This window comes from Hippoglossus stenolepis, chromosome 3 (genome assembly GCF_022539355.2).
Source record: "Hippoglossus stenolepis isolate QCI-W04-F060 chromosome 3, HSTE1.2, whole genome shotgun sequence".
Taxonomy (NCBI): Eukaryota; Metazoa; Chordata; class Actinopteri; order Pleuronectiformes; family Pleuronectidae; genus Hippoglossus; species Hippoglossus stenolepis.
In genome coordinates this window covers 20682618-20826796 of record NC_061485.1, presented here as the reverse complement: position 1 = coordinate 20826796, position 144179 = coordinate 20682618, and the positions used below count along the sequence as shown (strand labels likewise).

Below are 144179 nucleotides of genomic sequence, written 5' to 3'. Positions count from 1 at the left end.
CCAAAGTATACTGCACCATGATTTTGTTCCCGCTTTACCCAGTGATCTGTATCGTGTGATTTGTCCCCTTTCATTTCCATAATGGCTTCCTGAGCTCCCTCATGGAAACATATGGAGACCCCTTCTCACTGTATAGGATTTGTCCTGCACTAATGGAGCTGAGATTGGATTCTGGCACTTATGTGTGCCTAGATGATTCCTCCTTTTTAGTGCCATTCTCCTTTGCCTCATACATAATACATAGGGTTAAAGCAGTATTGCTTTGCAGGAGATCTCATTTATTAACATGGAAGTCTCATGAGGATCAGAAAGCTCAGCATCAAAGTTTGCCTCAGCACTGCTCATCATTACCGGGAACTTGGGATTTCCACCAACAGGTGTGACTGGAATCTCTATCAGTATTTAATTGCTGTATTGATTCAAAATGAATTGTGTAACTGTCTCCAGCAGAAAAATCCCAGCACTGATCTGATTTGCACATGTTTAAAATGATGTACGTTTACATTTCTCTTGCCTCTTATATCGATGTGAGGTTTGACTCATGTCTGTCCAGGGAAGAAGGAACATTATGGAGGACAAAGCATGAGACTTTGATAAAGGTGATCTCTGCTTGCAACAGGTTTCCTACCAACATTTTACATTGTTTTAACTTTTAACTATGACCACAGTCTTTAACCTGCACCTAAACATATACGCATATAAGTCTGGCCTCTATATTTTTCTAATTGTCAAAAGACCAAAAGTTGAATTGATCTCACAAACAAATATTACGTGTGAAGGTCTTAATGGGCCATATAGCTCTAGTGTCCAAAATGTATTAAAATCTATCCATCCATCTATTACACCATTTATCTTCTGAGGGTCAGGTGGGGCTGGAGCCAATCAGCTGAGATTGGGCGAGAGGCGGGGGTGCACCATGATATAACAGGGCCAACATACCGAGACAAGCAAACATTACACTTGATGGTCCATTTTGGGTCTGCAATTAACCAAACCTCAATCGGCATGTCTTCGGACTGTGGAAGGAAACTAGAGTACCTGGAGAAAGACGTGGGGAGAACACGCAAACCTTTAAAAGACCAGAGACAATATTCTGATTTGATTGCACCCACTGCTACACCCACCAACATATTGATCTACTCAGTAGCCATTACTAAGTTATTGACAGGCATTGTGACTATTGTGGTCTGGGGATTTTCCCTACTGGGGCTGGAAATGATTGAAAATGGGAATTGCATCGTTACTACACAGTTAGGATGTTGTGACAGTATCTGCACGGTTGTGACGCTATCACACTGACAAAAGTCTGTCAACAGAGAAGGAAAGACATACAACTGCCAAAATACTCCACTGTCATGGTTGTTATTGCTTCGGTTGAGGTTACCAAGGCTAACAAGATTAGTTTATTCATGACATTTCAGTCCTATGTCCTTCATCCGGTCAAATTTAAGATTAGTTTATTTTTACATGATAAAAGTCTGAGGAATTAAATATTTTGGTCCCATGCAACTGCCTATAAGACTCTCTGGTGTGCAAGACTATATAGTTGTATGTGTTATTACTATCAGGTGTTAATGTGTTATTATGCAATGACGATACACCGCGGGATAGCACCGTGGCCTAGGGCAAGAAAGCAACTTTGTCAGTTGACCAGACTTCCTGTGAGGGGGGGCAGTATAGGAGCAGGACCACATAAGATTAAACTTGTAATTAGATCAAGCCTCGGACACAAATTGAATATTTAAGTGAAGCAGAAAATCTCTAACTCCACCGTTGCGTCGTGGAAGTAATGGCCTCCATCCTGTCTCCATTTTCACTAACCTGTGTACAACAGGAGGAGGACTTATAAAACATCCCTTGCCCTCGGTCCGACCTGAACTCAAGGTAGTATGAGCACAAAGCAATTACCACACTCTCTACATACCTCTCTGACTCAGTGTCTCCCAGAGAGGGAGGCACATCTCCATAAGTTATTTCATTATCTCACTCGCTCTGCTTTCTCCCTCTCTGGTTTGCTTTTCTATCTCCCTGTGAACATTGATTCCTGTGGGAGGTCACACAGAAGGGTATGGGATTATCTACTAAATAGAGGGCATTCCAGAAATGATTTGCAGTCAGTGTTTGATATAATAATCTGAGCTTCCACACTTCCACAGCATTTATAGGCTATTTGCTAAATGAGTTTGTTTTAGTCGATGCTCTTTAATTTATCATTTAGAAAAAAACGGTACCCTTGGTTTTCTGTTTTGTTTCTTTCTGTGTGCCTGTGTTCAACTATTATCAAAAGTCAGAGGAGGGAATTTGCTGGAGTTAATTCAAGGTTGTAGAAGAGGACTACACAAACAGAGTTTTCCAGAGATACAGATTAATTGTTGTAAGGCTCCAGATATTTAACTACTTTGTTGTTTCACAGCAAAATCAGACTCCATGCTGGTTTAATCACGTCTGAGTGTCACTAAGGAAGCAAAGGGTAGAAAGCATAGACTTAATATAAAGATGGACAACATGATGCTCCCCCCCCGCCCCGAAAGTGAAGCCAAAGCATAGCTGGCTGCAGTATAGGTCATAAACCCCACCTCCTCCATGTTAGCAGATGGAAAATGTGCCACACTAAAATGTCAAGATACACTTGGGGGGAATTCTCGGAGAAGGTTTCTGTCATTATAGGTTGTTGTTATCACACTGATGTTTGTCCAAGTGACACATTTGGTTTCGATTAGAAACATCATGATTGACAGCTGAGACTAACTCACGATTGGCCGAGCACGTGTATCAGCAGGATCTCGATACCGCAACCTCATCCCTTGAACAGCACCGAACAGACATTGGCTCCAAATGACGTCTGGCACAAGATGGCAGCGTTTAGATATTTTTATTATACAGTCATAGTAGAAATTGTTGTGTGAGGAGCGACACAAAATCATCTTTTGATTGTGTTATAATGTATCGGAAGTTGGGTTGTAATAAGCACTACATTGTAATCTGGGGTAGATGACAGTTTTTTTTAAACGTCTCTTCAATCAGACTCATTTTAAGACTCGGTTTAAGAGGTCTTAAGGATTTAATTATGTATTCATTTAAAGCTGAACTTTAATTTTTTGCTCAAATAGAAGTGTGATAATTAGTGTGCTTTTATGTATAATGCAACTTTCATTCAATGACTGTGATTGTCCCGGTGTTTTCCTGTGTTGCATTTAAAGATGTCTGTTGATAGTTGAACTAGTGTGATCAAAGCAAAAGAGTCCACATGCCATGGTCTGTGGGCCTCTGTGGATCTTTGGAAAGCGTGCTGGAGAGCGTGTGTGCATACAGTATAGGAGCGTGAGCTTTTGAAAGTGTGTGTTCCCGCATGTCTCTGTCCTCTCCTGGTCTGACTCTGTAGTGCTTTGATTCGAGCGCGGTGATCCAGCTAAGACTCGGAGCAAATACACGGATTAGGCCGCAGCAGTGCAGATAACACTCTGATCAAAGTGGCCCTGCTGCTCCGACAGGCACAGAGAGGAAAATATGTTAAAGGAAGAAGCACTGCGCACACACACATTCCAAAGTCAAATTTTGTTTTTATCTCTACTAACAGACAGTCAGACAGGAGGAGATGGTCCTGCTTTATTCTTTTATTTCCCATCTGCTCTGATGTTGATAGCTCGGCAAAATCAAGGCAGGGTCCATCCCCAGGGTCACTAAGACGAATAACAAAATGCTTTTCTTCCCCTAATGGGCCACACTCACTCTTCTCCCCTTTCCTTCATTTTATAGACCTATCTTTCTTCACTTTTGACAAACGGACACCTGTGATTTATAAAGTCCGAGTGCAGAATCTCTGGCCACAGTGACACAGAGGGGTCATGTGTCACTTTACTTCTTTTGTGAGACCTCTTCCTCCAATGTCACCCTCACCCTGACGCCCCTGGTCCCCCACAGTCCACGCACACAGATGTGTTCACTCACGTTGCTTGATTTGACTGTTCGCAGGTGTTACCAGTAGCATTAAAGATGGCCCTGTTATAAACAAGAGAGCCTGTAAACCCTGACAGCGTGACAGAGAACCAGGACCCTGAACCCGGATCGTTAGATTTATTATTTTTACCTGTTCTTTTGTCAAAGTGCCTCTTGTGATAAAGGTCCGACTGACCGGGGTCATCGATAAATCCAGTCCAAGCTCAAAGTATAAATTCCCAATTAACCATTTCACCACATATCTGACCCTAACCATAAGTTTAAGATCCTGAAACATAGCCAACTTTGCACTGATACATAGAACTTATCTAATAGTAACTGAAGTATCAGTACCGGAAAAGTACTGTGTCAAATAATTAACCAACAGTTAAACAAATGTCAGACTTAAAGAATCAAAATAACACACTGACAAAGAAGTATCTGTACATTCGACCTAAATTGTATTGCCATTTGAACATGGTCATTATTTTCATTTCATCTTAATAACTTTGCCAACGTTTTTTTTAAGTTTACCAATTGACACTGTTTTAAATCCTTTTTTTTTGTTGGCTTGAGTGAATAGCTAATATTCCTAAAACATACTAATAATACACATTTACTGGAGAAAAATCTTCTCAGCCATTTTGAAATAATACAATTACGTATATTAACAATGGAAAATTCTATATGGAATAATAAATCTATATAGTCTATATAGACGATCATCATGAAATAACTTAAAGTATTTCTAAAACTTTCTAAAAAAGCTCATACTTTGTCATCCATCTCATTAATGTTCATTTGAATGTTAATGTATCCCACCCCCTGTATCTGTGGTCACTTCATTACAGTTACACTCACTCCTGCAATCGAGCGATACAGTACCAATCACCATAGTAACTCCTGGAGGAGATTTGCTGCAGCAGAATTTGGACTTAAAGGGTTGAAGTTCTCTCCCTCCATCAGCAGCAGCTCATTACTTATCCATGAAAGACTGTTGACCACACTGAAATGGAATCTGATCTATTCACAACAATGGTTTTAATTAGATTTGTGTGTGCATGTCTCTGGGTGTACACTACAGTGTGTGTGTGTGTGTGTGTGTGTGTGTGTGTGTGTGTACACACAAAGTATGCGCTTGTCAGTGGACACCAGCAACCTTGAAACCCGGGAATCCCATGTGAAACGTGACGGTGCGCTTCGTGTGTTTATCACCTAAGACTAATTGATTAATGTGTTTCACCGCTGATGTCGTCTCGAAAACAAATGGCCTTCCGCACACACACACACATACATACACACAAACACAAACACACACTCACACATCGCTGAACTTTATGTAATTAATGCCTGAATGGATCATGTTTTTCAGATGCGCCAGTGCTGATGTGGAAAATAAGAGGGGATTAATGCAGCCCTCTGTTAATTCCACAGCCTGCTTTAGTACAAGAGGCTGACCCGATAGAGACAGTGAATCCTATGTACTTAATAGAGTAATTAATACTTAAGTCTTCTTAACTCTACCATTTTCTATAGTACCATGGCGTTACACCTTGTGCCCACAAAAGAGTGTCAAGGGATTCTGGTGCAAGTCTCCTCTTAACCATAGAATTAAAGAGCTCCGCAACACTTCAATATACAGTTTTATATTAATTTGTGTTGTTTGGAGTGTTATAGCGATATAGTTTATTAATTAATTAAGATGATTATAATTTGTATGTAAGACAAGAGCCTCACCTTATGCCTGCTGCCACTGTATTATTTATTTCAGCTGTAAAAGCATCTGAAAACACAGTTGAAGATGAATTAAAGCTTGAAAATATTTCACAGCAATGCCACCACATATCATATTTCACAGTCGGACGTCCAGTCGGTCGGATCTTTGAGCAGTGTGACATGTCAAGGACTCTCATGAAGAAAAAGAAGCTAAAAGTGTCCCCGTTGGCCGAGAAAGGATCAGAGGGATGGATGACAAAGGAAATGGGGAGTGGAGAAGAGAGAGAGAGAGAGAGAGAGAGGGGAAAGGTGCGAGGGAGGGAAGGTGAAAAGGAGAGGGAGAGTAACCAGTGTGATTTCCTGTGCGACAGAGCCCCACAGCAGACACGGAGGGAATAGCAGGTAGAGAGGAGGGAGGCTTAATGCAACCGCAACTTGCTTCACTGTGGCAACGGAAAAGACAACAGTTCGGTCTTCACTTCCTTGTTTAAGGTTATTTATCTGAAGAATAACAGGTAAACAAATACAGGAATTCAATTATTCACAAACAAATTGATACTGACTCAGTGCGGTCGTTCATCTTTTCTGGGACCTTGTAGCTGAGCCAACACACCAACACTAAATGTTAAATTATGGATCAGCGTTAAACATTAACAAACTTCTCATCAGTTGGACAAAATCCATTGGGAAGTGAAAACATGATTCCGCTGTTGTCTTCTGAAAGAAGCACAGGAGGCTGCTGGGTAATGGAGCTAAGCCTTTGGTGGTACTTTAAATCCAGTGTGGGGCTCTCTCTGTGATCCTCTTTTTTGGTTGTTTAACACTCTTTCTTTCACCGTGTTCTGCAAACTGAATGTTCTTCCTCATATAATACCCAGTTCTTAGAGAGCCTACTTAACAAGTATTCATGAATATTGTTCTGTGTATTCTGCTTCTGTCTTTAATCCCCACAGGTGAGTGGTGAAATATTAATTGCATCATGTAACCTTACAGATATACTTTATGGATGTTGCGAACAGGTAGTACAAATGTACTTTCAATATTTAGTATTTAGTACTATTACATTAAAACCTGTCTGAATGCAATATAACACAAGATAATTCAATTTAATTATGCAAAAATTTCCACTAACCATATTAATATAAAAGTGTGAGGAAAGCTATGCATGATTTCATGAATATGACAGCATCTGTCATCTCTTAAAGAGTCCACCCTTTACCCATATGTCCTGCTGCCTCTGTTAGACTGTGTGCAAACACTTCAACGATCGATTTGTCCTCGTAAGAGGTGTTGGTGGCTGCAGGATGGAAGATTATTTTACTGTTGGCAGCAGGTGAAGGAGCCGGTCTCTAACAGCCACTGCAGTCGGCGAGGAGAGGAAACAGCCACAGCCAACAGACCCCGTCTGTTTGATCGTCGTGACAACTTGTTCTGTAGAAGATGTTGAAGGATGAAGAAATGTTTGACACAACTTTTCTTGAAAATTATTAAAACTTTGTATGAGTAAAAGGGAGAATACAATTAAACTTGTTTAATCAACCAGCCATGTTTCTTGATTCGATTACATGTTGTTAGGTTGGACAAATTGTGATTGGCATCATGGAAAAAGTTTCCGATGCAGAAACTATGAGTATACATCATGAACACATTGAGGTAAACCCCTCATTTTCAATGGTGCTGAGATAGAGAAAACAAGAATAGAGGGAATACAATAAATCTAAACTCAAACAGCATTAAAATAATACTTGGTTATACTATAAATGAATAAATTAAAACTAAAAACAACCACTATTTTCAACAATCAGTATCTATACTGAAGTGACCATTTTTGTTTTTAATACATTTTTTGCATAAAATCTCATAACACATCATGGTGGTCTGTTAGACATGTGTTAGTAACCTGCAGCAAAGGTAAACGCTAACAGGCACGTGTCAAAGCCAGACACAATTTACAGAAAGCCTGGTTTAGCGCGAGCTAATAATCTCAACGCTTCATGAAACTTTTCACTTGTTAAGTGTGATAGCTCAAATTTGTCATATTTTACTCTCTGTGATATTGTTCATTTCTGATCTGTCAGACTGAAGCTCAAATTACTTACAAACAGCGAACAACCAGTAAACGTGATATCAAACTGCCCTGATAAAAATTTGCTGTCTCTTCAAGACAGACTGAAAGTGGACTGAGACCACGATGGACTTCAATGACACGATGAGTCGGCTATTTAATCCAAGACTATAAAAGCGCTAAAAGGTCAGTGTGGTCAACAAAACGGCCACAACACTCACAGACTGTTCTACATGCTCAGTATCCGGGGAGCAAGAGAATTTTCAACCTTTAAATATGACACGTCCAGGGAAAAGCCTATGAGACAAGTGTGACCACTCTCAATTGTGCGCCTCCTCTAAATGTGATGACTACACACAACGGCGCGGCACAATGGTAAGTGGCATAGCCGGGTCCAAATAATCAGCTGAATGAATGCATTTTTCAGAAACCATTATTCGGATGTGGCGATGCACGCACAACAAACGTACCCCACAACAAACGGAGGCATCTGGAGGAGGGAAAAAAAGTTCCTTTCACTGAGCTGGCATGATAAGAGCGTCTGTATTTCCACTCCCTTTATCACTTCCCGTCCCAGACAATGGATTGAATTTCAAAAGCCAATAAACAAGGGAGATGTCCATTCTGCATGGCAGTTATCACAAGCCAGCGTCCCACTCTCATTTACTCACCCTCCCTCCCCCTTTTCCTTCCCCCTTTTTCTGAAATGAGCAGGAAAAGAGAGATGGAAATTAAAAGTGGGGAGGGAGAGTTGTGAGAGAAGAAAAGAAGCAGCAGCGATGAGACGCCCTCATGCTCTGGCTCTCCTTTCACTGCACTGATAAAGGAAAGCATCAAGGCCAGGGGTGGATGTGTTTTTTTCTGTTAACTGAATGAGGCTTTTGAGGGTGATAGTGAGGAGCCGCTCCCCTGAGAGATGTTTGGAGGAACGGGGAGTGGTGAGCCAACATAATAAATATTCTTATCTGTTATTGTCATTGTAATGGGACAGGGCAGAGGGAGGGAGGATGCGACAGCGGATAGCTCTGTCGGTGCCAAGGGACCTGACTGTGTTGACATGCAGAGGAGGGAAAATCAAAGCGGAGACGGAGGGAAAGGAGAGAGCGAGAAAGACTTTGAGCCGGAGGGAGTTTGCACGTAATTATTGATGGGTCGTCCTGGTGGGAAGGAGGATATAAACAAGAAAAGGTGACAATTTAGCTTTTCTCCTGCAGCCTACTGCTTTACTGTATCAGTCACTGCCAGCTGCTTGCAACAGGTGTGAGGGAGTGAGGTGGAGTTTGAGGGAACTTCATAAATTGCCAATTACTTTGCTTTTCCTATAGCCTCACTTGGATTGAGGAATCATCAGCTGTTCTAGAATGCGAAGTACTGGCACACATAATTATAACCACCTAGCATCACACTTTTATCATTTCATTACTACAGTCCCTGTATTCCTTCCATTCATGGAGTAAATTACTGAGGAGCGCTCCTGTTAGAGTCCATCCTTGGTGAACTTTAAAATGCAAATTTTGCCGTCGACCAATTCCAACCCGTCTGCGAGAAATAACAAGTAGAGACAAAGCTATCGTCCCATCATCCAATTTCACAAAAGTCAGGTAAAGAATAAAGTACTGCACGAAAGACAGATGCGAGACACAAACTGATGGAACAAATTCATGACTTTTGATTAATTGTGTTACCAGGGAACACTATAGCCACACAGAAATGTCAATATTGGACATATCCCACCCTGGACATTATGTGTTTGACCTGCTTCCCTCTGGTAGACGCTTCAGGTCCATCATATCACGGACAAACAGGCATAAGAGCAGCTGCTTCCCTAGAGCTACACCACAAATGAGCACTGCCAAACACAAATACTGACTCTGACTATTTGGGATCTGTGTGTCTGTGGGCACAACCAAGCTAACTGAACACTGCACAGTTGTTCACATATTTCAACTGCACCTTTACTGCTAACTGCACAAGACCAGTGTAACTGTATATCCTCAAGTGCAATATCCCAGCTGCTTTATCATCACATTGTGTTGTTTTATAGCTTGCAGCAGATATAGACACTACTATTACATGCACTTCACATTAGTTTCATTTTAAATCTGCTGTTGCTACACATTTCCATTGTACTAATGTACAACTGACTTTTTATATGCAATGCAAATTTGAAAAAGTCCTGCTCCATTTACTATCTGCATCTGGTGACAACAGGTAGTTAAGATTATGTATTTAACAAAGCGTGGTTAGGGTAAAGTGTGTGGGTTAGAGAACCAAAACAAGTGGTTAAGATAATGGAAGTTAAAGAATTTTGTCCACAAAATAAAATGACAATTTTAACGATTTGTAACATAGTGATATCAGTATTCTCAGATCTGACGCCCCCTGTATGCAGAAGTGCTTTCCACAAACATTACAAATCACTCACTAAAACAAGTTTTCTCATACACAAAGTTAGAATTTCATGGTTTAGGTTTAAATTGTTGCATTAAGGTCTGAGGAGATCATTGTCATGGTTACAGTAATGGCTACTTGGTTCAGGATCCGTTATGGCCATGCCTCAAATAAACAAACACCGACTGTTGGTGGGAAACAGAAAGCGAACGACAGACTTTGATGTCAAAAGCTGTGTCCCAGTTCAGGGGCGCTTGCCCAACAAAATGGAGAACGAAGGCTGAACCGAAATGAAACAATCACGTTTGAAGGAGCCACCAAAATGAGACAGCCTTATTGTGCTGCTGTCGTCCTGAATGCAGCCTCCGAAGTATGCAGCCGCTGTTCTGGACACAGCTCAAGTCTGATGTTTGTTGACCCATCCATCTACCACAGCCTCCTCCCTAGAGTTGTGCAGGATTATTGAATTTGGGGATGTAGTTATTCTTATGAATACTACAGGCTGCACCAAGAGTATAACAGCTTCTTGAAGACATGCAGAGTATTTGTTTCTGGTGTGACCAAGCACTAAAAGTTGTAAGCATTCCCTAATATATAGCATTTGAATGTAACAGTTAAGTGATAATATTGAACCGTGCAAGTTCGACAAGGATCACCTGAGGAAGTTTGCTCTTGGGAGCAGTAAAGAGGCAGTAGGTGAGTCAGGGGGCTTATGTACTGAACACCCATCCATCACTGGACCTTGATGAATACTGCCCAATTCCTCCTCCATTGGAAAAACCCTGCTCATTGGCCCCTAATGGAGCATCATTCTACACACATCTTCTCCCCTTCATATGTTATCACCCGATATATTGATTCATCATCTGCACACACCACGCTCCGAGAGTCCCTCCACCCTGCCCATACTAAATGGTGAGCTGTGAACAGTTAACGTGAGTTATCATGGTGGGGTTCCACCTATAGGCTCAACACGCGGTGGTCTCCAATGCCCAGTGGACAATTACAGTGTCCAGTGTGCAACAATGTATTTTCAGCTAAATGGACTTGCTATAACATATCACTTTAGCCCTGGGACTTATATGTACATTCTCTTAACAAGTTCTAGATGTATGTGATGTATATTCCATTTAAAGCACGCCCTAACTCTCTTCTTTATAGACAAGACGTCACGCGGAGCTTTTAAAACATGAAATAGCCTGCGTTCTGCAGGTCTCACAGCCTAATACACTGACACGTCCAAGCTCCTCTAAGGGACTGCCTCGCTTTCACTCACTCGTTTTCTGTCAAGTGAGGGGAGGGAAAAATCACTGTACGGAGAGGCTAGTGTGTGAGTGTTGTAAGGCAGGGAGAAAGTATGTTTGCTTTACTTTGTATGTGCTTTCATGCATACATGCTGCTTTAAATTTTGTATTACAAAACTCCACCTGTGTTATTGATTTTTTTGGTATCGCCCCATAAAGAATACACAGAAACCTGTGCACAAACACACAAGCAAACATGGACATATTGTGTTCTCTATCTTATTGTGATTTCCTTGTATATTAGGCAAGCTGGCTGCCAGGCTGCCAGCTCAGTCTGATCAATTATTTAAGCTACCTTGAGCTCTCTGGGGTTTCCCAGGATTTATTAGGTCCAGCTGCTGGAAGTTTGGCACAATGAAAAACACGATGCATGGAGCGAGAGACCAATACCACGGAGACTCGTCAGCCATGTGCCACTTAATGCCAAGCAGGAAACGTGAGCAGTTGAAATCAGATTTTCAAAGTGTTACACTTTGGCCTTGTTGTGTAACAAGAAAGGAGGAAGGTCACAAATTGCTGCAGTTGAAGTATTTATTTACAAAGAAAACTAACTTAAAGTAAACATGGTAATCAGTTCTGTCAGTGATGTCTGTAGTGTGTGTGTATAAAAATAAGAATCACGCAAATGCCATGCTGCCATGTCCATGTGGAGGTAGACCTGGTGAGGAAGAGAGCAGAGAGAGGGCAGAGCCCAGTCTGCAGCCCTCTTAAATACTGGTCAGCCCGGGTGTGCAACATCCCTGCTGAAAACTAGGGTCTGACTCCGCCTACAGGAACCTGAAACACAGACACAAGCAGAACATCACAGCAGGACAACTCCAGGGAACAGGGTCCTATAGGTAGAGTGCAAAGGACCATCCCTCTGGTGAAGTATCTACTATAAGTATGTTTAAATCAAATGCAACAATTTTACACTACATTTCAACAACTACTCATTAAATTTAAATTACTCCGTTCACCGACTCCCAATCAGCAACTTATGTCTTAATGTAATGCTCTTGACAAGGCATCAGCCATCACATTTTCCGAACCCTTCGTATTTTCATATGGCTGGAGGGATAAAGGGGATCAAAGCAGAACCTGTAACTATTGTCTAGGTAAGGGAGACTGGAAGAACGAGTGTCCTGCCCTTGGGTCACAGAACAAGGTTCCCCAAAATAGCCGGAGACCTAAGCCTGCTGCCCTTGCGGCTCGTTCCCACCAGATTGCCCGAGAGAAGGTAATGGCAGCTGTAAAATTCCATACTACCCCAAAACTGGCTGCTTCTGCATGTTCTGACTTGCACCCAGTTCAGAAAATGTACAAACAGAGACACGTACCTTTGGTTACCTCTCCTTTTCAGGCCAAATTTGTAGGGCCCTATACTGTTGTGCGTCAAGTGTCAGACCAGAATTATGTCATCTCCACCCCACATAGGAAAAGGTCCACCCAGCTTTGCCATATAAATCTTTTGAAACCTCATTTTTCTCGTACTTCCACAGGAGCAGTGGTCAAACCAGCGGCGGTGGCAGTTCCTTTTGGGGTAGCAGACTCCAGGGGGACGGGAAGGCTGATGAACTTGATGTCACCAACTGCATGACACAAGACCGTTTGAAAGATTCAGAGGCTCTGAGTAAGCTTGAGTCCTTACTTGGCCACCTGTCAAGGTGGGAGATTCTGCGCCTATCCGCCAACGCTTTTACAGCTCTTCCCTTGAAAAACGTGAGCAGTTGGATTCAGAGGTCAAGTACTTGTTGGAGCACAGCATTGCAGTACCCTCATATTCTAGTTGGGCCTCACCATGTTTGTTGGTTGCTAAGCCAGATGGAACATTCAGATCCTGTACAGACTTCCAAAAAGTGAATGCTGTCACCAAGCCAGACAGCTATTCCCTTCCTCAGATGGAGGATTGCGTGGACCAGGTTGGGTCAGCACGGTTCGTCAGTAAATCCGAACTCCTTAAAGGTTATTGGCAAATTGGCAAAATGCCACGGGCTCAAGAAATTGCATCCTTTATTACACCTACTGGATTGTATTCGTACACAGTTATGCCGTTTTGGCTAAGAAATACACCTGCTATGTTTCTGGGCTGCAGGGGTGTGTCGTGTATTTAGACGATGTAGTGGTGTATAGTGACTCATGGCAAGAACATTTGCAGCACATTCGGGCCTTGTTTGATCACCTGACCTGGGCGAACCTCACCGTAAACTTGGCCAAGTGTGAGTTTGCCAAAGCTATGGTAACATACCTGGGTAAAGTGGTTGGGCAGGGTGCTGTGCGCCCTGTAACAGCAAAGGTGGAGGCCATTGAGAAGTTTCCTTCTCCCACTACAAAGAGGGAGCTTTCCAGGTGTCTTGGTATGGTGGGTTATTATCGGGGGTTCTGTCAAAACTTTTCATCGGTTGTTGCTCCTTTGACTGACCTGATGAGCTCCAAAGATTCTGTCCATTATGATAGGCAAGAAGGGCAGGAGACAAACAACTTTTAATGCAATCTATTGGATTCTCTCCAGCCGTACGAGGACTTTAACCCTGGACTCAAAAACACACCACTCGTTTTAACCTGGCGACCACTAGATAGGCTTTCCCTGTGCCCCCAGTCATACATCTTATGGGTTAAGGAGTATTCATCAGCCAACTCTGCAGCCTCTCTTATCTTTTTAACTTGACGCTCATTTAGGTAAGTAGTAACACGGTCAGGAAGAATATCTTTGAACTGCTCTAACAGAACCAGTTCCTTAAGATCTTCTATTTCTTTTACCTCAGAAGCTAAAAGCCAGCGATTAAATTGGGTGGTCAGTTCTCGCTCAAGCTCTACATATGCTTGCCCCTCTGACCTTCTCAGTTTCCTGAACTGCTGGCGATACGCCTCAGGCACAAGTTCATAGGCCCTAAGTACTGCAGCCTTAACCTTGAGATAGTTCTGACTATCTGCTACACTTAGTGCAGAGAATGCCTCCTGAGCCTTACCTGTGAGCACACATTGTAAGAGCAACGTCTTCTCTACATCCTTCCACTGGCGTGCTTGACTTAACCGCTCAAAAAGACCAAAGAAAGTTTCCACATCCTTCTCACAAAATTTTGGTAGTAACCTTAAATTATAAACTACATCAAAAGAAACTGGAGAAAACGTACCCTCTTTAATCAGCTCTAGTTCAGCCTCACGCAGCTTAGTAGTTACCTTTAACCGTTCAAACTCCCATTCTTGCTCCCTGGCACGAACCTGATGTAACAGACGGGGGAACTTCAGGCTCTGTTAGGGCATATGCAAAGGCAGTTGCCAATCCATGGAATAGTGACTGGATAGTGTCCAATACTGGGCTTCCAAGTTTTGTATACTGTAATCGATCTGGAGGTTTCCTGGTTCTAGTTGAACGTCTCACAGTATGTTCATCATCATTGGGTGTGTGGGAAGAGTCAAAGGAATTTTCCAAGTCATTTCTGATAGGAGAATCGACTTGTTCACTCGTCGCATCGGCTGTTGAACTTAATGTAGGTTCTGCATCTACTGATGACACAGCCGATTCAGGACTGTCGGACGTGGATGAGTTTGATGGAGTTCCTGCTGCATGGGGTGCATCATCAGCGGTTGTAAGTTGTGTCGTTTCTGAGTTTGTAGGAACCATGGTAGAATCTTTTGGAATGTCGGTTATGGTTGTGAATCTTTGAGGTTCAAGGTTAGATCCACTGTACCAGTGGAGTGGAATGGAATTATTTCATCTTCTGATTGATTTTCAGTGTCAGAAAACCTTTCAGTGTCCGGACTTGAACGAGTTGCTGGTCTGCGGGGTGGTTTTGGAGACGGAGTTTCTTTGTTAGATACAGGCAAGTATCCACATGGAAGAATAAGGTATCTGTGTAGTGTTCGAAGAGGACCGTCTTTATGCTCAGGCCTGACTGTGTAGACAGGCAAAGGACCAGCTCTCTTTACCACAATGTAGACACCAGACTCCCATTTATCAGCTATTTTGTGTTTGCCTCTCAACCGGACATTTCTGATCAGCACACGATCTCCCACAGACAAATCAGCAGCAATGACATGCTTGTCGAATCTGGTCTTGTTTCTTTGCATGACTTTTTCTGCATTGGCTGCTGCTATTTTGTAGCTCTCCTCTAGGTGAGACTTGAGATTCAGAACATACTGTGAATGAGATGCATCTTGGTCCTTTGCAATAGGCAGTCCGAAAGCTAAATCAATGGGCAGTCGTGATTGTCGTCCAAACATCAATTCATAAGGTGAAAATCCAGTGACATCATTCCTAGTGCAATTATATGCATGTACAAGTGGTTTTACAAAATCCTTCCAGTGGGTTTTGTCCTGTTCTGTTAGTGTTCCAAGCATGTTCAACAAGGTGCGATTGAAACGTTCCACTGGGTTTCCTCTTGGATGGTATGGGGTTGTTCTGGTTTTGTGAATTCCAGCCATTGCACATAATTCCTTTATTGTTCGGGACTCAAAGTCTCGTCCTTGATCACTGTGGAGTTTTTCCGGGATTCCATAGTAAACAAAGAAGTTGTCCCACAAACATTTTGCAACCGTCCTTGCTTTTTGGTTGGGTTTGGGAATAGCCACTGCATACTTTGTGAAATGGTCTGTGATTACCAGGATGTCCTTGACTCTGCTTCTGTCTGGTTCCAGGGACCAGAAATCCATGCACACGAGTTCTAGAGGTCGTGTTGTTTTTATGTTCACCAAGGGTGCAGCTTTTTCATTCAACACTTTCCTTTTTACACATCTTTCACAGGTTTTTATTTTGTTATAAACATCTGCAGACATTCTTGGCCAATAGAACCTTGATCGAACCAGATCAAGTGTTCTCTCGAGTCCCATGTGACCCATGTGACCCATGTAAACTGGTAAGGACTGTGTGTCGAAATTCCTGGGGTAAGACAAGTTGATAGGAGCATTTAGGTCCTATTTGCCTCCTCCTAACAAGAATATTTTTCCGAAGCTCTAGTCGATTTAATTTTCGAAGAAGGGAGGGGCAATTCTGGAAGTTCATCCTGTAACCCAGGTTTCAGATGATTTTAAAAGTAATTTAAAAATAATAAAATAATTCCCGATGCGCAACTATAAATATCCGGGTCAGGAGGGTCACTTCCTCTTTCCTGTCTATTATTGTGAGCAGTGTGGAACAGCGTTCGGCAGCAAACATCGGCGTGGAAAATCTCTGGTAAACTTGTGACAGATCAGCGGTGAGTTGCACTGTGTCTGCATTGTGGATGATTTCCGCTAGCATAGCGTGGTTTAAGTTTAACCTGTGAGTGTTGCCTCCGTTAGTTTCCGTTAGCTTCATGCTAACGGCAATACAAAACCCCATAAGTAAATCACTTATTTAGTGATGTTGGTGTGTATGTTTTACATGCACTTAGCCTGTAAGGCTTGTCCCTAATAGCCCCGGACATATTTGTTTGCATTTTGATTGAATGTTTTGTTCTTTGTTAATGGTTCATTTATTTCATAAATTAGCATTTTTAGCCTTAGCCAAAGGTTTGTATGTTGTAGCTATAATCCTGACTTCTCTTTATGAGATTTTGTATTATTTGAACTGAACAAATTGGAATTATTTGTTTTCCTCAATGACCTTTTGTAGGTCAGGTTTTTTCCCCACCTTTAGTCAGATGTTGCGGGACACAAACTCTGACAGTGATGGCGAGCTACCCAAAAATGGACTAATATGGACCCAACCTCCTTGCCACTACGAGTGGTAGGAACAAACTCACGCACGTGCTTCACTGTCCCTTTGGTGATGTAGCAACATAATTTCTTTCTTCTGTTCAAATGTTAGGTCACCAAAGTCAGAAAGAAAAAAACTTGTACTGCCCTTTAACCTTGATCTGGCAGCTACTTCCTCATCAGCAACAACATCATCTCTGGAACAAATGGAAGGGGGTAACACTGGCAAAACACCAACATGTCCTAACTGGGCCCTTAAAGTGGAGTGCATTACTTCCTTACGAACCGTCTTAGGAAGCTCTATTTCATAATGCTCTGCAGTTTTTAGCAAGTGCTCCGTGGCACATTTTCCTAGCACCTCCACACTTGGACACTGCACAAAATCCTCCATGGTAGCCATCTTTTCAAAAGAACAAACCCAGATAACTAACTGGTGAAGACAAAAAGCCAATCCAATCCCAAATTACTAAATCACTGCCCTCCAGCTCAGGCCAGGCTTACTGAACACAGTTTAAAACCTGGTGTAACTTTATTTATTTAATTAATATGTTTTATATATTCAGCTTTGGAGTACCTCTCCCCTGCCTAACCAATACCAACTACCTTCTCTGGACCCTAGTCTTCATGCATTTCATGATAGGTGTTTTAAACATAAAACCAATGACCAGATAAAGTCCCAGCTAGGCTGTTACTCACCAGACAGACATGGATGTGTACCCAAGACACAAAGCCAAATCATGTTTATGCACAAAAATAACAAACCAACAGGCCCCCGAGAGAGATACTGTTGCTTATTCCTACGAGCCCCCACTTGTTACACATTGGCTCTTGTTGTGTAACAAGAAAGGAGGAAGGTCACAAATTGCAGCAGTTGAAGTATTCATTTACAAAGAAAACTAACTTAAAGTAAACATGGTAATCAGTTCTGTCAGTGATGTCTGTAGTGTGTGTATAAAAATAAGAATCACGCAAACTCCATGCTGCCATGTCCATGTGGAGGTAGACCTGGTGAGGAAGAGAGCAGAGAGAGGGCACACAGACACAAGCACAACACTTCAGCAGGACAACTCCGGGGTTGTCACAAAAGCAACGAATCGGGTGATGTCTTTGCTTCTCTGAAGACGGCGCGCTGTTGGGGAAAGTTTGATGAGTTGAGTGTCCGGTTCTGTCGTGTATGACGGCACAAATGACATGTTAGCAAACTGTGCTGGAGATACGTTGCTTTTAAGTGGAAAGAATTAGAAATGGGGGAAAAAGACTGTGGTTTTTTGGGGGGGGTTTTTTGCTTGTCCATATTTTTCAAGAGAGCATGTGTGCACATGCTACTTAACATTTGTGTGTGGGTGTGTGTATTTGTGTGTGTGTGTGCGTATTTGTGTGTATTTGTGTGTGTGTGTGCGTATTTGTGTGTGCATGTTGTCTAGCTCACAGTGGCAGCCTGCAGCAGTAATGAATGGGGCCTGGGGATAGCTGAGTGGATGGGAGGTGGCAGATCATAAATAATCATTTATCCTAGCGTTTCCCCTGCCTCGCTGTCTGACAGACCACTGGGTGCAGGCTGGGAGCAGCCAGCAGCGCGAGCCAGGACGCAGCTGCACCGGCCGCAGCGCACGTGGTCTCAATGCTCTAGGGCAGGTTTTCTTTACAGCGGATCCATCTCGCTGATGCACCAGTGAAATAAGCAAAACTATAAAACAGTGTTCTGTGACAAAGACCACAAGAGAACATTTGCAAAGAAGAGGCAAACGATCTGTTGAGAGATGCTATAAACAAAGAGAGAGGGGTATGAAGTAATGAAAAGGTACATGAAAATTAAAAGCTGGCCTGTATTGTTATGTGTGTTATTTATCTTAAAATCAATAGCCACCTTACCCATTAACTTTTAATGTGTGCTTCCAATTGGAGCCTGAAATTAAACAGTGCTGGAGGAAATCAACAGCACCTAATGGCAGAGCCCTGGGGGGAAATTCACTCATAAACACAGGTTGGCCATTCCCGCAGAAGAGGAGTATTGGCTTTTGAGTGACAAAAATTTGTTCTGAACGCAGAGGTGATAAACCGAAGATCTATGGCGCACTTAAGACCATTGTCAAAAAGCTTAGCGCTATTAGTCAAGCAACAAGTGTTCAGAATCAGTCTATTGAATTGCCATGGTTTGTGCATCACAGCAGCGTGATGCTGATGAAGGGGATGCAGAAAAGGAGATATTGTACTGTCTCAATATCCACAAGTCCCAGAGCTCAAAACTTTGTGTTGCATTTGATAAAGAGAGTTTTCTTAGTGAGCAAAGACATGGGAATGAAACAGAATTTTCAAGAGCGGTACATTATTCAGGCTTGTACAGGGCTGGTTTGACACAGAGAAGAAGCCGGAGAATCAAGACTGTATCTTCTTTTTCTTTGTTTGCGTCTGGTTCTGCCTCTGTCTGTCGGTCCGTCTGACTACATAACCCCCGGAATATGTGCGAGCTCTGACTAATACAAAGTAGCATGACTGTGCTCGACACTCAAAGAGCAACATTAATCAACGCTCCAACACCTCGCTCCTCCAGCCAAGCAGAGTAAATCAGGAGGAAGTTGGACAGAGAGAAAAAGAGGAAATGGCTGTGATTTAATTTACGGCTTCCGCTTTCATGTCGCCACACGCCTGACTAAGTGTCAAAGTGGCATTTATGATGTATGAAATTAAATTACAGAGAAACGCCACCACACACAAAGCACAACGCACCTGATATGTGCTCTCACCTATGCGGCTTCACTGAAAGGACCCGTCATTTCTCCGAGTGTAATAAGTCTCTCTCCATTTATTTATTTTTGCCTATTTCTTCACCGTCTACGGAACACAACAAGAAAGCAAGTCAAATCTTTATTGGGCTTATAATTAAACAGAAAACTAGTTTAGGCCTCTCGTTTGATATAGATCAACGTTAGCATCTTATTTTTTCAGCGAGGGTTATCAACATGTATTTGGCTTTGATCAAAATCCGAGAGAAGTGAAACTGATGTGCTTAAATAATGCAAAGGTTCCCCTTATGTTCAACAGCTGTGGAGGAGGAACTATAGCCTGAATTATATCCACAGCCATCAAAAAAGTTCCCACCGGTTAATCTATTACTTAATTATACATTTCTGCTTTGAATGTGGAGGAAGAGTATATTTTCAAATTATTTCCCGATTAGCACTTCATGTGTTGTCCCCTCTGACCAACCTAATTTGATTTGAATACACTGTAGTAAACTACTCCCGTGCAACCGTGGTCTGAAAGAAAATCTGCAGTAAAGACTAGGGGAAAAAATGATGTGGCACTTAATGGATCCCAGGTGAGAAATTCTGTTTATGCCCTCTTCTTCCAGGTGGTTCAGAGCAGAGGGTCAGATGTAGTTCAGTGTCACTACAGCTGTTAAGTAACTTGGTGGGTTCTTCATTTGTTTCTTACACATTTCTACCAAAAGGCACAGTTTGCGAGATCTAAGTATTAGTAAACTGAAATGTGAACTATTAGTATTTTTATTGGTTGAGCAATAGCTTACTGGTACGGGCTGTAGCAGAAAGGCTGTATTGCTATAACTGCACAGTTATCATGTTTCATGAAACAAGCCTGATTCATTTATGATTGACATACTGGCCTTGGTAGGAGCTTTCCTGTTAGCTTATTTATCCTTTGAGCTGGCATCAAAGCTAATACCACAGTTTCAGGTGGCGGTCCGCTATTTTGGTACAGACTGAATCGTCATGAAAGATTATAATAAATTCATGGTCCCCAGATTGTCAATACTAATGACTTCTTCCCATTATCCAGAAAAGGGAGCCAAAATATTGAGCATACGAACGCCACCATCTTGCGCATTTGAAGCCAGTCTGTGAAGTAGCGATCCAGTGATGGAGCAACGGAGGCGAGGTCCCTTCAATACGTGGGGTCATTAGTCAGTCTCAGCTCAATCATGATATTCACCCCATTTTTATAGCATCACATAATGAATTAAAAACCAAACCTACTCAAAAAATGAACACTTATATATCAGTGTGATAAGAACTACATCAAATGACAGAAACTTTTGTAAAGTAGTTAGTTGGGTCCATGTCCCATCCACTAACATGGTGGGTTTATGACCTATTTTGCAGCTAGCGACCAGGTGGCGATTGAGACTCTTTGGCTTTACTTTTGGGAGCTTTCATGTTGTACATGTGTATATACAGTCAATGTTCTAGACAGGACTGTTATGGATGTTTGTATGTTTGTTATACGGATTGTGAATGCGAATGAATTTGGTGATTGACTGTTTCTCTAGCGTCATCAGATCAAAAATGTTTTTTGTTTCCCATCAGTATCAGCTTTGTTTGCTTCATTGTGTTCTGTGCTGATTAGCAAATGTTAGCATGCTAATATGCTCAACTGAAATCGTGGACATGCTACACAGCATGTTGAAGATCAACATTCTTGTGTTAGCATTTAGCTCAAAGCACTGCTGTCCCTCTTATCTTAATCCATTACGTGTCAGAAGTTTCTCCCTCACCAGCATTACTACGTCCCCCATGTGTTCACAGCATGGGAGGAATATATTAGAAATATTATATCAGTAGAAGCATCATTCATGATTAAATCTATTAAAATTTCCATGCCACCAGGGTTGCAGAGTTGGTGATCAAACCACAGGCTGTTATACTGCCTGAGCTGTGAAGTTGCTGAAGCGCCTACACCCTGCCCTGCTTGTTGCTGATCGCACACAGCAAAGAGGTAAATCTCTGATCATGTGGACTTACTGCTGTACATGTCCGACCAGCTATACTGCTGTCAACAATCCTCTATTTGCTGCTGAAGCAGAAAATAGCGCCAGTGTAACACAACCCAAAAAAGCATCAGCTTCCATCGTCCTTGTATATGTCGGCCTCAAGCACTCGGATGCACAGCCCGTCATAATTATGACTTCTAAAGTTGCCTGTTTACGAGGAGCCCATGAAGGCACGACCTGCCTTTCATATCCTGAGCTGACGGTGACTGACTGCTTCTGCTGGACATAAATTCTGACAGAGTCACACTAACAAATTAACATTATGCTGCCTTCAGTCGCCCGCTGACAGAATCACAAGTTATAGGCGTAACTGTGACAACCGTGCTCACAATTGCAGAATGAACTTGTTTCAATAGGTGAAAATCCCCAGACTATGTTTTAACTGTGACTACATCTAGATAGTACCTCCACCAAGGGGGTTATATTTACGTTTGTTTGTTGACAGGATTACATAAAAACCTCTCAACTGATTTCCATGAAATTTTGTAGAGGGGTAGGACATGACCCAAGGAAGAACCCATTAAAGTTTGGTGTGGATCCGGATCAGGGGATGGATCCTCCAAAAAATGTCACTTCCTTTATAATTGTGAGAAAGGATGTTCTTTAACATTGTCACAGATTTCCCAGAGAATAATACATGGATCTTGTGAACAAGTAACACTGTTAACTTTGTAGAGTAACATTGTAAATTAGCTTTTGAAAATTTTCCTTCAATGAAAACCTAAAGATAGAAATGGCGCTTCCATTACTATTTGGTTATACTATGGATGCTTACCTTTGTTTACTCCACATTGTGGAGGACTTGCGGAGCAGAAGACTCACACAGTGATGTTCAGACAGGTGTGTGCAACAAATGACTGATGGGTGTAAGTCACTGTGCAGGGGAGAGCATTGACAACTACTGGGTTCCCAAGCAATGTGGTGTTTTGTCTGTGTTTGTCAGCTGCAGCCACTGTGGAGTTTATGTTGTTTATACATCTCTGGTTTTTCTGCAGCTAATTCTATAAATGTGGCAGGTTATTTGATTTATGTAGCTTAATAGTGTCCATGGACACACGGTGTGGTATCCATGGACTTGATAATTGATAATTATTAGTTGTATACGCAGGCTGCAAAATGCCTGACTGGAATTAATTATTTTCTTCCAGAAAAATCAGTGTAGCTCTCACCTGGATCAGCATATATGTATGTGTATATTTAAATTATGATATATACGCCTGCTTGTAGCCTGGTAGTTTTATCATACGTCCTTATAATCAACATTTTCCAGTACACTTTCCACCCCTGATCCCAACACTTTGATATTGCCTGTAGTGAACACTGAAAGAAAATAGACGTGAAATTAGAAATGTAGCGAAAGACAATTTCCTATAGACGCTGATTTATATAAACAATTTTCTTACTTTCCTCTAGCTGCTGCATTTGATTCTCACGCAATCTGTCATACCTTTCAATCTGCTTATTGAAAAGTTTTTTTTACAATTATTATTTTTATGCCATGCAAAAAAAAGATTCTTCCAAACAACACTCTTGCTATTGTACATATTCAGTAATAACAATCCATGATATACGTGTGTGTTTTATACGATACAGAGGCGTGACTCGTGTATATTTTGTTATTATTGAATAACCTTTATTGTCCCGAAAGGTAACAGTAACTAAACCTCTATACTTATGACAGTCTGACCCAGTATTTTAGATTTCATGCAGCACTTGGCTGTAAACAGAGGTGTTTATCTGTCGCCTAAAATTCATTCTGCTTCCTCCAGTCTGAATAATGAGCTTGTGCTTTAATCCCCCACCTGCTAATGCTTCCCCTCGTCTCCTCTGTGCTCGGACTCGTCCCACTCCAACTTACCTGCCTTAATCTTGTGTCTGCCTCTTCTCACAGACAGCGGCCACCTTTTCTTTCTTTTCTTTTTTTTTTTTTTAACAGGCCTAGAAAATCTGCTGAGTAACTTCTCCCCTCCTCCTCCTCCTTCCCTCTTCCTCACCCGCCCCCCCACACAGACTCACATCCCCACTGGGCCTCTACAGAAAGTGATGGGAGGAAGAAGGGAGGGGACGGCGGAGGGGGAGGGGGAGGGGGTGGCGTGGCTGCTGCTGCTGCTGCTGCTGCTGCTGATGTTACGCGGCTCACAGGACTTGCCCATAAATGAACTCATTTTTCATCCTGCCTCTCTCCCTCCTCCCCCTCCCGTTAATGACTGGCACTTTCCTCATACGGAGCACCGGCCCTCTGAAGAGCCTGGCGAGTGACAGAGCCCCATTCATCTCCTCATGATGGAGGACGGGGGGGCACAGGCCGAGAGCGGGAGGTAGGGCTGGCAGACGGACACGCGGACAGATGCAGGGGAAGAAAGAGACAGAGACAGGTTGCGAGCAAGGCCGGATTAAGGAACACTTCTAACAGTGGGAGCAGGTAAGAGATAAAAGAGGAAGGAGGAGTAGGAAAAAGACGCTGGCTGCCACAAATGGGAAAGTGACATGTCTTTCCCCTCGTACTGATTTAGCCAAACTGCTCAAATACCAGTTCAACCATCGAGTCAACTAATCAGCATAATTTGATTCAGATTTTTTTTTACAGATATTTCCAGTTTCCTTCCATAGAGTCGGAAGACATGCTGGTTTGGGTTACTGTCGACTCTAATTGTATTTTGTGCGCGTGGATGGTAGTTTGTGTTGTCCCCGTATTTGGGGGTCTCCAGGAAGATGGGGTTCGAGGACTATACACAAGCCATTTAGTTCCAATATAACCAGAATGAGAGTAATGTCCATATTCCAGACAGGAGGTCAAACATATTTTTAGCAACCTCCAACGGGGATGTTCCTTTTCACCAAACCTCTTTGTGATCTTCATAAACAGGATTTCAAAGTGCAGAGGGGGAGAAGAGAATGTCCAGTCCGGGGGCCTCCGAGTTGCCCCTCTGCTATTCACAGATGATGTGGGTCTAATGGTTTCACCAGACCATGTCCTTCAGCGTGCACTGGGATGGTTGGCAACTAAGCGTGACACGATGGGGATGAGAGTCAGCACCTCAAATCTGAGGCCGTTCTCTGCTGGATTTTCTCTCTTCAGGTCAGGATGGAGTTTTTGCCGCAAGTTTTTCAGGGTTTTGTTCATGAGTGACGGGAAGAAGGAGCAAGAGACTGACAGGCAGATCAGTGCAGCCTCAGCAGTAAAGTGAGCGTTGTACTGGACTTCTGTGATAAAGAGGGAGCTGAGACAGAAAAAGCAAAGCTGGGGATATACCACTCAATCTAGGTCCCAACTCTCACCTATGGTCATGAGCTTCAGGTAGTGGCCGAAAGAATGAGATTGCGGATACAAGCAGAAGAAATGAGTTTCCTCCACAGGGTGGCTGGGCTCAGCCTCAGAGATTGGATGAACAGCTCAGACATGAGGAGGGAGGTCAGAGTAGAGTCTTTTCTGCTGCTTTTTCACGTTGAAAGAAAACAGTTGAATGGGGACTGAGTCAGTTCTGGCTAAGTGGTTACCCATTCTGGGTGAGTGGTCACAACACACAAACCAGTAACTCTATGAACCTTTAGGCTTTCTAGTACAAAAAGATGATTCCACTTTAGGTAAAAGTAGAGCTACATTTGCTAGTGGTGTAATACATGTTCTGGAGTTGTCTTGTCAATAAATACCATTCAGTGCATAAGACAGCCACTAACTGTCAGTGGAATAAAGTGTACGCACATCCTTGTGCACAATATGCAAACAAACCTGAGTACAAAGACTCCACAGGGCATCAGGAACCTCCATGCTGTTTGACTGAAGTGAGCTCCTGCTGTCAGAAAGACATGCCTTATATTCTCTTATTCCAAGATGTGATATGATGAACATCTATATATATATATAATAATTGCAGATATCTCTGTCTGTCTGTGGCTTGTATATCTTGAGAACCGTTCATCTTGTTGCCTTAACAGTTGGCATGTGTATTCTTAATGCGCCAAGGAAATGCAGTGTCGAATTTGGTGTGGTGTTGTCGATCAGAACAGCTGATTCTCCAGTTAGGGGTTCTGAATCAAGTCGAGATTCACCAAACTGAATAATCAAACAGTCATGTTTAGAATGGACAATGCACTAGTACTAAACAAAATATGAACAATAAGAGAATTCATCATATTAAGTGGATCTTACAGATACCCGGTTACCAATAAGAAATCCGAGCAGGTATTCTCAGATAAGCCCAAAGTCTACGTCTCAAATACCAAATGAAATTACCACGAGTGTGTGGAAGATGTCTGTCGTCGGTAGACTAGAAAAATCCTCCCGAGCTCTTGATTAAGAGCACTGTGCAGATCAAATACAGCCTCTTATTACATATAATTAAATAATGTATAAATATGCATGAGCCAGTGATGAGCATCTCCGTCTCTTGATCACTTTTTAGGGGTCGACCTTTTACTCCCTGGAACGCAGTGTCAAGGCAGCTGTTTTCCAAAATAGAACGACTGTGATTAAAAATTCAGGCGTGCGGTGGAGAAAAACACGCCCCACTGTTCAACACAAATCTAATTGCGCTGCCTGTTTCCTCTACGATCACATTACCTGTTGGTGCGATGACGGATCACTGAGCCTAAACAATGCTATACGGATAGGACGCCTGTGACTCAAATCCCCAGCTCAGTTTTGCAAGTAAACAACATTGATTAATTATGATTATACAATTAGGACTACTAAACATGCAACGCTTTACTATACTAATAATGGTCTCTGAGAAACGCTGCCTTTTTAATGAAATCTGTGAATCGTCCAGTTATGTGACCTCAAAATCTCATTTGAGATAAAGGCTGTTTCTGGCACTGGGGCTCAATAAATGTGACGCGTGGATATACAGTAGCTTGTTAACTGAGGGAAATAGAAAGACAATGGAGAGACAACCATAAAATTCAACGGCATCCATGTTTGTAAAAAAAAGTCGAATTGATCAATCTTTTCTCTGCTGCCATGTCCCAAGCACGAGTAATGTGATGAAAAAATTATACAAAATCTTTAAGTGCAATTTATCGACTATTTTACTGAGTGTGTGTGTGTGTGTGTGAGTGTGTGTGCGCGTGTGCGTGCGTGCGTGCACGCGCTGTGAAAAGCAGTTTGTTTTTGGATTTTTTTTTTTTTTTCGCCTGCTGAGTGTGGCAGATGGAGTCAGGCTCAAAGTGACACAGCTATAAAGCAACACCTGGTGGAGATGGGGCTGGTCACCGCTACATCTGTGGCCATCAGGACTGAGTGTGAGTGTGGGCGCACGTGTACGTGTGTGTGTGTGTGTGTGTGTTTGTGTGTGTCCTACGGCCAGCAGAAGTGTTGGCACGCTGTGACCAATGTGTGTGATGGTGCCAAACTGAATTCTCTGTGAGATGCGCCAAAAAAAGCATGAAAACACATCAGCTAGAAGATGCAAAAAGAAGAAAAAAAGGGTTCAGGCAGCTGTGGAAATATTTGTTGTAAGTCAGGCACAGTATTGAGGTGTGTGTGTAACCCTCATTGGCAAACAGAGATGGTTGCGGCACAGTAATGTATATAAATGACTTTTCTTATTAAAAAAAATGCTCATTAATCTTAAATGGACTTCGGTATAGGTGGATAGGGGGTAAATCTTAAACATCTGACTTTATAATAATAATAATGACAGCTTTCTATCACCTAATAAAATACTGATTTGCAAGTTAAAAATTAAGAATTGATGGCAAACAATAGGAAACTAATAATAGTAGTTTGAATTTCACATATGATTATGGCAGAAATACAAGAATAAAAACTAAGAGTAAAAAATGTAATAAAACATCCTAAAATGATGAGATCTGGCATTTCTTTTTCACCTATTAGTAGAAAATTGTGTGATTTTACATCTCTGCCACAAAAATGTACTTTTCATTTTGTCTTTGTCTAAAAAATTCCTTCAACTGACAGAAGGGTTTTCATATCGTCAGACACACACACATGTTTTCTTATAACGTGAAGCACATTGTGGCATCAGCTGAAGAAATGTGTTACAAACTCCACCTTCTTTCTTTGCTGAAATAATCAACCATCTCAGCTCATATCCACTCAGAACACAAGGCTGATATTAGAAAACTGTGAGTTTCTGGGTAAAGTTCCCGAGAGTTGTTATGAGACGCGGCCCCGGCTTCCTCTGCTCCGTCACCCACACAGTGTTTCCCTGCTCCTGCCTCTGCCCACCTTGCTCCACAGTTAGCCAGTCACAGCCCCGTCCCAGCAGCCCACAGCCCAGCCAGTCAGAAGTCATTACACCCGCTATTAACTCCTGCTCAGCTTCATTAGGCATGCAAATTGAGGAGGGACAAAGACTTGAAAAACTTTACTCTGTCTGACGCCCTCCCTCCTCCTTGGCTCTCTCTCTCTCTCTCTCTCTCTCTCTCTCTCTCTCTCTCTCTCTCCCTGCTGCACTCCCACCTGTACTCATTTAAGCCTGGATCTGTGTTGAATACTCTGATGGGAGGATTTGTGTCATTTCTCCAAGTGCAGAAACTCTAATTGGCAAAACGCGTGAAAACCGGGGCCCCCGGTAGTTCGACCTTAAAGCCTTCAAAACAAAAACTTCATAGATTTCTGTCACTACTGTCGTCACGAGGGCTGTATCATAAGTTGACACTGTACATAATTGCGTTTGAATGCCTCCTTTCAAAGAGTCCCTTTATTTGTTAAATTTTAGACTAGGAATACATTTAAATGGTAGGTGTCCCTGTTTTATACTACAAATAACCTGCTCAAATATTCATGAAGATCCCCCTGTTAACCCAAACTGTGGTAATGAAATATCATTATGTGTGATCACGTCGGCCTGAAAAGGATCCACGATTTGTTAATACACTGGCTTGTCATAATTCTGAAGCGAAATAGCTTTTCTCTTTTCACACCGTGACCTCCATCCCTCTTTAGTAACCCTCCCTTTGTCCCCGCTGTCGAAAGCCACCAACATCAGAGGCAGGGCCAACATGGGTCAGGGCCAATCTCTTGCACTGATGGAGCATAAATGTATTACCAGCGGGCTGAATTACCGAGGGATAACACTTGTGTTGCGCCATGCCACCGTGCATCACTCAACAGGTTCAAACAGGTGGAAATGTATTCAGAGGAGAGGAGTAAAGATCTGCCTCTGACAGTTTGCACCAGCAACACTCCTTTCACCTAATCTGTAGCAACTGTAAATGGCACAGTGAGACGAGGTTCAAACGTATTTTTAAGATTAGATTCAAAACAGGATTTATTGCATATTTCAAGTAGAAGGAATAATTGATTTAATGATAATCATTTATGATACAAATAGGTTTGTTATTGGGTTACAGTTATTATTCAAAACCGCCAAATTATGGTGATATTGTAATCTCAGAAATAAAAACAATCAATCCTTTTGTCGTCTGAGCAGAAACATTAAGAGCTGTGACTGTTCAGCTCAGCAGCTACGGAGCTGTAGACCAGGTATTCTGTAGTAAACAGTGCCTTCCGCTGATTTACAAAAGAACTACACCGACATGACATGTCATCTGAAACTGAAGGGAGGTAACTGTGACTGAGATCATGTGCTGCTTGATTATTTTCTTTGGTTTGTTATCTGGTCAGCTGGGATTGGCTCCCCTGGGACCCTCAAAAGGATAAGTGGTATAACTATTGGATGGAATGGACGTATGGTTGGAAGCTGGAGAATGGAATTATGAGTCTAACAACATATAATTAGGAAAGATAATATGCAAAAATTCAATAGAGCCTGGACCAAAAATGTATCAGTTAAGTTTTAACAATAACTTTCTGCATCCTTTTTTCTTAAAATACAGGAACCACAATGGAAATTCATTCATAATTTCTGGACGTGCTTTCTACGCTTATGAAGTATGTCTCAGTGAAAATCTTGCCAGTGCTAAATAGTGCCATGACGCCGATGTGGCCCCGAGGCCAAGGGCCAGCCTGAGGACAGGTGGCAAGCTAATCATGTGGAAAATAAGCGCCTGGAAGCAAGTGTAGGGGTGAGGACAGGGGCTGATGAGGGGTGGCCACCTCATGCTCACAGGTCCTGGCCCGACTGGGAACGAGACCAGCGCCATGGTCCTCCGCTCTCTCTGCCAGCTCCCGCCCCCTCTCCACCCCACATTCCCATAACACTATCATCCATCCAGTGCTTCTGATGCTGCCTCCTGAAGGCCGACCTGTTGCTCCACCAGCCTCTTCTTATCTTCATTTAACAAACTCTCAGGACACTAACTCATTAAGTCATTACAGTGAAATAAAGAGGATGAACGATGTTCTAACCAAGCGTTCTGGTCAATATACTGATACAGTAGCGTCCCTTTGTTCATGACATATGACAAATCAACAAGTCATTACCCCACACACTATTCAATGACAGGAAGATCAGTACTGATGCTTAACCATCACAATTCAGCTAATTACCGCTAAACTGTTTTTGTTGGAGCTGTCAGACAGATATCGTGTGATGTTCAAGTGAAACTATGTAACTTTTGCAGACACTGAAACCACAAGTACAAAATACAAAATGAAGCTGAAGTGCTGGTAATACTTCATGCAGGGTTTATACAGGGTATTTCTGATGAACTGCATCAAGACACATGGGCATGTCTTTGTGTGCAGTGAATCTCAGTATCAACCATCCATGTTGGAATATGTCATCCTTAACCCTTAACCGCAAAACATTACTGTAACAGCGGTCAATGTAGAATTGACCTAAAGTCATTGAATTCACTCAGCAACATTTACAGAGAACTTGTAACAAACCAAGTAAGCCTGTTGTAGCAAAACTCCCGAGGCAACATCCACACTGTTTACAGCACATTAACATAGACAACGGCCCTTATCATCAACACCTCTTGAAACTTGCTGTCTCCTTAAGTTGGCGTCTTGGTCTGCGGCCTCTTCATCCGGAGTTTTTATTTTCAGTTTTGCGTCTTCACGTGTTAGAAATGTCATCAAAACGCCCACTCACTCGCCAGACATTTTCCTGCTGTATTCTCACATGGGCTAACTCGCACATTTTACCTGGGAGGTGACAGGAAAAGTAATGGAATACGTGCAGAGCAAAAGACTGATTTCAGGAAAATGTCCAGACTTCTGTGCATGTCTGAAAGCAGCTGAAATCACACAACTACCAATTACCAACCGGAGCGTGTTGTGGGTTCACCCGTGTCCTCCACTTCATCTAATTTGGACTCTGATGAAGGGAAAAGAAAGTCATTGGAATCAGGGCTGAAGCTCCAAGCTACTGGTCCAGATAGGTGGATGATGACACATGGGTGAAAAAAGCCCTCCGGGGGTTTCAGAAACCACATCAACTCAGGGGATGATAACAAAGGCATGTCACACATCTAAACAGGCGGTCCGAAATAGTGTTGTCCGACTAAAAAAAGGAGGGGAGTCTTCAACCCACACAGACCAGTATACCTTCTGATTGATTACCACCATCCCCTTGATAAATTGGGTGTAAACTCAAAACTTGCACTGCCAAGCAGAAACAACACCGTCTCTAACAGCTCGCACATGACTGTCACATGAACTCAGCAGCTCATACGTGACCTCGTTGTTTCATGTGACATCATAGTGTGAACAAAGCACAGAGGTCCTAAATGCCTTGGACGCCCTCAGAAGCCTCTTGAGACGTTTTGTTGGTGAAATGTGTTTGAATCCTTGAGGCTTCTTCGTCCTTTTTCTCTATTTCTTTATTAATTTTTAAACAGATTTTGGTACCACAAATACCACTGAGGGCTGAGGACTGTGGACAGCATATTGGTAAAACAAGGTCTCATGGGTAGGTATGAGATGCACTGCAGCCGCAGAGCTCTCTGACTGTATAGTGATCGTAATGGTGTGCCTCGGTCCCAATTTGGAAGTAAATGGAATCAACAAATGGGATCAGTATTTTTGTGCAAAACAAAAAAGGGAGACAGCCTTTTTATATTCATCACATTTATCTTACTCTTTTTAAAAATCAATAGTTTTCTAAATAACGTAGGTATTACAGGATCAATACTTTTGGTATTGATCTATTCATCACTACCCGCAAGTTCACACAAGCTGTGTACACATCCTGTCCGCTTTAAAAGGGCAGGAGCTGGAGTAAACATATGACTGAAGAAAGTAGAACATCTAGAAGTTTAAAAAATATCTGACTTTCTTCCTGGAACTTTTTTTATTAATGGCTTATTTGTGTAACCCCCGGCTGACTGACATTTCATGAGGGTAATTTCCTGTTATGAAATTTTAGAATGTGTAGTGTAAAGAACATTATCACCTTGTAAAGTTGTAACAGTGAAGGCTTTTTGCACAGTGAGCCACATCGGCTTTCACATAAGCTGACCATGAATACAAAAGTTATTTGTAGTCATGGTTCAGGAAATCTGATGAATGTAAATCCAACATTGACTCTTCTTTTAGCTCTGTTTTGATCTCCACTAGGTCCTAAAGGAAATAGCTGGCTCTTTCGCTGCTTAATGCTCCACTGTGTTCCCTAGCAAGTCGCTAACTGTGTCTATGTGCTGTTTGGTGATGTTTGTAGTGTACAGTGTGGTTTCCAACACTTTTTCAACACTTCACTCTTCTACACTTCACTGCTTCTAGATTCAAGGCTGATAACCTCAAGAGTAACATCACAGGTCAAACCAATGAGCCCCACGATGTTCAACTGTTACCTTGAGCTGAGGGGAACTACAGAGGTAAGAATTATCTTTGTGTTCAAACTAATCAGGAAAACACTTTCTTCACTAATCTTCACTTATCCACTACACAAAACTTTCTAATCACACAACCTGTGAAGGTCCCAAAACAGAATTACGGTTCCTGATAAGCTGTTTTCACAAACGACTGATGAGGTTGTTTTTTTTATGAGAGATCAGTCTCATAAAAGTTGTAGTTTTTTGCAAAGGTATTCTTTTAATGTCTACGAACTCCTGATGTTCCCAAACACATTTCCCAAATGCAGGTGAACAAACAAGCTCGGATAAAACACCCACAAATAGATTGGCACATATTTGTTTTGCACAAATGTGGGAAGACTTTGAAGGAACTGTGACAGAGAGCCACGGTGTTAGAGCCAGAAAAGCCAGAAAACCTGCTAGAGAGCAGAGGGCTACAACAATGTCCGTCTCCTGGGTTAGCCCTTCTTTGAGAAAATAAGACGGTGCCGCAGGGCAGGAAAAACAGGTCAATATCACAGTGTTTTTCAGGAAGGAATATTGCTGTATGCGTGTTTGAGTAACATCCTGAGGGGAATTATTGATCAACACTACAGCATGAAAGAGAAAGGTCCCTCAATGGTTTCAAATTGTTCCTAAATTGCTGTCAAATGAATGCGGCTCAAATTAGGTTAGAGGCATTTTGAGGGAGAAACGTGGGGGCTTGCATTAAATTCAATGTGTGGCATAATTTTTTAATTTTTTTGGGGGATGCTTGAGGGTACCAGTATTCATACTATCAAACCATTTTTAAAAACACTTTTCTGTTTACTCTACAAATAGCATCCACTGTAAAGTCCTTACTAATTTAAACTAAGAGAAACATCTCTGATCATAGCTGTTTAGTTCATCGTTATCAACATAAACTAAGATCGTTATTTGACATGTGAGTGAGAAAATCTGCTCCTTTTTATTTAATACCACTCAACTTGTCATAATTTATGTGATCGTGACAACATGCAGCTCTATCTCTACTCCTTCGCACAAGAAAAAATATCAGTGCACAACCAAAGCTGCTGTGATGACTCAAATTGAAGTTAAGAAGTAGCACCGCCCTCACACACACACACACACACACACATGCACACGCTCGAGATAGCAGAGGAAAATTAAATCCTGTAACTCGGGCTCTTTTTCAGTGCAGAACCCCCAAATTAGAAATTTAGTCTATCATCCTGATACAGACTCATTAATATTTATTGGTACTTTTACTGTGTGGGAACACACTAAAAGTAGAGCTCTGACCCACTTTGGGTCTGATCCATAGTTTAAGAATACATTTCATCCTCCATTTCAGACGTAACAGAATATCGTATTTAAAAAAGATATGAACTGTAAAACCTTTTTAGTGGACACGTGAAGCAGAATAGGAACGTCAGAGGGGATAAAAAAAGAAAGGAAGACAGGATGGGTTATAAAAACATCCAGCCAGGAGGGGAATCACCTCTCCTGTTCATATCCATATGTTACTGAGGTGATGTTCCATGACATCCATCCTGACTCAGACACCTGCTAGCCGGAGGTTCTCGCACTGTTCCCCTGCACATCCATCTGGACTACATGACTAGCACTGCTACTACGAGTGGCAGCTTTAAGAAGGGGTGAAAAATAAAGACTGTCAAATATAAACAAAAAGAATTGTCTGTGCTGGTCAGGTATTTCTCCCTTTGATGGCTCAGACGCTGCTATCATACGATGGGGTTGCTATAAGTAAGGTGTTCCTCCTGAAATGAGGTTTAATGCCGTGTTCCGGCCAGAATAGAGTGTGTGGCTGTGCTCTAAGCAGCTCCCTGTCTGTTAAAGGTAGATCAGCGGGCGAGACAGGAAGAGAAATAGCAGTGGAAACAGGGGGTGGAAGAGAAAAGCCGTTTTGTCCCCGTCGCCCTATTAATTTGAGGAGAACTAGCAAATGCCAGCAGGATTAAATGTGTTACTCCCACGGGTTGTTTTTTTTCCTCCCTTCTTATTCTTTCCCTCTCTCCAAGTTCAAATTAAAGGATGGGGTGGAGGGGGTGGATTGGGTGGGGCGAGGAGGTGGGTGGAGGAAAAAAAAAAAAGAGAAGAAAGGTGTTAATTGCTTGCCAATCGATAATTCTATAATTACTTTGTGACAAATGGCTGGCTCGCAGTGCCGGGGTAGGTTCAGAGGAGGAGGCACGGTCAGTGGGTGGGGATGTTAAAAGGGATTGGCCATGATCGGGAACGGAAATATTTGCTTTTGTGCCTACAAGCCTGGCCGCCCCGTGGGATTTGTGACAGGGAATTTATGTCAGGTTTAAACGTGAAGCCGAGCCTCCCTGGGGAGTGGGGATTGTGTAGCAGGGGGAGCGAGAGCACGTACACACACATATGCATATAGTCTTACACAAAGTACAGAGTTTGCCTCACCATACTTTACCTGATATGTCTTCCCCGTGAGTTACAGAATCCCCTCATTCTGCTGCTCACGAGACAATAGCCACAGAGCGGAGTATGAAAGCATATTAAAGATAGTCTGGCAGATTATCATTTTTGCACCATTAAATTGTCAGAGCGCTTCAAGAGAGGAGCGGGCCGTAAAAAGGAAACCTGGAGCGAGGGGTGTTTGAATTTGGCGAGGAGACTTTTTGAGTCTACTACTTGCCTGTCACAGTTCACTATCTTCCAATCACAGTTTCATTATGCCAGCCAGGCGTGAAGCAATGGGAGCCTCTTCTCGCCATAGGGGGAGCTTCAGGCAGACAGCAGGTGGGCTATCCGAGGACCCGCACGGGTCAGGGCAACCATGACACCTGGCGCCCCCTAGCTGCTGTGGCCGGGCGGAGGAGGGGTCAGAGGGGCCAACGGGAGATTGATGGCCCACCTTCACTCATGTCAAATCACCTGTCAGCGCGCCCCTGGCACTGAATCCATTTTGTTCCAAGCCACCATTAACCTTGGACCACTTGGATTCATTCCCCCTCTCCATGGACCAGGCCCCCTCAACCTTTGTCTACTCCAGCTGCCAAACTAGTTACCAGCCTCAACTTTTATCATGTTCACTGAGCTTCCACCAACATGGCCGACTTTTAAACAGGAAACAAGTTAATAGCTGACACTGACTCATCAAGTATTTTGCACACACAGAAATTCGGGAAGTTTTGGAAACAATAAGATGACATCAACATCAGGCTGATTGGGCTTTATTGATGATTGATCTGCCTTCAGACTCTTCATTCGGGTATTGATTAGATCTGCCTCAAAAGCTGTTTTCAGACATGAACTCCAGAGGATGTCCTGAGAATGTTTCCCGGACTTTCTGCAAATGTTTCCTTTCACACATGAACAACGCAGCAGGAGATCCTCAGACGCGTTCAGAACAACACAGAAATCTCCCGGGCTCTGAGGTGAGGGGTGGTGCAGCAGACAGAGGCAGGACATATCATATTCGTTGTTGCTGTGGAGATCACAGGTTTATGTTCACAGCACATTGACAACAGTGTCGTCTCTTATCACCAAAAGCTCTCTTAACGTCTTTGTCAGTATCTTCTATGGCATCGCTTTTTCATGCAGAGATATTTGTCTTCTTTTTGTCTCCTTTCATTCTTGCGACTGTCTCGTAGTAGGAACAAGGATTTTCCTGCTGTGTTCTCTTGACTTTCTGCTGCCCCTATACTTGGGGCCCAGCCAGAGAAAGTCAGCAGAAAGTCTGGAGGCTCTCACTGGGACATTTACCTTCTCACTTGCAGCCCCTCCCAGAGTATCTCAGTCTGTACTTCCACCCCTTCCCCTCCACTGTACACACCTCTGGATAAAGGTACTGTGCTGTCACTGTCACATCCTGTTGTGCTGGTTGATATGCAGAATTCGATATCATACATATGATCCATCTATATATGAAGCATGGTTGTGAGCAGATGTTTGATCATTTCACAGGCCTATAAAAGGGCGATTGGGCTGCCAGTGGCCGCTGTAATATTGATTGATGGTGGGCAGGTGGGGGCCACAGCGCTGCCCTCAGACAGACTCTGTTTATTTATACAGTCTGCCGTCTGCCCACCTTACCCACCACGCTACACTCACTGAATTTACAGTCGTCAGGAGAGAGGGAAAAAAGAATATGCTAATGACGCCACCTAGCCCTGAGGAGAAACAAAAAGATTTTCAATCCGAACTTTCCACGTCCGTATCAGCTGCATCAGGAAGCTGGATCTTGTGCTTGTTCAAAGCCAACATGGCGGGTATCTCAGCCCTCCACAGCACCAATCCATTACTTGCTACTCTGTCCCCCAGGGCAAACATAAATTGGATCCAATAATGAGAGGCAGTAATGATTGTCTTTGCATATTTGGTCTTGATTTTCAATTATATATCGCTGATATTATTGTTCTGGATGCTGTGTTGCGGTATTAAATTGAACTTTGCTGTAGAAATTGACTCAGTGTCTTCTTGAACATGCAAGAGAAACATTGTTTTCAGGCAAGGTTTTATTATGGCCGGCCATCCGAGGGGCTTATTCAAATCAGGAACCTGTTCAACCGCGGCGTGTCTACAAGGTGCTGTTACAACTTCTGCTGCTTCCCTCAGTCAGATACTGAACACATCCTGTAAAATGCAAAAGTCACACTATGCGAAAACAAGGATAAGTGCGTATATTCTACCGCAGTGGCACACGGACAGAACAGGGAGGGACGGGGAGATAGTCCTCTCCACACCATTAAGGATGCTGAATAGTGAGGTCCTTGTTCCATTCCAATTTTGGAAGCTTTGAAGAAGTCAGTGGTTGGATGTGGGCTGCCTCACAGAGCGTGTCTTCTGTTCCACTGAGCACACAGTAGCTTAGGGATCAGCCTACGTCCCTGACAGGAATGTGTGCCACTGAGTGTTGGCCTGTCCACTGAACAGAGCTGCGAGCCTCAGATCAGTGGCATTGGCTGGCCTACGGGTTGTTCTTTATGGCTGTGTCGCTGAGTGGCTGGCGCTCCGCTGTGCACACGGCAGCCCTCCAGATGGATGCTGGGACAGCGGAGGCCACAGGGCTGAAAATCCCATCAAGCAGCAGTTCCAGGCCCTTGCACTGAGAAGATGAAGCGCACCGGCACGCCAGGGGACACGGGCCAAACCCTCCTGCACCTCCATCACTCCCCAACCCCAATCCCTTCATGCCCCCTCTTTCCTTCCTCCACTCGTCTTTTTCTTCCCCTTTTTTCTTCCTTTTTCAGGGGAAGACTGCAAGCCCAACCAGCCAGAATATGGAGTGTGGCCCTCGGGGTCCGTGGCCCTCGCTTGTTAAATAAAGGAGCTGACTGGCTGATTGATAGACCCTCAGCAGTCCCTGCACCTCGCATGTTTCCCGGTTCGCTGCCTTATATACGAATCCTTTGTTGGCTGGACCTGCCTTAGCGTTTGTTAAATGCAGTGTTTGATGGATGGCACCAATTTTCCTCTAAAACCCAGATGAGCCACCTAAGCACCTTTCCCCCTCCCCTGATTTCTTCCCAGGTAAACCCCATGAGTACTGGGGGACAAGAGTGTTCTAAAATGGTATCAATCAAACAAGCCGGTGCACGGCCGTAGCAGCGACGCAATGTTTCAATTATGCATCGGTTCCTTGGTGCCTGACATTTCGTTCAACCCCGTAGCCCCACCGAGCCACAGAGGAAGAGCCCTGCCTGTTTTCCTCACCTCACTCCTTAATTTTACTATTTATTTCTAAATATCTGGTGCCATTCTCATTCACTTTGTTAAATCTTATTCTGCATAAACTCAGGGGTTCAAAATTCACCTCTCAAATCATCTGCTTATTTTTACTGATCTTACTTTTATCTTTACCTTGATTGTGTTATTATAAAAAAAATTCCATAAAATGTCAGAAAGTAGTTAAAATCCTGAACACGGTTTTCTAAAACTCAAGGTGTCGTCATCAGATTGTTTTATTCGACAAATCATCTAAACCTCAGAATTGTCCTCACATTTAGCCATTTAGCCTTTTTTTTGAACAATTATGCTTATCAAAATAATTTTTCCACTTACCATTTAATCAAACAACAATTTATATTATTTAGAGTAAAAAATAAAGATAAAGAAATCCTTTTTTCAAGTTTAAAATACTTGTTATGAAAACAAATATATAAGTGAACTCACTGTACTACACTATCATGCCCAGTTTCAAAGTTAACAAATGCTGCTACCAGCCAACAGCGGCTCTGTCCTGTAACGCCAGGGGCACGCTCTGAAATCCACAAAGGCTGCAGAGGAGTGTCAGCCTGATGCAGTGCAGCGAGCAGACAGGTGAAAAAGATAAACAGATGTGAGACCAGTCTCTGGGGTGTTGGGTTCATTTGTTACCTAGCGAAGACAGACATATTCCTGTCAGACAGGCCGCGGCAGCACCAGATGCGAGGTCATTCTAGTTACGGAGCGAAAATCTTGGGTTAAGGACAAAGATTCTCACTTCACATGAGAGACGACCAGAGGGTTTTATTTCCCCTGAGGTCATCTTACAATAAATGTTAATTTCGCATTTAGCTCCAAAAGGCTGAGAGGCTTCTTTTTATTTAACAAAACTGAAACTCATTCATCATTGTTTGTCTCCTGTGGGCGATGTCACAATTCTACCGACTCATCAATGATGTATTTTTATGTTTATCTGTCTTTATTTCTGTAAACCATCGATCATGCTTATGCACATTGCCATTAACCTTTCTCCATTAAGCCTATTTGTGGCAGTTATCAAGTTAGTAACCCAACTTGCTATCTGTTTCTTTTTGTTCAATACAAAACTCCAGCTATATAAGCCTCATTGAAAATGAAGAAGGACACTGCACTGGATACATCTATCTTTCATTTTTATTTTTGTTTAGATTCAGCAATGTTATGATGGTTGGTTTTTATTGCACCACCTCTCCCTCTGTGTAATATACTGTGTGTGCCTGAGTGGGAAGGACAGACGGCAGACAGGCTTGTGGAAGGAGGATATGAGAAGGTACTTGAGACACACTGGCTCCTAACCAGAACAACTGGCGTCTCCTCTCTGCAGATGGACACACAGGTGGGCTCACAGGTGGGGAAGGAAGGGGGGGAGGGCCTCTGCCAGTTTTTGTCCTGCTTCGTTTGTGTGTGTGTGTGTGTGTGGGCGCACGCATAACATCTGGACCATGGTCCACTAACATGTCAGAGGAGAAATCCATCAATGAAGCTACACTGCACCCTACTGGCTGTCTGCAGCACCGTACGGCTCAAACACGATAGATTTGGTACGTCTCATTATTTCTTTGTCAATATCTGTGGAATCTTTAATGTCAGCTGACGGCAGATGCCCCTTTGGGTTATTTCCTTTTTAAGATTTTCTAACCTTTACTTCAAACACACCAAAATTGCGTTCAATTATTTCCACCCAAACTGCTTTTAACAATAAGTAAATATAAATTCTCTTTCTCTTTACATTAAATTAAATAATAGAAAAAATGAGCACTAAAGCATTGAAACACAATTAATTAAGCCACTGCTCTTTCCAACAAGACACTTTATTTGAATAATTTTCTCTTGACAATTCTCTTCCTAGAAATCTCCCACTTCCCCCTGAAGCTCCTACATAAATTATTTGTCCAGTCTATGAAAAGATGGGCAAAACCAAACAATATGATTGCAGAAAGCAAACCAGCAAATACTATTGATCCCGGCAGCACAGAGACAGCTAATCAATGAATGCATGTCCTCCCCGCACAGGCTGCCAGTCCAGATCAATTCTGAAGAAAGATGAGGCATCGGCCAATGAAGTGAAGTAGTTCTGAAGCACATCCCGCTGCTGCGAAATGGAATAAATTCCCCAAACATATGAAAGATCGACTGTAGCTGTGAGAAACGGTGCAGCCGGGCTGTTTGAACTCAGAGAGAACAAGCACGTCTAATGCTGTAATTGTAATAAATATTATTGCAGATTATCAGCTGCTCTAGTAAATTTGTCTTTCTTATTCTAGGTGTCTGGCCACACACCTTTTATATCAGACGCTCTCTGGCCTCACGTCATGAACCAGCAGATGATTTATTGATCCAAACACAGCCTCCAAATCACCTGCACAATTGTTTCATCAGCTTGTCATTATTGCCCCCATGATGAGCCAGGCGTCACAAAGTTAGAGAAGCCTCTGGGGGGGTGCCTCTTTCAATATGGCATTGATGGGCACATTAGTTTTCATGTATTGCAGACTCATAAGAGGTTACAGGTTGTGATTGGCTAACTGATTGCACGATCAGTTTACTGACCTGAATTACATGTCCAGAATTTTTCAGCTTTTTCATTAGTTGGCCTGTGTAAAATGAAAAAGTTGAACACATATTGATCACCGACAGTCATCTGGTAATGGTGGTCATGACACCAAAATGTGGCGAATGTGCTTTCTGTTCTCAATTTCATTTTAAGCCGAGGACCTTCAACAAGATAGAAAATAATCCAATGACCACCTCATGCATGTCCCTTGGGATAATTACACATAACCTATTTTTTTACACATAGACTTCGTTATGTGAAAGAACAACACAAGCGAAATGATATTAGTTAAGTATTGAAATATTTTCAAAAGGTCAACACAGAATAGCCATATATCATAAAGATTTTTGATGGATATATCTGGAAACCTCTTTACAGACCCCGTGGTAGTGTGACACGGACCCCCAATTGAGAACCACTGTCTTAAAATGAGTCAAATTGGACAAGATTATATGCAAAAATCTTTTTAATACATTTGTATCGCATAGGACATCAAATATGCACTCTTTCTGAAATTGCTGCCAACCTTCAGCCACAATAACCTGAAGCAAACAGGACACGCTGGGTCACAGGAGCCACCAGCAAAGAGACATTCAGTCCAAAAGAGCCTCTCAGTCTCGTCATAAAGCAACAGTCTGAGACAGATATAGCCTCGGAGATCGGCCTGGCCCAGATGCTGAGTGAGAACTGCTATAAATAGGCGTTGCTGTTATGATGACACTACGGCAAAAAGGCACAAACAAAATCCACCAAGGTCAACATGTGTAACTCACAAGTCACAAGCACACAGCAAAGTTAACACGGGTCTGAAAGGCAGACGGCGTTAAAACACAAAATACAAGCAAATATTGCCAAATGTGAAAATTGCACCATGGGAATGTGGACGTTTCCTTTTCCTTAATTCACAAACACACAATTATTTTTTTCATTGCAACTTGAAAACCCATCAGAAATGATCTCAACAAATTAAAAAGCCCCCAACAAATACAGAAAGTAAAAAATGGACATCATGCAAAATATAAGTATTAGAATTGTTATTAGAATTGCTGTCACCCAGTCACCCACATCAGTTTGATCTCTAGATGCCAAGATACATGATTTTACCAATGTAGTTGATCTTTTCATTTCGTATTAGATGAAAATTTAGGTTAGGAGATGTGGTTCAAAGGTTACTCACCAATAATAATAATATAAATGAAGAATTATATGAAACAGTAAAACAATAATAAATGCATAGCATAACAAAAATCTTATAGATTATGTGGCAGTTATTTTTAACACATGGCACTTGAGTCACTGGAGTGACAAAATATTCACATTAACAAAACACAAAGACAAAACACACTGTACCATTTACCTTAATTAATTAAATGAGGCTAAATTCATTACTTCCACACTGTAAAATAAGTCTGGATATAAAAAGAACAAACCATTATTAATTAGGTTATTATGTTTGAGAACTTTAAAAAGCTAAGCGATGCTCATTATCTTGTAAGTAGTAGACATGTCAATGTTTAGACATTATTAGTATCAGTAACCTGCATGTGTGCTTCGTTTTCTCTGAACATTAAACACACTCCAGCCTGAGAAAACTGTTACCTGAGGAAGAGCATAAAGTATTTAGTGCCTAATAAAAGGCACCTTCTTCTGGGCTAAGTGACGTTACATGACACTGTGTTACACACAAAGCACATGCAATTTGTAGTGATTAACTTTCAAGCCTTCACGCTGAAAAGTGAAACATAAAACCCTACTTCCTGAAAAGTATGTTGAAGCAAAAGAGTACAAATTCCTTAGTGTCAAAGGCAAAGTGGGATATCTCAGTCAAACATTATCGATACAGTTTAATGTAGTCTAACGGCCTTATGACAATAATGAAACCCTTATATCAACCTTGCATCATACAACTTGTTCGGCCTATGTTTACTTAAAAGTATGGGTGTCTCTCTGCATTTCTATTTTCTCTACAAACACTCATCCAAACAACTTCAATGTTTGTGAGTGTGTTGCTGAGGTCACAAGCAAGTGCATAGTGGGCTGACAGTTTTAGATGAGTGTCCTAAAGTTATGGACTGAGTAGTTAACTACTAACTAAGTACTGTGACATTCAAAATCTTTATGGTCTACCATTGCGATTGTGCCTTAATCAAATCCCTGCTTGCATATTCCCTTTTTGACAAATGTTTCATATACATGATATACAAGACCTTCAAAGCACAAAATATGTAACTTTAAAAAGATTAAATAACATGTCCTTCCTTGTAAGAATGAAAAGCTGAATTAAGAAGCATTATACACACTTACTGCAATACATATACAATACATACGTATATTACAGCTTTGCATTCCCTTTTTGCTACACCCAAACAAAGTAAGCTATTTCATCCAGGTCTACTGGATAGTCTGTGAGGTGCAGTGGCTCCTTGATATCAAATCTCTCCCCCTTGTAGCTTCTCCAACGGCCAGCAGGGAGGTAGATGTCACGCTCCTGCTTTCCGGGCTCTAAAACTGGGGCTACCATGAGGTCATCCCCAATCAGGAACTGGGAGTCGATTTTATAGGCTGTCTCATCACCTGTGGCAATCCACCACAGGGGCCGTATGATTGGGTCTCCAGTGTCCAGCACCTCACCAGCCAGCTCCAGGACCCGTGGTGCCACAATACTTTCATGGAGAGCTGTGTATTTCCGTGCAATTTCAACCACCTCATTGTCATATTCCCATGGCGGAATAGAAAACTGCATGGAGGGCATGAAGGCCGTCAGCTCCAGCCAGCGGATATAGAGTTCTCGATCAGGTAATATACGATTTCCTTCCGTGCGGTTCAGATAGGCATTGCCTCCAATCATGTCCGGTAGAATGAACTGATAGCCAAGAATGCTAATGGTGAGCACTGTGGGGATAATAGACTTGAGACCCAACTCATAGCCCCACACAGAGTCTCGATCAATTGGTCTGAAGAAGCAGGAAATGTTCTGGGACTGGTAACCACTACGCAGCTCAGCTCTATCATTATAGGGAATAGCCATTTCCGTGTAACGTCTTGTGAAGAAACTTGGGTCTCGAATAGGAGTTCTTGTGCTAAATTTCCATGGTAAGTAGTTGGTCTCCCCTGCATCAAATTTAAAAGATGTCACCCCATACCTGGAGCGCAGTGAGCGTAGCTGGGAGGAAAACCAATCACGGGCCTCTGGATTTGTGAAATCCAAAATGCCGCCGATGCCATTCCACCACTGCACCAAAGCCGGTAGACGTCCTGTTGGCTCCCTGACAAACAGGCCCCTCTCTACACAAGTGTGGAAGTTTTCTGAGTCATAGTTCACAAAAGGGTGGATCCAGAGTGACACCAGAAATCCATCTGATTTCAGCTTTTGAAACATGGATGAGGCATTGGGAAACTTTGTTGTGTCAAACTCAAATTCCCCGTAGCGGCTCGAGTAGCGGTCGTCTAGTTCTAGGTGGCTACAATTGAAGTTATGCTTGCGAATGTTGGCAGCATATGCCAAGAGTTTCTCTTGGTCTATCTTAGTCTTATGTAGTGCCCAAGTCGACCAAATTGGATGGCGAAACATGACTTTGGCTGGCACTTTGTTTGGCTTGTTGAAGTACCTGCGGACCATGTACTTGTGCATGGATGTCACATCCAAGCCCACACAGACTCTGTAGCTAAGTTCAGCACACGGAGCCTCCCCTGGGTTTGGCTTGAAGGGACTGTCATTGTATCGGGCCTGGAAGGACATGGTCTTCTCTGTGTCATTCCAGCCCAGGTGAAAGGGCACAGAATTATTGATCTTGATGGCTGTAGCATTGGACGAAAGCCAATAACTCTCTAAAATACCACCAAATTCATTGCGGTTTTTGTAGATGTCACTACTAACAAACGGTTTGGGAGCTTGTTGGCCAGAAATAGAAATGGGCCAGTGCTGAATTGCTGACACAGCACCACCATACCAATGTGCAAACTTGTAAGTCATGGCATGCTCAACAGGAATGTCAGGAACCAGTTCCTCCCAACGCACACGGTAGCACTGTACCGTGTCCTTAGGTCGTACTGTCTCAATGAAGAAGTTCAGTTTTCTATCAGTGGTACGTCCACAGCTCAGCATCTCCCCTTCTTTAGAGCAGGAGTCCAAATCCAGGGTCCCTGACCTGCCAAGGTTCAGAAAATAATCAAATTCTCATAGTGTCTCTTGTTGACATGTTTAAAATAAGTATTTCTACATTAAGATGTACATAGATTTTCTGACATATCTGAAAAATGTATCTATACACATACATCAAATGTGAAACAATATTCAAATAGACCAACCTGAAATCCATTCTGAAAACAATGGAGCCTCCCTGGTTGCGGATAATGTAGCCATCTTTATTCAGATCCAGCAGCTGAGTCTTAAGCAGCTCAGCTTTGCGTAGAGAGGCGATGTAATAACACCACGCAGTCACTGCTGCAATTACCAGCACCAGGCCGATTACGCCAGCCCCGACTAAGGGTCGAGTGTCCTTGCTGTGTTTCTGCTTGGGGATAACATCTGTAATTGTGCCCCCGGCTCCTCCTGGCACCACTTGGTACATGACTTGTGCTGCTCAGCGGCCAAATCCGAGAGTTAATTTTCTACAGATCATGTAAATGTTTTCCGGGGAGCCTCTTTTGTTGCACTCTGGCCCCGCTGTTATGTCTGTTCTCCTGACTGTCCACAGAGAGAGAGAAAAAAAAGATTTAGAAAATTGATTGTTGAGATTTCATGCATTTTATGGAAAACAAATGCGGGGAAAATGTGTGAACAATGAAATGGCGACTACAGAAATGCTGCTTGTTGCTGCAGCCTTTGTGCAGTAAATTCATCCGATGTTGCTTAGCTGATGTGAATAGACAGAATATATTGACTTAACTATCAGAGACATCCAGGGAAACAGCCCCAGCTAGATCCACACACAGTCAATATATCAACCTGTTTCTCAGTCCATCTCGTTCACTTGTTCTGTTCTGTCAGTTCAAAGCCTCCACGACATTTCTAGCATTGTCTTACACGCCTTGCATTGCTGCACAGCGAGTGATTTCACAGCACTTAGAGGTATTAAACTGTCAGGATGTAAACTTTGAAGATGTGTTTGAGATTTAGCAAAACAAATCTACTGCCAGTCGTCCATAAGAAGATAAAGTGTGCGTCCTCGGCAGTAATTCTAACTTATGAGTTCTATTGAAAGAAGACTCATTTGTATGTAAGGAAGTGAGGAAGCAGAAGAGGGGATTTTGGCCTTAAAGTTCTGCCAATGAGGACGAGGAGAGGAAAGCATACTAAACTCTGAGCTCTATGCCAGTATAACCAAAACTGATACCTGGATCACTCAAGCAAAAAACACAGTTTGAAACAGTAGAGGTTAAGATAAGAAGGCAACAGGATAGATAATGACATAGGAGAAATTCTTACGGGTAATTAAGTTGTTGATGTTTCTTATTGTTGCTTTAGCTAATCAGAATAGATTAAATCATTGAGCACAGCCGACCGAGGGGACTTCTGTCCTCTTCTGTCCTCGTCCTAACTGAAATTGACCCCCATGCTCTACTCTGGCAGCAGGGGTCGATAATAAAAAATGCTTGCTATTAATTAGCAATCTAATTGACTAATTCTGTGTTCAACCACCCTTTGTATAGATTTCCCCCAACAACAGGAGGGATAACATAAGCCCATCATTAATTAACAGAGAACTGTTGGTTCCTTGGAGATCCACTGATAGCTGCTAGCGAAGAAACTGACCAGGAGAGGATTTACTGAAATAAGGCCTGCTATATAAAAACGGTGTCTTAAATTGTTCCTCTGCTTATTTTATTTATGTTTTGGTTAATGGAAGTACGATGGGAACCAAATGAAAAAGGTAACATGACAATCTATTACCACATTAGGGCTGGAACCAGTGTGCGAAAAACCCAGTGACAATCAGGGGGCCCCTACCTGGTGCTCCAGCGTTATGCTGAAGTACCCCCCAACCATCGTAATCTGAACCCAAAAAATCTATAAAAATAATTAATAGTTAAATAAAATAACATCAATAGAGATTATTATATATGCTGACCCTCTCCAAATGAATGCACTAAGGCTTGTCTGGTGAAAAACTAATTATAGACTTTACAGTATCCGGTTGCTCTGCTGGTCAACAGCAGACTCTGCTCCTCTACTCTTTTCTAATCCCTCACACATAGAACTGATCGGTATAAATGCTGAATTCATATTTATGTATGATGAAACTAGTTGCTACATAATCAGCGGGAAGAACTTCTGTCCTGTCTGCGGGAGTGTGTGTGTGTGTGTGGCTGTGCGTGTCATGTTACGTCTCCTATTGTGTGTGTCAGTTGAACTACATCCGCGCAAAATGTTGGACAGTTTAAATACGTGTCTCATAAACTCTCGAGCGAATCAAACAAACCCAAAGTAAACTTCAGCACTGTTCAGATTAGGGACATGCTCAAAAAATCAATATGGCAATATATCGTGACGTCCTCCTTGCTGATGCACGCATCGATGCAGATGCTACTGTATCGATACGTCATCAAATGCTGTGACGGCAGTTTTGAAAAAGAAACATCACCTATGGTGCAATGCACAATAAAGCCAATAAGTGGCAGCAAAGACACAAACAGCACACGTCTCAATTCAAAACGAAAATGGATGAAAACGGTGGAAAACTGTATCCACCGCCGGCAAGACTGAAGGCAAAGATATGGAAGCATTTGGGATTTTTGCAAACACCACGAAGTCGGGAGTTGGACATGAGTCATGCAATATGCAAGCTATGCAGAAACAAAGTGAAATACTTCAGCAACATGACCAACCTCAACATCCCAACGGGGTAAGAAGATCACAGATGCACTTTTATGCTTTATATGTAAAGACTGGCGCCCGTACAGCGTTGTCGATAACGAAGGCTTCAGACAACTGCTTGATGAGTGTGAGCGACGCAATACAATCCCCACGTGTCGGTTCATTACAGAAACTCCAATATGACAATCGCGGCACAGCTGGCGAAGTAAGTGCACGTGAAATGCTTTGCACACAGTCTGAATTTGGTCGTGCACTCAAGACGCCCACTGTTTCACGTCTACTGGGAAGAATTAGCAGCATCGTGGCTTTTCTTTTGGGAACAGCACAATTGCAAGCCATGCCCTGATTGAAAAGCAGAAGCTACTTAATCACCCCGAGCACAAGCTCATGACAGATGTAGCTACGAGATGGAACAGCGCCTGTGATATGTTGGAGCTCTTCTTAGAGCAGCAACCCGCAGTTACAGCTCAGAGAAGTGCTCTCCGAAACCTGAGCTTGTGGATCAACTGGTTAAGTCTTAGCTGCCAGTACAAGGGCACTTTTAAGTTTGTTAAAACGGATGTATTTATTGTTTTTATTATTTATTTATTTTCATAAAAGAACTTATATGTCAGGTGGACATTCTTACAGCAAACAGAAGTGAACTTAAAGTCATGTGAAACCAGAATATTATTGATGTATCAAAAAACTAAAAGTATAAGAGACAACAGCAAAAGCCATTTTAAGTTTAAAAGAATAAATTATTTGCATTTGTTAATAACTCTGGGATTTGAAACAGAATTATTTTATTTCACCTTTAAGATCTCTGTGGGTCTGAATTTTAAGTGTTTTAAGTTGTGTGATCCTTAAGGCGTTGCCTTCTCTGTTATACGGAATAATAAACAGCTGTTTTAGTAAATTCTGTGCAGGACATGGTCATTATTCAAAAGCAATGTGTATCGCGATACGTATTGTATCTTGGCCTCTGTATCATGATACGTATGGTATCACGATGTTGTAGGCAATACCCAGCCCTAGCTCAGATCCTAAAATCTATCAAAATGTTGCTGTTTCATTTCTGTCATTCAACCAATCAACTAATAATTTCATCTTTAATCCGGGTTTTCACATGTTTTATCAAAAACAACATTTTCTTTTATTCTAATGCAAATTATGTATTTTCCCCTCATCATGTTGCGCTGACGTGTTTTGTTTATCTCTTTGAAAGAGGATGAGGAGGCAGATTTTATTTTCCACACCACAAACACTTCTTTGTTTGAGGTGTTATCAGGCAGCCTTCATATGTGCTTTTTCAGCCGATTCCCTATCTTGTCTGTCACGGAGGGAAAAAACAAACACAGCAGTGCTGATAAAGCTGCAGAGCAGGCGTGTGAGGAGGGCTCGCTATACCGTGTGCACGCGCGCACGTGTCCCTCTGCGTGCGTGTGTGGGAGGGGGATCACAAGTTGCAAAATACTGATCATGACTTTGGAAAATAAAATTGGAATTAGTTTCAGTAACAAGAGCTTTGAACGCAACAGTGACGACCCTCACTTTGGACGGTTCCACTTCAGACGTGGACAGTTTCAGAGTTGAACTTGAGACTTGATACTTTGCATATTCCATGTGTTAAATAAAAATAAGCAATGCAAACAAACACACATATCTAAAGCGATCACTGAGCAGAAACGAGTCTCGTCCTGCTTTACGCACGATGTCTCCACGCAGGGAGCTCACTCCAGTCTAATGTATAGAAGCCGTTGTTGTGCGCCTGGTGGGAGGTGCAGCAAAAAAGTTAGGAGAGAGGCAAAATACCTCGTAATCCGTGTAAGTACAACATGACATTCACACGTGTCTGCAGCCTCCCGGGTTTTCTTCCTGCAGTCTGTAGAGAAACAGGGTTTTTCCTACCGAGCAGCAGCAGCAGCAGCAGCAGCGGCTCCTCTCAGCTTGTTTGCCTCAGTTCCCAGAAAAGAACCGAGAGGAATCAAGGCATGTTCCTGTCCTCTGCGCGCACTGCACCATGGGAAATGAAGTCTAGAGCAGTTACAATGTACAGTATATGTCTCACACCCACATGTGCACAGATGCAACAATGATATGGCCTCAAATTATATTAAGAAAAAAAATGTAAGTTAGTCGATATCGATAATTATCACATTATTATTTATTTTCATTAATTTGTATTTCTCACTCCTGAAGGACTTTCTCAGTCCAAAACACTTCAACAAATCTGCAGTAGATCAATTATGTGTTGACTTTTGTTATATTGTTATGGATGACAATTTATTGCGATATTTGTATTGTTTTATAAGGCCCAGCCCTTGTAACCCTGTAAAGTGGCACATGCTGAAAAACAGCATTTCACAATATTTAGCTCCAAAACGTTTTTTTTTAAGTTGTGTGTAATTTTTAAAGTCAAGTTTTTACCAGATTTACAGCAATATTTGTGAACTTTGTTACATTGACTTTCTTTTTCTGTAAAAATGTATTAAAGATCATGTCAATGTTGAATCTAAATAATACATTTAAACCTAGATGTTAAATTCAAATAATACATTTAAACCTAAATGTTGAATCCAAATATAAATGTTAAACCTCAAATTTAAATCTAAATCTCAATGTTAAATCTGAACCTAAATGTTGAATCTAAATGTTCAATTTTGCTGAAAATGTTGTTATTTTCAGTATGCGTCGCTTGATCCGCACCCCAAATTTTGGGAGCATCTGTGTGGGTAAAAAATGAGACCAGGAATGAGTAAGTATATGTTATACTTAAAGAGGTGTTTTAACTTTATCAGCTTTTTGCTATAATCATATATAATTATCGATATTGTTTGATTGTCCATGCAGCCCTACTTTAAATAAAACAACAGTGGCTGAAAAGATTACCAATAGTGAGAGGTAAGTATACCACAAAGACCTGGGAAGAAGGAAAAAAAACGATTTGCAAAGTTCGAAAAAAATTACGTTCTAACAATAATCATTATAATAGGTCTCTTATACCCAGTGGTGGGCTGTAGTGAAGCACATTTACTTTGTTACTGTACCTAAAGTAAATTTCTTTGTTTGCAGTCTCTTTCTGTTTTAGCCCTCCAAACATGCAGTGACGAATGCACATAGAGAAAGTAATCTCACTAACAGTAGAATCAAATTTTAATGTTATACACAGATGCAAATTAGGGCCACACGCCTCGCCTCAGTGCGACCACCACAAGCCTCTTTATGCCATGGGCTGATTTAGTACTTTCACATTGCACACAGGGAGATAATAGCAGTGAGAGTGCAGCCTATGGTTACATTATTCATTCTTACACCTTGTCTCACTGGGTTAATTAGCAGAGAATTAAACAATAGTGAAGTTAATGATCCCTCTTTCTGCTGTGGGAAACGTCTGGACGCCCCCTCCAGGGCCACCCCAGGGCCCCCACTCCCTCTTCTGTTGTCTGATAGTCCTAAGAAAGGCACTCAGACACAAACTCTGGGTGTATGATGTAGTGTCCGGCTTGGTAGGGCTTCACCACGTGGAAGCAGCTGTAGCAGCCGCTGTTGCTGAAAATCAGAGCGGCACGAATTAGACCTCAGTGGTTATTATTTCAATGGCAGAATCGAGGCTTATTCATGTCCAGTAAATTGCACTTCATGTTATTACATAAAAGTGAACATGCACCTATAATCCAGAGAGCTGTTAGAGTGAGACCTGTGAGACTGAGGACGTGCAAAGTGGCGTTGAGCTGCAGAGGGGTAGCTGGTTTGGGGTCTTGTCCAAAGTGGAGCTCCTGCATGTTGCCTGTCGGGGAACAATGTTATATAATTACTTGTAAAATCACCCAGTTCTCATTCGATAATACTCATCCACATGTCCAATGTAAAAAATAAAGCCATCCTTATCCAGCGTCCTGCTCGAGCTCAGCTGAGTCCACTCGTCTCATTCACATCCTTGAAATCCTCCAGACCCCATCAACCACCACCGGTGACTAAACCCCACAGGAGGTAGCCACACCCCCCTTTCAAACTTGATGACATCACAAGGGGTCTAAGCGCCCAATAGAATCTCACTTGTGTCACATCACTTTCGTCTTTTGTTGTCGTTGGCAATACATCTTGTTCATCCTTAAAATGAAGTTTGTCATGATGTAACTTTTATTGGTATTTCATATGTTTTAGGGTGAAATGAAAACTTAAGGGTGAAAGAAAACTTAAGAATTGAATGATTGTCTTAGACTGGTATCACCTGTATGCGATAAATAAGTGTAATCATTGGGAATATGCCTGCTGCTACAGCTGTATTCGCTTGCACATTTTTACCCATTCCTTCTCATACAAGCGGAACAGGCGGCGTTTTGGCAAATATTAATTTATTAATTTTGGGAGGGAGAATAAACGACTGTCTGAATAAATAAAAGCTGAACTCCAGTGTGTTCCGGATTCAGAGGTCACAAGAAGAGGTCAGAGGTCCGTTTCTCACCGGAGCTGCTGCGCTGAGAGAGGATGCACATTCCCCGTGTGATCCATTCTCCTGTACAGATAATAAACCAGTCAGAGTCAGTATTTCTTCGGAGTTGTGTGCTGATTTATTGCTTTACCTTTGTGGATTCTTCAAAGCTGTGTGGAGAGAATTGCCAGTGCCAGCAGGATGCTCGGCCAGCTGCAGTTTCCAGAGTCTGTCAGCAGAGGGCAGAGCTTGTTCTGCGGCCTGGTTGACAGGGGGCATGTGTCTTGGTTTGCCTGCCTCTGCAGTTTTTAGATTGTTGTCAGGGCGAGTTGTAACTGGACTGTGAAATGACAAATGTCTGACGGGAGGGAAGAGAGGACGGCCACTGTCCACAGGAGGAGAGGGGGGTGTTTGTGTGAGGGTGGTGGACTTGTAGCTGGGATGAAGGCTGCGGGGAAACAGAAAATCCTGGAGAGGCAAAGAAAAGAGGGGATTTTTATTGATGAAACACAAAAAACAACAAAATGGAAGATAAGGAGGAGAGGAAACTGGTTATCACTGTCATAGAACAGTCCTTCCACTATATGTGTCACATACCATATGGTATATGCACTGCATAAATGTACTCACCTGTGACTGTCCGTGGCCAATAACCTCCGTACAGCACATATGTCAAATTGTAAATATAAGCACATATCCTTTTCTAGTTTCTAGTGTTTATAATGTTTTTATACTGTTTTTCAATTTTATATTTATTCTTGCACTAAAACCACTGCAAATCCTTTGTATATGTTTTCCTACTTGGCAATTCACCCCATTCAGATTAGTAGCAGACATCTCAATTAATCCCTGTAATAATCAGATATTCCTATTTTTTTATCATGAAATAAACTATTACTCTAAAATGACTCATTTCTCTGTCAGCACAAACTCCTTATTTACCAATAATGTAAAAAAAATGTCAAAGTGCCACCAAGATTAATCCGATAGGGTGTTTCTTTTTTCATTTTATTGATATAATGCACTAAATAAAATGTGAAATTATGAGACGGTGTCATGCAGAATGTAAGATTTCTATTTTGTTTGTGTGTTTTTTACATTACTTTTACATGTATTGTGGAGTTATTAGCTATATGTCTCCTCACATTAATGTGACCCTACACTCCACTGAGCTCTGTTTACTCCATGTCTGGATAAATACACAGTCATGGAGGAAAGGAAGTATTGAATAATAGATGGGATACAGCTTTCATCAAGCAGAGGCAAATGTAAACAACCAGCTGCCAATTTACTCTGAGGCACTTAAGTATATGGTCACAAATGAAGAACAATGGAGTGCCAATTACAAGAAATCCAATTAGGAAATATTAGTTCTTATTATTTATAATGACACAGAGCTAAGGATTACCACTTCTATGAATTCATTGATTCCTAAGACTTGTTTTCTTTCTATTAAATAATGACTTCATCCTTGAAACCTCCACAGTGCACGTGTGTGAGCATCTTACCGGCCGAGGCTGGGGGTTGTTCCTGCGGTGGGCAGAGGTGGGACGCAGCTGGGCTCTGGTCGCTCCGCTGGGAGGTGTGAACTGCTCTTTGTACACAGTGAGGTAGAGCTGTGGAGCCATGTTCCCCAACTGTTACTGTTCACTGCTTGTCCCCTTAATCTGCCTGGAAGTCATGAACATCCTCCTCCCCTTGCTCACCTGGTGGCTCCTCCCTCTTATCTGTGTAACTCTCGTTCCAACACTTGACCACTGTTGCCACTTTTTCTGCAACATTTCTGCATGTGTGGGTTATTTTCTGCTTTAAATTGTCGTAGGCCTGTTGTTTTGCCAAGCATTTTGCTGCCATCTGTGTTTTCCCTAGTTGCTGCATCACATCCAAATCCTAGTGTTTCTCTTGTGGGTGCATCAGTTGCTATAAATCCTGCATGGATCCAACTCACCCACCAAATCGAGAGTAATAAAAGAGCTTTTTGCCAAACTATTTGGCCACTTTGATGAATCTACTGTGTTGGAAACAGACGCAGGTTGAGAGCATCCTTGCTGAACCAGAGCAACACTTTGTGCTACCTGAGCCATTAATCCTGCTAAGCCCCAGGCCCCCTGCAGAGACACACATACCTGGGGTCAGTGTCCATGACCTACTTCCCTCTCGGGGTCCCTCACTAACTCGTCACCACTTGTCTCAAAAACACTACATGGCTCAACTTCTGGCTGTTTGACTGCCTTAAAGTTAAAACAGATTATCAGATCTGCAGAACCAAGAACAAACCAGGGGGAGAGAGGGAGGGAGGGATGGGGATTTCGCAGAATCTCCCGACACCATCCAGGGTCATCTCTGTTCACTGTCAGCATGTCACATGAGCATCAATAATTCAAAAAGTGCTGAAGGGGGCCTTTGTGTCTCCATGCAGCGCTCTCACTGAGTTATCAGTGACAGGAACTGGCTGTCCGTCTCGCTGCAGCAGCTGGGCCTTGTTTGATAGCCGTGTTGAGCCCAATCAAATCCATGTGAACAGATGCAGAGCGGGGGACACGAGGAATCATTGTAATCGCAGCGACGTCCTTGTGCTCAAATCTCATCCAAGCCCTGGTTTGTTCCCTGCTCCAGTAAACTTTGAGGCAAGAAAATCCACCAACTTTGTCTTTTATTTATTTAGTTTCAGTCTCCTTCAGACAACACACTCAGACTATTCCTACAAAAATGGTTCATATTACAGTGGGTTTATGAAGCAATCATCTTTAAAACAACATACATTTAAAAGGAAATAAAGACTTTTTCAGGATTTACACACAGACTGTAAATGAAGTTGGATCACAAATCTCCACTTCCTCCCCCAGTCATGACATTTCACCTTGTTTTTTATCCAAACTTACCAGAAATATGAACATTCATCAGTGTGATAAGAACTAGCTAAAGTGACAGACACCATATTTGAGAAACATTTATTAAACGTGTTCTTTTTAGTTTCGGCCCCACTAACATGGAGGTGGGATTTATGACCTACACCACAGCCAGCCACCAGGTGGGGATGGAAACGCTTTGGATTCACCTTTTGGGAGTTAGTGATGTCATCCATGTTTATTTAAAAGTCTATGGTTGTGCACATGTTCACTCTGTGTCTTCGCAGCCAGAAAAGCAGATTTCCAACATGTGCAGTTCTGATTCCAAAGCCATTGCCAGTTTTACAGGATTCACTGGCCCTTTGATTTCATTGCTGCTTTCAGTTTTGTGTAGAGATATCCAAAATTCTGCAAGAGAGCAAACACACTGTAAGAAAACAAAAGGGTATCGACTCATCTGTCTGTGACAACAAACAAGGTGATGTACTGTTTGCGAGAAAGAACGAAATCCTGCAATATAATATGAGGAGGCGTTATGCAAGGAGAACGCAGACAAACCTGTATTGCAAAGTAAACAATCCCCAGATAAGCAGCAATGCAGCCACCAAGGAAGAGGTCAAACGCTGCAGGTTTCACTCTGGGAGGAAAACAGTGTCATTATCCAACTCACGTATAAAGAACTACATGCACAACAATAATTATATCACTGATATTCACCTGTACATCACTATTGGCTGGTCCATCTGATCAAAAAAGGTGATGTCAGGGTCCCTGTATGAGGAGGAGGAAATGTAGTTAACCAGGGACGGTGCAGTGAGTGTTGGGAAGATACTATGTACTGTATGTTCACCTCCTGTCCTGTCGAAAGTTGTGTCTGTGGACCTGCTGCAGGTAGCGTTTAAATTCATGCTCCAGTGAGTTGACCAGCAAGACGTGACTGGGCTCCTTATCCAATAGCTGGGTTGCCCGGGGGACAGAGGTCAGGAAGGACATCAGACTGGACATGCGACCGTCCTGAAAGTCCTACGTCCAGGAGTTAGTAATGGATACACAAATCAAACATTTAGTGTGCAATAAAATTTAAATAACAGTTACCATATGCCAAAGTGCTCTTATGTTCCCCATTCTAGTCAACTATAAAAGACTCAATCTGGAACTTCTATTACATTTGTGATTACGAGTGGAAATTATTCTCACGTGGTGCTGAGCCAAAAGTACCAAACGTCCTTCACTTTGGAGAATTTAAACCCTCTTGACATATTGTGGCTGTTTTATTTGAAGCTCCCAATCTTCAGTTGAATCAAATTAACAGGCTCAAGCTATTACATGAGTCTGGGCCTTTGAAGACACAAACACTGTGTAATGTCTTAGAGCAAACAGCAGAGGGCAGCAGTTTCCTGCACAGAATGACTGTAATAACCAGGTTTCTTACCAGCTGGCCTTTGAAAACCTGCACATCTTTGGGTGAACCCTGGTGGAAGATAACGCACAACGATCACACATGCTATACAAAACATATAATTATGATAAAAGTATTATCATACTAATAATATTTTGTCTGGATTCGGATTCTGTACATGCACACGTGAATGGACTTACTTTGTCAGAGAGATTGTACATATACTGAGCCAGTGCTTCTGCTATGATGATTCCATTGCGCTTCATTTTCCTGAAATCCACCTGTGACCTGGGAGAGGATAGTCACATGGTCAGGTGACAGCCAATCAAGAATGTGTCTCTTTAAAAACTCAAACAGATCAGAACCAGAGTTCAGCTCCTACATTGTGTCCAGCACTGAGCCACGCTGCTCAGATTTGGAGTCGTCCAGGTGAGACAGAGTGAATCCAGGGATCCGGCGCAGACTGTAGCGCTCGTGCTCCCAGGCCACTGTCGACTCCACCAGGTTGATCTTCTTATGGACCAAACCCAGCTTCACCCAGGGGAATCTGGAGGAAACTACCTGCAGGAGAGACCAGAAATGTCAGAGCATCAGGTCATTTGGACTGAAGAGACTTTAATGAGCATTCTTTTGCAGTATAAATATGTTACCTCCTCCAGGAGTTGCATGAAAGCGTGCATGGGAGTCTCGGGTTTAGGAGGCCGGGACACGTGCATGTACAGTTCATCAGCGTTGGCCAGTGTGTCCAAACACAGGACAAACGCAACGTTGTCATGAAGCAGGCTGGACTCTGGAGCGGACATGATTGATTACAATTATTGAAGTGTCACACACAGCTGCGTCTCCACATGTTCAGTGGGTCACAAGGTCAAAAACTCACCTGCGTGGTCCAGGTTCTCTTCAATCCACCTCTTTGTGCCGAGAAAGTTGTATTTTCCACCTCCAGTCAGGGAGAACATTAGATTGTATCTAAAACATCAAAAACCAATCAGAAGAGTCAATTGATCAATATTTGTATCCATTATTGATCCACTGTTAAAATACCTTCACTAATAACATGGTGTGAGATACTTTTTCAGATAATTAAAAAAAAAACATCTTGAATTGTTTGGATCAGTTTTCAGCAGAATGTACATTGACAACAGGTTTTCAGTCAGATTGGATCCTTTTTTCTGACCATGCCACTCAATAAAATATTCTAATAATACTATATGCTTGCATTATTGGCATTAGCAGGTCATAAGTACATCATATACTTAAGTAGTAGTAGCAATATCACACTGAAAATCTGAATAACAAGTAAAAGTCCTGTGTACCTAAGTAAAAGTAAAAAAGTAGACAGTTCACTTAAAGAATCAAGAGTAAAAGTACTCATTATGTTGAAAAATGCTCCCTGTCAGCATTTTCTCAAGTTGCATAAAATGGAAATACTCAAGTAAACTACAAGTACATTGACTCACTGGGGTCTGGTGCTCGAGCTACTATAAAGTATCTGGAAGAGACGTGCCAGCTCCAGCAGGACGGTGACCCCACTGCCATTAGAGTCTGCTCCATGAGACAACCACTGTGTTACACACAGACACAAGCATACACATGCAGGAACAATTTATTATTGTGTCAGTGCTCATATTTTAAATGATTTAACATGGTGGGACTGTGGAAACTTTATATGTGACTCACCGGGGCCAGTCCATATGAATCATAGTGGGCAGTGATCACAATCGTTGGTACATCTTCCCCGGCTCCCGGAAGCACTCCCTGAAATACACATCACCGGTTACACAGTGACCAACTGAGGATTAATCACAAACTGAATTCATCCGGTCCAACACTAACCTCCAGTGTGGATATAGACGTGTCAGTTATGGGCTTGATGGGGGAGTTGTTGCTCACTAGGATCTGAAAGGCTGTAGCTGTGATCATACTCCGGAGGACTGAAAACATTGAAAACATACAGATCTAAATAGAATAGACATGATTGCTGCTTTTTCTACTGCTATTCCAGCTCCTTGTATCCATTCTACAACTTTTGTTATTGTAACCGTTTCTTTCACATCCTCTTTCTCCTCTTACCCCGGATCACTATAGATGAGGTCCGGGTGGCTGCGGCCTGCTTGACCTCCTCATACATGTAGAGCAGCTGCTCATCCTCAAGCACCACATACACGGGCATGAGCGTCTCCTTCAGCAAGGTCTCACTCTCACTCACCATGAAGGACTGACAGAAAGAAAAAGACAAAACAGTGGCATGAAAAACAGATTTAATAGGAAGTGCCTGACATCTTCCAGTTTATCCTGTTCTTTAATTTCCATAGCAATGGTTTGATGTTCCATAAAAACTGCCTCAGCAGGCTGTTACCTAATACCTTAGAGAACACATATGTTACCCAGAATCCTAAATACTGTCATTTTTGGAAATATACCTGAACAGTGTCATGGGGGATGCTGGACATATTTCTGGGCAGCAGGATCAGTACGGCAGCAGCATTCTGTCTCTGGGCCTCCAGGTATTTCTCTGTGGTAAAGTCCGACACCTTCATGACGACACAACGACGGGTCAGCACCGGCTCATCGGCTGCACGTGCCTCTGCTACCACAATGGCTCCTCGGCAACCTCAGTGTACAACAAGGCCAACAATTTTAATTTCAATTATACCAATTTCATTTAATATATTTATATTTTATTATTAATTATTCTATTGTATTATTAGATTATTTATACCATAGATTTTTACTCTGTTATATTTCAGAGGGAAATATTGTGTTCTTATTTATTCCTACTATTGTACAGCTATATTTATTAGTCACTTTGCAGATCAGTCAGTACGTTTTTAAATGTTCCTTACATGCTAATGCATTAGAAATAATAATCAGACAATATAATATATATCATATTTTACACTCTGACTGTGGGTTGATGAATATTGTAAGATTTAAGTACAACAGGGTATTTTAAAATGTACTCAGGTAAATGGTCTGAGTACTTCTACCACTTTGTCTGCTCTCCTCCCTTTAAATAAGTCCAATTTAAATTTGGATGCATTTTGTATGTTCACCAGTAAAGACCAATAAAGTCAACACAATTTACTGTCATCAGAATAATGTGAACGGAAAACCAGTGGAAGAACCCAGATCTTCTACTTAGTTATGAGTACCAATGCAACAATATAACAAATATCAAATGGCTTTATATGTAAAAGAATAGAAGTAAATATATTTACTGTTTGGTATCAAAAGCAAAGCTAACCTCTAAACAAAATTCTGCAGAAAACGTCCCTCTGTGACTGATTGTATTGTACAGATCAAAGAAAAACACTTTACTGTTAAAGCTGATCGAGGTGGTACTAGTTTATTACTTTATAAAGCGTTGGTAGATAAAACCAGTGACTCCCAAAAGGTTACAATATAAATCAGGGAGTTCATGAGGTGATTAATGTGGTTGAAAAGAAGAAGAAAGGGTCTGTGCTACACATTAGTATTTTTCTTTTTCATTTTCTCAGTTATTTTCTCATTTGGGAAGTACAGGGTCACGGTGACTTAGATGAAAACACCAGCACCAAGACATCGGAAGTTATTTTTACCTCAAAATAATGTGTAGTAGTTGAATAAATGTGATTACTTTTCCTTCCACTGGAGCTGAGTCTCTGAACCTACCGTGCTTCTGTTGGGCCAAGTTGTACTGTTGCATCCTGTAGGCAGTGAACTCATAGGAGGACACAGCAGGAAGGGCAGAGCCATGCAGACCCTGGACACAGAGCAGCAGCAGCACCACAGCAGCTACACCCGGCTCTTTCAGCAGCATGATGTCAGTCTCAGACTATGAAGGGAGGTCGACGTTACACACACACGGAAGAGCACAGCCCGTATTACATATAACAGGGTTTGGCACGACAAGATGACAACAGGTTACTCCAAATCCCTGTGGTATACAGTCAGAGAGCTGATACCATGGCATGATGCATTTCATCCTGACGCGTACTAGAAGGGAACCTTATCTCTGCCAACTTGAACTCCCAGTGGGCGACTCCCCCACTGATATTCTCCACCTTTGACCCTGAACTCATCTATCACCAAGTGGAATCCTGTTGGGTATTGAATTGTTCCTCACCTGTCTCCCTGCCGTCCTGTCTCATGAGCCTCCTTACTACAGGTTCCTCAACTTCAGTGCAGGTCCTCGCAGCGTGAACTCACACTCCTGCAGCTACTGGGGTTTTCAAGGCATCTAGGTAAGCCACCATCCACCATCTGCTCCTGAGGGATCAACTCAGAGCTAATCACAAATACCCAACCCCCCACACTCACTCACTATTCACATTGTCTAAGTATATGGATCCCTCCTCTCCTCTCCTCTCCTGCGATGTTACACTCATTCACTTCACTTCAGTGGGTAATAACACATTAACCAGGGGAGGGTCTGTGTGGGTGTGAGGAAAACTGTTTGGCACAGTAGCTATTTGTTTCATCTCCTGCAGGGACAACTGTCTGAAGCAGAATGAAGACAGGTTTGGTTTGGTGCACTTGAATCTGACTGAGGCTGCAGAGGCTTCACCTCCTCATCAGTCTTTTTATTGGTGGAAAATAGTTTAGCTGTTTATGGTCTCAAGCAAAAAAAAAAAGGTACAGTTAATTTACAGAAACATGTGGAAACATCAAAATTCAGATATCTAATATTTATTATTTGTCATTTGTTGCACTATACACAGAACTTGTAACACTGTTAAAACCTAAATGGAACCAGTACACAATCATCATAATAAAACATCTGGCAAATAAAAAGCATCTGTTTGTATATGGATTATTTCCCATACATGGAAAAATAAATTAAAACACACGCAACTGCAAATAAATAGCTTGTTACAATGCATTACTTTAGTGTCCAAATCTCAGGAGATTAGTGAAGCTGCGCCCCAAAGGGCCACGACACCGGGCAGGAGTATAGTGCACACAACCTGTGTGAGTGGATGATGTTGATGATTAAAATTAATGAAGCACCATAATCAGTCACAGTCAGTACCTCATCATAGTTAATATTGTACTGTAGTGAAAACAGCCACTGCTCTAACACACACACCTCAGCTGGAGGCGTTGTTGACATATCACCTGAACTACTGCACCGTTCTTATGACATTATCTACACATATGGCACCTTGTATGAAAGGACAACAAAAATCGATGTTTGTGTACTTTTGTAAATCAAATCACTATCAGCGATTCCTCTCTTTTCCACACATCTGTCAGGTCATACGTCACACACTGAACCTTCAGTCAATGAATCGTGAAATATTTGAACACATGGAGAAGAGCATCAGTTATAGAAGATGTGAGGTTTCCCAAAAACACCATCATATATCAAAACACGTTACTAGAAATGAGATTGCGCTGTAGATGCGGACACAATGTAAGATGCCATGTAAACACAATACACTGCACATGACCATTGAGGAAATAACTTGGACCAGTGTAAAGTGCACACATGCCTAAAACTGTAGTTCGGTCAGGGGCACTGTTGTCAAAACAAATTTGTTTTGAATTGCAATGGCAGGTGGTGCGGGGGTTAGCACCTCAGAGCAAAACGGTTCTGTGTTCTGTGTTTCGATGTAAAGTTTGCATTTTCTGCGTGCATGTAATCTGCTTGGAGTTTCTCTGAGTATCCCGATTTCCTCCCACAGTCCAAAAACATGCCGATTGTGGATTAGGTTGATCACAGTCTCTAAATTGACCATAGATGTGAATGTGAGTGCTTGTCTCTGTATGTCGGCCCTGTGGCGTCCTGTCCAGGGTGAACCCCACCTCTCGCCCATTGTCAACCCGGTTTGGCTCCAGCTCCCCCCCTTGACCCTCAAACAATACGCAGTATAGGTAATGGATGATTGATTGCAGTAAGTTATATTTGGCGGTATGGCTCTGGTTTGGGACTCCCTGCCCTTCCATGTACATACAAGGCCTTTAGTAGGGAGAGCACACACCCCCCCCCAACCTTCTACAAACCTTCATGGAAAATGAGACAGGGAGAGCAGACACCCCCACAACAGAGCAGGAATCAATGACCACACATGACGTGATTTTGTTGGATTCAATATGAAAAGGAGGTGCTGGGGTAAAGGCAGGTTGTGAAGTGGGGCAGCTGAAGCATCTTGTTGGCTGCTATTAAGATCTGCTGCTGTCAGCTTTCATACTGGATTGTGGCTCAACTACTAGTGACCTGCCTTAACTAATGCTGGATAAAAGATAAAAAGCTATTTCTTCTTTTTTTCCAGGTGTCATAATAGCAGAATTTTGCAGCAGGAAAACACAAATATGTAAACGTTTTTGGGAAACCCACTTCCACTGAGCAGACTCACATGTAATCTACTAGAGAACAGCTGACTGATCTGAGAGCTCCAGATATGTCTTCAGGATGATGTAAACATGACGGGGGGAAAACGGTACGCATTCAGTACTTCTATACAGCAAGGACTACTTCCTTTTCAACATAATGGAGAACATCCATTGGCATAAAGCATTGACAATACACAGCTGTGTCAGGTGCTACATATACACTTCTTGTCCCCGAGTCGGACAAATGTTGTTTTTCGACCTCGAGGAGGAGTACGCGTGAATATACAAACATACAAAACAAATACACTTAAAACTGAACTTAAAAGAAAGGAAAGCTTTTCAAAATTCCCTTCGTATGTCAGAAAAAAAAAATCCCATTTCATTTCCATCCAGGCGACACGAAATCCCTGTGTACACATTCTCATGTATGATCAAAAATTCAACAACTCTCAGTGTATCTGCACATTATTATCAAGTCTTTTATACGTTAACGGATTCCCTTACGTATATGAAGTATTTTATAACCACGTTCGCTAGTGTGGCAACTGCTTCTGCGAACATTTGAGCATCCTCTCATGTCGGGGCAACCAACAGCAAGTACACACGAACTCATGAGCTGTTCCTGCCACGGACTTTAAATCACTACATCTACTGATACTACAGTAGGTAAACCTAAATATTACCAAGTGCACCTCACATAATGTCTCATCAGCACAAGGACGTGTGTGGGGGTCAATAAAAACGGATGAATTATCTGCACAGGCTGCTTATTAGACAATAGTGTTAACAGGCAACATGCAAAACTATTTGTTTTCAGCTTCTTTTAACTGAATAGGGAACAGTTAAGCAGTACGACCTTGGTTAAACATTCAAACATTTAAAAAATAAATCTGGCATTAGTATTTCAATGTTGTGAAGGGGGCAGCACGGTGATCACACGGAGGAAGGCTCTGGGTTTGAACCCCAGTTCGACCACGGCCTTGCCGTGTGGAGTTTGCATGTTCTCCCCATTCCTGCCTAGGCATTCACTGACTTCTTCCCACAGTCCAAAGACATGCAGGTAACTGGCAACTCGTAGTTGTGAGCGAATGCTTTTTGGCCTGTGATAGAACCCTCACCCTAAAAGCCCGGTCACACATACACAAACGTTTCAGTGGCGAACCTTTGCTTCCTGTTCACTTATAAATCAAATCGCAGTGTGGCCTCTTATGAAGTTCAACCTTGGTGAACTTTGACGCCCGTTATTCACTTTGCAATCGTGAATGTGTGACCAGGCCCTAACTCTCAATGATAAGCAGTATAGTTGATGGATGGATGGATGGCTGGATGGATGTTGTGATTGTAAGTGTTTGTAACTTAATGGTTTAGCACTACTTTCCTGGACATAACCAGACAAACGTATTTCATTTTTCAGGTCTGACACGTACGCACAGGCAGACAAATCAGACTGGCAGAAAGAAATGATGTGGGAAAAACAATGGCCACAACATCCGATCTCTTCCCGTCCATTAATCTCACCATCAATGACGCACACGCAGAAACAAACTACTTTCCGTGGGTGGTTGCACGACCAATGATGACACCTCATCACCATTACATGCATTTGGTAGAGTTCCTGTCATCCCATTCTTTTTTTTTTTTTGTCCCTCTTCCTCCACAATGTCGCACAATCCTTCATCGTCCTCATGAAAGAAAATATCCACAAGCATGACATGGAAGTCGAACAAAGGAGAAGCAAAAGTGAAACGTCGTCACTAGAGGTAAAGTTTCTGCCATCAGTCGAGTCCCCACAACTACGCAGAAGTGAAATGCACAGATCCAACCATAGGAGGAAGGTGCACAGATACTGTACATTTTCTCAAGACTTCACCTACTGTATATCCTTTTCTTATTTTAGCATTTATAAACCCTCGTTTTTTTTCCCTTTGTGCCATTGCAAGCTGATAGTTTTTCCTCCTTGCAGCCACTCTGCTCAGTAGTTGGCCTCGGTGCAGGTGGCAGGCAGGAGATATATTTTTTGGGGGGGAGGGAAATGGTGCTACTGGATTTGACAGGCTGTGGAGGGAGCAGCCTGACAGCACATGCAGGTGGGGTTCACTGCTTTAGGGGGGATCAGATCCAGGTCCTCGTCGTCCGGGATCTCATCGAGCCGGTAGCCGTCCTTTAGGAGCTGGATGTTCAGGTCCTGGTTGATCTGCTGCAGAAGCCACAGAAAGCAGATGTCAGAAGAACTTCTGGACAAACTCTAAGGCTAGGAATGACCTTTTTTTGCTGATTTATATTTTTTTGTTTGGGTGATCCAAATGAATTACATTTTTACAGAAACGGAACGCAGCCACATAGGAGACAAACAGGTCTTAGGTGGTAATGGAGGAAGCAAGAGAGAAAAAAAAACGAACATAAGATACTCCAAGTGGAAGACATGAACGGGGATCGACCTGTGTGAATGAGAAATGGGGATATATCATTACAGACAACTGTTGTGTGAATGTTGGGCAGAGCCTGGACATTTATTCTTTTCAATGGGTGCACATATACCTGGTGTGAACATGGGACTGGGTGATCGGGTGGTGACACTGGTGGGGTGAAGCTGTATTGACTATCAATATAACGTGTGTATAGATACCTGGTCCCTCAGACATCTCACCTCGGCTGAGGAGTATCCTGATGAGGAGTATCTGGACATGTCAAAGTCGTCATCACTGAAAGACACGAGGCGTCGGGAGTTAGACACAGGAGACGAAGGATGTGAGCAACATTAACATACTGTGAAATGATGATCTGAATCTTTATAAGGGTAGTTTAGCAATTCAGTACTACAAATTCAAAACTACTTGTGTGAGTTTTAAAGGACCAATGTGTAGGATTTATTGACATCTAGCTGTGAGGTTGCAGATTGCAACCAACCAACTTAAGACCCCTCCTGTCACCCTCCCCTTTTTAAGCATGTAGGAGAGCTAACAGTGGTCTTGAGGTATAAACATTCAAAAGGCCCTCTCCACGATTGTTTGGTTTGTCCATTGTGGGCTACTGTAGAAACATGGTAGAGCAACACAGGAGGCTCTGTGGAAGAGGACCTGCTCCTGATAGAGACATAAAGGGCTCATCAAAAACACAATTCTTTCAGGTTATAACAGAGTATTGGGGACACTCAAACAACCAAAAGGAATAATATTGTAACATGTCATAATATTACGAGAATAAAGTTGAAATTTTCCAAAATCCATGTGTCATTTTAGAAGGTGAATATCAGAGGATCAGACTGTTGCCTGCGATAAAATGAGGAATGTGGAGAATCTGGTAAGTCATTCCTCAGTATTGGTTTCAAAAATAAAAACAATAATTAATCTTCATTCAGCCCCACATTATCACAAGTATCAGGGCTTTAAAAAGATTGTGGGAGAAACGGAGTCTATTCTGAAAAAAGAAACACACTTACGGGTTAAAGCTGTTCCCCTTAAAAAAAACACAAATACTAGCCAACAGTTGCAGCTCGTGTTGTAGATGGGGCAATTATAAAACATGTAGAGTTGACATTTCCGAGGTATTGATATTTCATGATAACCCATGGAGACAATCTGCTGCAGTGCCTTGATTTCTATAAAAAATGTCTGTCTCTCGTAATGAACGTACATGCAGCAGAAGCACAGACACACACAGATACCAACAGCTTCTTGTACATGCATTTTTATCTGAGGAGCGGCAACATCACGTTAACACAGCTAACAGGCTTTTCCATTAAATGACTAATCTGCTGTAAACAAACAGAACAGAGAGACACTTTGCGAGGGGCGTGCACGTGAATCTAAAATGCGGACAATAGACAAATGGGTTTCCTGTTTTTGCCGTGAGCCACCGAGCTCGTCAGTGGGTGTACACGGTATGATGCAACCCATGATGTAAGCTTGGTCGGCTTCCAGAGCGCTCATTGCACATGAGACAGTTTCCCCCATGTCGCTGCGCTCGGAGGGCACAAAGGGTGGGACTCATCTGCGTGAAACGCCGACCCGCTGGGACGGTGTAGAGGCAAGCGCTCCCTCTGAGCCGCTTTCCCCTGTCACAACACTCACCCCGCGATCCACTAATCCTGAGCCCTGGGAGGGGCTTTACCCCATTTTTTTTTTTAGAGTCCCTTCTGCTATGAAGTCTCTTAAATTGCTCTATGGATTAATGTACCATCATGACAGAGTCAGTCCAAATAAGCACTTTCTACCCTTTTTCTCTTCTCTGGGGTCGGACGGAAAAAAGCGTGTGCATTTACTGTCATAGAAAATGTATGTGAGAAAACCATGTACCTGTCAGTGTCCAGTGCTACCAGGGGCTTCTCATCCGGGCTCTGGTCTAGAGAGGAGTAACCTTTGTTGGGCACCACCAACCTGAAAGAGAGCACAGAAGACAAGACTAGCCTTGATAAAATATTCAACACTCAAATGAGACAAACACTTTCTTACTGAAACACCCTGAGAAATACTTTCAACCGTGGAACAAATAACTGAAGTGTTAAGCCCCTACCCACTGGTAAAAAAAAAACTAACACCCAGTAACATCCGGCTTATGTCTGCAATGGGAATGGATACAATCAGCATTCAATCCCGGGTCAAATGACTCTGCAGTAGACACAGGTTTTAAATCGGCTCCGATCAGCACATGACGCCCAGCTGCTAATTTGACTTGACAGTGAGGGGAGACAGCGCCTCAGTTTTCTGGCAATAAAAAATAAATTGCTTTTTTTTTTTTTTTTGAAACTTGCGTATACAAGTTTATCTCGGTGTAAAAGAGGTGTAATAGAGCCGTACTTTTACCCAAAACAGGATATTTGTCTTAAGATTTATGCTGCTCTCCGTTGAAAGTCACAAAACCCCAGAAATTGGGGCTAATCTGTAGCCGTCAGACTGTAGACATTCCAAGATTATCTTCCTGCCTCAGAGACTCAGGGTTCAGAGCAGTTGGTAGCCTTTCTTGTATGTCCCCTGATCCACTGGGGAGTGGGATTAGACAGATGAGTCAGTTGTCAATACAGCGGGTTGCAGTGAGTTTAAGCTCAGAGCTTAGACTCTTTTATCAGCGTTTATACCCCCAAAATAAACATTAAATTTCTCTTTTATAAAAAGATAAAAATGTTTGTGTTTGGTTGTAACATTAGGAAGTCTGATGGTGTTTGTCAGAAAATAAAGCCTTTAGTGGCAAGCAGTGCAGACCACGTCTTTTGCATTTCAGTCAGTTGTGGTATTTTGCACTGAATGCTGAGCAGCAGATACAAACACATAATGCTTTAGGTGCTGATTGATGTATTTGTGGTCGAGTTGGTCGACGTGGAGCAGAGGAAACAAACAGGCAGTGGAAGCCGTTACCTTGTCCTGGAATTCTTCTTGGGTTGTTGATTGACAGGACTTCCCACGGTGCCATTCTTCACTGATCCCTTCCTGGCGAGGTCCCTCTGTTTCTCTGGGCAACCACAGGGTGTGACGTCATCAGTAAATACAGTGAACCTCAACTTAGTGAGCATGAATGACAGATTCGTATGATTTGATTTCTTAAATATCAGTGTTAGTTTCACGCAAAAAAAAAACGGTCACAATTTGATAGAAATCTTTCAAGATGCGGATTCGATTAAGGAGGTTGTTTTCATTTCTTTAACATTGTGAGATACTATGTTTTTAAGTACTTTTAGGGGGGTGATCTTTATTCAGTTACTGTACAGGTACAAATACAGCTTGAAATATATTTGCACAAATATGGAGATAATTTTTCTGCAGCAGTTGTAAACTTCATGGATCATATATACCACTGCTGTCGACCCAAAAAGCCTTTGTTACCTATTGTTTATGCACTATTTACTTGGGTTAAGAATATTATAGAAGTGGCTGGCTCAATGCCCCTCATATACATATTCTTCATGATTCCGACGCCCCGTGCTCACGGAATCGCAGCTGTGCACGCGGAGCAGAAATGCTAACTGGCGAGTATGGTTTTATGCTTGTGGATAGTGTGCAGTGCACTTGTTTCACATGCATGGGCATGGTTTTACATGCATGAATGTTAAAACTTAATAAATGCAATACACTCTGCCTCTGTAAATTGCAGTTTTAGTGTGTATTGATATTCTCCTTAGATTTTTATGTTATTTTTTGGACATTTTGAGGTAAATAAACCACCATAATGTTCTAATCTTTTGGTTTGTTAGTTTAAGCTATTTCAGACGATGGATATTATGTCTGTGATAAATGTAAGCAATATGAAGAACAGTTCTGTGTACATGGTACATGTATCTGATCTCAACACTTATATATGCAATATGATGGCCAATCAGCCTTGGTGGGGGCCTGCTCTCTCTGACTGCCCTTCTAGTTTGAGCTTTTGAGATATTGACTGGTGCATTTGAGGTAGGAACATTTTTCACAGAACCCCGGGGACTAAATAGAGATGAGGAATCCTTTCACAATGTTGTGGCAGCACAATAAAAGAGGCAGATAAGAAATGTTCTGACACCTAATAATAGAAATAAATAATCCTAGTGGAAAATCATACAGGACTCAAACACCCAGTTTGTGCTTATATGGACCATGTATTGGTGCAGTACAACAATATTGCATTAGCCAATTTCCCTGGTGTGCTGAATGCTTTTCATTTCTCAAGGGATTGTTGATTCTTGAACCGAACGGCTCATCGCAAAACCTTTACATATATCTTATGTATTGCTTTGCAGTGTGTTGGTGGAGATACCTATTTGGACTTGCAGTGGGGACGGTTTGTAGTTCATGGACACGGTCTCTCCCTTGGTGTCAGGGATCGTCTCAGAGGCGGCGGATGCTGCTGGGTCCTAGGAGGAGAAACACACAGTCCCCAGCATGTTACCATTATGAGTTGGCATGGTTTAACAAAACAACAACATTCGCTACTAACATGCGACACTTTCTGCCCCCGGGTCACTTAGGTCACTCTCACAGCAGCGCCTGTCTGTCCCCCTTTCACGACTAAAAACTAAAGGAGACAAAAAAATTTCTGTTGCTGCCTCCGAGCTATGGAATAGTTTTCCTTTCCACATCAGGTCCTTTAGTATGAATGGATCTGTGGTCGAAACAAGCACGTAACAATAAGGGGACAGAACGTTAAAAGTATGGTCAAGCCATTTTTCTTTTTCTGTCTTTTTAATTTATCTTCTATGCTTCCCGTTGCCATGGTTGTCAAGCACTTTGGTTCAACTCCTGATGTTTTTAATGCGTAATAATAAATAAATCTTACATGACTTGACCTTAGTGTTCAAAGGCCGTCAGTCGTCGCTGTGTCACTGCTGCACCGTTTGCTAATTCTGGAGCTGACAGGGATTAAACTTGTTTTCTAGGAACACACTTCCAATTAACTTATGCTATACTTCTTTGGGCATGTGAAATTGAATGCAGTCCTGAGGGCACAATCAACTCCGTACTGAACGCAGCCCTTCAATTTATCACAAGGCTACAGGCCCACATCACCATGAAACTCTGTGGGGTTTTTTTAGAACCTGCTTGGGTCCTATACCCTGGCGAGATTTCCTAAGACTACGGGCTACTATAGCTGCCTACTTTGCAGCATCAATAGGCCTGAGTGTTCTGCTTATGTTGCTGGTCCTGCCTCTTTTATGTGCGAGCGGTGATGGCATAGGGAGGAGGCATGGGAGAACAGAGGGGGTTGCTGTTGGAGCCACGGTTTCCCCAGATTGAGAGAGGGGAGCTGGACGCTGCTGAGCCTGTTCTGCTGACAGAGCTCCACATTATGTCGGCCCTACAGGCCGCCCCTTGTTGCACTCAGGGACTCCACGAGCCACATGGGCGAATCCGAGCAGGCATTTGGCCTTTAACTAAATCTGTAGTCACTCAATAGGAATAGCTGCTATTTTTGAAGGACCCATATGGAAATCAAATAACTGGAGCCAAACACACTTTTTTTACAGTCAAAGTAAAAAAAAAAAGCTGTTTTATGTTAAGATGAAGTGTATCGTTTAATCATGTGAACAAAATATAATCGAAGTGTTAGACATAAGAGGCCAAGGTGAGATTGTACTTCCTGAAAAAATGATTAAAAACCCAAGTGCCTTTGATGATTGTGAGAGGTGATTATAAAGTAAATAGATTCATTATCCAGGCACAGACATGTCTCAACCTATTGTGTTAAAACCTTTTCATATTATTATTGTGAAATTCTACAGGAATGCAGGCCAATTTTTACGAGACCAATAGAGTTTATCCAATATCACTGTACCTGATGTAAAATTCATGAGCATTTAGCAGCGACAGCGAGAAGCTTATTTTGCATATCGATTTTCATGTAATGCATTTAAAAACATGCTGTTAGCGTCACAATTTGGTAAAACTGCAGCAAAGCATTACATGTTTACATTCATGTGAAGTTTAGTTAATGCATAACGCAGAGTTGGATTATTGTCATCACAGCAAAAGGTTGATATCTTGTTCTCGATGTTTTGAGGCGTTTGACCTTTATTGATAAGACAGTAGGAAATGGGGAGAGAGAGCAGAAAAGACACACGGCAAAGGGCCGAGTCAGAACTGAGCCTGCAGCCGCTCCACGAGGACCCAAGCCTCTGTATGTGCAACGCCCGCAACAAGGTAGACAGCTTATAAATGTTTCTCAGCAGCCAATCATTGTTCTCCATCTCTTTTCTTGAAAGAAATTTTCTCTCAGTATACCTCCGCCAATTGGCTCAACAGTCCCCCTTATGAAACCACCAATCCACTGGATCTGGATTTTTATTTGGATTCAAACCAATTTCCAAACACTCGGAAATAGCAGTCCTCTAAACCTGCCTGTTTTTTTTTCCATCAAGATCCATGAATTCATTTCTGAGAAATCTGTAAAAAAGGTCAAAAGCCACCCTGTCTCATGATGTTAAAAGAAGTGATTGAGTCCTGATCTTCGTCAAAAGTTAATAAGTTCTTCGATGGTGCATGTCCCACCCTTCCACCAAGTGTCAATAAAATCGGTTCAGTAGTTTTAGTATAATCCTGCTCAGAGCAATGAAAACTTCTTGGTGGAGGTAACTAGTGATAAATGGCAAACTGTACGGTTGTATTATTAATGCTGTCTACTGCAGCCAAATATACCTTCAATGCATACAACCGCCTCATCTGGTGATGAAGCATTGTTCACTTGGCCGGAATAATTAATGATAGCTGCAACAGTGGAGACAGTACTAGCACGCAGACCGAGTATTCCCACTGTAACAAGCATAAACGTTAGCTCTTTCTGTTCTGGGACAGCCCTTCCCTCACATCACAAGACTTACCCACAAGCCTCCCTTTCTACCACAGACAGATCCTGTAATGAGACAGGGTCATATCGTCTGTCAGATAAATCCTTTTGATTTCATCTCAGAAAAGCTTGCAGTGAATAATGAAAGAGATTCCGTACTAAAGCTGTTTGATGACAGAATTCCATGATTGTTTCTTGCAGGTAGGCTACTTTAAACTTTTATAGTAAGTATAAAAGCTTACACTATGTTAGTAGAGATGTTACGATACTGATACCACGATTGGAAATGCCTCCAATACTGAAAAATTGCCGGGGTTGACCACCGGCGAGTAGGAAAATCCATATACTAGTACAATACCACATCTTTAAAGTATATTAGTTTAAACCAAATAAAACTGCACTTTTTTTGCAGAAATCTCTTTTTTCCTAACCGCACCAAAGCAGCAGTTGTGCTGTATGCTGTCACTGCTTAGTACAGTGTCAGTAGTTTATCATTAGCCAGAGCAAGCTAAATTTCTGTAATTTGGCAATATTTCATGCTGGAAACGGTTTCAAGCTATTTAAAGACAATCAATATTGTGTATTCTTTGATTTATTAATATGCGTTCGTTTCCAGTGACTTTTCAAAGGGTTTAACCTGAGCCAGGCCATACAACAATACTGGCAATCAGCACCTCCATACAGGGTTAGTAGCATACAACTGTTAAAATATGTTATTTAGGATGCTATTTTTTTTAAATGTACTGAAATCAGATCGGTATTGGAATCGGTATCAGAAAAGGAAAAGAGGTATCGGACCATCTCTATATAGTCTTATGTTTTGCCTTAATAAATGCTCCCGATGGTGGATCAGTGAGATGTATGTCCTTATTGGCCTATGTTACATCATCATTTTGGGTCATTTAACAGGTAATAGCATTGTACAAAGTCAACAAGGTCACTTAAAACATATGTTACATTAAGAGCCCACAGATGAGAGCATGTGCTGATGGTCCCTTACAAATCAGCTTGAACTATGACACTGGGGGCGACACATGTTTTTATGTTGTAAAAGGAAAACATGACCTGTCGCCCTGACCTTCAGTATGTATTCATATGTACCTGCACTTAGCTAAGGTCATCGCTCCTCACACACTCACACACACACACACACACACACAATGTATATACCCATCCATGCATCACTTCCATCAGCTTGTCCTCTTGTTAGCGACTGCTTTACTGCCTCTGATGATGAAGAGCCACAAGGTTGCTGACTCGGCACAGACACCGAGCCACTGGTGGGATTATACCTCCCACTGGCCAATAGCAGGGAAGACTGATACATCAGGTGACCATTAAAAGTGTAGCATGTTATCCACATGAATGGTAATGGAAACTGGGCCACACTGGAACCTTGATGTGTTTAAAGGCAAACTGCCATACTGAGATTTGGCCAAAAGTCATTCTCTAAAAGATATTTCAGTTAAGGTCTAATTAAAAATAATTTACACTCTTTTATATTTAACCACACTTTTATTTTATTGATAAAACTATATACTTGTATATGAATTTATGTATTTATACCCTATGTATAATGATGTTGATATATATGCTGTCAAGTTCCATAAGGGGGGTTTCATGGGTTTCTTCTAACTTCTACACTTTTTTTTTGAGAAGCACTAAGTGCTTAAGCTTGAAAAGTGCTATATAAGTAAAATGTAACAATATTTTTGTTATTATTTAACATTAGTAAGCTTGAAACATGTTTCATTGGTCATAGACAACCATTGACATCACAAAGATCCTTATGAAGCCGTTTTTCTGTGTGTCATTCACTCTCAACAAGGAGCCTGCAGGTGCCCGGTGAATTGTGGTTCAGGAATCACAATGAAGTTATTAGCATTAAAATGCACGGCCGTGTGAGCCACAGCAACTGTGATGCCGACACAATCAGATATCGTGCAGACGTACAAGCGAGGGGCTGTTTTAGGGGCTGGACGTGCAGGAGATAAGAGGAAACACTGACGAGGCCTGCAGTGCTGTTTGACTCACACAGGCTATTATAGTTATGAGGTGAAAAAATAAACTGTAAAGTGGTCAGACATAATCCGACTAGTTCTGCTAGTGGATTCATTTCCTCAGAATCTCGCTAAATGAAACGTGAGCTGATCCAATCTCAAGGGAGAGAGAGCGATTGCTGATGCCTTTACCAAAAACAGGGGGACTTTCTGTACGGGACAAAGTGTGTTCTGGGATATCTGCAGGAGTTTTAGCCTCAGGGGTCATTCTGCTTTTGCCAACCCCCAAATTAAAAGAAGGATAGCTGCTTAAGAATGCTTTGTTAGTGTGGAGAATGAGGCCGACGTGTTGGTTGAATACTGCTGGAATAAAACCTCAAAGTCAATTGTAAATGTGGGGAATATGATTAATCATTGGCAGCCATAGCAATTCAGAACTCGTGCAAGGTTGGGTTTATAGCATAATGGCAATCAAACACAAGAGGCAATCCCAGTGGTTGAAAGCATCGATTCTCATTACACTGGCAGGTCAGACACTTGCCTTGTGATAAACGATAGAGGGATGAGACTATTCTCCGACTGGGCCTCAGCATCATCACCATCATCATCATCAGGGCTGCACTCTGCAGTACGGTGAGGACACAGCGAGGCTTCTATTCACGCGATCATCTGCACTCACACGTCCCAACCCACACGTCACCACATGACGGAATGAAAACAGTGGCCTCTGTCACTTATTGATGTGGACGGGCGCGGATACTGACGTGTTTTTATATATATATATATATATATATATATATATATATATATATATATATATATATATATATAAAGAGCACGGTTGTATTCAAGTGCATTACATGAATGACGATGTTATGCCTTGGTTATTATGAGGGTTATTTGTGTGTCGGTTGTATAGGGAGGGGTGTATCCGCCGCCATCCTGTCATCTGTACATAATCAATGTACACCCATCCCAAGGATCCAGCTTGTCCTACACAGATCCGCTAGCTCTCACACGCAGATTATGTCCCACAGCTGTCGCGATACAACACCGAGGCCACATAGAAACAGCACAAATCCCAGTTAGCATCAAGCAACAGAGAACGGTCAGCTCATAACGTGAATTTCTTGCGTCTTTCGTCTCTCACCAGTGGCTGTGTCTCCCCGTTCACTGGAGGCACTTGGAACCTGTCGATTTCCTCCATCATTTTGGCGACGTGTACGTGGAACGGCGCAGCGGGTTCGTGGGTCAAAACGGCGACTCGTGTCCTTTCGGGTGTCCCGGGGTGTGATGCTCGGCCGTCGGCTTATCCGTGGTGTCTCAGCATGGTAGCAGCTCGTTTTCCTCCATCCTGACCACACAGAGGTGACTCGACAGCAAAAAAAACAGCAGCGCCGCCCCACTTCCGGGTCTATGGATTATTCATGACGGGTTCGACCAATCACAGGCGAGACCATATCCAAATGCGTAGTGGAGCAAAATTAATGTTGTGAAATTGAAATGAATCATTTTCCTCTTTAGCTGTTGGATATTTACTTGTGTCAGAGCTAAAATTCCCCTTCAATATAAATGATTATTGCTCAATCACTTATAACTTAAATAGATTAAATAGCTGCTTGCACAAACACATTGGAGCACTCTAAATAAATTCAAAATAGCAGCAAGCAAGTGGCACAGACTTTATAGAGTTGATTTATCAGCTGATGGTATATAATGACTAATATAATATATTTAACAATCGGGAAAAAACGGATATTTAGGGGAGAGAACCGGGAACTATCTTGACTGTTATAGTAGAAGAAGCAGGTTGGTTGTCTTGGCAACATACATACAGCAGCTGGCGGCTGCTACACAGCGAGATCAACTATTTACAACTTTATATTGTATCACTTTCTGTGCAAATAAAGACCTTCACCAAACCACTGTTCGTCAAAACACCAAACTGGACTCTTGTCGCGATGTCTGTGCAGAACAGCAAGGCTGCAGCCTCGGTGAGAAAGGTAAGTGTCACCTTAGTTTAGTTGAGCTAGCGCTTACTAGCTGAACAATAAAGTGGTGACGCCAAGTTCCAGGAACTGACAAGACAAGTGAGAGCAGCACAGTTATGTTATAAAGAATTTTTTGACATAATGTTTGGATGAACTGTTTTTGTTTTTACCACCTAATATTTATTTCTCTGTTTTATGTAGCTGGTTATTTTCTGTGTCAAGCACATATCTGTAATGTAGTTTGTATATCAAGTTGAAAAAAAGCAGCACATTTAATGTTGAGTATGTGTTATTGCGTCCTCCACTATGCCATTGTCACTTTAAGCGATACAGTTTTTGTCTGTTTGTGTTTACACAGGGCTCAATTGTTCCGAAGGTACCTGGAGTGAAGCCAACCAAAGCTGCATATAAGAAAAAGGTGGGTTTGAACACTTCCACAAAGTGATAACGCTTCTGAGTTTCGATATCTAACCTTCCCATTGCACCTCTGTATATGCTGTTATATATATCATATATGTCTATAATTGCAGATTGCACTTCTGGTTAGACCCATCTAATTCCGCTGCATCGTGCCTGTGCTGTGTAATGACAATAAAGTGAATCTAATCTATTTGAACACAACAGGGAGATATATGGGAAACACGTGGGCTATTACAACATCGTTTTCTTTTTCCATTTAACTGAGAAGACATAAATCTCTTCTGTGTGTACGTTGCAGGATGAGGAGGAACGTGTGGATAAGGGTGTTGGCTGGGATGAGACTCATGGGAAAGGACTTATTAAACCTGCAGATCAACTGGAGCTCACTGAGGCTGTAAGAGAAGAGGGCTCTTTAAGACAGCCACATGGGCTGTGTGCAGGATTTGCTGCTTTCTTTGACTTGACTCCATTTTCTAATTATACCTCTTTATTATTGTTTTTGGTCATTGTCCTCTGTCAAATTAATCTGGTCTGTGTAACCTTTGCTGTTGTCATGATTTCACTAGGAGTTAAAAGAGGAAATCACAAGGATCCTGACTGCCAACAACCCACATGCACCCCAAAATATTGTACGCTACAGCTTCAAGGTAAAGAGGTTACATCCAAGCTTGACTTCACATCACTGACAGTCGATGCAAGCATCACTACAACACTGTCATCGTCTCATATCATAGGCTGTTCAATCAGAGAAAGAGTCCCTCTTGTCTCCCTGTCAGTTATTTATTCTCAAATGACGACAGTAAACTATTTCTTCTCTCCCAGCTGTAACCATACAACCCTAACAGGATCCTCTGCTTGCTAATCCTCTCATCCCTGATTTTTTTGCGTTTCTCAGGAACGCTCCTACAAGCAGGTTGTTGTGGATCAAATGGCTGTTCACTTTGTGTTGGAGGGCAGCCTTGTACATCAAGACTCTGATGAGGCCAGAAGACTGAGGGCCAGAGGGGGTCTCCCAGGAGGTGCCCACTAAAACATGTTTGCATACATTTCTGTGTCTGCAGAGCACAGTAATACTTTTGTTAGATATTCAAGGACAGCATCATCTTTTTCCCTCAAGTGTAGTCCATACTTGGTGCCACAAGATGTCACTTTTAGCATGTGCCAGTAAATTAAAGAACTGCCCCGAGTCAGTTTACATGTGAAAAGTGTTTGTTTTCTAAAAATGTCCAGAGGCTGTAACAGTGGAAACAGGAGCCGAACCTGATGAGGACGAAACAGAAACTCCGGTAAAATATCTTTATCTAAAGTCAATCCGGTGTTGGGCAATATTACATATTCCATTTCAATCAAGGCATGACCAAGGCCAGTTGATTGTCTCATAAGGTCAGAAAGTCCATGATGTGGAATGAGTAACAAAAATCCCCTTTGTCGGTTATTCCTAGGCCACACCTGTAGAAGATGGAGGGGAAGTAGAGGAAGTTGGAGAAGAAGACAGACCAGACAGCGTTGCCTCCAAAACAGACAAGAAGCAGCCGAAACTTACTAATCAGATCAACTTCAGTGAGAGGGGCACCCAGACCCTCAATAACCCACTAAGGGTAGGAAGGAGTAGTGCAGCCAGCCATCTGCATAATGGTTAAGATATCTGACCTTTGAAAATGGAAAAATTAAAGTGCATGAAAAAGATCATATTCATGTATGATAATATATTCACAGCCTTGCGCCTCATACGTTTCAGTGGAGTCATTTTTATGTTCCCTGTAGGAAAGAAGCACCCAGACCGAGCCTCCGCCACGCAGAAACTTCTCTGCCACTGCTAATCAGGTGCTGGATTCCCTGAAACCTTTCGAAGAGATGCTCAGCAGGAGTTGTTTTCACTCAGTCAATGTATGTGCTCACACTGGAAGACTGTAGTAATAACTCGTGATCTGTTTGCAGTGGGAGATCTATGATACACACACGGAGGAGCTGCAAAAACAAGAAAAAAATAAAGAGAAGCAGAAAGCCACACTACCGAAGACAGATAGTGACAGAAGCAAGAAGAGGCTGATGTTGATGGAGACTCAGGTACATCGATTGCTCATCAACCTTCCTGCCTAAATTTAAACTATATCTAATATTTATACTTGATTATATTGTTGCCACCATACTTACTGCAACACAAGAAATGATTAATGACAAATCAAATCATAGTCCTACATCTTCAAAACTCACAATATGACCGTTTTATACCCAGGACTTGTGATCATGCTTTACCATCATACTCACATTCTTATCAATAAGAAGAATAAAGTGATAATGGAAAATGTTTACAGTTTATATACCAGCGCTCGTCATGTTTCTTTTACAGAGCGACGACTTCACCAAAGTGGGAAAAGCATCCAAGATCTTTGAAAGAATGATCCATCAAAATACATTTGATGACATAGCACAAGGTCTGTTCTTAAACCAATCATATCACACAGCACTAAAGTCTTATTTATTATTCAAGTTCTCACACATTACTCTTTTCCTCTCATCTCCACTGGTCCTCTTAGATTTCAAATACTTTGAAGATGCCTCTGATGAGTTCAGGGACCAGGAGGGCACCCTTCTCCCTTTGTGGAAGTTCCAATATGACAAAGCTAAAACACTGTCTGTCACCGCCCTCTGCTGGTATGTTTGCTTAGTATGATCTTTGCTATTATTCTGGGGACATTGGTTGGGATTTTAGACTTTTACAATAAATGATTGTATTCCTGTTATTTTATATAAACTCTGTTGTTCCAAGAATGGGGAATAACTGATTCATTGCATCTGCCCTTGATAGGAATAACAACATTCAGGACCTGTTTGCTGTGGGTATGGGATCGTGTAAGTACACAGGGTGGAGAGCTGTAAACATCTCACATGATTTTGATTCTGTTTAATCTAATCAGATATTTCAGTGTCTGTGATTTGTTTTAATTTTATTTAACATTGACTTGTTCATTCTCTCTTTTCTGTGTTACTCCTGACCAGACAACTTCAGCAAGCAGGGTTGTGGCATGGTTGTCTTCTACTCGTTAAAGAACTCATCGTTTCCAGAGTACATCTACCCCACCAAGTCAGGCGTCCTTTGCCTCGATATCCACCAGCAGCATTCCAACCTGGTGGCAGTGGGCTTCTATGACGGCTGTGTGGCCGTCTACGATTTGAAGAATGAGGGACTGGAGCCCGTGCACAAGAGCACAGCTAAGACTGGCAAGCACACTGACGCTGTCTGGCAGGTGAGCGTAGACGAGGTGGCAGAAGCGAGGGGACTTCACAGTGTTTGTCTGAAGCTCCTTTCCACCCTTGAACAATTACTTTTTTCTCACATGGTGTAATCACATGTTTAAAGTTAGACATATTTTCAGCCTAACCAAACCTTTTAACACCAAGCAAGCAGCAATGCTGGATTATGATTCTCTCCAGTCAAACACAGAACTTCATGCACTGGAGAATGAAGGAAATGATATGTAGATGTAACTTCTTTTCCAGATTATTCTAATGTAGCACATAAAACCTTTTCACACACACACCATCATTTTCTTTGGTTTTCTGTGGCTTTATTCATTGCTCTATTGTGTTTCATTCAGGTACGCTGGCAGAACGATGACATGGACAACAACCACAATTTCTATTCTGTGTCATCTGATGGCCGAGTTGTGTCTTGGACACTTGTTAAGGTTTGTGAAGAAAAGTGTATTTATTTACAGATATTCTCTATCTGGCTTCTATTTTCATAGGCCATTATTAATCTTGGTAGAAAGTAATACAACTATCAAGATGCTTGCTAATCAAATACTTTGTGTGTGTAACTGGTGGAGTCTAGCTATGTCTGCATTGTGATTTATTTACATATGATTAAACATCAGAAGTAATTTTCAACTAACAAGTAAACTTCAAAATACAATAACAGAGAAGTTAACATAAAAAATGTCACACACCTCTCCCTTGGAGTACAACAATAGAAAGGGGAGATGTGAAGCAGGAAACACACCCTTATAAGGAGGGGTCCCCCAAAAGTGGACGTAGGTGTACAGGACTCTACAAAATGTTCCACATTGACAATGCAGGCCTGTACCTGCCAGGTAATGACTATGTGCAAAAGATTCTGTGTAATAATAACAATAGAATAAAATGAAATAAATTAAAATGCAAATTGGTTCTGTGACACATAATACTGCTGTATACTCTGCATTGTAACATTTTGTATGTGTGTATGCATATTTGCAGAATGAGCTGATCTACACAGACATTATCAGACTGTCACTGAATGGTGCTGTATCTGAAGGGCCAGAAGATGCACAGCTGCCCATCTTCAGTAAGGCTGCACTTACTCCCCATGTCATGATGTGTATATATATATATATGAATGTAACTTCACCATTTCAACAATTATTGTTAATACAACACTTTATACACAGTATTACCTGATATCAGATGTACTTATTCTGGCACATCAGGCAGGTGTAATTGAAGTGCTTGATGCCTCTTGTCCGCAGCTTGTGGTACAGCATTCGACTTCCACAAACAGATCGACTCTCTCTTCCTAGTTGGCACAGAGGGAGGGAAAATACACAAGGTATGTATCAATGATTCCACTATGCTGGTTTTGGCAGGGTGACAGAGGTCACATCTAAAATTACATCAATGTTGTCATGGGGACTCACTCGGGCTGTCAAATGTCTAGTTGGGAACTGAGTCACAGCAGGACTTGTGGTGCAATTACATCAAGATACAGAGTTGTTGCGAGGTTTTTAAAACTTCTAAAATGTCATATCCTTAATATTAGGCCTTAAAAATAAAAATTTAAATACGTTTCGGTAGGTCTTAGTTATGTTAACGTTCATTTGAAGCTACTTCAGTCCCTCTAAAATTGGGTTTTTCTTTTAATGACATTTTTTGACACATTGCATAATTTGTAATGTCTCTGTGTGTTGTATTTCTTTCTCATTTGTACAGATATTAGCACACTGTATTAAACAGGACAACGTTAAACTGATAACTGATGAATTACAACTCAGGATTTATCACAGTACACTCGGCTTGGCTGTGGCAAAGACTATTCCTACTGTCTCTGTCTCTAGTTTGAGAGATAACGTGGCATATTGAGGGTATTCTCTTCGTAGCTAATTATGGGCAAGTGTTAGTAACTGTGGGACTCTGGTGCTTAATATCTTGTCATAAATTTCATTCACTAATTAAATTTAACTGGTTGAAACCTGCAGAAACCTGAAGATACTTAACACTGGCTTCAGAGCAAATTATATGATATAAACATGATAATCGTCTAAAGAAAAAATATATTAAAATAAACTATTATTCATGAATTAATTGAAAATAGAGTCAGTGCCAATAAACAAAACTTGATGCCACTGTATCAATTGATGTAACATGAGGTGATGCATATGACAAGTTAGGTATATGAAGGTGGAAAGGAAGACAATGTATGACTAAATGTATGACTTGAACAGCCTAAATCACACCAATCTTCGTTCTTCACACCAGTTTTGATCGTACGTTTTTCTACCGATTGATCAGAAACAACGTTTCAGTTAGGTTTGTTTGGATGACTTTGAAAATTGCCCCAAAATGCATATTCTGCCTGTATTGCCCTTAAATGACATTAGGTTAATCTTTGGCCTTGGCACTGTCCCCCAGTATCTGCCCTGACAAATGAGAGCTCATTTTGTTTGTGGTGCACTTACAGATAACATGCTGAGCTTACACTCCAGAGGGTACACAAGCTATAAAGTTTCCATTAATAGTGAGTTAGAGTGTGATTGTCCATATGTGCACTTGTGTGTGTCTGTGTGGTCTGTTGGAAGCCCCTCAGGGTGGACATTAAGTGCTTAATGAGTCTCCATAAGCAGAGGTTCTCTGTCCACATCAGACAGCTGGTAGTTTATGAATGGCCTCCCACCTTATCTTCATGTTCTTGTTACTGGAGGCAGAAAGACTCATAAAAAGTCTCATTTGTTTGCAGTTACTGTGCCCTTCATTCTAACTATGTAATAACATGTTTAAACAGTTCAGTGACTAATGCACACATCACTAAAATCGTCTAATCTTTATTAAATTAAACTTTGTGCTTGACGGAGGTCGATCTCGTACGGTCATAAAGAGAAAACAATTCAGTAGTGAGGTGACATGAGTTTACATTAATTCTAAGACATGACAACACAAATCCATCAATTTAATCACACGCACAGGCAGGTAATGATATTGTGACAATAAATGATAAGATTGAATTGTTTTATCTTTTCATTATTATCAACATACAGTAAAAACCCACCCATGAAAAAAACAAAGCCAATATTTTTAGTTAATGTGCGAGCAAGAGAGATTAATCTGTCCATCCATTATCTATACCGCCATCATTGGAGGGTCGCAGGGGAGCTGGAGCCAATCCCAGCATTGGGCAAGAGGCCTGATACACTGTGGCTAGCGTTCTACAGGGCTGACAACCATTCGCACCTCCAATTAACCCCCCCAATCTGCATGTCTTTGGACTGTGAAAGGAAGATGGATAACCCACACAAACACAGAGAGAACATGCAGACTCCACACAGAAAGACCTCGGCCGAACCGTAAATCAGTGAGGCTGCAGCGCTAACCACTGCCCAACCGTCCTTCCCCAAGAGAGCTTCAGTGTCATCAAGAAACAATTAAAACCATAAAGCTTTAAAGAGGTGAAACTGTAATTAATTTGAATAAATTAATAACCTTGTGTGATATGGTGCACCATGGCACACAAACAGCATTTAATACGAGACACTGCACTGAAAATGTCTTTGGAAACCCTCAGCTGTCATACACATCTTATTTACAGTACCTAATTGTAATCATCTCTGACAGCATGTTGTTTGTCTTTGTACCAGGCACAATACATGATCAAGGAAAGGCGCACGCATTGGTCACACTCCTTTGCAAGCACCTCACCTAGCCAGCTCTCATTGCAGACATGTTGCCAGACACGAACCCAGTGTGTGTGATGAAATATGTTCTGTCACATCAAGGTTCAACTGCACAGAAACCCCAGGAGAGGACAGATTAAGAATCTCTCACCAAGCTGCAGGTCAACTATCAATCTGTCAGTGCTTGGATATGCAACAGCTGTCCCCACGAGGCAGGAAGCTGTTTTATACCATATTATCCAGTAAATTTATCCCTGCTGTTTTGGTAAACATTATTCTGTCAGTGCAAGATAAACTGGAAATTTAAAGGATAATTCAACCTTGAACCAGAGAGAATTGCATTTGTCTCTTTGGATTAGACTATCAAGGATATTTAATTTATAGCCTCATTCCAAATAGCAATGTCAAAGAAGAAATTGTCCATCAGCTGTCAAAAAAACTAATAATGAAAGTTAACTTGAGTTTTTTCCTTTCCCTAGTCATGAAGAGTGAGTGCTAGTAAACCTGGGAAAACATTTGCCTGATGTCTTCTGAGGCTCTGGAGGGAACTTTGTCAAGTCTCCTTTGTTTTCTCAGCTCATAGGCTTGGGAGTTAAGGAGCCCATGTAACAATTTGGGGACATCATGGTGGTGTCTTGTTGGAAGTGGGGGATCCATGTGTTTGAAGCTTGATATGTAGAGTGGACTAAAAGTCAGACTATGCTTTTAGCTCCAGAAAGTCTCCTGGTGTTATGGAAGTGTCACTGTCATATGCAGTGTCCCTGTGTACAAATATCCTCCCCAACAAAAATAAGCCATTTCCTATATTGACAGAATTAAAAGGTGCCAAGAATGGAGCTTTGAGTCAGAAGAAGACCTGCGAATACTCCTTCATTTTGTCTTGCCACATTTGTATCCTCAAACAAGCCATGAGTCGTCCACTTCAGCTTCAGTTTGTCACTGATTTCCACAAATTGCTACTATTTTAACACTGAGAAAAATACCGGTTTGAAGTAACAGGTTTTTTTTTTTGTGCCTCTTTTGAAGTTAGTAGTGAAATAGGGGTATGATATCTTTTGAAGGTGGTGGTTATATGTTATGAGCTATAATAAGGGCAGCTCACCATGGAAACTTTAACGTTTCCCTGAAGGATTGTGATAAATCTTTCATTACGTTAAGAATCTGTTTAAGATATTTCCTTTGATGAGATGTTTGAAGTTTTCTGTTTGAAAAAGGACACTTTTACAATTTGAGAGTAATTTTACAACATAAATCTGGTACAGCAAGTTAAAAAAAAACATGTATCTGTACTTCTATTGCCATTTATATTATAGTAATAATGTAAAAGCATGTAGTTCCACTTCAAATACAAAAAGTTGTTGACAGTGTCATGATTCTTCCCCTTTTGAGAGGGTTAGGGTTGTGAGAGTTGTGAGAGTTATGTTACGTTTTTAATCCTCCCTCTGTTTTATTTTCTATTTTATTTTGAAACTCACATCTGGTCTCGTTTCTGGTCACCTCACTTCCTCATGTTTCCTACTTTCTTGATCACCTACACCTGCACCCTAATGTGTCTCCTCATTGACTCCCCTTCCTTTAGTATTTCTGTTTCCCTCCAGTGTTTGACAGTTCTCGGAGTTTACCTCCTACGTGTATGACCTTCATCTTAGAGTTGAATCATCATCATCCACTTTCGTCCAAATCAAGACCTTGCCTCTCTTCCCCAGTGCTCAAAGACTTACTCCAGCCAGTTCCTGGAGACCTACGATGCCCACAGCATGGCAGTGGACGCTGTGAGATGGAACCACTTCCACCCGAAGGTTTTCATCTCGTGCAGTTCAGACTGGACCGTCAAGATCTGGGACCATACCATCAAGTAAGATAACTAAGTGAATGCTTGATGCGGCTGTAGATAGGAGCTTTCCATTCTGATCAATACATATTCATTTTGTTTCTATTCTGTTTTATCTAGGTCTAAGTAAACGCCATCTACAGTGTTATCTTCTGATTTCTCTCATTATCAAATGACTTTTCCATTTCTGTGTTGCTTTTCTTGCATTGGATTATTTTCATTTCTTGTATCAAGATGCACAAACTTATTGTCGTTCTCATTACTGACTAAGTTCCTGTCACTGCAGCAGCCAGAGTTCCCTTTATGACACTGCTGGCTTAAAGGCGCCACGTCACATTAAACCCAGCTGCCTGAGTTGGCTGATGGGAAGCTTTTGAGGGCTTATATATTTGGCTGGAGCCCGTTTGAAGAGGAGGGTGACGTCTCCGGGGAAAAGCTTGAAATACTCAGTGTCACAGTCTCTCTTTGAACCTCCTCAGTGTTGGGTTAAAAAAAGCAGCTAAAGACATTAGTTGGACTTGACATATGGCAGTATACTCCATGGGCAGAGAGTGAGAGTCAAAATATTTTTGTTATTTAAAATGTAAATACATACATTGGCTAGTATTTAGTTGTCATATAATTTTGATGGACTGTTTATCAATGTTTAGGAGCATAAACTGGTTAGTCACAGAATAGCAGCTGCAGTTTTGCGGTTTTATTTATATTTTCATGCTCTGTTTCCGTGGCGACATTATAAGATACCAGTATTCCTGTAATCTTTCCATAATATTACAGTATATTAGTCTTTATTGCATTCTTGTACCCGGCATCATTTCCCTGCTTTATTTGACTAACCCGTATAACCTCCCACTTCTTGTCAGCACGGGCAGCTCGACTGAATAATGACAGTAATCATCCTCCCATTATGAGAAATAGGGTTTTCAAGAATGATCCATAACACCCCCACAAGCTTTATTATTTCCAGAGGGAGGGGGGGGGGGGCGGACTGGATTGAGCAACTTTTCCCAAACTCTTTACTGCACTGTTTAGAAGTGACAAAGCTTGGCACAGAGAACTGCTCCTTCTGTTTGACGGATGAGGCTCATATTTCCTGTCAGATGACGTCAGCCAGCCCAGAATAAACTGAAGGGCTTGTGATAATAAAAAGTGAGTTGCAAAAAGTCTATTAATCAAACCAAAAGGTCAGCGCCACAAATCTGCACCTCGGCCCAGTGATAAACTGGAACACAATTTATGAATCTACCAGTGCAGTGTCATTCTGCCGTTGGAAAAAACCCCTCTCTGGGCCAGATTTATAAGCCTTTTGTGCTTTATTTGCGACACATTCTACACCTACTTGAGTGCGTGTTATTCATCAAACAGACACACCAGCATGGAGTGTCTGTTTCCTGTCATCTGAGGCACGTCTCGCACAGACTTGTTTAGGGAAGCAGGTGCAAATGACGGGAAGAGTTATGGTTGTTTTGATATTCCAGTTTGCTTACTGTGGTTCATTAGATTCTGAAAGTGTTTTGCATAAAAAATACTTGAACTTGTATTCTATGCTTAAGGAATCATGTGGCGGGTAAAAGAAGAAAATCATAATCATAAGTTTCAGTTTGAAAAGCACACCACAAAAATGTATGTAATGGAGCTGCGTGGAAACAGTTACACACACAGTACATCTCCAGCCCAAACAGACAGGGGGTGTGAGGCTGTTTGTTTTTGTGTGGCTCTGTTTAAAATTAATTTAGCTGCTAAAGCTGTGGTGACTGTGTTCTTGAAAACAGATTTCAATACAACTACGTTTTTGATTTGTACTTGGTAAATATATTCAAACACTGAATGGGGAATTCTGAACTTTGTGTCATGATTCTGCCCCCTTGTTGGACTTATTAGAGACTTTCTGTTTGGACCGTTTGATGAGACAGTTTAGACTCAAATCTTCTTGTTTAGTATATTTGGATCTTCTTCTTCATATCCATATTTATTTGAAGCTCTTGTATCTCTTACTTGCTTTACTTCCTGTCTTGATCCTGTTTCCTGTCCTTATGTGTTTCACCTGTGTTCAATTATCCCAGCCTCCCTTGTGTATTTAGTCTCTGTGCTCCCAGTTTGTCTGCTCAGTCTAGTTCTTAATTGATGTCTTCTGTATGTTTATGACCTGAGTTCTGGTTTTTGGATCTCTTTTCTTTAGCATGCCTACGGAGTGTAAGCCTTTTAATCTTTTGATTCGTTTTTTCCACTTCTGTCTGCATTTAGATAATAAACCCGTAAACGTGACACTGCCTCACTTGCTGAATGTTTGAAGAGGGTATTCTCAGGTGGTGGTTGCGTAATTAGTTTCTTACTTGGTCAATCAATCACCAAATTTCCATAAACATTGTCTTCATGTATGTATTTAAGTCTATTCCTAGGGAAAGTTTGCCTTACTCTTTCTCTGTCACACTCCCTCCCTCATTTTAAAAACATATGTGTCTGGTTCCAGTCCTTTGAAGTTTAGTTTTGCTTCATATTGACTTCGTGGTGTTTCACAAGTTGATAACATGAGGAACCAGTGTGGGGGGGGGCCTTCTGTTTGATCACCACACGTTTCCTCTGCCAGGTTCTGCAGCAGCAGTCCCTGGACTCTTTAAAACTGACAACTGTTGTTGATTTGCCACCACTGGAAACTAGAAGGAAGAGAATAATGCACAGACCCTAGAAATACAGTGTGCTGTTTTGTATTAAAAAAATCCTACTGATTTTTCTCTAATCTTAACCTGAACACTATCACTGTGTGTTTTTCCAGCACTCCGATGTTCACCTTTGACCTGAATGCAGCTGTTGGAGATGTTTCCTGGTCTCCATATTCCTCCACTGTATTTGCCGCTGTCACAACAGATGGCAAAGTAAGTGTCCTTTTACACTTGTTCAGACCTTCCGAATACTCAATGCATTATTTATGTTTAGATTTATCAGATTTATTTAAAATATTTTGCCTTTATAGTTGAAGAAACCAGAGGATCACATGTACATTAATGGCCAGATACATGTATATTATATAGAGATGTTCCGATACCATTTTCTCTTCGATTCTGATTCTGATTCTGATACTTGCACTTGAACTTCTTTTATTGTGTAGTTTGGCAGTCATAACTGAGAAAGAACAAAAATAAATAAATTTAGGAATACACAACAATTACCATCCTTAAATAGCTCGAAACTGAATACAGCACTTGCCCAGTTTTACTTGTGGGACTTTCCAGCATGAAATAATTCAAATTGTGGACATTTTAACTAGCTCTGGCTAACACTGCATTACTGGAAATCACTTTTCTAAAAACAGTACTTAACAGTGGCAGCACAGCCCAACTGCTGTTTTGAAGCAGCGAAGAAGTGATTTCAGTTTTATGTGGATAAAACTAGTATACTTTAAAGATGTGGTATGAGATCGGTACATAGATTTGCGTACTCTGCAATACCTGACAGTGTTAATGGCAGTTAAATTATATGTTAAATATCTTAGATCCTGAGGAACACATTACTATGGATTTTTTCATGGCTACAGGTATTAGCTGACTATGTCTCTGACCATGTTGCAGAGCTATATGAGGCTCTGGATGCTTTGTCTGTAGCCTATGATTATCACCACCACACTTTGACACTTACCTGACAGATTGGAATCCCACCAGCTGCAACATCCACCCACTTCATTATTATCCTTTCAATATAGTTTCAGACCCAGCTGACTTAACCCTTACTATCCCATCAGATTAGCCTCAGGCCACAGTCGTTGATTCCAGCCAAAAGTAATTTCACTGGATGCCATGTTGCTCATCTCCGCATATTTTCTTAATATTGCTGCAGACTGTCTTCATCTGTTTGTCTTTGTACCAGCCGGTGCCACGCTATTACAGTCCAGAGTGTTGTGTCTGACACATTTCCTTTCCTGCGTGTGTGCGTGCATGTCTGGGTTCTCTCCAATGCCAAGATTCAGTCAGCACAGGCACGATGTATAGAGTAACGCTCCATAAAGTACATAACAACCAGACATGGAAGTGAGATTTGCCAACAACAACAAAGAAAAGCAAACGTCTGTTTCATAGTAAACAAGTTGCAATTAAATAACTGGCATCACATATGGCGGATTTTTAAACCCAGAATAATTGTTAAAATCTTCCGCCAAATAAATAAAAAACGTAACCCAAATGAAATGACTCTGCTGGAAAGCATATGAAGTCTCATGAGTATTGTGATTTATTCTACGAAAGTGGATCAAAAGCAGTTTTCAGAAGCTATTTAAAAAACCTCATCAAAAGCTCATCAGTGGGTATACGTTTTTACAAGCAGCAGGAGGACAAGAATATTAAACTGGAATCAATCAAGGTTAATGTAGCTGGTAGAGTTTTTGTTTTTTTCTTCAGGGTGCTGAACTCTAAACTGAAATATGATTCCAATTTTAAGGATGTGCTCGGCTGAAAAGTTGTGAAATTTCACCTGTAAACCTGACATGGTCAAGCACAATTAACAGGACTCACTAAATAACTTCTATATTTCTGTGAAGCCAAAGGCAGTGTTAACCTTGCCTTGATATTAGATCACTGTCAGATTTTTGAAGAACAACAGAATATTGTCAGACGTCACACAGTCACTGGTGCGGTCACGCTGCATGATGTTAATCAGCATCATGTTCCCCGGGGCAGCAGCTTCTTCGCAGGACATTTGTTGTTTTTCTGTGACAAGTGTCTGATCGAACGACTCAGAATGAGTTGTGTGTGTGTGTGTGTGCTCCTTGATGTGTATTTACTGACACTGTTGACGGCAACCTGCAAAATGTCACGGACACAATGATTGTGCGCGAGTACATGTGTTCATAAAGATAATGACTTTCTTGGCAGGCTCAGGTGTAAGAATGACACAGACTTGTGCAGCGCAAACAAATATCTCTGTGTACCCTCTGTCCTTGCCTCTCCATCTGAGCCGACTGTTGTCGAGATTAGATTGTGTCGGGATTAAATCATGAACGGTGCCAGCATTTCCCCCATTGATGAGACTCGTACTACCTACCATTTTATTTTTACACTTAAACATCAAAATAAAGCAATAAAACGGTCTTAAGCATAATAAAATGTCTTTCTGCTCCATGTTTTTGTGTGCTAGATGTCGTCAGTCTGTACTGCATTCAGTCATGGCTAATGTTACTTTAGCTCTTATATATTAGCAATGAAAACATTTTTGTTCATGGCTGCTGTGATGGAGGTTACAGAAAGTTGTACCCTGGTAGCATATACGATTTTGTTAAGTTTGGTTGCGAGGGATAACTGTGATGCTCTGTGTGGTGCAGCTACACAAAGACGGTGTGAACCTGATAGGCTTGGGCACAGTCTGGTGAAAGCAGTGGGCCGTACTCTGCAGTGGGCTCATTTTCTTGTCAACAGATTGTCTGAATGCCTGAAAGAGGAAGATCTGTGATCTGGCTCCTTCTGGGTAAAGAAGCCTATCGCTATGTATTTGAGCTTCTAACGTGCATACACATACACACATACATACAAACAGACCTGCACACTCTTCGAATGACTTCCTTGCACCAGATGGTTAGACTTGCATCCCTGCAGAGGCTTGTTCTCCTCATCACATAAAAGACCACCTCCTCACCAGATATGAAAAGGCAGTGTGTAACAACAGATTAAGCCTTTGCTTACTCACTGTGGCATCATGTGAGCACTCGTATCCTACAGTCTAAAGTGGTCGATGAGAGGGGCCAGGTATTGTTAAGTGCACCATCAGTAAGACAGTGTATTAGATTGGGATTTCGAGTTAAAATGAGAAATGTGGAGCATCTTTTTTTCAGTTATACTTTAGTTTGTGTTAATTTTGTGCCACATCAGCACCACATTATCAGAAGTATCAGGACTTTGTGCAAGAAACTTTCTATTCTGAAGGAAGAACCACAGGGACTGGAGGAAATTGCCTCTTTTATGGTGGAGGAAAAGACTGATAGTGCTCCACTGTAATCTGTGAGCTATTTGTTTTGTGGCTTCTCAAGAAACAATGAGATTGATTAAGATTTCAGATCCCGAAAGAGTGGAACTCAAGAAAGCATGTGATATTGTGACTTTTCTATCATTTAATTATGACTTAATTCTTGTAATGTCATGACTTTCTTCTCAATTATGACATCTTTCCGCTACTATTATGATTGTATGACATATTAGATTATAGCTTAATTCGTATAATATCATGCATTTTTTTCTCATTAAATTACGATTTTATTCTTGTAATATTTTATGACTTCATTCTTGTTATATCGTAACTTTATCCTCAATTACGACTATTCTCGTAATATTATGAATTTATCTCCACATAGTTTTTCTTCAATGGCTTTAGTAGTCCTTCATTGTGGTTGTGCCATACTGCTGAGCTGTCAAGTTATTCAATGTTAATGAACAAACACATTTTGAAAAACTGTTTTTGTGTCTTTTCAGGTTCATGTTTTTGACCTCAGCATCAACAAATATGAGGCCATCTGTCGGCAGTCAGTTGTGGCCAAAAAGACCAAGTTGACGCACCTGGAATTTAACCCCGTCTATCCCATCATCACAGTGGGCGACGACCGCGGCTACGTCACCAGCTTCAAACTCTCCCCGAACCTCCGCATGAAACCCAAGGTCAGAGTCTTGCTGAGTTTCTAGGATTTCAAACATTTAAAATAATTTACTCCAAAGGTACACCCACATTAAGCCTGTCACAGTGGTGAGAGGAGTTGAGATAAACTTTCCTTCCTAAATGCAGCTGCTTTACAATTCTATGTCTCTTGCTGCTTTATCTCTATAATTGGGCCTTACTGGCACATACAAATGGAGCTTGTCCACATTACAAATTAGCTACCAAACTACCAACCCTTTCATTACTATGGAGAAGTGTGTGTGTGTGTGTGTGTGTGTGTATGTGTTAATCTATTACATTCTTTCACCGTATATATACCATCTTATCTGTTAACAATCTGAATGCGTGTTTGTCCTCTTGCATTATTCATGACTGCCACTTGTTCCACATCAATGAAAGCACATCAGGTGATTCAATCTTTGCAAAGTCTTGACCTAGACCTAATTCTGCTAAATAACAATGCAACGAAGCCTCCGGTCCATTCACATTGATGAGTCATTGAAGGATGCGTTGCCACTGATGACCATGATTAATGAGCAGTGGCGTAATCACGGCGGCTCTACTAAACATAGGAGGAAACTAAATGGCACACTGAGTCACAACACTTTAATCAGGGCCCATTTACAGTCACTGCTGCCTCTCTGGTTTCCTTTTGTGTTGTTCACGTTGGTGCATGTAAACTACAAGACATTCTACTGACTGGAGTAATACGTCTTTATTTTCACTACATGTTGCTACATTATGCATTGAGTTTCATCAACTGGGTGCAGAAACAGCTTTCCTGCCACACTCCACTCATAAACACAATTTATGAGTTTGTTGCTCAACACATACGTTCACAGCACTACATCATTAGTGACCTCCGACTAGACTTTAAGTGTCCTATTGGGAAATTATTGCACAGCTCAGCAGCAGTGAAAGTGTTCATAGCATTTTAGAACCCAGTCTGGAAACTGTGCATTACACACAAACACCCACAGCTAATATTACCAATAATATGTCTTAGAAGCTCACAAAGACATTCTAACTCCGTAATGTACCCAAAAATAGCAGAGTAGTAGCACAGTGCCAAAGCAATCCAGACTTTAACAATACAGTGTGTTGTACTCGCCTGTTTTAAAAGGCTTTCGATGAGTCAGCCCATGTTCTTAACTCTCTTGCTCAAACAATCCACTTGACCTCTCTTGTACTCCAATGTTCCTCAAATGGGTTTTAATTAGTTATTAAGATTCTCCAAATTCACTGCAGCGTATACACTGCCAAAATATGTCCCAAAGCACACTGGGTGCTGTGCTTTGTGCTATATTGAGCAGGTATTTCCCATTTGTAAGCCTCAGGGCTACAAATACTAATGAGGTAATGTTAAGTGACTGTGCTGTTATTCTGTGCTGTGTGGGACCAAGTTCTCTGCTGCTCACAGGACCTGTATTTGTAACTGTTTAATATGGAGAAGAAGTATCATAAATTTGTCACATTTGTGCATTTACCACTTTGTGGCTGAATGTGTCACTATCATAGACAGTATATAAAAAATGGACAACATGACTGTTCTCCCAAAGCTAAGATAAACCACCTCACTGCCCCAGCTCCACCCCCCCGATCGCTACCACGCAGACTCTGGCTCCAAATGTACAAAATGAAAGTGTTCATATTCAGGATACTGGATAGTGGGAGGAATTGGAGACACGTCATTTATCTTTATATACAGTCTATGGTCACAATGAACATAAAAGTATACACAGTGTATATACTTACAGTGTAAGTATACACAACACATCTCATCTTTTCAGTGGCCTCTTTCTTTTTTACCCACAAATAAAAACTAACACTTGCATTATAAAAGCAGCAATATGCAATATTTAGGGATGCTCCATTTATCAGTGTTGCCCCTACATAACTACTATCCTAGCATCTACATTTGATTTATCCAAGCATTTAAATGAGTATTTTTGTACACTGCTGGTAAATGAGCGGACACAAATAAGATAGCACAGGTGGGGTATGGGATGCAAGTCTGGGATTTTAATGATAAGCAAACCAGCTACAGGGATAACAGGGGATTTGAAAAAAACAAATTGAGCACAGATTATGAAGTGCTTGTTTGTGCTCAGTCAGCCTTTCTCTCCACTGTGGAGGAGACTTTATTTTTTATTAAGCCATTCATCATTGCAGGGATATTGTGTTGCACTGAGATTTGAAGCTGATTCGTTTAGGGAGTGCAGCTGTCTGTCTGGATCATCTCCTTCACTGCAGCCATTTCAAACTTCAACATGGCTTCACCAAAACAAATCTCACATTTCAAAGGTGTTCACAGAGTCACCCCCGACTGTTCAACTGTGACTACTAAACAGTCTCGCTCTACCACTTCCATAGCCTACCAGTAATATATGTTCATCATATACATTATGATACTTTTGCCTCCAAGATATACAGAACTATATTCTTGTTAGTACACAATCATTTAATGTAAGTTGCTGTTTGGCATTTGGCCAGATAACATGTAAGGTGCACAGACCATAGAATTCAGGGGCTGCTTCCTTTTGTGGGTTGCATAGACCACAAAGACTGAACTGAAATGAGACGGTCTGGTCTACAGAGGATTTCTGCGATCAACGTCACCAGCTTGTCCCACCCTTATTGCTGTTGCCTAGCAACAGAGCTAAAGTTTTAATTCTCTTTGGTTTTTTCACCTGTGTACTATTAGCAGTTGAAGCATGATACTCAAGCATTGGATGCCTCCTCGCTTGCTGGCACCATTACCTCTTTGTAAATTGGTTTGTCACGTATGCGCAATGAATCCTGGGATATTTTGGCCCTAGAAGGATCCACCTGCTGGAGCCTTTGTTTCTTGGGGATGAAAGGAGGCATTTGAAGGAGTCTTTGAAAAGGGACAGTCTACTCAGGCAGCTGTGACGTAATCGGGCTTCAAATGCAGCCGCTGAAGGTTGCAGCCCCACTAACATCTTTATACTTTTACATGCCTCATGATGTGATTTGTCCAGTGTGAGCATGTAGAAAAGAACCTGTGTTAGACTCTGTCCCTTCAATGTAACCAACCATCATTAATGTTATTAAATAGTCCTTTGTTTTGACTCACACACACAGTTTATTGATGCTTCCCATCAGTCTACTGTGAGCTGCCTTCTCCATTCCTGAGGCAGTTTTCTTCAGTGTCCTGAGGATACCTGGACAGCCCCAGTATATTAACTGTGCTGTCTAATTTTCATGAAGTTCTTGAATGCTTTTGACAAGTTATTATGAATGACCTTTTTGTTTTCTGAAAATGAAAGTCCATTATATCCATGGAGAATATCCTGTCAGTATGTGGTAATATTATATTGTGTGTCAGCAGTTGATTGTGGTACAAGCTGATGCAGTCAGATCTACTGTTTCCTACTTAAGATGGTTAAAATGTCCAGTGAAGCTATGCTGAACTGCAAGACTTCTTTTTATCAAGTAATTCAATTCAGTAATAGAAAAACCTGGAATGATCGTGTAGGAGCCTTGATGGGGAGGTGCTGTAAATAGTCCTCAGATGGATTTTTATATATGAATTACTTTAATATGTTTTTAATGTGCCGACAATAAGAAGATGCTCACACCACAAACTTTGGAGAATCTCTTTGGATTTACCCTTTGCAATAGTGCCCTTAAGCTCAAAGCACTTCTACAATAAAGTGGAACCAAATCATTTATATACAGTCATCTCCGCCAAGGAGGTTATGTTTTGACTGCATTTGTTTTTGTTTGTTTGTTAGCAGGAAAAACTACTCAATTGATTTCCATGAAATTTTGTGGAAGGGTGGGGTGTGACCGCAGAAAGTACCTATTACATTTTTTCCATCCCTTAATATTGTCAACATCAACAATTCACTTTTTTGTGGATTTCTCAGTGAATAATTAATTGATCTGATATTTGTGAGTTTGTGCAATTTGGTGCAGATCCAAATAAAATTCTGGATCTAATGAATTTCATTGTGGTATCATAAGTGGAATATTGGGCGCTGGTGAAGGTATGAACTGCACTTAGTGCCATTCTACTTGCATATATTATAATGAGGTGGTAATGCACCACTTTGCTCCTGCACTTTAAATCTGTTTTTGTGTTCTGTTAACTGTGTATGGTCTAGGTATGTATGAGTCTGTGTACATCTGAGTCACATTATGGTAATAATAGAATGTGTGTTTGCAGGCTAAGAAGGGTCAGGAGCTGCCTAAAGGTCCAGAGGTGGAAGTAGCCAAAATGGAGAAGCTGCTCAGTCTGCTGCGGGAACAAGAGGAGAGCCCAGTTTGATGCTTCTCTGCCCAACACACAAACCTGACACAATCTTTTACTCTCATTCACACTCTTCCCATTTGTGTTTCTCAATGTGTGCAACAGTGAAAAACGCTGACCTGTCAAGAAAACAATTTGTATATGTTTATTAAAAAAGTTTTCTTCTGATCTTCCTTAAGCTGTTAATACATATTCATATACTATTAATAATTCAATTCATTGATACTGCAGTAGTTGATACATATTAAATAGGCAACACTGGAATTCCACTGGCTTGGCTGATTTCTTTAATCCATTCAGTGTGTATTGTACAAGTTGATTAAGCTAAATAAAGTGAGCGGGTGAAGTGGGAGATACATTTGCGTAATAGATTGAGCATTTGTGGACCATATCCAGACGACTGATCTTGGCTGGCACACGCTGTCCTGGGCAGTCATCCAAGGATGAGTGAGGAGCCTTTTAATATCCCATATACGGGAGAATCTTTGCTCCGAGTCATGGTGGTGCCTGTCTTTATTTTGCCTTTCCCCCTCCCTCCCTTCCCCATCGTATTAATGATCCTGTCCTTCAGTGAAGAATCACCCCCGAGCGATGATGCTCAACTGGAATCAAGTTCTGCCACAGTGTCCCAGCTCTGTCTTTGTGTCTCTGCCACAGAGAGCATCTTTGTCCTTTTGTCCAGCATCCTTGCTTTTCCTAAGAGAGATTCATTACCTGATCTCTGCAGGGTAAGTTAGAGAGGACGACTCAATCCCTGCAATATGTGACACACGTGACTGTGGCCATGGGACAGGGATGAGAGGGCAGCTGTAGAGGTGGCACACTGCAGGTTAGGCCGAGGAACAGTATGTGACGCAGTGAGTTGAATTTTCCTCAATCCACTCTCTTGAATTGTTCTTTTCTATTGAAGTGGCTGTTACATTCTGAGGCCTGTGCTATGAAGCAAGATCAACATACACAGCATATCTTTCAGTTCTGGCTTCAGTGAGTCCAACATTGGCCGCCTTGGATAACCTGTGTTACAAAGCTGGTTATCAGCTGACTCGGTTTACTCTGGGTTGTCCAGCTGTGATCATCAGTGGTGGGATGTAATAAAGTACATTAGTTACTGTACTTAAGTTCGTTTTTCAGGAATTTGTAGAGTACTTATTTAGACAGATTTTATAGTACTTTTCACTTTTACTCTACTATATACAACAAGAAATATCTGTACTTTTTACACTGCCTCCTTGATGCCTTTAGGGAATAGGCTAGACTCTGCGCGCAGGTACTATTGCTTCTCATACTTTAACTATACCTAAAACCAAGTTCTTTTTTACATTTACTAAAGTAGAAAAGATAATATGGTACTTTACTTCAATTCTTTGTACTTATACTCAAGTAAAATGTTTGCTTACTTCCTCCACCACTGATGATCACGTTCATGTGAAAGAGGCCATCAGAGCAACATCATCAGAACCATGAATTAAGTTATTTTATGATATGAGAAGAAACACTGATAGAAGCAGACAAAGGTGACATTCAGCAAGTTCAAATGTAAACACTATTTTCACATAGCTGGAATGGAAAAGCATACGATGTGACTAGTGACAATTTATTGAGTTTCTTACTGAGTGAGGATTTTTGCTGAAACTATTATGACCATGTGATGCTGATAAAAAGAAGCAAAGTGGTGTTTCTGTTCTCATAATGTCTGAAGAGGTCAGTCTGACTGAAATGTTCATTTCTAATCATAAGACACAGTTTTTGGATCATTTTCTCATAAAAGACATCAAAGGGTTTGGTCTTAATTTCCATTTATTGTCCCAGAGTCCTCATGAGCTGCAGTGACGAGACAGACAGCATCACTGTCAGGAATCAAAGAATCTTTGAAAGTGAAGCTATAATAGTTGCAGTGAGGTATTTATTTAATATGATTAAAATCCCTCTGTTTGTCAGAAGCTCTGTTTTAAAACCAGAGTGAATAAGTGGAAAGTCTGGAAAAGCAAAACACTTCCACCGATCTGTGAAAATATCTGTTGGCTCAACTTTATTGAAAACTCAAGGTCCTGTAGAACAGTGACTCTAGTTTTCCAGTGATCTGATTGGTCAGTAGTTGGGCTGGTGACAGGTTTTCATCTGATCCTCTGAGGTCAACCTGCACCGGAGCACGTTGGGTGTGAAGCACAATTTACCATGGTGATTTATCTCAGCCAGAAATGAATTGCCATCATAACCATTAAAGTCACCTTAAATCCACCACAAACCCTGCTTCATACAGGCCTCAGGTCTGCTGTTGTCAGTGGAGAAACTGGTATTTCTGCATCTTTTAACATAGATTTGTCCTTATTTTGCTGTAATTAAACCTGATAAAATTGGCCTATGAATGCAAGAAACTATTTCAACAATCTTTTGTTATTCTGATGTCATATGTTTATAGAAATAGGACCCAATCCCAGTGTAAATTGGTGCAGTATGTGCACAGCTTTCAGACCACCCTTCTCAGTGTCTCTGAATCAGGTAGTTTGGGAGAAGATGCTGCTGCGTGACTCTCTGTAACGGTGCATTTTTTTGTACTTTATCTGGGATAAGCCAAAGTAGGAACATTTCTAATCTATAAATAGAAGCTAGAACAGCGATATTTTAACGTGAGCAAAAGCCTTTTAAGCTGAATTCCTGGAAGGTACTGTAAGGTTTAAAGTGCACAATCTAAAATAATTAAAGTCCATTGCATTTCTTGTTGGAGTGGGACATTGCAGTGCCATTCAGGTTAAGATTTAAAATACTGATCATTTGTGCTGAGATGTGGTGGAACATGAGCAGCTTCTGTACTGGACTCCATGTGATTAATCCCTCTGTACAGAATGATAGTTCCCTGCAATTCAGTCCAGAGTGAGTGGGCCATCATGGACATTCACGAGCAGATGTCAGTGTAAGGGCCATACTGAAGAGGACGCAAATCTCAACTAAGCCTCTCCAGTCCTTATGTAACACCCTCAGGATGACGGCATGCCTCACAGATCAGGGGTATTCTGAGTGACAATGACACACATACTCCACATAGGCTCAAGTCCCTGTTCTCAGCAATCTACTTCTTTTTTTTTCAGGAGAGAGTATGAAATAAGAGGATATATTTAGAAACCAACAACAGGCCAGCCGAGCTCTGTTGTATCCCGTTCCTTTCTCTGTGTAATCTGCTTCCATCCCTGTGTTCGTTTCAGGCTCGTCTGCGATAAATGAAAACATTCACATCAGTGTTCGCCCATGGGCTCTGTCGAACCACGGAGAAGAGCTGACAAGTGATGGCTGCTTAAAAATAGCGTCTTCTCCTTTTGTGAGGCACAGTCATGTCTGCTGCCAGACTGGCAAAACTTGGAAGGACAAAACCAGGTCATTGCTTGCAGTCAGTCCCGCACCCCCGTCCTGTGGAGGAGTGCACGGAGGCCATCGCCCGTTGCTACATTTGACTCATGCCTCTATAGTCAGGAGGTCAACAGGTGCTTGTGCTCATTCGTCTGCTGGGCTTCTCGTTCGCGTGGAGCCAGCACAGGCAGCCTCTCGGGGCTGGAGGGGACCCTGCAGGCTCGGTAGAGGATTAGACAGAGGAGGAGGAGGAGGATGGCAACAAACGTGTTGCAGGCTATGGCCACCAACGCAGCTGTGGACAGGCCCGTTGTGTTTTCTTCCGATTCCATAACGAAGACTGGACGGCCGTGTCCAGGGTTGGTCAGTTTAGATAGGAAATTTTAAGTCGCTTCCATGATGTCCTTGGTTTATTTTCAGCGAATGAGTGAAGCTGAGCATCAGCTATGTCCTCTTTTAAGAGAAGGAGTGTGAATCCATTATATCATCATTACCTCTCCATTGCCTGGTGCATTGTGAGTGTTCCTTGGCATGATGCACATTTGCTTCTGCTGAATATTTAAGGAAAGTCAGCCCGTCCCTGTCACTGCATAGACGAATGTTTACTCCTCAAGGCTCTGTTTTTCTTTTCCACTTCTTTAGTGTGACACACCGCCACTCCGCCATACAGATGAGCCTCGCAGTACCTTCTGGCGATGTTGATTTCACAGTCTGCACTATCTAAACGCTGCTTACGACTCCAGTAGATTCCTGCCAGTGTCTGTTAGAGAGGAGCAGATAGAGCAATTAGGAATTGTTAAACGTAAACAGCATTTTTAATGAGGCAGAAGTTGTGTCAGTCAGATCGAGAGAGTCTTTGGCCTTTCACACGGCGACCTCTGAGCTGGTGTGCTCTGACGAAAACCTTTCAGTGCTTAAATTATTATTATAGCATGAACAAAACACGGAGCACAGTACAGATCACATTTGGTGACCTTGTTCTAACAGTGTGCTATTTCATCTGAGCCAATGACGGCTGCGGGTGATTTTACTCCCTGTTTACTTTAAGTAGTCCTCAGTAGCTGCTGGTCAGATAGAAATCCTGCTGTTGGTTGGCTCGTGGTTTGCAGAGCTGAATTATAGAATGAGGAAGGTAAGACAGTGAGTCAGTGTGAAGTGTAATAATGTCTGTCATGACCCAAACATTTTGCTAATTTGATGAACCATAAGATTTAAAAGACATTTCTACAACCAAAGCACTACAGCAGATCAGGTATTATTAGTTCACTTTGAGACCATTTTGTCCGTGTGACCCATAGACTGTATATAAAAAATGGACGTAGCTTCCGGCTCCAAAAGAAGAAGGCTATGCAGATGTCCTTAAAAGTGTAATACTGCGGAGATCCAGCAGGTGCTGGCTCAAACTGGCTCCAAGAAATCTGTGGCTCCGCGCTAATTTCTCCCATGAAATACTCCGTCCCCAAAAGAAATCCGACCTGTGACTATGGTCTCATTCACTAGATACTCCCCTTCTTATCAGAGATCTGGTGGTCCATCTGAAAATAATATCCTAATAAATTTTATATTAGAGTTTAAAGAGCCATAGATTTTGGGGCATGTCTGTTTGATTGACACACAGACTCCCGGATGATTGACAGGCAGCAGCTGCGATGGGTCAGAGTAGAGAGAGATTCACCGGAGGGAAACTGGAGCTTTATTTGCATCATGTGCTCTCACTTCTCTGAAATGTACTCTGATTCTGTTTGTATCGTTTGACCATATTCCATCAGACTTGATGGTTGGCTGCCCCTGATACAGATGACCAGCACCTTCATTACAGCATCTGTTGTACTTTACAGTGTATGAAGACCTCTCCTTCCAGAGAGACTGTATAGAAGATGGGCTTCATATGTAATTGGAGTAATGTGCATTTTCAAAGCACAATCATGCACATCCATTTGGGTGAGCTTATTTTTATTTAACGCAGCCACCATTGCAAAATATCCATCCATCTATACAGCTCATCCTTTGAGCGTCAGGGCGGTTGCCTGAGCAAATCCCAGCTGACACTGGGTGAGAGGTGTGGTCCACCCTCCCCAGTCCATTACAGAGCTAACATATAGAGAGAAACCACCATTCCAGCTGACTCTCACACCTACGGGCAATTTAAAGTCTCCAATTAACCAGGATGTCTTTGGACAGTGGGAGGAAGCCGGAGAAGTCAGAGGAAAGCCACTCAGGCACAAGGAGAACATGAAACCCAACACAACCTACTAATAATGTATGACAATGGATTTTTTTCTACTCTCATCCAATTTCCATGTGTTCAACTAGTGTGTATTTAACTACACACCCAAAGTGTGTCTGTGCCTTTCACTGTGTACTTTGATTCACCATCATCTTTCTTCATAACCCTTCAAATTACCATCTGCACTACGCACGGGCATATGCTAATGCAGACGCACAATATCAAGAACTGATTGAAAATTCAATCCCATTACTTCCCCATTTGGTAAATTAGCATATCCATAAATTTACATTGGAGTAGCACTTATAGTGTGAATAGTCAACGGTGATAACTTATGCTACAGTGGAAAAAAACTGTGATTATCAAGTCTCATCAATATCTACCAACAATAATCCAACAAAATAAAACATATCTTGAGTTTCTATATTTAGGACCATTTGGATTTGAAAGATAGAAATTGAAGGGAGAAAAATTATCTTTTCCTGAAACTGGATATTGTCTCTTATTGTGATGTGTCCTCTGCTCCCCTGTAGATTTACTGGATGCTAATTGAATTTAAAGTCGTCTTCATGCAATAAAGACGCTAGATCTGACACTACGCACTTACACACCTGTCTTTTCCTTTTGTTTATACTATTACAATGAAATCAATTGAGCGAGTGATCAGAACGATCTGTCATGTGAGCTAAGGCAGCAGTTTGCATTGAGCTTTTAACATGGAATCATAAAAACTATACAGTTAATGAAAACTTGAAGAGTATGAGCGTTAAGTTTTGACAAATATATTGTTGTGATTTTATTGACACTAATTTACAAAGAGAAAAATATCCCTAAAGTTCAGGAACAGACGTCTTGTTCTCATTTCAGAAGTTGTGCTTTGCATTATCAAATACGTAGATTTGAATAAACCTCTTCTACATAAACACGAGTGAACTGTTCACTTGACTGAACTGAATCTCTCGCTCCCTCGCAGTCAGCCTTTAATCCTTCTTTCTCTCTCTAGTTACAAAAACACCAAACAGTCGGGAAACCCTGCTAAAAACAAGATTTATTTCAAAAACACTCTCCATCCACATCTAGGCGACAGCACTATCGCTGCATAGATCTGTAATTACCTCTTATCAATCAGTCTGATCCCTCAGTCCGATCCCCCGTCCCTCAGCAGATTGATTTCATAGCCGTGATGCAGTGATGGGGGGAACCTGGCAGCCCACTGAGTGTGACAGGTGGACGTGATAAAGTCACGGAGTGTTTGATCTGGCTCTTGCTGCAGCCTTCAACCCTCAGGTGGAGACGAGCCCCCGTTCTTTTCCTCTTAGCAGGATTTGTAATCATGGAAAAAACTTCTCAGTCTGAGGACGCAGCAATCACAAGCAGAGGTCTCTCTTGTATATATCAACTCACAGCCTGATCATGTTTAAGAGGAAGTTATCACACCATGACAATGTGAAATATTCTGCAGGAGTAAAGGCAAAGCTAAGACTTTTGAATTTGATGTGCCATCACAAGCCAAAGCAAAGTATCAGAATGATACCACACTTACCCCACAGAGTTTATCTTCTTAGTAAACATCCCTTCTTCTATTCTCCGTTGTTGCTCACATGAACAACACTCATCTCTCTCTCTCTTCCCCTCTCTCTCAAAATGCTCTGTCCCTCATCTGTCTCCCCCTCGTCTTCTCCCTCTCTATCCGCTCTGCACTACACACACAACTGAAAACCAGCCAGGACTGCACACTGTTTGTGAGAGAGCTCTCCAGCAGCAGATAGAGAGAGAGAGAGAGAGAGAGAGAGAGAGAGAGAGAGAGAGAGAGAGAGGTGGGGCTGTGCTGGTGGATGTCAGCAGTGATATCAAGCGTAGGGCTTGAATGTAATTACACAGGGCTCCTGCTGCAGAGCGAGAGAGGAGCAGTGGGGGGAGGTTGTTATGGAGAACAAGCAGAGCCGCCTGTCAGACAAAACAATGACTTCCGCCTTGCATCGCTGTGCAGAGTGTGGCCAAACAAACTATTTCAGCTGTTCCACACAGGAGTTTGGACAGAGGGAGGCTGAGCTATGATGGCAGGAATCCAAATTAAGCTCAATCAAGACAATAGTAGTTCCTACAAGCAAAGGAAGTTTATATACGTAGTTTCCAGAACTGGAACATTTCCATGTCTGTCCAAGACTTATGGTTGTTTACAGTTTGTCTATATATCCTGATAAGGCTCCTGTGTTCTCTATGGTCCCACCTCCTTCTGTCATTCTGTTGAAATGATGAATTGATGTTTTTTGCTTTGAGAGGCAAACATGACTGCAGCTTTAAACAGTCCTAAGTGTCCGGGACTGAGCAAGAAACACAGGTGGTCTTAAAGAAAATTCAATTTGCAAACGAAAGTAAAAAAAATTCAGAAATACTCAAAATAATAATACTGGACCCATAAGAAATTTCTAAATAAGAGAACTAAGCTCAGTTACAAATGGGAACTTTAGCAGAATTTAACACCTGACAAACTTTGACAAAGGGAACATATATGGCGGCTGATCACTCCGTTCTGACCCACAAGGGAAATGGTTACAAACAATTATTAAAATTAACAACAACCGAAACATGTCAGTATAGCATTTTGGATGCATAATAGTAAGAAACTAATGATTCAACCTTATCAAAACAATTGTAAAAAAGAAAATAACAAACCATGCAGGAGGATGATGGCAGGCCAATGAGTTAACAAAAGTATTTATGGACATCTGACGCACCCGAGCCCCAACCAGGCAACACCCAGTACTCAAAGAAACTAGATTAATTTCATGAAAAATGAAATACCTTAAGTGACTAAAAGTAATATAACAAAAATGTGCATATTAGATAATTCTTTAGTCAAAACTGCTGTGAGTATTCAAGTTATTTCATGTTTGTGATTTTACGTCTTGTGTTAAATCAAATGCCTGAGTAAGTGGGGTAAAAAAGCTACAACCTCCCCCCCTGGTTCAGTGTGTGGCTGTAGAAGCAGCCATCACACTAAGTCGGAAACCTGCCTACACTCTTAGCTTCTCAGATCAATACTCTTAAAACGCTCTAAGATAAGGTTTCAGCTCTAAGTGGGTTGCACAACCATCACTGTGGCAGGGTTTCCACTAAGTAACGCTTTCATATGAAATGTGATTCCAGCACAGGGGCGTCTTCCAGACTGAAAAGCAGCTGTCACAGAAGTTAGTGTTGCAGCATTAGAGGAGTGTATTCTTGTAGTATTTGTGGCTTTAATTGGTTCTAACCCTTTTTTCTGTATTCTTACTGGTGACACTGAAAACCAATGATAAACAATCTGCTTCTTTAAACCCAAATCTGTTTGTTATTTAACATAGTGGGAGGCAAGATGAGTTCTTCAGTCCCCCTAACCCATTTTGCTTGACGCTCCTCTACTGGCCAGAAATATTAATACTGTCAGTGTCGACCAGTTTCCGAATTTGACTCTGACTTTAACACAAAAATCAACGATCTTCCGCTTTCCTCTGGGACTGTGGGAGTGCAGCAAAGATATATATACTACTTAGACATTTGTAATTACAAATATCTCAAGTTATCAGTTGTATTAAGCGAAGAAACCAATCTGCTATAAATCAACCTAATATTGCTCCAAAACACATAAAAAATAACGTGTGCCAGTTTTAAATGAGCAGGATTTATTGTCATCTTGAATCTCATATAAACAAACACAGAGGTGTAAAATGTAAAAAAAGGAGGAAGAAGGTAAAATGTGGTGCAGATGAAGAAATATTTTGTGTGCAGTGTTTGTGCAGCAATATTTTCAGCAGCGAGTTTTCACAGTCTCCGAGATGAACACACAATTTTTTTTATCTGTGCTTGTGACACTGAAGCTACAAACTCGGCTCATAGCTTCCCATGGCAAGTGTGCATGCAACCAACTGGTAGCTGCCTCCCAGCAGCAAGATATATTCTTATCATTAGGTTTTTATGTTTTATATTTAACCTATTTCAAATTTTGTTCATACTTTATTCCATTTTTTTCAAAGTTCTCAGGACAGTATCAGCATTACAGTATGTCCCAGTGCTGTTCAATACAAACAAAACCTAACCGACCTGATCACATTCAGTCAATACGATCTTTGGTCATTACTGTAAAACCTATTAGGCTCAATTTAATTGCAACATTAGTCCTGATTCTCATGCATTACTGCTTCAAAGAAAATGTATCCTACTGCTACTGCCTGTTTAAAACCATTGTTATCCAATATTTCCCCCCTTACACATGTCTTAAAATACATATATGGAAATCAGGGAAACCTACAATTTGATTTGGTGGGGGGCAAATCATCCCTATTTTTCTAATGTGCATGTGCCACAGTCATGACCCAGTTTGTGGTGATGATTCTGCTGCCTCACGTGTTTTCAAATGTCATTCATGTGTACAGAAGACAAATTGCAGCAGAATCCCTGACAGGTGACTCTATGATACAATGTATTCAAATAACTGATTAAAATAATAAATATTACAAAACAACAGGAACAATATGCAAATGAAAACAGACCCAACATTTTTATTAGCAAAACTCCAGACGTTTTTGGTCTTGACAACAATCCAATTACATTTTTAGCATCTGTAAAAATCCGAAGTGAGCACCAAGCCAAAGTTATGAGTCATTGTCAGTAATATCAGTGGAGATTTGTCATGGGAACAGAATGAAAACAGTTTTCTCAAATGACTATCAAATGCACTCACTGACCCTCTGCATCAACAGAAACAGAAAGCAGCAGGGCTGAATTATCCTGTGTCCCCGTTAGTAAAACTAAATGTCACCGTCACAATGAAATATAACAGGAATAATGCAGCTAACCCTGCACTCTGTAGATATTGTAGTTGCTGAGGTTGAGGACACAACGCTTTCAGACATGCGCTGGACTCAAGGCATGACATTTTCTCGAAGGGCTGTATGTTATGTGTCATACTTTCTGAACACGCCAAGAAAGATGTCAAATTGGAAAGACAATGAGATTTTAGAGCTTTTGGTAACAAGGGCTGAAGCAGGTGTTGATGTGCTACAAACACAAACGCGTGATTTCTGTAGCAACATTTGCATGTCCCGCCTTCTGAATGCTACCTAGGCTCCATCCCTCTCCTGAATGATCAGGGATTTTTCCTGTTGTTTTGAACACGTCTGACCCGAACAGTCTAAAACACCGTCTGCCTGCCATCAAACCTAAAGAGCAGAGAGACAAAGTTAGCAACTAGCTAGTGAACAAAGTGGAGCATTTAGAAGCTACTTCATATTCACCTCTTATTCAAAACATTCATTCAAACATTGGGGGAACGACTTGTTGGAATTCAAAATACACAGTCTATAAGTGCATCAGACGATCTGATGTAGTTTGCCTTGTGATCTGGCAGAGGGCACTCACTCTCAGCTTGATCTATTACCTGCCCGCTTGATCAGGAGAGTAAGCCAGTAATGTTTCTGTAATGTGTGAATATGTTGTCTCTACTGGTCGTTCTATTGCCCCCTAGAGGGCAACAAGGTCAAAAAATACAGCTTTAATTAAACTAAATCTGTATTTAAACGGAGGGGGGGAGATAAAAATATAACATCAAAGTGAATCCTCGAGGATATGTATGTAAATGCGTGTTTACGTTTCCCTGACGGCTCTGCATCATTCCCACAGTTCTCCTCTTTCATTTATTCAGGTTGGATCATACTGCTGCTCGCTGGGAGGAATGTGTCATGAGATACGTGTGCACGGACCCTCTATCTGCTGCTAATGGAAGCAGCTGGTTCGAGTGTCCTGTTTGTGAGCACTTCACGTGAGTCACGGAGTGCTCCCCAAACGCACCACAGCCAGCAACACGTCCAAATCTGCCTTTAATGTGGCATGAAACACAAAGAATTAACCAGATTCATTTTGTTTGTGTAGGAGTTTCTTCATTACACCGTGTGGTAATCACTTCCCTGTCACAAAGTCTACCTCGATCCCTTGATAATCCTACGGAGGGCTTTCAAGTCGCCTACACCCTGCACTCGTTTTATTTTGCGTCTGCCTCTCTCGAGTTTTGCTCTGGTGCGACATCAAAGAGGTGGGACTACAAACACACTGCATTTATCTCTTTCAAGTAAAGCGAGATAATCGAACAAGATTACCGCTCAAAAGTAATTTGTCTAAGTGCATTGTAATAACTGCTGAAACTTGGCAGACGGCCTCTTGCATCAGAATTACACCTGTGTACTGAAAACTGAAGTGACAGCAGAGGCTCGCAGTGCAAATCAGACATAAAGACGTGGAGTGTACCTTTTTGTTGTTTAGTGTAAAACGTGTGTCATCTGGTCGCCCATAGGGTCCATGGAGCACCTTGTTACAACATGGAGGGAACAAAGCCTGAAAGTGCTGTCGTCAATAAGCAACGATAGAAAAACCTGAGTTACAGGATGAGGTGAAATCAAATGTTCACACAAGATCAGAAACGCCCTTCTTCCTGAATCATCACCTGCTCTCACCTTTTGTGACACTTTCTGTATGTTTCAGTCGCCTTGCAACCGGGTCAGATTTACTTGACCATGTGACAAACTGGGCAAACCTGCAATGCAGATGGGAATTCTGCTATATTTAGTTTGGGATATACTGTGACAATATCAAACTACAAGAAAATTTCCCAGCAGAGCAGGTTGTCGCTCAGGGATCAAGAAGAGTACAGTGAAATATATCAAACTAATTGGAACTCATTACAAAGTTTATTAAATCCCACATCAAATAAGACAAGGGAGGTTTATCTGTATGGACACAAGGCAGTTTCAAAGTGCTTTACAAAGGCAATTTAAAAAAGAAAAGGCATGAAAAATAAGACATTCAATAAATTAAAAATGAAACACTGAAGACATGACAATAAGACATTAGAGACATTAAAAGTAAGATACCGAAGACATTAAGATAATACATTAAATACATGAAAAATAATACATTAGAATAAGGCATTGATGACATCATTTTAAGACATTCAATAAATTAAAAATTAAACAGTGAAGACATTACAATAAGACATTCAACCTTATGAGGTGAGGATCTTACAGGTGTAATGAATCTCAACAATGGGTAATATGATCTTTTGGTTTGTGTACTTTTATCATAACAGCTTTGATGCAGAATTGGGCACAGGCTGAAGCTGTGTCGTGACATGTTAGTCCAAACCAGAAGCAGTGTGGCTTTACTCAGAGGAATAATTAACACAATAAAACTACTATATCATATAATACTCTTTTATTAATCTTCTAATATAAAATATTTAGTATGTTATCACAAGTATCGAATAATATAAAGCAAAGACAAGTTTGTGTTCTTACAAGATAACTTCAGGTTTCCAGAAATGTTTTTAATTTATAAAAGTGACAAAAGTTCTCAAGTCAAAGTTATTTCATGTTTGCTACAACAGGTCATACCATTAAAATATAATGATTTATTTGAATTATATCACAAAATACAATTACTAAATATACAATAATTTTTTTTAAATATTATCATTCAAGATGATGATGATGATGAAGCTGCCTTTTTTGTTTAAAGCAGCATTAATAAGTGACATGATGTATTGTTCGTCCATGTGTACAACAGGAAACATGACAGGAAGTGATTCACACATCGAAGTAAAGTCGTGTCCTTTCATTGGCAGATGGTGAGACCTGCGTCAACATGTCTTTGTACAGTGCTAAAAATCCATCTGGAAAACAAAGAGAAATACGCTAAACCAAGGACGTCCACATGTCTGATGATACCCAGCAGCCAAATCACTCAGTCATATATATTATATGTTGTATAATTTACTGTCAATACAAACATAGAATATTAATCATGTTGCCTTTCATTGAGATTTCATAGTTTTTACCCTTCTCTGTCACACTTCTATCTCACCAGGATGACCCAAACTGTACCAGAGCATCTTTTCATAGAGTCCTGGGTACATATGTTATGACTGAGAAATGGTTTTATGGTGGAAAACAGGAGGAAAGACCGTGTTCTTGACTCTTCTCAAAATAAGGATTATGTGAATATTATGGACTTTAGAGTAATAGAAATATGGTCCCAGTTCTCAATAGCAAGTACAATCACTGCAGAAAGGAATACCTACTGTGGTAAAATGAACGATGCAGGAGATGGCGATGATGAGTAGGCCGATGATAACGGAGGCGACAGCAACATAAAGAGCGCTCCTGCCCAGTTGCCTGGACCCGTCATAGTCGCCACGGTAATAACTGTTTCTAGACTGAGAATAAGAAATCACTGTTACATACACGCCGTCTATACATTTGAGGGTTTCCTTGGAAAAACTGCTGCAATAAAAATTCTGCTGAGCATTTGATCAATTAATGACATAAGATAATTTCTTTAATTAAACAAAAAGTGTCAAGTAAAGCTTTGCTACATGGTTTTAATGTTCAAATTGTATTCTTTAAATGTTGGTCGGCCTGCAGACAGAACACCAGTGTGGTCACAGAAGACAGTGTTAACAGTTGACTGTATATAAAGATGGACGACATGACTACTCAAACTGCTCACTAATTACACTAGTGACACATTTTAGACCTTACTAGTGTTACTACAGAGGCTAAAAACGTGAACTAGTGAAGGCAAAAACGTCCACTAGTTACTCTAGCATCTAATAAATGCTCAAAGGGGTTTCCATACATGTCTACATACAGTCACATGATATATATTCACCTTGGCTAAGTTATGTTATGCTGTGAATTCTTACCATGATAGAGAAGACCAGGGCCACAATGTTGACAGGGTATGCAGGACAGAAGCAGGTGAAAATAGTCAAGCAAAGGTAGCTGCGGAGTGGAGGTGGAGGCTTCTGCTCCTCTATAAAGCCATGGTCCAAAAACATGCTCCCGCTCAGGGAACCTTTCACCTGCGGATTGAGGACTTTGAGAGCCATTGTACCTGACCACAGCGAAACACAGTCAGGAGGTGGAAAAACACCAGAATTTAAAAAAGGAGGAACTTTACAAATACGCTTCAAATAAGCAGAACCTGAAAGAACAGAAATCCAACTTTTAACTAGAAAATGTTTGAATCCAGAAGTTGAAAAGACTGGTTGGTAAGTCTGTTATGTTAAGTACTGGTCCTAGTGCTCTCTCAAAGCCGTAAGGAAGTGAAGTCTGTGAGGAGAGAGGGGAGCGGGAGTGAGCTGTGAGAGGATCACTCACCCTACTGGCCTCCATCCAGAGTCCTGTTCTGTTTACCACTGCGACACAGATACATGGATATGATGCCTCTGAACTATTCAGAACTGTGTACAGGTATTCATGCTGTTAACACACTTAATCACGTACTCTTTAGCAGGGAATGAAAGTCGTTCATCACCTAACTCATGCAGAGGATGTACCACAGACTGTATATAAAGATGGACGACATGTCACAACTTCCTCCCACTATCCAGAAAGTATCCCAGATGAGGACAATGCCATCTGTTGTATTTGGAGCCAGAGTCTGCGCACAGGTGATCAGGGGATGAAGCCGCAGTATTTAGGCCCTGCCAATTCACGCACTCGACCAATCATGAGTCAGTCTCAGCTGTCAATCAGGATGTTTCACCCCGTTTATATAGCATCAAAGTATCAAATAACTAATTATAACTAATCTTACTTTTTTTTACCCATGTCCCATCCACCAACATGGAGGAGCTGGGATTTATGCCTCATAAAAAGCAGCCAACCACCAGGTGGGGGTCGAAACGCTTTAGCCTCACTTTTGGGGATCAGTCATGTCGTCCATCTTTATATACAATCTATGGTCTGTACACATTTCATGCTTATCCATCCCACCAATCAACAAACAGATTGATATCACCATAGTTACAGCCATAGTTGGGAATTGCGGCTAAAAACAAATAATGGGCACCTTCCTGATGGTAGAGTCAAAGGCCTGTAGGTTATGAGAAAGGCTTGACACCAGGGTCACAGCAAAGCTCCGAGTAGACGTCAATGAATGTTATGGTTAGCTATCTTAAATGTTATATAATTATCTTTTTAAGTATTATTTTGACTGCTTTATGCTTTTGGGAACCAATCTCTTTGAAAACTGGCTTTAATCCAAATAGTTTGCACAGAATGAAGAGCAGCACAAATGGTTAACTTGGGCTCTGCAGGCTGCTTGATAATGTAAACACAGTACATGTGCATCTCATGACCTGGTGACCTCAGTGATATTCTCTACCGATATTATCTGTTTACTCAAGTCTTGGTTAAACCAAAGAGTAGCTTTAACGCCACAGATTAGATTTTACTTTAAACTTTCCACCACCCATTAAATGTCAGAGACCTATTAGGCTTTTGTAATAGAGGTTTGAACTATTTGGGGTCAATGTTCATTTTAGTTTAAGTTTTCCTGGAAAGTCATGTATCTAAAGGTCAAATCTTCTAGGGGGAGGGGTGTCATTTTATAGACATCCATTAGGGGTCACAAAATTCTGACAATACCTACACCGGGATCTTTACGTTGAAGTCGTTAATGTAAACTGTGAGAAACAACACATTTTTTACATTCCATCAGTGTTGTGATATCAGTGTCAAATGTACAGTAAAAAAACGACAATCGTAGTCAAATGCTTTAGAATAATTTATTAGGATTTTAAAATTGAAACTGTCAGAAAAAAACAAGGAGAAAAGAAAAGCATTGCTGTAAAGCTTGGCAGAGGACAGCCCAAATCTTCAACTTTAACTGAGCTCGTGTAGAGCTAAGAGCTCCATTCAAAGCATTGGCCCTTTTCCTTACATCAACACAAGAAAAAGACATCATAAAATCAATATACAAGGGGAACAAGATCTTCAAACAGAAAAATATAGTTTCTTTTTTTTTTCTGAAAATAAGTCTTAATGCCGCAGAATTATCCACACGTCGTCTGCTATTACCAATAATAGTACTATTTTCATTTGTAAGGTAAAAAATAACTTATTGCTTTATTGTAAGTTAAAAAGTTACAGTGTTGGTGTCCAGCAGTAGTTTTATGTCGTGTCCCAGGTGGTCTGACAGAGGAGCTGCTGGCTGGATCAGGAAGTTTGCTGTTGCGGCTAACGTCACACAAGAAGGCTTAACAAATGGCCGACTTGTTTTTTTTTTTTGCAAATGTTGAGTTTGTTCAAGCTTTTTTTTTTTCAAACGTTTCCTGCCAGCCAGCGTCGTCTGTACTGAGGTCCTGAATCAGAGCCGACCGGGAGCGAGACCCTGTTCGATTTGTGGTTCCCTGCCCAGGCCCCCTCTGTTCACCACTACACGGAGCAGCAACGGTCGATAAACAACAACATGTCGGATCCAGAGGAGCAGAAATTTATTAGAACTAAATACGAAATGGGAGGGAGGCAGGGGGAGCAGATGAGCCAAAATGGAACAGGGTGATCTTTTTTTTTTTCAGTACCAAAAAAAGGCAATCGAAATGCTCCTTCGTTGCCGAAAGTAGTTCCATTTTACACGTTGATGTATGCACACAACACTCACTCACACACACTCAGATGCAACCACATGCATCTTCAAAAGTGATAAGAGGACAGAACGTGACCGTGATGTTTTCTACAATTGCTTCTCTGAGAATGTCCTTCATTTTGTTTTCGCGGTGGAAAATCCCGCGTTAAAGAATAATAATACAAAAAGAAAATAAACAAAAACTAAAAAAAAAAAAACATTGAGAAGTGAATCGCACAAAAAAATATATAATATTTTCAAAAAAGAGGAAGTCAAGTCAACCCCTCCCCCCGAACCCCGTGAACCCGTGATTTCTCATGTTTTAAGGTTTGTTGCTCCTTCGTAGTCTGTCGACTTAATTTGAAGTAGAAATCTGGTTCACCGTGGTGTTAAAAACTATAAAAAGTCAACGTTGCTTTTCCATGAAGTAAAGCGAACACAGCAATGACTTAGTAACAAAAAAAACCTTTTTTTCTTTACTGAACAAATGCGTCAGACAGAACTCCTGCAGGCAACGCACGAGCGGACTGGCCAACGACGTACACATAAACCATTATGCATACTGATAAAAAGTAGTGAGATGACCACAGAAAGTAGTACATGACGTCCTGCTGTTAACCCTTTCTAAACCAACCAATGGCATGCCAGCCGGTTCAGTAAACCCCTCCCCATATCATCAAGCCCCACCCCTTTCCTCCCACACCCACCCCAACCTCTATATACAATATCTTACAGGAAGACATAAAAACATTGCTTTAAAACCAATTACAGAATAAAATACCTTACAGATTATCATTATTATGTCAATATTAATAACAATATTACAAAGGTTTTGTTTTTAAAGACTACCAAAATATACATTTTAGGTTTTTTTTCTGTGTTTCCGTGAAGCTTCAGTTAAAAAAAAGAAAAAGACTGTTGTTGGATTTGTTCTTCCTTTGTTAAAAATGGTTTTTCAGACAAACACCCATCTCACGCGGCGTTTTCTCCCTCTGTAACAGCTTTCAACGATTTCATGATGAAACGACATGTAACATTGAAATAAAATTATTATTATTATTAAAAAACTCAATAGTCCTCTGTGTCTTTGTCAAAGATGACAAATGTTTCCTCGGAGATCTTTTTTTTTTTTTTCGAGTTTTCTTTTCTCAGCATCAAAAGAAGAAAGAGGATGACAGCGGGTGGAATCTAGTTATCAGTCTACGTGAGGACAAAACAAGGAGCGATGGGGGACGTTATGTCGAAGTGAGATTAGTACAGCAAAACAAGAGTTCAGGATTTAAAAAGATATTCAGTCGGTGGGTGGAGCCACAGGGAGCCCGGTAAAGCCTGTGGCCGGCCAATCAGGTTGTGCCATCAGTGGGCAGCCAGCATTGTGATTGGCTCGTCAGTAGAGGAAGAGCCCTCCCATCTTCAGTGACCTGGGTCGCCTCAGTGGTAGCCATTAGTGAACGCAGTAGCAATCAGAGGACCCTGAGGAGACACACACACACACACAAAGGCTGAATACACTTTCTGTTCGCTCATTCATGCGTGTGTGTGTGTGTGTGTGTGTGTGTGTGTGTGTGTGTGTGTGTGTGTGTGTGTGTGTGTGTGGTGTGTGTGAGACCTACCCCTAGACCGTGGCCGAACGCTGAACTGGGGGCGGGGCTGGCGGCGCTCATGTAGCTGGCAACTCCTGAGTCCTGATTGGCTGCAGCATACAGGTCAGCCATTGGTCCAGGGCTGCTGGTGCCCAGGAAACCAGCTGTGCGTGAAGGGGTGGAGCCTAAGAGACAGAGGAGACAAGTCAGGCCTCCAGGCGCACACACACACACACACACACACACACACGTCTAAAAATATTCTTTTATTTGTCCAAGCAGGCCAAGCTACCTGAGGCAAGCATACAAATATGCACAAGTAGACGTGGTTTGTCTCAGTGTTTCTCTCTTTCTCTGTCTCTCACACACACACACACACACACACACACACACACACACACACACACATACATACCTCTAACTACTGCTGCTGCGGCGGCTGCTGCCATTGGTCCATATGCAGACAGAGGAATGGCTGAGGATTACAGCAGAAAACCCAAATTAATGTACAGACAACTCACTGTGGATCTCTCATATAAAATCATAAGTAACAATCTACAGCGCGGTGTCAACATCTGCTCACACATCTGTCTCTGAGTTAAATTCAATCGGTGGAGGAGTTAAGATCCTAAAAACCATCTGCACCGATGATACACCGTCAAACCATAGGGTTCTTTAAATGGGCAACAAAATAATGTAGCTGAGAAAAATAAGGATGACGTTTCCGGCATGGATGCAGTTGCAACTTAAAGCCACTGGATGGTGGTATAAAGACAGAGCTGCTTGAAGATCAGGGGAGATACTCTTTATGACAACACAGTTTGTGGTCTAGGAGTAATTCACAAAGTTCTAAAGCACTGCAAACAGGTGTGCTACTGAGATAAGTTTGAGAAAGTTCTGATGAGTCATTAAAACCTGCTCACAGTCTGTTAAATACTGCAGATTATGTGGGAAGGTACACTAAGGAACTTTTAAATGTATATTCTGATGACGAGTGAGTGTAAGAATTAAATCATCAACAAATCTAAACAGTGGAGATGAGAGTGTGAACGTTATTTTAGCTTCTTTCTTAAACCAAAACTGTGCACTTCAGATCCACATTAGTTTGACAGTTCATTAAGTGTATTCATTGCCAACAGTGTAGACCTGTAGCATATGAGCTAAATACAGAACCATCCCATCGGGGGATGAAGGTTAAACTTTTTCCACCTTACTAACTTTTTGTTCAAGTTTTTTGTACTTCTTTCTACCCCTTTAATTTATTATAATTTCTTGGGTAATATTATTACATGTTAAATTAATTTCAGTTCTCTCGGTCTGTCTGTGAAAGTCACACACAGCGGCTTTGTGAATAACTCTTTGCTAGTAACTTTAACCACCATTTAGGACGACTCCTAATGGTCAGATGAGACGCTTTGTGAATTCGACTCCAGCATTCACAGACAGAAGTTCTTTGTACGTTCAAAGGATCGTTTGTATGACACAGAATCACAGACTTATCTCGGAATGCGTTTTCACAACAGCTGAAAAAACATTTACCTGGAATGATCGCAGGAAGTTACAAAACTTTTGGCCCATTGTAGTAAACTAATACTATTCTCATCACAGCAATAGTCACTTGTTCAGACTGAAACAGCATGTTTGTACTGACTAGTGAATTAATTCAAAAGAAAATTAAACGCACAATTAAATGTAAAATGGGAGCAAACAAGACTATGAAAACGCAGCCTAGGATCTGTGAAGCCAAATTGATCCATGGTTAGTTCCACAGTACGTCTATGGAGTTACTCATAGGTTCCATCCAGGTTTACAGTGTTTATTTAGCAGCAGTTTCATTTGACTTTCTGCTGCTAAATATCTCTGTTTTTGTCTCTTGGGCCGTTGGAGGAGTGAGGAGCCACCAACCTGCCAGCTCTTGGGGGTGGGATGATGTCATGAGGGGGGTCCTCTCTAAATGGAATTCTAGAAACAGAGAAGGTTGAGGAGAGAGAGGGAGAGAGAGAGCTTTATAAATACAGTCCACATCAACCCACCACACATACAAAGCCACATTCACACAAACACACATGTTGCCACTGCCTGACGCCAACAAGGAAGCACAAGCAAAGAAAGTCAGAGATCTATGGTGAGACAGGGCAGGAAGGTAGAGCAGAGGAAGAGGCGGGGCGACACGGCGAAATGAAAGGCGCTTACATAAGTAGATAAAATAAACACAGAAGAATAAAAGAAAAAAAAGATTACAAATCAAAGGACGAAGATCAACATTAGAGACTTGAGACATAAAGAAGGTCTTTGAGAGGAGGAGGAGCATCAGGAACCATTTCAAAATGAAACTCTCAAAGCATCTACAAGCAGCCAGAGAATCCGCTGATGTTAAGCCTGTGTTTACGAGTGGGTGTTTGTGTGTGAGTCCCTAGACCGAACACAGTTCAATCCCCACAGGACTCACAGCTGAATCAACTGCATGTCACAGCCTGCATCATTGAGCCTGTGTCTTCTGAGAGCAGAGTGAACTGTGTGTGAGGTGTACACAGACGCACCTGGGAATTGATAAGTGTAGCCAGGCGCAATTCCAGAGTAGCTGCGGCTGGTGTAGGTAGTAGTCTGAAAACCTGGGTAGCCTATCAGAAGACACAAAATCATCTGTTTGTTAACACACACACAGGAAGGAAGCACTTCATGACATTTGAAGAAGAACTGAGCTGCTGGTGAATTTTGAAATAAATACATGATATGTGAATAAATAAAAACTAACAAACCCAGCCACAAGTTCGAACCAGTTGATAGTTGTAGAGGTTCTCTTTTTGGTTCTGGAATTATTTGAATCAGATATTCTGAGTTTAAAATGAATCCTAGTTGGAACATACGACTATGTTTTAATAATCAACATCATCATAATATTTATCCTGTATTTCTTTAAGAGGCCATGTCACGTGATTCTACAGCTGTTACTGAGACTATGGGGACAATAGTACAGTACAATCTCAAATGTCCAGTAGAGGGAGCCAAACAGCTATAAATGACATAAGTATAGCAGGTTTTTTCCTTCATTTCTCTTTTCAAGAGATATTTTTACTCCACTGAGCAGAACTGTGTCGTCCTTCAGTGTGTGACCTCTAAATTTTTCAGATACACAGTAGGTTTATTCATAGGAAATGTGCCTTTGAGAATCAGCTCAGACAATAATATTAATCTAATGAAGACCATTAGATCAAATCAACTGGGTTTACTTTTAGAAATACTAGATGAAAGGAGCCGTAAAGGATATTCTCATCATGATGTGAGATTACTTTTATATTACAGCACAAAGACAATGAACAATGAAGTGAAAATAACCTCAATATATGTATATATGTCATATATGTATTACTCTGCCTCTTTGAAATAGCTATTAGAATTTTAATCCTTGATTTTTTTCCTCCAGCAATTATGCAAACTCTTCAATTATACAAATATAAATATGTTGTAGTAATTTAAAAGGGCTAAACGCAGAGATAACTGTGACATTACAAGATATTTGATCAAACAGAAATGTGTTGTGTTGACCTTCTGATCTGAACAACAACACATTCTTCTAATGAATAAAACCTCTGAGGAGACTTATCAATGACTGACACTTTAAATGTGAATATGCCTATGAATGAACTTACACATGCTTTTCATACTGTGTATTTGCTTCAGGTATATTTGAGTTTGGATCTTACCCAGCATGCCAATGCCCAGCATGAAGGCGTCCATCCCATAAGGCATCACTCTGGAGCGGCCTCTGGCTGAGCCTGTCGGTGTCATCACCTCCTTGGGCTGGGCTTTCTTACATTCCACCTGAAACATAGGAAGTAAATTATCATTTAATAACAATTACTACTAAGATTGAAACAATGCTGACACAAAACTCATTATCAGAAACACAAGAAAACCCTAAGACCACTGAGCAAATAATCCTCAATATGTTTCTTGTCAATTCAAGTACAACATATGACAAAAACTGCAAAACTACTGAAGATTTATAGTTTAAATGATATTAAGCTCTTCTAATTGAAAGATTGTGAGTTGAGGAAATGTGTCAGTACCATTTTGTTGTTGATCTCATGGAAGTGAATCTCACACACTTTCTCCACCACATCCTCATTCTCAAAGGTAACAAAGCCAAAACCTGAAAGACACAAACACACACACACACAGACTGTAATTTGCACACTTGTTTGTGATATCCTACAGTTTGTTACAAGGACATACAGTATATAGAGGAGACCCTACCACTCCCGATCTCAGCAATTATACTGGAAAAAAACGCCATCATTACTGTGAGCGTGGCTCGCTCTGTCAATCAGGTGTTGACATCATGGAGGATCAGGTATATCTGTCCTCTACCAATGATCACACCCCAGTTTCTTCTTCTCCCCCTCCACCCTCCCTCTTTTCCTCACTTCTCACGTCTCATTAAGTTACATCCTCGTCTGTAAGCATCCTGACCCGGCACCGCGACCCTCAGCGGGCGCTGCACTTCTCACTCACTGAGAGAGGACAGAGATAAATGAAAAGAGGGGAAGCCGGAGGAGATGGAGGGACAAAAGAATGTGAACGGAGAAATATTCTGCTATTTCTTTTTTTCTGGGGAGCTTCACCTAATGACTCTATCATGCTGTTCCCCTCCATTCATGAGGACCTGTCTCTGGGTGTGCCGACGGTTACTCTGCGTACATACCTCTGTGTCTGTTGGTTGTTTTGTCGAACATGAGCATGGCATCGTCAACCTGTGAGAACAAAGCGGAGGATAGATGAGCAACGACATATTAACACACACACACACACAGACCATTACACAGCATGGGGTGCCATTGTCCCTTTTTAGCATTGGAGTTAGAGGGGAAAGCAGATGGAGAGGGTGGAGGGGAGAGTGAGGGAGGGAGGGGTGACAGGTGACAAAGGAGAAAAAGAAAAAAGAAAGAATGAGGAGAGAGAGAGAGAGAAAGAGAGCAATGGGGAAATGAGGGGGAGCTGTATAAAAATAAAATACAATCTATCATCTGGAAAAAGAAAAAGTGTATGTGCACGAGAGGAAATTCTTTTCCCACTCTTTGCTCCATCTCTTCTCTTTTCTCCCCCTTTCATTCGCTCACCCTCACTGTCTTTCTTCCCTTCTCTGCAAAGTTTACTATTACCATGGAGACCCTGTAAAGAATTTCAATTAGAAGAACTTGCCCACCCCCCTCCACAAACCCAAACTCATTTCAATGAGAAGAATGGAGTGAAAAGAGGGAAAAGAGAGGGAGAGAAAGCATAAGAGAAAAGGGGGGAAATACTGATGAATAATGGGGTGATAAATAAAAAACATAGAAGGTAAAGTTTTGGTAGAAGATAGAAAATCTCTGAGTGAACACTTTTGAAGAGAAGAGCAGAGGACAAAGTGAACCTGGGTCTTTGTTAACATGCTCTCCTTTTATTCTCCTTCTCCCTCCACTTTCCTTTTCTGCACTCACTCCACTGCCCTATTCATATTCCTTCTCCTCCTCCTCCTCCCCCCTTTTCACCCTCTCTCTTCCCTCCCTCCCCCACTTGTCCTTCACTGGCAGGAAAGTTAGCAGCTTCTGCTCTGGCTCTGACGGCATGACGAGAGAGAGAGAGAGAGAGAGAGAGAGAGAGAGAGAGAGAGAGAGAGAGAGAGAGAGAGAGAGAGACTGGGAAGCCAAGGCCGGGATCGCTGGAGAAATAAGTTTGTGTTTTTTGGGCTATCCCGGGAAAAAAACCTCACACCAATCTGTGGTGCAACCTGACTGTATCACATGGAGACACATGTCGAGTATGACTACATTGCTATTTTCATTAAGCAGCGAGCACTGAAACTCAAACCAGTGTAACATGAGTGGCAGAGGCCTGTGAATGACCAGACCATCCGATTTCTAACCTTTACCTCGTAAGAAAAGCACACAACTACACACAGGCGTCTTCCAGACTGATTGAGATCACGTCTGTGTGTGTGTGTGTGTGCATGTGTGTGTTTGTGTGCACCTGTGCAGGTGAAAAAATTCCCTTATTCTTTGCCAAATGATGAATATGGAGAGGTTTGAGATTGCTCCTACAGCCTCCATGACCCTGTTAACTCTCCTCCTTCTCAATGTATAGCTTGGACACACACTCACACACACACATGCAGAGCAGCCCCCCCTCCTCTCTCTGTCCTTCATTCAGTTTTAACCCCCCCCCCCTTCCGGTTGTCCAAACTCAATGACACAGCAGAGAGCCGGGGAACAGGACAGTAAGTAGACAGCTGCGAGCCAACATGTTATCATAGGACTAGAGTTACATGCACGGCTAGCCCTCCTGTTAGCATTAGCAGCATCTATTCTGGAAGGATGGTTCGCACGGCCGCTGCCAGGGGCTTTGGAGCTGTGCCGCTCCGAAGCCATTTTTTTTTTTTAAGCCGGCACAAAAAGATTATATGTGCTGTGGGGTCAGGCTAATATGGTTAGCCTAATTGTCTTCCATGAGAATACAATGGTGTGCTGACTCGCAAACGTGTGTGAGCTTATGCTGTGGTCGCACACCAGTCCCCTTGCCCTTGCCAGAACCAATAAGAAGATGCTCTCCGATGTCCACTGCCCAGGGTGCTGTAAGACAATCTGATTGGATAGCTGTGGGGGTCGGAGATTGGCTTAGCAGCGGCTCAGTCGCTAACTGCTCAGCATGCATGCGGAGAGTGGAGAAAAGTTAAGGTCATATTCTCATGAAGTTGGGCCCCTTCTCTCAGATGTAGGGTTAACTGTGCAGCCTCCAGAGCGCAGCAGTAAAACATATCCAGGTTTTACTGAAGCATGCTGCTATTGTCTGAAGAACAAGTGTTTGCTGGCAAGTCCATTACACGTTCTTTCCCCCAAGATTATGAAAGGTGGCATTCACATTTTTTCCCCTGCTGTCTCCTCACATCTCGCTCTTTTATTCTCTCTCTCCCTCTCTCTCTCTCTCCACGGCCATCTCTCTCTCTCTCTAAACAGGCCAGCAGACAAAGTGCTCAGTCAAGCCTCCTAATCGCCAGCTCACATGGGTGAACGGAGTCCTAACTTTTCCCGTCTGCCCTCTCCACATGCTGCACTTTTCATCTTTTCCACTTTTTTCTTTCGCTTGCCACTCGAACATATTCTCCTGTTTTGTTTTAAAAGAGCCTAAGAGGGGAAGGCTTTAATTATTTGAACTCTTCAATAGAAATGGTAGCTAGATGGTTGTTTTTTTCTTACTTGATGTCTTGCAATCTAAAACCTAAGCTAATCAGTTTTATAAGTCAATTAATCATAAAAGTACTGAAATTTTGTTATACATTTTTTTTACATGTTTTCCCCAAATTTTGCTAAATAGACACAAAAGATATTGATCTAATAGATTTCAAAATTAATTTAGTTCAAAACATGAACAAAGTATTTCTTAACACTCGATAAGTTATTTAAACATTTTACTTTTATTAGTCTTTAACATGTACCCATTTTTCTCAGCTCCTTTCATGCCACTCCCTGGCACCACAGAACATTGTTGACACATATTTTACCGCACGTAACAAAATGTTAAGACTTCATCACAGCCATACAGCGTAATGAGGTATAAGACGGATGCCTTGGCTTTCTGTGGCAAAAAGAATGATTGTTCTAACTATTATGATTTTTCATTTAAATCATGCAAACAACAATCTCCCCAACCAGTCAGGGGCCATCAGCAGATTACTGCTACTTCTTTAATGTAAGGTACTTTCAGGAATGCAGTACAGAGGCTGGAGAAAAATCAAAACTGGGAATTTCCTTTGGATTAAACATAATTGACTGTGTGACTTAAATGCCTGAAATGCTAATCATCAAATCACCAAACTATAAGCCTGATTTCCTGTTTAAAACACGTTTCTCTGATCCACACAGGGTCTACATTCACTGCTAGCAGGAAGGAGGGAGGTGTTCTCAACTCTCCACCAGGTTGAGGGGGGATCACAAGACCTACATCAAACATGGCCGCTGTGGTCTCATTGGTGCAGGGACATTCAGCAACAGGAGCTCAGACTTGTTCTGTTAGGGGAACAACTCATAAACACACGCCGTCAACTCCTCACTTTGGTCCATAACACCTGATGTGTCGAGTCCAGTCTGATGAAGTTTGCGTAAGTGTGCTTTCAGAAGTGTTCTTCAAAAAAAGTGAATCAAAGAGACGCCGAAAATGCATAGTGCATTCTGTGTTTTCCTTTGCAAGGCGGTGCCACGGTATGAAAATAAACAAGGCGCCGAGTCCCACTCCATCCCAACCTGCACCTTGTAACCAGGCTCGGATAATAAACAAGAAATACCTCCTGCTCGGCAGGAATGCACTGTGGGATCGGCGCTATCCATGATACAGCTTTGGTCTCACGTGTCCAAACAGTCCAGATATCCCCCTCATCCTGCGGAGGGAATGTTGTCTTAGATACGAGTGTCTGTGATCACCAGGGAGAAGTGATTCGGCACAGAGCTGCAGCCACTTTCAATAAAAACACGCTCCGGAAAACATGACACATGTCACAACATCCACCTTACAATGAGTGTGATGGTCACACACGTCAACCTGGATCCACGGCCTAAAATCAGAGGACGTCTTCCTGCTAATTCCTCAAATGTCTGTCTGTATGTGGAACACATATCTCTGTTCTTCTTATCGGCTTCACATGTGCCATGTGTATAATTAATGGCCTAGGGAGGTGCAGTGACGACAATTTGGTCCAATTTGGACATGTGATACCTTCGATATTAATTAAATTTGAATAAACAGGGAACCAGCGCTCTATAGAAGTCAGTGGGGGCGGGACAGAGTGCCTTCAGTTGAGCATGTCTTATTCTACGTCCTCAGATAAACTACAGCTGTGGGCGGTAACTGGCAGCCTGCAGCCAATAATATCTGATATAATTTCGAAAATCTGATATATTTAAATTCACTATATGGGACCATGTTTATTTTCACCGTATTGGACTAATAGCTGTCACAGGTGCGGATCTCCACCATGGCAGCAACCCTCATAGACTAATTTCCTCTTTAACAATTTGTCTTCAAAGTAAAAGCATAACATTGGTTTGAGGATTGTGTCGAAATAGACGACATGCAATGTAGAAATTTTTTCCCATATTTAAGTATTTCATTTAAATTTATATAACCCACATAGGGGAAGAGTAATTAAGAAAATTCTGTTTCATGTTATTAAAAACACTGACTATAAAATCTTCTGATAAACACTCTGCACCTTGACTATAAAAAGCTCTGCACACACATCAAGCACACAAACAATAAAAAGTGAGGAGGACTCACTAATGACCAGGAATAATTCTGAAGTAGCTCTGGAGCATTAACACAGGACAAGAGAACAGAACATTCCAAACAGGTTAAGAACGGACACAGGCTAGTTATTTAAATCTGAACCAGTACCTGAGATATGGTAATGACCCCGAACATGAGGCCAGCAGAGAGAAAAACACGGGCAGACACGAGGCAGAGGGAGCTTCGTGCTGTTAATTTCTTCCAAACCATTAGGCCTACATCCTGGAGCAACACTCATTTTCTAACGGTCCTGCTCACTGGTCAACAGCAGCAGAACCACACACACACACACACACACACACACACACACACACACTCTTAGTGTTTGTGACAAGTGGATCACTGGCTGTGAGTCTCGCTGTCTGTGTGTATCTGGACAAATGTATGCAGCTTCGCCTCCCTCCGCCGCCTCCATGATGCCACTGTCACACACGCACCCATCTTTCCATTCATGCAAATACACACTTCTCACGCATTTTTAAAGGAAACAAAACACACACACACACACACACTGGGTTACAGCAGGACAATGGGCGAAAGCAGGTCACCACGGCAACAAGCTGAGAGGGAATGGAGCAGGGTGTGTGTGTCTGTACGGGATGGGAGGGGAGCTGGTGTCTGAGGTACAGATTTTGGATATGGTGGTGGGGGGGCTGTTACAGGAGCAGCTGTTGCATTTGATTGGTTAACACTGAAGAGCCTGAACCCTAACACAGTCCCAAACCCCCCGAAGTGAAGTTCGCTAAAAACCAACCCTTTCCTGCATGACAGACACGTTCAAACGTTTACAGCCCATCAGATTGCTGTTTTCCTCCTTTTCATCTCCACTTTTCTTCCACACTATCTCAACATTCCTCCTTTTCTCTGCCCTTCAACCCTTTCCGAGTGCCCCTCCCTCTCTCTCCATGGGGGGCTGCTTCTTCCCTTTCAGTCCCCCGCCATCTTCCTCTCCTCTTCCCCTCCTCTCGCGTCTTTTTTTTCTCTTCCTCCCTCTCCCCGGCCACTCATCTGTCTCCACAGCATGGGTTTGCCTTTCACCACATTTCATTCAAAGGGGGCAGAGCAGGACAAACGTATGGAGGCTAAAAAACACCGAGATCTGATCGGAAAAGAGTTAAGTGGCCGACAAAAGAGATAACCTAAGAAACTAAACTCACGCTGGAGCAGCCAGAGCAGAACACAGATGACCACGCTGCTTTTCCCCCCCTGTTTTCTTTGAGTTCTTTCTCTCTTTCAGTCCCTTCTTTCACTTTCAACATCTGGCCCTTTTCTCACCACCTTTTACACCCTGCGTGTAGCTTTTGTCGAGCACTGACTCGAATGAAAGGGGGAAGTTGACTAAAGTAAAAAAAAATGTCTAAACAATTGCTTCTCTGTAAATTTGCAAATGAGCTGAGAAACGAACATGATGAAGGCAAGAAAAGACGAGTACAGTTCATCAAAGGTCCATTAGAGCAGTGATTCCCAACCAGGGGGTACTTGTTCTCCAGTGGTAGTATCTGCGGTTGCACAGTGTGTAGGTGGAAAGATTGTGAAGTAGCACAACTAATTTGATGAAACAGAAATTTTAATTTGATTAAAAATGTGTGTCCACACACTGAGTCAGCTGTAACAGCCAATCAACACAAGTTAGAACTAAATGTGTGCAGAGACCAGTTAACAAGTAAATGTGTGAGCAAAGAAAAACATTTATCCAAGAGTAAGAAACTGTGGGATTAGTGAGCTAAGTGATAAATGATTCATATAGCTAATAGTAATAATACATAATAGATATAGTTAGCTTACATTAATGGATAATGGGTTGAATCAGTTAAAAGGAGAATGGTTAAAACAATTATGGCAAGAGATAATGGAAAACTGAAATGTCTGATTGATAAATGATTGAAATAATATTCATGGCTAAACAGCTGGCATCATGAGGAGCGACCACGGGGGCAGAGGGTGCGGCCGCCCCCAGGGCCCCACGCTTAGCAGGGCCCCCACTGAGCTGGATGTTTGGCAGGACCACAGCAGCGGATGTCTGACGGATACTGACTGAAAGTTACAGTTGCATTGTAATTGTGTGTTGTTTTTTTTGATCTGGCACGGTGGTAACACGGAGACAAAGTGCACATCAGGTGATTTAAACTCAAGAAGCAAAAAAGAATGAAGAGTTAAATTGCATCCTCTGCTCCTCTTACATGTCGTCTTGCTCGCCGTTTTAAAATGATGACAAAACAGATAATCAATCATTATGTGATATATTTTATATACTACAGCAAACCACAGCTGGGTGAGCAGGGAAGACAACTGACGTATGAATCATTCATGATTATTTTTCATAACTTAAATTTTGGTTATGAAGTAATGAGTCAGATTGTTAAATGGATCAGTTGTAACTCCATCTCTGCACCTGTCTGTGTCACTGCCTGTGGTGTTGTCAAGCCTGCCTGTGGTGTTGTCAAGCTTAAATGGGCTTTTATTATTGTAGACCCCTGTGTCTATAGTATGTTTTGAGTATTGTACCACTGTGTTTTCTTTTAGCTTAATGTTATACTGGTGTAAGAAACACATGGCACAGTGCACTTGGTCGTCCTTGTCTATTTTCGGCCGGCCACTAGCAACTTGTTTTCTTTTGTCAGTTCTTCAGACAAACGGCAAATGGCCCCATTCTATGTTTTCTGAACCTTTGGATTGGCTCAATAATTAGTGTTTATGAATAGAATATATCTTATTTTCTTTTACAGTTGTGAATTTAAAACAACATCATCTTCTAGTTCTAATAATTAGCTAACAAAATAAAATAGTTAATGTTAAAAGGAAAATGGTTGAAATGTTTATCTGAAAGTAATAAATTAGATAGAAAAAGTAATTCATGTTTTATTTTGTTCTAGTTTGTTTGTTTGTTAGTTAACAGGATTATGCAAACACTACTCAACCAATTTCCATAAAGGGGAGGGTCATGAACTAAGGAAGAACCTATTACATTTAAATTTTGGCGGGGAACTGGATTTTTTTTCACTTTCTGTAACATTGGCCATGATTTGTTTAGAATGATTAATGGATCTTGATGAAAAAACATCTCTCTCTATATTTATGAATGTGTGTTATTCCTTGGTGTTCTACTGAGTGTCATTCTAGTTAGCAAATGGATTAACGATTTAAATGTAATGGATAAATTGTTGAAAACTGTTGACATTTCAAGTGGAAATAGTACGAAAGCAAAGTTAACCGAACTGGCCAAAGATAGGAAAATCAGTAATTATTTTATTAATCCATCTATTCAATATTTATACTGTTTATCCTTTAAGGGTTGTGGGGAGCAGGAGCCTAAATAATAATTGTATCCACTTTCAGTTTAAATAGATTCAGACGTGTGTATGTAGGGGCGACCAGATTCAGACAAGTCAAGGTTAGAACCACTGCATCAGAGAAAAGACAGGAGCTCGTCACTGAGTGGCTACAAATAGATCCCAGGTTTGTGTATGGTTCACCTTTCCAAACTGGTCGAAGTATTGCTTCACATCTTCGATGGTGGTATTGACTGACAGCCCTCCGACAAAGATCTTCTTTGTCCTGGTCACCAGCTAGCAGAAGAGGAGAAGAAGAAGAAGAAGGCATCGTTTACCACTAATCACATTAGAAGGGGGGGGGGTAGATGCCTGTGATAAAGTGACTTCGTGTTTGTTTGTGTTTGTCTAATCTCAGAGGTTTCTGAAAGCTCCTCTGAGCAGTCAGGTTAATTCACTTCAGTGCAGGTCTGAGCTCGAAGGAGTGTGTGTGTGTGTGTGTGTGTGTGTGTGTGTGTGTGTGTGTGTGTGTGTGTGTGTGTGTGTGTGCAGGTGAGTGCTCATTCGTGTGTGCAAGGACACAAAAGCATATATGTGTGTGTATGTGCGCGCTGTTGGCTGCTGATGGTCGGGGTGCAGGATGGGGGAGGTTGTTTAGGTCAGGGTATGGGGCCACGGTGTCAGGCTGGACAAGTGGATTGGCGCTCCTCCCTGGTCACGTGCCTGACTCTAATCCCAGCCAACCAGGGCTGAGTAATTGGGGGTGACACATGACATCATCATGACTCCTCCTTTAGCCGTTAACCCCTTCAGGGTACACTCACCTTGGGCTGGGCCCGACGGGGAAATGCCACTTTAGGGTCGATCTGTAGAGGAGAGATGAGATAAAATAGTAAAAAATTCTGAAAGGCAGTGAAACACATTATTATTATATCATTCCATTATTATCATAACACATATTGTAATGGCGTACATATTTCAAGAGCCTCTGTTGTGAATAATATTGTTGTTTTTATGAATGATTATAGGAGGCCAGCACGACTGCATTACACATCTGGATCGGGAATTCCAGGGATTTTTGAATAATTCATGGATCTTAATGAAACCTATCAGACTTATGATATCTATAAGTGTGTTATGTGGTGCAGTTGATTGACTTTAACTGTTGCCTTGGCCGAGTTATGTTCTCGGCTGAGTGACAAAAATTATATTAGAAATGTGCAAAAAGCACGATTTCAACACTTTAACCTCCTTATAGTTTGTGGATCCAGAGAACTCAACCATGTATGTGTAAAATAATTCATATTTTTTAATGTTACCAAATAAATGTCCTTGTTTCTTTCTGTAAAAACGTATTAAAATAAAAACCTTTCTAACTGAGACAAACTGGGCTTGGCTTGCACATTTTATGAAGTTGACAAAATATTACACTTTACATTTAAATTATATGGGCTACGCATTTATATATTGGACTGTATATATTGCTTGAGTTTGCGAAAAGATCATTCACAGACGAGCGATATGAAGTTATGTTTGTTTGGGGTCAATTAGACACTAATAGATGTCATAAAACTCAAACTCCCTCTGTTTGAAAAACAACAGGAATCCAATTAGACGTACTGAGGATTTGGGAGCAGTGGTGCTTTTTCAAAAGAACTGTCATCAACAATCACAAACATGTGAAGCATATGAAATTCCATTGTACTCTCCGGGATCCCACACATTAGAAACGCAGACTTGGGAAAAACGTCATCAGGTCAAAATATAAATCAATCTTAAAAGTCCTAGGGTTTCATCTGATAAAATGTCAAATGTGCAGTTAAAGAGTGACAAAGAGAACCAAAAAGATAATAAGGGTTATACAGAACTGAAGTTGTGCCCTGTGAGACATGGAGGTCCACCCTGCTTACGTTTCTTTAACAAAGACACCACTGGATATATGTTAGTGGTCGATCCTGTTGCTGTAAACGTCGATGAATTGTCACACTGTTAACAAACCAGAATCAGTTATTACACTGAGCCTGAGTCTGAACCATCTGAAGGCCTACAAGTCCAGAAATAGAGCATATGCAAATCTGTAGGGTATGTATAGTAGCCCCTTGTTTATGCAAGCCCCCTCCCAAAAAAACCTCCAAACCCGCCAGCCAAACAAACAGGCAAGAGGACCGAACACACAGCGAGACGTGAATGCATACATTCTCTGAACTAAATGAGTTACAGCAACAAACCAAACAGTCCGAAACCCGAAATGAGCATTTAATATTCTGCCTATAATTCAGATGGAGATATCTATTTTTTCTAAATCTCACAAATCCAGACAACCCCCATTTTGGATTAGCCAGATTTGACTGTATCCATATTTCTGCTCACGAAACGTCTCTGCACTGGTCAAGGTTACAGATAAAATTAGAAGCAAATGAGTTTTGAATGAGCTGGCCTTTAATAACTCTAAATATGCAAAGCCCGGCCTGGCATTTTAAAATTGTGTGGAATCTCGTGTTATTCTCACCCGAGCCAACATGAGAGATGATTTTAGGTCACAGGGCCTTGTAGTGTATTATGGTCTTAGACTTCCATCTTTGTTCTAATAATTGGATGTGTGAAGCGAAACCCCTTGTGTCTCTCGCTGCCGCCCGTCAGAGGTATTGGATTGATATTGGCGACTAAAAGGAGCCTATCAAACGGCCAGAAAGAAAGTACTTATAATGTGAACAACATACACAATTCAAAGGGACGGCGTTGATTCAATATCCCAAACAATCCTCTCATCTCTTCCCTATTATATCTCCCGGCTCCTGGTGACCAATCCTGCGAGGACCTTTTAAGTGCCGCAGATTAACCGCTGCTTCGGAGAGCAATGACACCGTGTAACTAAGATGCAGCTGCGACGTCCTTGGAGAGAATGGCAAGAGGACGTTGCACCTTCAAGTGGGGACACAAAGACGTGAAGTGTCGTGTCACCTCCAGCTGGTCTCGGCGAAGAGAGACAATGGTGACAAGGACACGCGATGGCCACCAGACTATCGGCAGCAACAATGAGAGTGCGCGCACAAACAGTGGCAGCACAGCGTTTACTTACTGGATATGTGCTTAATGGGCCGAGCGTAACATAATATACGTGTGTGGCTTCATGCTGTACACTCACAAGCAAAGTGACTTACTGTACGTACCACAACCTTCAACAGAAACTAAACAGACTAGACAGCAAAAGACACAATGGTGTAAATGGCTAACAGAGGAAGCTGCTTTTGTCTAATACAGTCCTGTCCACCTGTACTATACTGAAATAAGCTGTTTTTAAACTGTACATTTGTCTTGAGGCATAAATACAACAAGCATTAGAGGAGAGAGAAGCTGCCGTGACCTCTGAAGAATAACACAATAATACAATCACAGAGGAACACTGCGTCATAAACACTGTACTGTGTCACCTTCTCTTCGTATGCAGTTCATTGTAATATAGACACACTACACATCCTAACCTAACCTTAACAAATCAGTTCGCGAGAAACGCCACCCAACATGGCCGGCGGTTCTTCATCCCACCTGAAAGCGCTGAGAGGTAACATCCTCTCGTGTTCAGGTCAGCCCTCCTGCCTTTAACCGTTTTAACAAGACTAGAGTACAGGAGCCGCCCCGAGGCGATTATGTGGCACAGACGCAGGCTGTAAGCTGAAAGTGACAGCGAGGAGAGGAACCCAACACAAACATATGGCTGCAGTCACGTACCAGTGATCGCCACAGTAAATACAGTAGAGTGTATTCATAAGGAAAAAAATATTCAACAAACACAGACATCCTAAAGCATTTTCACTAATTGAACATTTTGAAAACCATTTTGTCATTTTGTATTAATTTCCTCTTTAATTCTGCTTGGAAAAAACACAATTCTTACATTAGGAGTGGTTGATAAGGTTATATGTGTAGTATGTTATAACATAATTAATATATATATATTGCGATATACTACTGCATTAACTGCTTGTGGATGAAGTAACTGAACACTAATTACATGTATTTGACCTATCTAGAGAATTACAAACCTCACAAATAGGTAGAAATAACCTTTTTAATACAACAGCATGAAAACAGTGATATTAAAGACAGATATGATTTTAATAATCTGTAAGGGTAAAAACTTTCCTCATGGTTTATATAGTGTAATATTGACCACTGATACTACACATGTTGACACCAGTATTTGATAGCAGAAGTTCTTTAAACAACCTGGAATACAGAAGGTTACCAGCTAGACTAGGTTAGGCCTAATGCAGTATCTGTAGTAGTGCTACTACAGCTACGGTCATGCCATGCGGTTAAAAAAAATCATTCCACTTCAGCGAAGAAACAGAATATATCTATATAACGTCATTTCTACTTCTGGCTGTATTCAGAGAAAGGCAACAATAGATGAAAGACTACAGCATCTATCAGATTAGCCTCGAGGAAGACAAGATAGGCCACAAAGCAAAATAGTGAAACGACTTAGCCAGTCACCGTGTGCAACACTCAGACGTAGCTCTTCAGGAGGGAAGCCTTGAGATTTTTTAAAGAAGTGGCTGTGTAAAAGTTACAGTCCCAATCAGGACCGGTGACTAGATGTAACTACACAGCCGTTCCTCCTCCACGGAAGAAACGGACGGAGAAGAGTTATGACTGAGTGTCGGTGAAATGGTCTGACTAGCATCCTGCTTCATGACATCCAACCTCCGCTCAATCTAAGCAGCGCAGTGGCGGCAAGAGCCTACGGTATGATTTATTTTTTTAGTGGTTTAGCTTTTGAGACTAATCTACGGCCAATAGTCACCTCACGTGGCCCAGCGCGTCCACCAGTGTTACAAACTGGAAAACAAAAATAAAATAATAGAATGTCAGATAGATAGATAGATAGATAGATAGATAGATAGATAGATAGATAGATAGATAGATAGATAGATAGATAGATAGATAGATAGATAGATAGATAGATAGATAGATAGATAGATAGAATAGGTAGGAGAAAAAGCACAGGGAGAAAGAGCAGGCATTCATTTGGAAAACAGAGTGAGCCCATGAGAAAGTGGGCCTGTCCAGTGTAGCGGTGCAGTGGGGCCGTCCCAGCAGGCAGCCCCTCTGATTCCATTAATTAACAGGACAAAGAGTACAAAACAGATGGGCCCGTAGAGGAACTGGGGCTCCCGTGCTACCCCCACAGGCATGCATACATACATACGCACACACTCACAAGCCCCCACACATGTAAAATGACACACATACTATCCACCTCCTTCCACGCCACCGACAATAAATATATTTGTCGTAATGTGTCAAACCACATGTAGAGATTAGGGCTCAGACAACCTGCCAAGACATCCGTGCAACAAAATGGCACACACGTTCATAAAAAACACACCACAGGCCGCCCCATTATGTGCAATATAATCAATATAAGCGCAACAAAAAGCTATAAACAGAGGAGGGGGACAAAAGGAGTTGGCATGTCAATGCCTGCACACACAGTGCGAGAGAGACTTAGTTTGGGCTCGGGCCAGCAGGGTCAATCTGCACAGCTGAACAATGGCACAGTAATTAGTTAACGAAGCTCACTAATGAGGAACCCCCCAACCCAACCCCGCCGCTACCCCGGTAACCCAGCTTGAGTGCGTTGCCGCGGCGGTTGAGTGCATTGGCGATGATGCTGGTGCTAGTGCGGCCCGAGTTTGTGGCACGACCACAGAGCGCCCTGGATCCGCCCTCCGAGCCGGTCCAGGCTTTATCCCCGGATCTGAGGCCAAGCATGGACTCTCGGAAACCCAATCCAGTTTGTTTCCTTCAATCCGATTAGTTGCTTTTCAGATCCATACTAATTACAGCACAGGAGCCGGGCCTCCCTCCCTCTCTCTCTTCTCCTCTACCTTCTCCACCCCCCCTGCTCTCTCCAGTTTTGTCCATGTCAGCATTAACAGCTAATCTCCAGTCAGGAGCCAAAGGAGCTACTGCTAGCAAACTGAACTCTCCACTAACCAGGTGTTAGACCAGCAAAGACGGTGACAGTGGCGATCTGTAGTGCCAATGGTCGTCAGAGGCTGCTGCTAACATATGTTGTTGCAGTGAAAGTAGCTCTATTAGCACCATACTGATGGCTACTGCTACTGTACCTTCACAAACAGTTGGGCCAATGGCTGCAACACGTCCACAGGAGCAAGTTTAAATAAATAAAAAAAAGTATGTATGGAACCTATTTTTTCCATTTCCTCTATAAATGTTCCTTTTCCTTCTAAAGCCCCTTTTCCACACGTCAAAAACCCACTAACACCCACTTACATCTGGCTTTTGTCTACAATGGGAATGGATGCAATCAGCGTTCACTCCCGGGTCAAATGATTCTCCAGTAAACACAGGATTTTATCGTCTCCGATCAGCAGTGATGGGAATGTGACTCCCAGGTAAATATGCAAATGTCTTCATTTTATTTATTTTGGCAGTCTAGAATCTGATGCTGCACTTTTTTGGTGTGACGTTATGACGTCAAATGAACTTTCGGGCGTTGACACGTAATTAACCACTAATATTTGCGTACTTATTGTTTTTCATATTTTGGGAACGATGTGCAGCGGCCATTTTTTTCTGCATACATGTATTGTGCAAAATGTTACTCTGGCAAGACAGTGAGGTAAGAGAGCGCCTCAGTTTCTGCCACGTTTGTGACGTTGAACATGATTCATCTGGGAGAAAAACTGAGAGACAAACTCCTCTACCAGCAGTGGAAGATGAGTCAATTGCCTTTTAGTGGGTTTAAAAGTCGATACCTGCTAGTTATGGTGTAATTTGGAGAGGATGCCCGTTAAAAACACACGCACCATCAGTAAACACATAAATCATAATGAAAAATAGCTAATAAAACAAATCATAAGAATAAAACAATCAATCACTAATTAATCAAATACAAATCTAAATTCCCCCTGCACTAATCCGAGTGAGTGAGAATTACTGGTTTCGTATTTCTTCTCCTTCCCGTAACTGGTTCCAGTAAACTATCTCTGAGAGAAAACAAATACCAGTTGTGCCCTTCTTCTCTGTCCAGAGAAATACAACAGCACAGCACTGCCCCGAGGCCACACTCTGTCCTAACAGGAAATCTGACCTCCAACCAAAACAACAACCTCAAACAGAGCTCACTCTAGAAAACAAAAGACAGCCTCACATTTGTTGTATTTATATTTTCAGGGCACGCAGGTATTGTGATGCAAAATCTCCCTCAGCCCTCGGCTTTGGTGTTTCTAAATGGTGCATAAAACCATACTGATGTAACAGGACTGTAAATGTTTAATACAACTTGTAACCAGTGCAATGGACCTTGCACCGGTTAATATAGTTTACTTCTCACCCTGTTTCTCTGTTATACATCCTTTTCATATCCACCTCCCGCGCCTCTTCTCTTCCTGTTTCAGGACTTGTAGCCTCTTTTCTCATAAACTAAAGGCTCAGCATAAAAATAATAAATCAGAGCACCGAGTCTTCTTTCTCACTCCAGAGAGGAATGTCTTCCTCAAATCTCATGCTGATCAAACAATACAGTGGAGCGAGGGGGGGAGGGGGCGTCCAGGTGTGATGCAGACTCAAAGTGCATGAAAATACAGAAATAAATAAATATAGAGAATAATTATGTGTTAGCTGTGTGACAGAGGGTAACATGGGCCCCACAAAGCTATGCAAGTTATTACAAATATTAATTCCACCTCCACAGAATTTGACCCGAAGTTGACTTCGAGCTGCAGCATGTTTTTTACCCCAAAAAATATTAGCGTAAGACTTCATTCATATTTTTTTTTCAATAAAGATGGAAACCATGTTGCTAATACAGTGGTTCTTAAATGGGGGTAACAAATTTAAATATTACACTTCTATATCTTGTGTTGTTCTTTCATATAACTATATAGAAGTGTAAAATGTCAAATTATTCCAAGGGACATACATGAGAGGTTCCTTGAATATTTTTTATATTGTTGGGGGTCCTACATCAAGAAAAAATTGAGAATCTTTGGCCTAATACAGTGGTTGGAGCCGGGAATGAGCAGTTTTGCTGCTGCACAACATTTGTGGATCAGTAATATTTTATATAGTGTCATTTAATCGGTTTTGACCAATTAAAAACAGCCTAAATTCATTGTAGCCCTTATCTATAAAGTTCTGGCAAATCTAAGATTGGCAAACGATTGAAAAAGATTCATTTATTCAGACATCCCAAAGTGGAACGACAAAATGGCAACCATAGCCTTGTGTTAAAATGCCTGGTTGGGCAAATGGCATGGTGAGCTGCTCGCTCCACTCGGCGCTACCATAACAACCTGAGCAGCCAAAGCTGCAGTCGAGCCGCTAACATTATTATTGTTTAGACTTATGTAGTGTTTTGGTTTATAATAGGGCAACGCCTAACCCCACCAGTGGCCTGCTAGGCTGAGTCTCCACAAGCCTCCAAACCTGTGTTCACATAACACACACACACACACACACACACACACACACACACACACACACACACACACACACACACACCCACACACGGTCTGGCTCCCACAGGCTCCAGCAGTACCTGGTTTTAAGAGGTAACATGACTCACTAAGTAACACTTTACAGTTGCATAGAATCACGTCCAAGACGACTGAAAACTCTGAGCCATTACCTGCAGCAACACTCATTCTGTCATAAAAATCACAGCAACCGTGTGAAACATCCACTCAGTTCAAATACTTGAAAACTTTCTAAATATTAATCACCACACACGTTATCAGCTAAGACACACAAGTATAAAGGTGTCGTGTTTTAACATTATCTGTGTGTGTGTGTGTGTGTGTGTGTGTGTGTGTGTGCGTGTTAGAGCTTTGCTGAGCCAACCAACCAAGCCTAGTGTCTTGAGTTAATGCAAACTAGCATGGAAGTTGTTATGGCAACATAGGTCCCATCAGGCTGTGCAGTCGGTAACAGCACTGTCTCCTGTGGCTGGCATCACCCCCGGCAACCGGCCTGCTCCCAACAACTAACCAGGTCTACCTCTCTCCACCCATGGACTCTGGTGACTTTCTGTGCAACTGATTTCCACTCTCAAATAATCCTATTGTGTGTGTGTGTGTGTGTGTGTGTGGTAAAGGAAAGGCCACAAGCGGACAAGGACACACCCATCGCCCCGTTCCCACAACCAATCTACATGACCAAGACAACAACATCCACACTCTCATAGATATTTAAATCAGAGTCGGCGGCTTCGACCCTCACCAAACTACAAACCACAGGGATTCACACTTGTTTTCCAGTCAGTGTGCTCTGTAGGTGAATGGTGTGTGACACGAGCTTGTTGGGCGCTCTGAACCGATTTGCTCCATTTAAAACATTTGAATTTTCTTGTGTCGGTGTAGGAGGGGGAAACCCACCAGTAACATGAGCTGTTCGGGCACGTCCTCAACAAACACCAGCCTCTATCGACAAAACATCACTATTCAAATCCGACTAAACCTCATCTGGACCTTACAGGCTTCCCCCCTGACATTACTGCCCTATAACTTTTTCTTTTCCCCAAACTTTTTTTTTTCTACCTCCTCTGACAGTCTCCACCACCAAAACTGCTGCTGTTATTTGCTATTTGAAAAAAAAAAAAAGGAAGAAGAGGGAAAAAACTTGTGAGCTCTCTGTATAAACCCTGTGAGGGTTTTGCAGGGGCTCCTTCCCCATTCAGGTCCCCCAGGTAACCATGGCAATGAAGTCCAAGAAAGAACGCTTTCATGTTGGCGCCCTGAACCGGGATTTGGAGGGGGAAATGAGCAGAGAGGAGGAGGAGGAGAGGGGGCTGCTCCACTCCTCAACTTTACAAGCCATTCGGTGCATGGGGAACAAAATGCACCAAGGGAAAAAATAAACCAGCACACAGAATCTGACTTGGAAAAGTTACCAATGACCAGTTATAGTGGCACCATCCTGCAGCTGTCTCCGTGCAGTGGCCAGAACTCACCGTTTTGGAGTCCAGGTCGTGTCTGTTTTGCGCCAAAACCTTTTCCACACCGTCTTGGTCTGCGTATGTTACAAACCCGAAGCCCCTGTAAAAGCACATGTAAAAGACAAAATCAGTTAAAGTCCATGAAATCACAACGCAAAGTCACAAACAGACGCATCGTGGAGAAGCATGGCAGAGCATGAGGCATCCAGTGATAGGACGGCGGGGCGCACACGCCTCCTTCTTACCTCGACCGCTTGGTAACGGGATCTCGCATCACCATGCACTCCTTCACCTCGCCGAATTTACAGAAGTACTCCTTCAAACCCTCTGCGGACACAGCAAACAGGGATCGGGGTTAAACATGAATAAAAAACAGGCAGCAGCGAGAGACGAACAGGCCGTGTCCCGACTGAGGTGATGTGGCTGGAGAGAGACAATGGGGGTCGGACCACGTTGTGTTTGTGTCCCTCTCCAGCTCCAGCACGGGCACATCCAGCCTGGAAGGCCCCGCGGAGCTGGGGGGGACGATCCGCTGCTGCTAGCTCTGCCACAACAACAGCAGCAGCAGCAGCAGCAGTGACGGGGTAATAACGTAACCGGAATGAAAACTGTATTCGCGCGTCAGCCTTATACGCACGGCTCTTAAAATAAATGAATGGACGCAGCGGAGCGCAACAATGAGGAAAACAAGACGCGCAGCCTGGGCTCCGACAGGATCTGAACTTCTGCGTAAACACACAACAATCGATCGCCCCCCTGCAATTAATTATAAGTGCTAATGAGTGCACATGCAGGGAATAAACCCAGACAAGTCCATGTATGTGTGTGTGCACGCCTCTCCAGTGTTAATCCCCCTCCTCCTCCTGCGTCTCTGTGCAAGTCTAAACCCTGAGATCCTGATCCTCATTGAATACAAGGCTTTGATTCAACTATTTACTGTGTTTCTCCTCAACTTCAGGAAGCTACAGTGTAACGCGGGAGCTGTAATTACGCCACATGCATGATGGGAGATAAAATAAACAAACAAACAAACAGAAGGCTTTCATTGAGACTTGTGAAAGTAGCGTGCGGGACAGCTCACCTTGTGTCGTCTGCCAACTCAGACCCCCGATGAACATTTTGCTGAATGGAGAGAAACAGAAGGTGTAAGTCACACGCACATACACACACACACACACACACACACACAATAACACATACACACGCGTCTTTTTTACGGCACGGCCACATAGCACACATTCATTGAAGGGCGGAATTGTGCGTAATTACAGCGTCAATAAAAGTAAGAAGAAAGCATCGGCCATGTTGCGAAGTCACCAATCGGCCAGTCGGGCCGTTATAATCCCCCAGAGGAGGAGAGGAGGGAAAAAAGAGAGGAAGAGAGGAAAGAGAGGGGGATAGGATTTTCCATTGGATGGAGGAGAAGTTGCGATGTGGCCTTGTGGAGGAAAAGCGAGATAAATAAACAAGCGTGAAGGAGGGAAAGAGCGGCGGTGCGTCCCTGTCTCCTCCGCGGAGTGAATCCATCCCACACACACACACACACACACGCGCGTTCACACACACGCAGCGTGCTTGTCTTTTGTCTCGGCGCGGCTCCGCTCCCGCACTGAACTCAACTAAAGTCCAAGGTGAACTCAAACCGGGCCGAGGCGAGCAGGAGAGCGTGGAAAAGGGCATGCGGGCGCACGGAGGCCGTTACCAGGGGTCGTGGGGGGAGTTGTCCGTGCCGGAGGAAAGGCTGCTCTGGCTCCCTTCCGTGTCCATTCCGCTCTCGGCTGGTGTAATTCCCGCACTGTGAGGCGAGGAAAGGCAGTGGAGCTCCATTCACTGCTGCCGCTGTTGCCGCTGCTGCTGCCGCTGCTCCAGACTCAGGGGCGGGCAGCCGAGTCGGGGAGGGAGGGGAGGAGAGAGAGAGGGGAGGGAGGGGAGCAGGGATGGGGGTGGGGTGGTTGAAAGGAGGAGGGGTGAGCGGGGAAACACACACACACACATGCATGTAGGCATACACGCTCGGAGAGAGAGGCTCCGCCCCTAGCTCGTTTTCCCGTAGCCTACCCTAGCCCTCGGACCTCCCCCCTCCCTCTCTCCCTCCTCCCTCCTCCCTCCTGCACGTTGCCTGCCTTTATTCATGCTGCCACTGGCTCTCTCTCTCTCTCTCTCTCTCTCTCTCTCTCTCTCTCTCTCTCTCTCTCTCTCTCTCTCGCTCTCTCTCTCGCTCTGTGTAGTGTTTCCCCGCCGTTCATGTCATTGGCTGATCACAACAGCATGGCCCATTAAAAGCGTTTTGAATGGTCCGGGGTTTTTGCTTTTCTCCACACACTACAGCAGTGTGATGACACAAAAGCACACTAAGCAACAAACAATATGACCAAAATGACCACATGATAAGACTTAGCCTAAATACAACCAGTGGCCTAGCCTGTAGATTTCAATTGTTGTTGTGCTTGGTGAGTAATTGCTTCATGTCTGTTATTACTGACGGGAGACGGTGTGTTCCAGTGGTGCCAGGTTAGGCCTCAGGTGAAATGAAGCATCTGTAACCAGGATACTACCAAACCCTTTAATGCTCAATTACATAGTCAGCTGATGATGTAATACAAACTGTGATGTTATCATACATTATGTAATGTGATGTGATCACATGATGCAATGTGATGCGATCATAGATGGTGTGATCACATATGATCACATATGATACAGTGTAATCATGTATAATGTTATGTGATGTTATATACGATGTAATGTGATCACCTGATGTAATATGATGTGTTCATATATAATGTGATGTGATCATATACTGTATGGTGTAATGGGATGTAATTACATGTGGTGTGATATGATCACATATAATGTAATGTGATGTTATCATATATGATGTGATCATATATTTAATGTAATGTTAAGTTATACATATGGTGTAATGTGATGTGATCATATGTGGTGGGATGTAATCATATAGGATGTAATGTGATGTTATATATGATGTAATGGATATAATCACCTGTGTAATCTGATGGGATCATACATGGTATAATGTGATATATAATGTTGATATGTATATACGATGTGATCTTATTTGATGACAATGATGTAATGTGACCTGACAAGGTCAAATAGGATGAGATGTTATTCTTGTATAATGTCATACAATGTAATATAGTATGTATCTCACATGGTACAATGTGAAGCATCATGTGATCATATGTATATATATATATATGTATATCATGTATGATAGTATGTGTCACCGTAATCTACAACATGTATTGGAATCATTTCTGACATGGATTTTTTTAGTTACCCCATTGACGTGTTTTCTTTATCAGCAGCATTACCCTCATATCCACGAATTCTCTCAAGACTCCGTGCTAACTCATTATTTGAGGTCATCTCCATTCATCAATCATCCTTTCCTGGTCCAACCCACCAGCCCACCTGTTCCTGCTGCCCAGCTCTCATCCTAATCCATCATATTCAAAACATCTGCGCTCACCACTCATCTTTCATCTCGTTCTTACCCAATTACAGTTCAACCCTCATCTAAACCCGATCTTACGCACTTCTCCTGTCTCTCTGCACCCATGTGACCGGCCGTCCTAACCAGCTAAGTAGTAGATTAGCAGCATTACCTCTAAGTCTGTCACTCTCTCAAACTGGACAAGCCTGCTCAGCTTGGTGTCGTCACACACCTCAGCTGCTCTGACAGAAGAGAAACCAGTAAAGCACGAGCAAAATCAGGTGAAATACAGCTGATAACTTTTCAATGTGTGACTTTGATACAAAGGAAAAGCAAAAGCTTGCAGTAAACACAGAGTAGGCCTACAATGCTGTTAAGTACAATGTCGTAATGCACCTTGACGTTGGTGGCCACCCGCCAATAAACAAATGAGGTTAAGTTGTGTTGTTTTTTGGGAGCCAGTTGATAAATAACTTATTGTGCGTGTGTGTGTGTGTGTGTGTGTGTGTGTGTGTGTGTGTGTGTGTGTGTGTGTGTGTGTGTGTGTGTGTGTGTGCTGCACACACTTACTTTTTTGTTACCTCTTTTTGTTACCTCTTTTTGTTACCTCTCAATGCAAAATCCTAATAAGGATAACTGAGCAAACCTGTGTGTGTGTGTGTGTGTGTGTGTGTGTGTGTGTGTGTGTGTGTGTGTGTGTGTTTGTGTGCGTGTGTGAGTACGTGTGTGAGTACGTGTGTGTGTGTGGGACATGCGTGTGTGGATGTGTGTGTATAACAAGTTACAAGTTAAACTAAGCCAGAGACAAGAAATAAACCCTCCCTAAAAATGTCTCATTTGCACTGCACCTGACTAAAAAGTTTTTTCAGCAGCAATGAGTTAACATTCCCGGCACCATGTGATGATCCATGCATGTGCCGAGTCTGAGACTAGCCGCGGGCTGTTTGTGTATGTGTGTATGGCAGTGGTGGAAGTCAGCGAGGGGAGTCAGATCAGGGGGAGGGTGTGACTGTGGCCTGGTGGACCATGGCGAGAGAACAGTATGTAGGACAGGGCCTTGCACTAGCTAACCTATCCTGGCTGGAGCCACAGTTGGGGCGTGCTGAATTTCTGCATGCATGATCAATGGCAGTGGATAAAAAAGAGAGGAGAAAGACAGTGGCATGGGGGAGGGGGTGGAACAAGTTAGAACCATGTGAAAGGATACCGGTAGAATAGAGAGGAGGGAAAAAAATCACTTGGCTTTACTTATGAATTTGATTTACTCACTGACGACAGTTCGTGTTGTAAGTTATTTACAATTTAAATGCAAGAGATTTTTCACTAAGAGATTTTATTATGTTTTAGGAACTTTTAAGATCAAATAAAGTGTGCACAAAAGCAAAATCTGCACAATTGTATATATATATATATGTGAGTAGAGGGGTCAGTGCATGAGACGTTGGCCTTTTTTATGTCTGCTCTTTCCCATCCCTCTCCCTCTGTCTTGTTGTCACTCCACCACCTTAACACACTGTGATAGCTTGTCCATTCCAGGTCCTCACTCGCTTTTGTTTCCTTGACCACAGCTGACCCAGAGTGGGGGCCTATTGTCTGCGAGCCACCTTTGACCTGGCAGGGCCTGGGACCTGCTCTCCACCACCCTCCAGGCCGTTTGAAAAGAGAGCTGAGGAGGGGGGACGCAACAGAAAAGAGGAAAGGCAACCTCTGAATTTCTGTCAGCTGTTTTGGTCACAGCAGCAGCTTTTACAGACAGGAGCCATCATTTGCATGTGATGCAAAATGCAAACAGGCAACAAGTAGTTTCACTAAGCCCTTGTTGAAGTGAATGGAGTTAATTGTTAATGAAAGAGGATAAATTAAACGTTTGTTAATGGATAAAAGAAAAAAAGAAAAAAGAGTCTTTCCAAGCAGATGCCAGGAGGCCATTTTAAGCACTCCATTTTCCTGTGGGTGTTTTTTCCACCTGGCAGGTGGCGAGCCAAAGAAATCATTACATGAGACAGGAGAGGGGAGGAAACAGGCACACCTGTGGTTGCGCCTGGAGCCCCACCTCCATTCTCCGATCACAATCCCTCAATCCCGCAGGGGAAGGTGTGGCACAGGGAGAGAGACAAAGGGAGGAGAGAAAAACGGAGAGGAAGGAAGAGATTGAGGAGGGAGATTTAGAGGCCTCCACAACAGTTGACTGAGGGCTAAGTTAACCTTTTATTAATCAAACGCACACAAAACAAACTGGACCTGGCGATGCTGGAGGGCTCTGAGAGGCTTCCAGGAGCGGCAGTGGGCTTCCTGTGTAGCACAAACAGACCACAACCCATTTAGGCAGATGACACAGGACTATTTCTCTGTTTGTGTGTGTGTGTGTGTGTGTGTGTGTGTGTGTGTGTGTGTGTGTGTGTGTGTGTGTGTGTGTGTGTGTAAGACACAGAGGAGATCTACACTGTAAGAACCACAGACAGTTGGGCTGACAAACACAGGGGAACACACACAGACACACACACAGAGAGAAGGCCCTCAAAGGCTTCTGGTTACAAATCAGCGGAGACCTAACACTTAAAGACAGATTGTCAATACTGCACTTGCCACCATGGAAATTGGTGCGGGACTCACAGTTTGTTAAAGGCCTGTCTATTCATCACTGCTGTAGTGAGTGCATTATTAACTCCCCTATAACTAATTATGTGTTATCTCTTGTCACATCTACAAAGCCGTGCCTGGCATGACATTTAATTACAGCGTCCATTCAGCATAAAATGAGATGTTCATATGAAAGTGACACATACCTCAGAAAATCTTTTGTGTGCTCCTTTACTTTCGGCAGCAGTGATGATGGATGAGCTTCTTACATGTAACCTGATGTTTATTTATACTTGCACTCATCATCCTCCATGATTGAAACTCAAGCTCTTCCCTCACCTCTGTCGGGGAGGGGGCTATTTGCTGGAAATGACATCATGACAGATATAGATGGAGTCACGACCATCTTTTAGGCCATCGCCGTGCCGACCCAAAAGAGAATGACTCATCATCTCATTTGTCGGAAGACACGCTGCGGGTAATGTTTAGTGTTAACACGTGATGGATTTCACACCAGGGCCTCGGAGCAAGACGACAGGGGGGAAGTCAGAAAGACAGAAAGAAAGAGGATGGGATGAGGAAGTGTGTGTAAGTAGGACAGAAAGAGAAAGAGGATGGATGGTGATTTGTTTTTGAGGAGAGAGAGAGAGAGAGAGAGAGAGAGAGAGAGAGAGAGAGAGAGAGAGAGAGAAAGCAAAGAAATCTATACCACCTCTCTTCAAAGTATCTTAAACACACACACACACACACACACACACACACACACACACACACACACACACACACACACACACACACACACACACACACACACACACACACACACATGAACTAGTGGAGTTGCAGTGCATCCTGTATCTCTTTTAATCCTTTTTCCACTCCCCCCCCTATTTCTTTTCACAGGACCTATCAACGCCATTCCTTGCTGCTATTTATAGGAGACCGCTGTCCCCCTGTCCCCCTGCCTGACAGTAGATCTGTGTGTGTGTGTGTGTTTCAGAGGTGAACCTCAATAAACCAGTACTTCTCACTCCTAATCTCAAAGTGTGTGTGATTCAGTCAACAGGATATATGGTAAAGCCAGTTACAAAGA

At 41.9% G+C, this 144179-nt stretch overlaps 7 protein-coding genes and 1 long non-coding RNA gene across 14 annotated transcripts; 1 reads left to right on the top strand and 7 right to left on the bottom strand.

The window, feature by feature from the left end:
- Positions 1–41238: 41238 nt before the first annotated feature.
- On the bottom strand, positions 41239–49593 carry myorg (myogenesis regulating glycosidase (putative)). Of its 2 annotated transcripts, none has more exons than XM_035152164.2 (3): positions 49498–49593; positions 45099–45477; positions 41239–44938 (listed from the first exon to the last, which is right to left on the bottom strand). In XM_035152164.2, exons 2-3 carry the CDS (start codon positions 45359–45361, stop codon positions 43147–43149), a joined length of 2055 nt encoding a protein of 684 aa, XP_035008055.1. In that variant the 5' UTR covers positions 45362–45477; positions 49498–49593; the 3' UTR covers positions 41239–43146. The 2 variants fall into 2 exon arrangements, with proteins under 2 accessions (XP_035008055.1, XP_035008054.1); XM_035152163.2 differs by having other exon boundaries at positions 49402–49561.
- A 1190-nt stretch (positions 49594–50783) lies between these two features.
- On the bottom strand, positions 50784–54241 carry LOC118104888. The gene is made up of 4 exons (XM_035152170.2): positions 53530–54241; positions 52173–52489; positions 51257–51376; positions 50784–51138 (listed from the first exon to the last, which is right to left on the bottom strand). Exons 1-4 carry the CDS (start codon positions 53647–53649, stop codon positions 51042–51044), a joined length of 654 nt encoding a protein of 217 aa, XP_035008061.2. The 5' UTR covers positions 53650–54241; the 3' UTR covers positions 50784–51041.
- Positions 54242–54657: 416 nt separating this feature from the next.
- On the bottom strand, positions 54658–60635 carry zgc:109965 (Nicalin-1-like). Its single transcript, XM_035152167.2, has 16 exons — positions 60378–60635; positions 59924–60086; positions 58693–58883; positions 58343–58487; positions 58106–58203; positions 57950–58027; positions 57730–57833; positions 57150–57238; positions 56920–57059; positions 56652–56830; positions 56470–56557; positions 56303–56341; positions 55721–55893; positions 55588–55641; positions 55429–55507; positions 54658–55278 (listed from the first exon to the last, which is right to left on the bottom strand). The coding sequence occupies exons 2-16, from the start codon at positions 60069–60071 to the stop codon at positions 55222–55224; spliced, it is 1662 nt and encodes a 553-aa protein (XP_035008058.1). The 5' UTR covers positions 60072–60086; positions 60378–60635; the 3' UTR covers positions 54658–55221.
- A 289-nt stretch (positions 60636–60924) lies between these two features.
- On the bottom strand, positions 60925–75261 carry fam219aa (family with sequence similarity 219 member Aa). 2 transcript variants are annotated; one of them, XM_035152171.2, is made up of 6 exons: positions 74984–75261; positions 69311–69407; positions 67939–68032; positions 66883–66963; positions 65214–65289; positions 60925–64784 (listed from the first exon to the last, which is right to left on the bottom strand). In XM_035152171.2, the coding sequence occupies exons 1-6, from the start codon at positions 75041–75043 to the stop codon at positions 64626–64628; spliced, it is 567 nt and encodes a 188-aa protein (XP_035008062.1). In that variant the 5' UTR covers positions 75044–75261; the 3' UTR covers positions 60925–64625. The 2 variants fall into 2 exon arrangements, with proteins under 2 accessions (XP_035008062.1, XP_035008063.1); XM_035152172.2 differs by having other exon boundaries at positions 65235–65289.
- Positions 75262–75433: 172 nt separating this feature from the next.
- On the top strand, positions 75434–96168 carry dnai1.2 (dynein, axonemal, intermediate chain 1, paralog 2). The gene is made up of 20 exons (XM_035152162.2): positions 75434–75836; positions 76183–76242; positions 76543–76638; positions 76811–76891; positions 77140–77263; positions 77475–77530; positions 77687–77842; positions 78009–78068; positions 78183–78311; positions 78595–78679; positions 78782–78899; positions 79054–79097; positions 79245–79492; positions 79844–79933; positions 80484–80571; positions 80753–80832; positions 84874–85022; positions 87772–87871; positions 91448–91630; positions 95821–96168. The coding sequence occupies exons 1-20, from the start codon at positions 75795–75797 to the stop codon at positions 95920–95922; spliced, it is 2091 nt and encodes a 696-aa protein (XP_035008053.2). The 5' UTR covers positions 75434–75794; the 3' UTR covers positions 95923–96168.
- A 3415-nt stretch (positions 96169–99583) lies between these two features.
- Positions 99584–103258, bottom strand: LOC118104891. The gene is made up of 3 exons (XR_004695076.2): positions 103017–103258; positions 102589–102825; positions 99584–100006 (listed from the first exon to the last, which is right to left on the bottom strand). It is a non-coding gene; the product is annotated as an uncharacterized LOC118104891 (long non-coding RNA).
- Positions 103259–105987: 2729 nt separating this feature from the next.
- LOC118104890 (transmembrane protein 233) lies at positions 105988–110652 on the bottom strand. 4 transcript variants are annotated; one of them, XR_007032451.1, is made up of 5 exons: positions 110205–110652; positions 109581–109715; positions 107959–109172; positions 107753–107848; positions 105988–106671 (listed from the first exon to the last, which is right to left on the bottom strand). XR_007032451.1 is itself a non-coding variant. In XM_035152173.2 (3 exons), exons 1-3 carry the CDS (start codon positions 110388–110390, stop codon positions 109161–109163), a joined length of 333 nt encoding a protein of 110 aa, XP_035008064.1. In that variant the 5' UTR covers positions 110391–110652; the 3' UTR covers positions 105988–109160. The 4 variants fall into 4 exon arrangements, 1 of the variants encoding a protein (XP_035008064.1); XR_007032452.1 differs by having other exon boundaries at positions 107753–107812; XR_004695075.2 differs by having other exon boundaries at positions 107753–109172.
- Positions 110653–112059: 1407 nt separating this feature from the next.
- Positions 112060–138948, bottom strand: LOC118104467 (RNA-binding protein Musashi homolog 1). Of its 2 annotated transcripts, XM_035151361.2 has the most exons (15): positions 138749–138948; positions 138128–138168; positions 137292–137373; positions 137062–137146; positions 127904–127945; positions 127284–127376; positions 119201–119249; positions 118566–118648; positions 118200–118317; positions 117255–117305; positions 117036–117116; positions 116401–116457; positions 114911–114970; positions 114526–114680; positions 112060–114385 (listed from the first exon to the last, which is right to left on the bottom strand). In XM_035151361.2, exons 1-15 carry the CDS (start codon positions 138871–138873, stop codon positions 114344–114346), a joined length of 1164 nt encoding a protein of 387 aa, XP_035007252.1. In that variant the 5' UTR covers positions 138874–138948; the 3' UTR covers positions 112060–114343. The 2 variants fall into 2 exon arrangements, with proteins under 2 accessions (XP_035007252.1, XP_035007253.1); XM_035151362.2 differs by lacking the exon at positions 117255–117305 and having other exon boundaries at positions 138749–138945.
- Positions 138949–144179: the final 5231 nt, after the last annotated feature.

Excerpts from the sequence above, each read along its gene's own strand:
- myorg (XM_035152164.2), bottom strand. The coding sequence starts at position 45,361 with ATGTACCAAGTGGTGCCAGGAGGAGCCGGGGGCACAATTACAGATGTT. Across the intron at positions 44,939-45,098 it reads GTTTTCAGAATGGATTTCAG|GTCAGGGACCCTGGATTTGG; the intron begins GTTGGTCTATTT and ends GAACCTTGGCAG.
- LOC118104888 (XM_035152170.2), bottom strand. The coding sequence starts at position 53,649 with ATGGCTCCACAGCTCTACCTCACTGTGTACAAAGAGCAGTTCACACCT. Across the intron at positions 52,490-53,529 it reads ACAACCCCCAGCCTCGGCCG|GATTTTCTGTTTCCCCGCAG; the intron begins GTAAGATGCTCA and ends TTGCCTCTCCAG. Across the intron at positions 51,139-51,256 it reads AACAGCTCTCTGGATTATAG|CAACAGCGGCTGCTACAGCT; the intron begins GTGCATGTTCAC and ends TCTGATTTTCAG.
- zgc:109965 (XM_035152167.2), bottom strand. The coding sequence starts at position 60,071 with ATGCTGCTGAAAGAGCCGGGTGTAGCTGCTGTGGTGCTGCTGCTGCTC. Across the intron at positions 57,834-57,949 it reads ATTCATATGGACTGGCCCCG|TGGTTGTCTCATGGAGCAGA; the intron begins GTGAGTCACATA and ends TGTGTAACACAG. Across the intron at positions 56,342-56,469 it reads TGTACAATCTCTCTGACAAA|GGTTCACCCAAAGATGTGCA; the intron begins GTAAGTCCATTC and ends ATCTTCCACCAG.
- fam219aa (XM_035152171.2), bottom strand. The coding sequence starts at position 75,043 with ATGATGGAGGAAATCGACAGGTTCCAAGTGCCTCCAGTGAACGGGGAG. Across the intron at positions 69,408-74,983 it reads ACGGGGAGACACAGCCACTG|GACCCAGCAGCATCCGCCGC; the intron begins GTGAGAGACGAA and ends TTCTCCTCCTAG. Across the intron at positions 66,964-67,938 it reads AAGAAGAATTCCAGGACAAG|GTTGGTGGTGCCCAACAAAG; the intron begins GTAACGGCTTCC and ends GCTCTCTTTCAG.
- dnai1.2 (XM_035152162.2), top strand. The coding sequence starts at position 75,795 with ATGTCTGTGCAGAACAGCAAGGCTGCAGCCTCGGTGAGAAAG. Across the intron at positions 76,892-77,139 it reads TTGTACGCTACAGCTTCAAG|GAACGCTCCTACAAGCAGGT; the intron begins GTAAAGAGGTTA and ends TGCGTTTCTCAG. Across the intron at positions 78,312-78,594 it reads TGATGTTGATGGAGACTCAG|AGCGACGACTTCACCAAAGT; the intron begins GTACATCGATTG and ends TTTCTTTTACAG.
- LOC118104890 (XM_035152173.2), bottom strand. The coding sequence starts at position 110,390 with ATGGCTCTCAAAGTCCTCAATCCGCAGGTGAAAGGTTCCCTGAGCGGG. Across the intron at positions 109,716-110,204 it reads CCCTGGTCTTCTCTATCATG|TCTAGAAACAGTTATTACCG; the intron begins GTAAGAATTCAC and ends TCTTATTCTCAG.
- LOC118104467 (XM_035151361.2), bottom strand. The coding sequence starts at position 138,873 with ATGGAGCTCCACTGCCTTTCCTCGCCTCACAGTGCGGGAATTACACCA. Across the intron at positions 138,169-138,748 it reads AACTCCCCCCACGACCCCTG|CAAAATGTTCATCGGGGGTC; the intron begins GTAACGGCCTCC and ends CTCTCCATTCAG. Across the intron at positions 114,386-114,525 it reads CGTTCGGCCACGGTCTAGGG|GGTCCTCTGATTGCTACTGC; the intron begins GTAGGTCTCACA and ends GTGTCTCCTCAG.